General features: G+C 43.6%; 2 protein-coding genes across 4 annotated transcripts; one reads left to right on the top strand and one right to left on the bottom strand.

Annotated features, from left to right (window-relative positions):
• Positions 1-4,836: 4,836 nt before the first annotated feature.
• Positions 4,837-5,691, top strand: LOC138827048 (octapeptide-repeat protein T2-like). Its single transcript, XM_070022571.1, has one exon. It carries the CDS (start codon positions 4,837-4,839, stop codon positions 5,689-5,691), a length of 855 nt encoding a protein of 284 aa, XP_069878672.1.
• A 72,285-nt stretch (positions 5,692-77,976) lies between these two features.
• Pcdh10 (protocadherin 10) lies at positions 77,977-128,866 on the bottom strand. Of its 3 annotated transcripts, none has more exons than XM_070022093.1 (5): positions 126,157-128,866; positions 124,723-124,781; positions 124,137-124,243; positions 116,415-116,720; positions 77,977-79,938 (listed from the first exon to the last, which is right to left on the bottom strand). In XM_070022093.1, the coding sequence occupies exons 1-5, from the start codon at positions 128,827-128,829 to the stop codon at positions 79,865-79,867; spliced, it is 3,219 nt and encodes a 1,072-aa protein (XP_069878194.1). In that variant the 5' UTR covers positions 128,830-128,866; the 3' UTR covers positions 77,977-79,864. The 3 variants fall into 3 exon arrangements, with proteins under 3 accessions (XP_069878194.1, XP_069878196.1, XP_069878195.1); XM_070022095.1 differs by lacking the exon at positions 77,977-79,938 and adding an exon at positions 90,314-94,633; XM_070022094.1 differs by lacking the exon at positions 77,977-79,938 and adding an exon at positions 109,122-110,421.
• Between the last annotated feature and the right edge of the window lie 15,313 nt (positions 128,867-144,179).

Below are 144,179 nucleotides of genomic sequence, written 5' to 3'. Positions count from 1 at the left end.
TGGTCCAATCCAATCACTCTGAACAGTCAAAAAAAAAAAAAAGAAGCATTTAGCATGTCAAGTTAATTCTATTATTTTATGTTACACTTCACTTATTCTGTTATATAGCCATGTACTTTATTACTCATTGTTGCTAACAGGTTCATTCGATTGGAATCCAATCGAAGTTTCTGTCAACCATTAAACTATGAAACTAATGAATGTAACATACAACAGATTTAATTACATGCATTGATTTTTAAAGTGCTAGTTACTTGGTTGCTTCTTCAAAATGAGCCAGTTAACTATTTATAATTTCTGATGAGTTAATCTTGCACAAGGGCATCTATTACATGTTGCAGAGGATATTTTTATGTCACTTTGTATTTATTTGCAAGGCCTAAAATATTGTTCCACCTTCAAACATTAAAGCTTGCTTCCTCCTGTCAACCTGCAGAGTTCTTTATAGGTAAATAATAAAATATTTGTTGGATAAATGACCAAACTGCTTAAACAATTGTGCAATATTTCTATGACAATAAATGTTATCCATTGGTCCCGGGTTTCTGTTTCTCTCTCGGTCTCTCATGGGCGTTCAGATGTGCACTTGGGGATATGAAGCCAGCGATGGTTACGTCTCATCTCCTGTGTTATTCTGTTATTCCTGCCAGGCCCATGAATGTTTCAGGATTCCAGGATAAGTGGCTGTATGAATCCGCTTCTGGAGAAGCAGTGTGGTTTTTCTCCATGGATGCAATGACTCTTACAAATGAAAGAGTTTACTTAGTGAATTGACTTCTGAAAGCTCATTGTCAACTTGCAGTCCATCCACACAGTCTTCATACTAATTCCAAATTCACCTTGAAACAGCATTAGATTTCTTTCTTTCCTTACCTGATTGCATCTGTACTGGGTATACCTACAGAACTGTAGTCACCTGTGTAACTGTGTACACACACATACACACACACACACACACACACACACACACACACACACACACACACACACACACACACACACACACACACAAAGAGGCAGATCCTGGCCTATACCATAGCCAATACCTGGTGCAAATTGCCATCATCTCTAGGGTTTTGTAATTTTTTTTTAATTTAATTTTTTTTTTTTTTGCTTATGTGGTGCTGAGGAATTGAACCCAGGGCCTCCGGCATGCAAGGCAAGTGCTCTACCACTGAGCCACCTTCCCAGCCCCACGGGTTTTGTAATTTTTATGGAAGTCTTCTGCTAGCAGTCATTCTGAATAATGAGAAATGCGAAGGGAACCTAAAACCAAGGACAATAACACAGAGTCTCTGAGAGAAAGCACTGCTAATTCATCTTTTTCCAGTTGTCCAGCCCACGCGGGCCCCAGGGTCATAACCAGGGTCCTAAACTGTCACAGATAGATTGTCATGATTCCTTCCACGTAGCATTAATGTGTCAGCCTGAGCTGGACCAGCGAACAATTCTTCTTAAAAAATGTTTCAATAACCTAACCAGGCTCTACCACCTGCTTCACGCCTTCAACCCAGGTTTTTGCTGGTTATTAGAGGTGATTGTTAGAGGTAGGCATGGGTCATTGAGCTGATGTCACCTTGCAGGAAGGGAAGACGGAAAGGACAGAAAGTACGGAGGCCTGAAGGCAGGGGTAGCATGGAAGGGTATGTCAAGAATCCAGAAAGCAAAAGGACGAGGGGAGGGAGGTAAGAAGGGTCTAGAACTACCTAGGAATCCCATTGATTATAGTAACTACAGGACAAAGAAACAATTTGAAATCCCATTCTAAAATTGACATTGAAAAATTACCTAATTCTGCTTTCAATTAGCAGGGCAAGTTGATTGACAGGAAGTGAGAAGAAGAATTGTTAGCACTGTGCTATTTGGACAGGACTTGTGGAAGAGCAGGGCTGGTGGCCGGTGGTGCAGGTAAGATGCTAATAATTCTGATAAAATACATCTTAACAGTGAAACACTAAGCTGAAATGAATTGTGTGGTTAGGAATGCGGATGGAATAAAACAATTCACATATTGATGATATTTGCATTTTTTCATCACTGACTTTGTAGATTTGTGAAGTAAATTTTACTGGGGTCACAAATTAGTTCACCCCAGAGACAATAACAGAATTAAATCTCTTAAAAGAAAGAACGATGCTGGCACCGACAGCTTGAAGTCACCAGTGCCTCCTTTTATGTGTGAATTTTTTTCACATGACTCTCATATGAAAACAACAATAAAAGATAAGACAAAGCTTGAACTTCACTGGGAATTTTCAGCATATTAAAATGTAAATATTTCCCTTATGTCAAAAATCTTTCTTTGGATGCTCACAATGTGGGGTTTTTTTTAGTGTTATTACCAGCAGACAAAAATTTATGAAAATTCTCAGTTGATCTGGTCAAATCTCATTGTCTCTTATCCCTAATTAAACTGGCCCATATGCATTTGGTCTTCATACTGTCATATTATTAAAGTTACAGAAGGGGTGAGCTATTTTATCAGTAAGATGCTGCCTCAGCTCACTCATTAATAGCTCTGCATATTTATCATGACTTAAAATGATGCTTGTTTTTCTGGAGATAAATCCCATCAAACACTGAAATTATAGCAGCAAGTAAGAGAGACACTGGTTAATTCATGATTATGAGAGGTACTTTTTCAACTAAAGGAGCTCTCTAAAACTAACATACATTCAAATAACTTGTATCAGGAGACTGACCGAGCAGGGGCTCCTAAAATCCATTTATTTGATTTATATTTTATCATGAAAATGGAAAGGTAGCCCTTGCTAAGCTTAATTGCATAGCATAGATCAGGGTATTATATTCTTGATACATTTATGATTTTTAGAGCCAACCAATTTTACATATGAGTTGTCTACATGAAATATGTTTTAAGTAGCGTCTCATTGTCTGTTTTAGGTCACAAATTTGAAGTGTCTTTCTATTAGATCATTTCTAAGTCATTCCTCCATGTATCTGTGTTTGCCTTGATGAAAGTCACATTCGATGTTGGGTCATAAAAGAAAAACTAACCTCATGAGTGTCTTTCAGAGATGATCATCCATCATTTAAAGGTGAGGATGACCTTACCAAAATAATTCATGCAAAAGTCAAAATTTCAAGCCTTCCATGGTCTGCTTCAGGAAGAAATGACGTAGTGCCTGGCAGTTGAATTAAGACCCTTTTGGGTCATTTTCAGTTCAAACTGGGAATGATTTATGCCAAAGATAACAGTTGCTCAAAAATTAGTGATAATATATAGCTGAAGAAATAAACATAATGTAGGAAAGACTTCTTTCCTTACACAAAGTATATTTTTTCTCAACTTTTGGAGATGAAGGTCTAATTTATTTCCAAAAGAATTCAAACTTAGTTCCTTTCAACCATTAAGCAATAATAATATTAATAATGATGATCTATTGCTTCTCAGAGAAAAAAAATCTCTTGTTACATGTAGTTCCAAAAAAATTCTGCATTAAAAGGGTGCAGATGCTATCAGTGAATTTTAGAAGAAATATTAATTATTCTCACACATAAAATTCATGAGTTTAGGAAATCTGGCATGCATTCAAATGCCACATGAACACCATTTTTTAAAACACCAAACTGCCTCCTCATTCCATTGTCTGCAGAAATTCCAGGTTCCTTTATATCTTAGAGGAAAGCTTCGTCAGTCACTCTGCGGAGAATAAACCTTTCAGTGTCCTTGGCAGGCGACCTTTTCTCCCGTCGGTGAGTACGTTCTACTCTAGTCCCCTTGGTGGGTGCAGAGCAGATGCCTCTGCACGCGGTTCCTAGTGGAATCTTCTGGTTCCTGCAAGGCATATACATGGAAGGACCAGGTGACTAATGCACCTTTTCCATTGAGACCCACAACACAGTATAAACCCAGCATTTACCTTTGTCAGGGGAAGGAAGTGACAATGGTACCTAAGAAATTCCATTCCTGCCCATCCAAATCTGTCTACTATGCAGCCAACTAGTCTTCTCCATCGTGGCCTTTCTGGGACTGTCCTATAATAAAACATCCCACCACATCTATCCATTTTCGGCAAAAAAAAAAAATTAAAAAAACCCCACAAAACTTAAAACACACCTTTCTCTTTGGCACTAAAAGATTTTTAATACTGTTAGTATCTTCACATCATTATTTATATTTATAATTATAAATATGCTTGCCAATGTAAACAATAAGATTCCATTCTTTCTGTCTTTGACATTTGCTCCTTTAATTATCTTGATATTTGTCATTTTCTGGAACTAATGAGAAATCATAGATATAATTGTTGAAACATTTTCCCTTCTATCTTCACAGTGCAGAACATTAATTTGGTTAAAAAAAGTTTATAGTGTCACTATTTACTTGCTATACTTTATTTACTATTACAAAGAATAGAATACTGTGAAATAGTAATTGATCACTCTATTTCTTTAGAGATAAAATACCAGTCAATGTGAATATTGTAAAACAGACTTTCATTTAATATCTGAGCACAATTTAATAAAATGAAGTATCCCCAAGTATTAACATTTGCTGATATTAATTAGTTATCTATATTTATGCACATGATAATAATTCTCAGTCTAACTCTGCAATAATAACAAACTAAAGTAAATATGTGCACATTCATATTGCTGGATACTTTTTATCATGTTATCTTTCATTTGGTGTTTTTCTATGCTCAAAGCATCAGTTTAATATCTAACTTGCCGTCTTATGTATGCATTTGCATAAATATCTAGTTAACATTTATTCTATCTGCCCCTAGACAAAAAGCAAAGGTGGCTCATAATGTCAGAAATACAAGATTTGTAAATGCTACACAATAAACCTGACAGTTCTCAGACAAGATGTATTGGGCAGCAGCCATAGCCCTCTGGAGAGAACCAGCCCCAAGTGGGGCAGGGATACGTGTCAGTGCAGGGCTGCCGGAACGTGAGCAGCTGGAGGAGTGGGGGCATCAGCTAGAGGCCATTTCAAGAATGGACTTCCTGGTGAGGGAGCACAGGGACAGCAGAGGGAGCACGGGGAGCACAGCAGAGGGAGCACAGCGGAGGGAGTACAGCAGAGGGAGCACAGCAGAGGGAGCACAGCAGAGGGAGCACGGGGACAGCAGAGGGAGCACAGCAGAGGGAGCACAGCAGAGGGAGCACAGCAGAGGGAGCACAGCAGAGGGAGCACGGGGACAGCAGAGGGAGCACAGCAGAGGGAGCACAGCAGAGGGAGCACAGCAGAGGGAGCACAGCAGAGGGAGCACGGGGGACAGTGGAGGGAGCACAGCAGAGGGAGCACGGAGACAGCAGAGGGAGCACAGCGGAGGGAGCACAGCAGAGGGAGCACGGGGGACAGCAGAGGGAGCACGGGGGACAGCAGAGGGAGCACGGGGAGGACAGCAGAGGGAGCACGGGGACAGCAGAGGGAGCACAGCAGAGGGAGCACAGCAGAGGGAGCACAGCAGAGGGAGCACAGCAGAGGGAGCACGGGGACAGCAGAGGGAGCACGGGGGACAGCAGAGGGAGCACAGCAGAGGGAGCACGGGGGACAGCAGAGGGAGCACGGGGACAGCAGAAGGGGCGGGGGAGGGGGAGGGGACAGCAGCCCCCAGCCCCGGGAGGGCAGAAGAGGCCAGAAGCGCTATCCAGAGAACAGCGACAGGAAACACACTAACACCAGCTCACCATCCAGAGCCTGTTGAAAACACATGAGTTTTCAATCATGAATTACGTTCAAAAGGATGAAAATGAGGAACAGGAGCGTACTTGGAGCTAGCTGCGGCAGTCCACCTCGAATTCGGGAAAGGACGGCAGTGCCCCTGGCCTGCCGCGGAATGAAGGCAGAAAGCCGGCGTGGAGAGGGCGCAACCAGACAACCCCAAGAGAACGAAAGAAAAGCAGTAAATTCCGTGTCAGAAACAACGATTCGAGTAAAAGCTTGACTTCTACTTAGAAACAAGAAGGCCGAAAGAAAAGCTGAGAAAAACAATGTTTTAAAACGAGAAAGAGAAATTATACCAACCCGCAATTCAGAGTCCGATGGAAAAGAATCGTGTACTAATAAAGCCAAAGAAAACCTTTCCAAACACAATGGCCAAAGTGTTTCTTGAGACATGGCCTGTGTGACAGAGAACGTCACGCACAATACCTTGCGGAAAGGCTGAGTGCTGATAAAGAACGACATCACAGCAACATTTCTGTTCCATGCTTTATATAAAGTTGTACTACATTCCCTGTACATTGACCGCAACATTAATGCAAAGTGAAATGGCTCATCTGAAATGGAAAGCAAATTTCAGAAATACCTTAGTCACATGATGGTAATGACAAAGGAGGAAAGAAAAAACAAGGAGAATGAAAGGTAAAAGTATAGATTGATTCAATAAAAAAAACCCACTAAATTCTGAAGCACTGTATTCAAAAGAAAAACCACAAGAATAGTTAAAAAACAGCAAATCAACATCCACCAATGACTGCCCTAGAACTAATAAGCTTGAAATATAAAGGCACAAATGAGCAATGGACAAGTACCAGAAATATAAACATATATATTTATATGTGTGTGTATATATATATATATATATATATATATATATATATATATACATATAAGGAAATTTTGAGGAGTGCCAAGGGTATGAATAAGGGAAAGAGCCAAAAGGTGAAGTTAACACACTCACAGGTTTTATTCAGACTGAAGACATGGAAGGTCAAGAGGACAACAATAAAAAATTTCCACTGGGGGCTGGGAAGGTGGCTCAGTGGTAGAGCGCTTGCCTTGCATGCATGAGGCCCTGGGTTCAATTCCTCAGCACCACATAAGCAAAAAGAAAGAATTCGGATGTGGCGCTGTGGCTAAAGTGGTAGAGCACTAGCCTTGAGCTGAAGAGGCTCAGCTGAGGGACAGCGCCCAGGCCCAGAGTTCAGGCCCCACAACAGGACCCCCCCAAAAAAAGTAAAAAAAAAAAAGATTGTTATTTAAAAATTTCCACTGGACAGCAATTATCAACGTGATCTCCTAATATTGAAGTTTCAAAATGTGCGAAAAGAAGTGACAACTTTAAAAGGAAGGGTGAACCCCTTCCCCATAGTAGACAGGATCTTCAAAGCCTTTTCTGAAGCCATTGATAGAACACCAAGTTAGACATAAATGACATAAGGAAAATCCCCAAGTACTTCGACTTAATTAGTAGTTCTGGCTCACTACTTTCATCCTAGGAATAAAATCTATTCTTTAAAGCCTGCATCATCAAAATGGGAGACCATATGAGAGGCCATATTTCTAACTTCAGTACATCTTAACCGAGTGAAATTGTGTTTAGTAATTTATCTGAAAATAATTGGCTTAAATGATAACCCAGTAAGAGTTTAACTAGGAGAAACCTATGTACTTTGAAATTGAAACCCTCACTTCTAAAAATACAAATGGGCCAAAGAAGAAATCCAGAGCGGAAATGAAGTGATTCAGTTCCACGGAGTGAAGTAGATACTAACTGGTTAGATGATGGTGCAGGAGGACTTGAGGAAGCTCGTGGCTGCCTGTGTGGGGAAGGGGTAGGGGCACAGCAGGTCTCAGTGAAACAGCTCCAGGAGACCAGAGGTAAACACTTGAAGCTGGAGCTACAGGCGGCCACTTTCCAAGTAAGAATCCGGGGTCTGCGTGTATTTTCTCCACCTAGAAAAAACAAAAAAGAATTAAAAGACAGAAATGTGTGTTACGCAGACAGAGCAAGTTCATTTGAAAGCAAAAGAAAAGAGGCCGAGCAGACCCTCCTCCAAAGAGGAGGCCCCCAGCTTGCAGCCCACCGCTCTGGGCAGGGCAGGTGCGCAGTTCACCCGCTGGCTGCCCCTAGGGTGCCTGTTTGGTTTAATTGGTGAAGTTTCCTCCTGCACAGCCATGTTCCAGGCCAGAACCAGTGGTTTCCAGAATGGGACAATTAGGTGCACTGCTCACAATTCATCCTTTGTCCTTCTGTTCTTAACTACACAAAAATGTGCTGATTTTTGTACTCTACTCTGGGGTCTGAGAGCAGAAAAAGACCTTTTTTCTGGCATATTTACCCAGCCAGACCCCATGTCTCTGAGGAGAAGGTGTCTTGTTCTTTCTGAAGGTAGTGTCCCCTGGTTTGGGAAAATCTGGGCAATGAGTTCAACATGTTCAGCAGCACTGCCTTTCACTCATACACGTCCTCATACACTGAGGCCAACGCAGAAAGATGACTTAGATTTCTCTAAGCTGCAGTTCATCTCTGTATTTTTTTCCTTTTAATGGGAAGAATATTTAGAATAGAGACAGCAGTAAGCACTCTTTCTATAAATATTCCAATGTGTGTGTGCGTGTGCGTGTGTTGTACGAGGCCCCTTCTTTGCTAGGTACTAACACACTGTGTACCATGATGAACTTACAGAGATAGGGCTGGAAAAGGTAAAAGCAGCCATCTGTATGTGGGAGGGAAAAACGTCAAGTGCAACTTGAAAAGCTTTGAGCAAGGAATCTGAAATTAGAAGGCCATCCGAGAAGGGGTGGTAACTGAAGTCCGAAGGGAAAATAGGAATAACTCTGTGATCTCTAAAATAAAAGATAACCGAGACAGGATTCAAAATATGCCTTCTACAGACGGACTAGGCTCTCTGTTATTTCTTTTTATAATCTTCTGAGAAGTTCCAAGTCTGTTTTGAAAGTTGTAGAGAATCTTACCTGTGCCAAACCCGGACTCACGCTTGATACAGTTGCTAAACTCATGGTGTGTAGACAGGTAGACAGCCAATTCAAGACAGTAAATTCAAGAAGATACCTTATGCTCAGGGTCAAAGGTCAGCCAGTCCCTGGTAAGTCACTTGCCCCCACAAACCCAAACCTGAGAGCTGTACCCCCAAGAAACAGACAATGAAATCTGAAAACACGAGCCAATTCCCAACCTAGAGACTGCAAAGGAAACATATTTATAATATTTCACATAATGTAACTCATACATGTAGGTTAGTATCACATGATGCTTTGAAAAGTGCAAAGTCTTACATCTTATTTTAGGTAAAGCACATAGGAACCTTGGCTCTGGGTGTCTAAGAATTTTTGAAAGATTCCTCTTCTTTGGGGTGTTTGATCCCTGGAACATTCTTTACTCCCAAGAAAAATCACAATGTCAGTCTGGCACTCAACCATTCTTACATCGAGAGCAGACAGCGTGGTCCCTGGGTGCTGGCACTGACCATGTGGGCACTGTCTCTCTGCCTGACAAAGTCATGTTTTGCCTATTCATAATTTTTATGCCTTGCTGTGTAACATTCTTGAAAATTTTGTAGTACGACGATGAATGTAATTTTAGGTAATTTTTATCCCATCAAGATCAGTTTTTCTACAGAAGTTAAAACAAATCTGTTTGTTCACAGAAAAGGAGGCTGCTAATGAGGTGATTCATGAGGAAGATCTAGAAAATCGGTTCTTATTTTTAGATGTATTATGTTTATTAAACCCCACCGAGCCCTGCCTTTGTTCAGGGTTAGACATTGTCTTCCAGATCATCACAGAACTTGTTTGGCGGATGGGAGGAGACGTGAAAGGAGATGAGGAGGAGGAGGGGGAGGAGGGGGAGCTCATCCAACATCATGGGTAAACCCGAGGTCTTCCTGAGGAAGCCTCATGCTCACAGGCACTCACAGGGCTCCCGACCCCCGTGGAACTGCGGCAGGCCGTGCACCTGCGCTGCAGCGCCAGCCATCAGAGATGAATTCCGCGTCTCAAATGGCGGCAGCCAAACCAAGAACATGGGCAAACACAGCAGTGGAGGCCCAGACAAACCAAGCAGACTTGTGTTCTGAAATATGAGCTCTGGGAATATAACCTAAAATGCTGGCTCCCCGGGGAACGAGTTTCCCAGCTGTTGGCAATTCCTCAAGCCCACTCGCTGTCCAGGATGTTGTAGACATGATCCTTCCCCGGCCAGGAGTGACCCGCCCAGCCTCTCCTCCCGTCTGCTGTGCTTTCCTTCTGTGAAGGGATGGACCGCTCAGGTCTGAGAAAGTGGCTTTCCTCCTCATGTTCACAAACCACACATTGAAGGGAAACAAAGTGTGAATTTTATGACAACAGGCTGGCAAACACTTAAGACACCGCCCAGTAGGCTTCCATACAAGTAATCCATTCCAAATGTACACACGTGTGTGTTACACACATGGATGCATAACTTACTGTTACATCTACAACCCTGTACGCTCCCTAGCGTGTGCATCTCCTACACTGCACAGCCAGGTGAGAAGAGTAAAAATATTTCTACCACAAAATTCAGTTCGTCCATGTAGCAATGATTTTCTCACCAATGTTTCAAGTGAAAGATGATCATCTTCCCTCTAAGAATATCGGCTTAGAACCAAGGGACATCTGCTTTAAGGATAAAGGTAGGCTGTATCACTTGGATCTACCTGACTGATCATGTCGTGTACACCAAACATCTGCCTTCCGTTACCATGACATCATTTGCCAGTATGTTGAACCACATGGTACTTTCCATATTTCTGTCAGATAATATATGCAGACAGAGAGGTAATGAAAACTTGAGACGCATGTGGCTATTTCAATATGCATCACTTTATTCTGAGCTACTTCAAATAAGAATTTAAAGTAAAATTCTACCAAAGGTGCAATACTTGAGATTAGTGTGTGTTATGATAAGGTGATATCCAATTGGATGTTCATGTAAATTTATTTAAAGGGCTCTGATATTTATTCTGCTTTATTTACTGGCTACTTATAAGTTGCCTCACATTAGCAGTCAACTTAGTTTATCCTCTCAAATACATAAAATCTTTACGAATAAAGTCTTATTTCTGGATATCTTTCAGTTGGCTTTAGCCTTGCCATTTCCTTATCCTATAAATTACTCTACTTAAATAGATGCTCATGCTATTAAAATAAATATGCTTTATTCTTTATTTTAAATGACTGGCCAAGTACAGCTTCATGCTAACTGCTGAAGGCCTTTCTTGAGCAATCAACACATCTAGTTTGTTTTTGTTCAGAAAATGGTTGATTAAAAATATAATTCAAAAGGGGAATAATAAACTTCTATTAATACTGATGTAACCTCTTCAGAAGTATTGCACAGCGATGACATTGGACATCACGGAGGGCAAGAAGAAGCCTGGCTGAGTTGTAGACCAGAAGCCAGCAGCCCGCCACATTCCCCCACCCCTTCTCTCCTTCCTCCTCTAAGCCAAGGAAATCTTCACCCCAATTTTCATTGATTCCACAGTTTATTTCAGTTTTAACCAACACGTTGTCATGTCAACCTTTCCCCACATCTCATCCTCGCAACCTTAATCATGTGTGAAGCTCTTCACAATTACAAACATACCCAGACTTTCTCATGTGCTTCCTGGATCTCCACGTAGTGTCCAGTGATGACCACGGCTGTGTTTGTCCACCCTGGGTCCCTCCATTTCTGTGCCCCCTTACCCTCCCAAAGACAGTTAATTTGCATACAAGACAAAAGTTAGAGAAACCCAACATGGCACCAGAGAAGCAGGGGAAAACCAAAGCAAAATAACAAACCCCTCATTTCCATGCCTCGGATTTCATTTTGCTCAGCATCGTTTTGTCCAACCCCGTTGAGTCTCTGTAGCTGTGTGCACACAGTCCCACGGTGGAGGGGCTGGGGGCGGAGCACAGGGTCCTTGCGGGAGAGGCCCAGGCCTCCGTCAACCTCCACTCCACAAATTCCACTTGCACCAAAGGAAGCGTGCATTACAGGCAGCCTGTCTCATGGCTTGAATCTTGTTCCAAATCAGCCTCTAACACAACCATATTGATTCTTAATTCTGCATTTGCAACGACCCACCATGTGTGTATTCTAGTTAATGAAAATGGAGCATAACGTTAATATCAGTCATCCAATAAAGAAACAATTAAAAGTTATTCCACAAGAGCACTAGTGAGATATGTATGTGTGTGTGGGTGTGTATGTGTGAAAAATTGTAATTTAAATAGCAATTGCTTACTTGAAAGCTTCTGGCACCGAATAATAATGGATTCTTGATTGTGGCAAAGAAATAAGGCCGATTAGTGTCATTTCCTTTCTTCTTGTACATTATGCCATATACTGTATTGGACCTATTGATTTGAATAAATAATTATTGTGTCATATTGCACCATAGCCTACATTTGATGTATTAATTTGAATAAAAGGCTGTTGTATGAATTGGATAGGTTATCAAAGCATTTTCTGTCACTTGGATGAGGTTCTATTTGTGCACTCATTGATGTGTAAAAGCTGTGTCTTCTTTTTGAAGTCAGGCAGGTGCAGTAAAATTCATCCAGGTGTTCATAGGAATTGTGCCGTGAGGATGACATCGGTAGGTAGCTTCCATGCTAAGCTGAGGAGGTGACTCTGATATAAAGACGCTGTGGCAGCTACTGTCATCACCTGCCTCGTGCCTCGCACCGATAGGTCGTGTGCAGATGGCAGGAGCAGCAATGATACAGAATGAATGCAGAATGTGCACAATGCCCGCGGCAGCAGAGCTCACACGTCAGGCAGATGACACATGTCAGGCAGACACGTCAGGCAGACACACAGGTAGACACCACACGTCAGGCAGACACGTCAGCAGACACACATCAACAGACACACGTCAGGCAGACACATGTCAGGCAGACACACGTCAGGCAGACACCACACATCAGGCAGATACACGTCAGGCAGACACACAGGCAGACACCACATGTCAGGCAGACACCACACGTCAAGCAGACACACGTCAGCAGACACCACACGTCAGACAGAAACACGTCAGCAGACACACGTCAACAGACACACGTCAGGCAGACACATGTCAGGCAGACACACGTCAGGCAGATTTGTCCATCTTCTTCTTCCTCTCTTTCTTTCCCTTAGTATTTGGAAACTTGTGAGTTTGTGTGTAAGAGTTATTTGGTAATTGTGTAAACATGAAGAGTGCAGAATCTTCTTCATATTAACAGAAACAGAACATCCAAATACATATTTCAGAAAATGGAACAGAACCCATAGTTTCTGGCATGTGTTCTTTGGTATTGATGAGTTTGACTTTCTCTATAATGTGAACCTCGATTTTTCTTATTTATCCTGTGCTCTTAAAATTTTTAGCATGGGTAAAATTACTGCCTATCAATCTAATATTGAAATGAAATAACGTATATCAAAGAAAACCTGGCCACTGCAAAGGGCTGCCTACCACTGTCCCTAAAATATTTGTTTAATTACCTCAAAACAAAACAGCTAATGACATTTCATTATAAATAATTTTGATGCAAATTTATTTCACATAACTTATTCCAAGCACCGTGAAATAAAAAATACAATACAGGGGCTGGGAAGGTGGCTCTGCGGTAGAGCGCATGCCTGAGGCCCTGGGTTCAATTCCTCAGCATGAAATAAGCAAAAACAAAAAAGCAGGAAGTGGCCCTGTGGCTCAAGTGGTAGAGTGCTAGCCTTGAGCTGAAGAGCTGAGTTCAGGCCCATGACCAGACCCCCCCAAAAATTACAATACAGTTGCTTGGTAAATATCTATCAAAACAATAGAAAATTATATTAAATGTCAGACTCATGGAGTCAAAGAAGAAATCAGCATGAGCAGCTGGGGACACAGCATTTGGCCCCTGTACTATTTTCCCCCTGTCTCCTCACCACTCCTGTGACTGTTTCGAGTGAATCTGGAAAATCTGCCTCTCTTTTCCCATCTCAGGACCCCTAATCATATCTTCAGGCTTCTCTTTGTCACCTAAGGTGTGATTCAACTCACAGGTTCATGGGGGTTCTCTCTCAGTATGTTGGGGAAGTGGAGAACATTATTAAACTGACTGAGCCACACATATTATTTCCTTGCAAAATTCCAGTTTAAGGACCTTGAAGGCTCTGGATTATTTGTAGGTTGATGAAGCAAATCTGAATGCTTTTGTGGGAACACTGCCCTGTTTGGATGGGACAAACAGATACGCTGTTTGGTCTCCCAATCAAGGGAAAAAGCAAACAATGTGCATGCTGCTGGTCTTTGAGCAACTTCCTTAACCACTACAAATTTAAAAAAAAAATGGGTGCCAGTACCTGGCTCTTACATTTGATTATTTTGGTAGTCTGCTACTATACTAAAATATATAATCCCTCTGTAAAGCAATTTGAGGTTCTATTTGGGGATATTCAAAATAACTGTGCATTTAATTCTGTGTACAAATTCTGTATAAGTCTGCTGCAAATGTGCTCACAAAATAATAATGAGAATTAAATTCTGTGATTCTCATAATTCAACTAAGAAGCATGTAAGAAAAAATAGTTGGAAGTGATAAACAATTTGAAATGTTCCTGTTCATCAAATAATATAGAATGTAATAATATATGAAATCTGAAAATATATTATGTATAGTATATAAGATACATATATATGAAGCATGTATTATATATGAACTATATAACATGCATTACATAGTATATATGAATACATCTTCAGTACCCTTCTTTTATGTGTAGAAAACTACCGAAAGCGGGTACTTGCAGTGAATAACAGTCTTTTACTTCTCCCTTCCTCCTAAGTATTTAAGTTAAACAGAAAATCAGCTAAACATGCTTGGATTTACAAACTCATCCACTGACTTCCCCGATGCTGATAGAGAAGCAAACTCAAGTCCTAGGTTGCGGGGAGCCGGGGCGAACGCCATTACAAGGCGCCGCCCACTTCCTTGCAGTTTTGAGGTAAACAACTCCATATTAGGCAGTGCTTGGCCGGACGGTGGGTCCTGGGCTTTGCGCGAGCCACGTAGAGTCCCCAGCCAATCCCGTGGCACTTGGTGACAGTGAAAGGCAGACGACCAATGATAAGACGACACGTGTTCCTATTCCCTATATAAGCGGCCATGTTTTTTGTGCGCGCTCTCTCGCGCTCAAGCTCTCCTACAAGCAAGAAGGCTCTCCAATAAAGCGTGATCTGAGAAGGCTCCGGTGTGGTGGTCGTTCTTCCTCGCTGGCCAAGAAGGTGTTCGCCGCACTAGGTACTCAAACAAACCAATTGCTTAGCTTTTCCTATCTGTAAAAGAAACAAAGCAGAACTATATGCTTCCATACCCAGTGCCTGGATTTTGAATACTATCCCAAAATGATATTTTTTTTCAAATAAGCTTAGTCAGATGCTTCAAGGATTAGAACAGACTAGTTTTCCATTTTGTTTTACTTTATTCGTTGACATTTACCAACATAAAACAACTATTGAGCTAACTGTTGTATGAAAATGATGTGGAGCCCTGAAATCCGCTGTTCTTTCAGACTTAATCCCTTTTCTCTTGTGCTCTGTAATATAATAGGCCATAGTTCATAGGTACACAGGACCGGCTTGCCTGGTGGAGATGAAATCAATAACATAATCCTATTAAATTCTGCAAAACAGTTTACTTTATGATATAAAGTAGAATTGTGATTGATTTAAAAGGAAATGGTAGCTCTATATTCAACCCAGATTCAAACAACTTTTAAAACAGTAACTTTCCCTTGGTGCGACCACACATTTTCTGTCATTTTTCTTCATTGTATAAATAAAGTTTGCCTGTGTGGGCTAATTAAAAGTCATTGAATTCTGGCTTGAAATCGACTTGCTCGTCCTAATTTCTAAAAAGAGCTGAATGTGTACTTCTTACGTTATAGCCATTTCTAAAACATTTCTGGTTAAACACAATGGCTACTCTCTCTTTAAGTCACATTTCTATTCCTGAAGTCCAGAATTAAAATAAATATTTAGAAATAGTCGATATTCAGCCAATCTATATCTTCATATTACTACCACCATCCTGATAAGTTTCTTCACTGATCACTTCCTGATGTTTGATTCCTTGCTCAGTGCCATAGTAAGTGCTAGTTTTCTGTTTACTCCACCCAAGAATGCATTCTCTAGTGATGGAAAGTTCCTTACATTCACAACTTTGCCTTCAACACATGGAACTAAGTCTTTAAATTTTTCAAACATCAATAAACTCCATGGAAACAGCACAATTTTCTTCTGAGAAAAATGGCATGTGATAAAAATACTTATGCCTATAACAAAGAAGAAAACAATTGCTCCTGTGATCTTGGTTCCATGTTTGGGAAGGGAAAGGTTTTTCCAAGTTCATTTCACCCTAAACTTGTTTCCCTCTATGCTTAATATGGAAGACACAGAGATCATTGGATATAATCTCCTGTAAGGCAGCTGCAGGGAGAAGTAAGGAGGTAATGACCAGTATTGTGGAAAATGTGCTTAGTTTCCTTCCAGATAGTAGAGGGACATTTAAGAGTGCATTAACAAAAAAGTACTGAAAATTATGTGACAGGTAAGGTTTTAGAAAGACACTTAAATAGACTCAGGGCCAGGAAAACAATCTAAGTGTGCAGGAGGAGACATCTACCAAGTGAGGTGCAGTCTTTTACCCATGAATAGAGGGCTATCAGGCTAAAAAAAGAGCTCAAACACATCTTTAATAAACAGACACACTCATAAAACAAACAGTAACAGAAGGTCATGGAAAATATATACTAAAATGAAGACATGTCACAAACTGGGTTATGTAGTACAAAAATTTGTAAAATTCCTTTTACAGAAAAAAGAAACAGAAACCAGATAGTCATAGAAGAAGAATATTATTTTAAATTTCTGAGAGATAAAATAAAATGAACAAAGCAAAATAATTGAGAATGTATCAAGAGAGACTATTTAGGAAATTTAATATGTAGGATTTAGCGTTTAAAAAAACTATTGTTATTTCTTATATTCTAAGCAAGACCAACCTCAATATGAAAAAATTAGTTTCTCAATGGAAAACTTTTTTTTGTTGTTGTTGTTGAAAGTCTTGCTATTTGATTTCATTTTGTGTATGAGAAATGAGCATATTGAACGCCTACAAACGGTAGAGTTTGGTGTTGACCTAAGACACCTGGGTACTGCCAATACCACATGTGAAGCCAATCATGGAGGACCCCCCTTCCCCCTACCCCCTTCCCCCTCCCTCCTCCCCCCCGCCCCCCTCCCCCTGCCACATTGCCATCCTCCTTCCTCCCCATCTGTCACCATGGAGACTGAAACAGAGTCTCACAAAGCAGTGGAGAGCCTGGACTTTCAAGAATTTTGATGATATACTGTTATCAATAAATACTGCACCATGTTTCTTTAACTTACAAAGCTTACGAATTTATTTGTCTATTTATTTAACACTTGCTCTTATATTTAATTATTTCAAATAAGTTCAAGTGTCTCTTCGAATTGTAAAATTTAGCATTAATAGCATGAGATAATTTAATTTTTAAAGTTAAGAAAAACCAGTAGTGAACTCCTTTAGCTCTAACATAATAAGAATTTAATGTTACATTTTAATTGGTTTTAAAGATTATTCTAAATCATTTAAAGTACCCTGCTAAAGTTAAACTACCTCAAGAATTCAATATCAGGGTATCTGTTAATATATTCCAACACATTCCAAAGGTTATTCAATAATGGTTGTTGAAATACTTTATTAAATTTAAGAAATACTCTTATTAAAACTTTTTTAATTTAATAAAATCCAAGAGCAAATATTTCATCAAATGTGAAGACACTAAAATTTAAATTAAATTTACACTAAATTTATACTATATTTAATTAAAACCAGGAAGTAAGGATGAAGTCCTTATTCACCATTAGTTATACTTGTTTACTTTAAAATGATGTTCTGTACAAAAATTGCAAGAGCATGTGAAAGTATTTTATAATACCAGTTTACGTTCCACAAGTTTAACATTTTCCTCAATTTGCTCCATTTATTCTCTCTGCATATGCATGTTTAATATCGTTAATGGCTGACAAGCAGGAATGAATAGGAGTCACCACAACTTCAATTTTAGCCTCGGTCTCCTGACTGCAAAGAGATTTCTTTTTGTCTTTCTCCATTACTGGGGATTGAATCCAGAATCTGGCATTTACTAATCAGAGCTATACCACTTAAAAACACCTCCATCTCTGATACCTTATTCTCAGCCATAGTATAATTCTCAAATTGTAAGAAAGTCATTGCAATACGATTTTATAATGTATAGTCCATTGATTTAACTTGGGGTGGGCCCAATCATTTTTATCTAATGGAATCTTCCTGCCTTCTGTGGCCTGTTGGTGTTATCACACATCAAGTCTCAGGTCAAACTTTGGTGTGTACTGCAATTTGAGGTCACTAATGCTTTTTAATGTGGAAGATAGTGCAGTGAGAAAATTAATTGAATCGAAACACAGACATTACAAATGAAAATGATTTTTTGCCTATAATTTGACTGTGTAGTTCAAAGAAGTTAGAAAAGTGATTATTAACTAGAATAAGATCATTGGGTATAAAAATGAGCTCACGATGTTCTTTCAAACTGAAACTTCACTAATTAGCATGTAACTGGAAAACGGAAAAAGAATTCATTGAAAACTTCAATAAAAAAAGGACACGAAAAAATTTATACATTAAGCAATATTTATATTAAATTTATAAAAAGATTTGCATAGATGTAAAAAGTCATGCTTTACAATCCCTACAGAATTTAGCATAGAATTAGATAGAACAAGCTGTTGCTGTTGTTTGACAGATCTGGGATTTGAATTCAGGGCTTTGCACTTGCTCTGCACACAACTTGGCGCATGTCCATTTCTCCTGCTGTCTGTGTTATGTCCCAGTCTGCCTGGACCATGATTCTCCTAACCCTTCTCACCCAGCCCTGGTCACACAGAGATTCCACCATGTCCAGCCTTGTGTTGGTTAAGATGAGATCATGCTAACTTTTCTGCATAGCCTCCAACCTCCATCATCATGATTTCTACTCCCAAGAAGCTTATATTACAGGCATGAGCCACCACAATTGGCTTAAAAATAGCTTTAATGTTAAGTGGCACACTATACATCTAAATGCATTAAGGCCTATACATCTTAAAATATTAAATGAGGAAGAGTGGTTTTGACAAATTTACTTTAACAAGATCATAACTTTGTTTTTTTTTTTTTTTGGAGGGGGGGTCCGGTCTTGGGGCCTGAACTCTGGGCCTGGGTGCTTTCCCTCAGCTCTTCAGCTCAAGGCTAGTGCTTTACCACTTGAGCCACAGCACCACTTCCGGCTTTTTTTCTTTCTTTTTTTTTGCTTATGTGGTGCTGAGGAACCGAACCCAGGGCATCATGCATGCAAGGCAAGCGCTCTACCACTGAGCCACCTTCCCAGCCCCAAGGTCATAATTTTATGTCGTTTAGATAGCTGGCTACCTCCAGAAGAGTGTGCCCATTATGTTATATCGCCTATTCAAAGTATGTTTTATGGTTTAAATAATAAAAATAGGTTTAAAATAAACTCTAGAATTCTATTTATAGAAAATAAGAACATGCTCAAAAATGAAAATTTGTGCTTTTAGAAATAATCTTCCTATAAAATTTGTGACAAAATAGACCTCCCATTGCTACATGAATGGTGTACATGAAAATCTCAATACATATGGCTAGGGGCTAATATGAGACAAAAGTGCTCTTCAGAGCTAACTTGAGCTATGATTCCATACACAGAGAAATAGCCTCAAAGCTACACATACAAAAAAAATCAAATTCAAAAGGTCTAAGAAATGAAAAAGCAGGAGTCTGGACCCCCCCCCCCCCCCGGGCAAGCATTAGGCTAACTCCCAGAGCACTGTATTTCTTTCTCAGACTTTCACTTCTGAATCTCATTTTCCAATTTTCATTTGTATTCATTCTTTAAACAGAATCCTTATTTGCTCAAATCTCAATGCAAAACCTATCAGCAGACTCTCTTCCACTCACGGGCAATTAACTCTATCTTCGTTATTTTTTTCAAAATACCCCCACCCCTAAGAGGAACCAAAGCAACAGAACAAAACTTCCACCAGACTCTGGAAAGGACAGACGGCCAGGGAGTGGAGACTCTGCGGACAGTGTCAGTTCTTCCCATTTCCACCCTTTCAGGATCTGCAGTTACACCGTGGTCCATGTGCAAGGTTGGCCAAGAACTTGACTACTAATGAATTTAACCATCTCTACATAGGTAAATGAACTCACTAAAGAAGAGTCTTACCTGTGGCTGACTGTCAAATCACTCAGAAAGATGCAGTGTGAGTGCTCAGTTCCTGTGTGTTTTGGGGCCCACATGTACTGGAGTATGGTCAGAATTGTGAATGGAGGATGGAAAGGTTCTTTGTGGGATTTCCCATTCAAAAATAAGAATTAAAGGTCAAAGTAAATGTTCCTTGCAACATTTTACTCACGCTTTTATACCAATGAGCTACACACAACTTTGTAGTTGTACTCTGCCATGCAAAATTTAAAATTAAGGCCACAATAAAGTTGCTATCAACTATATTGCCTGTGTTCTATAACAGAATTACAGGATTTCTTGCCAAGTCCCTCTAAATTAGCTGGAGTTATATTCTTTATTCTGGGCCGCATATGGAAGGAGCAACTCATACCAATATGTCTACTTTATATTACACATTAAAGTGGAAACAATGAGAAATTCCTGAAAAAAAAAGTTCTGGTGAAGTAATTTGAGATATAAAAAGCGATTTGACTTTTGCCTCCTGTTCTGCTTTTTCTTCCTGGTAAAGCAAGTTGAGCAAAGTCAGCGTTGCAGACACAGGGCTGACCAAGCCACTCGGAGGGTTTGGCTTCAATGATAAATCCAAATTTTTTCTCTCTGTGTGTAGCACAGATATTAATACAAGGGCAGATTTTATTATAAAGTTCTATCTCTGAAGTCACTCGGGAAAGATGTGATTTCCTTCCTCACATAAGACTCACACTATGTACTCTGAAATAAAATGCGATATTTAAAAGCACTTCAATTTTGTCTCAACTCTTTGAGCATATACTTGAAATAATTACTTTTCAGTGATGTTATTTAGTCTTATTGTTCCTTAGCAACAATAGTATGTGCAGATAGCTCTCTCAGAATTCAGCCACACATATATAGAATATTTCAAATAATCTCCACAATATACTTGTAATAATGGCAAAAATAGTATTTCTTTCAATTCCTATTAACCAATGATGCTAATCAAATTTCAAGAGTCATACACTGAAACCTCTATGTGTGAGTATAATGTTTAACAAAACACCACTCTGAAAAGAGATTCTATATAATACAAATATATAATATAGTAATGACCCTACATAAACTTTCAAATTATCTTGAATAAAATGGGCAAAATTAAAAATAAAATCGCATTTAAACTAACATTCCAACTTCTATAGGTCTATCCTATCAATAGATGGGATTTAAATGTTTAATGACATAAGTTACTTTCACAAAAACTTCATTGTCACAGACACACACATATACATATCATACAGATTTATTATGTTGAAGTAATTTTTCTTCTGTAGTAATAAAAAACAATAAAGTCGATTACTGAATTTCTTAATGTTTTAATTTAATTTTTTAATTGGAATCTGTGCATCTTGACCATTGCTACACCTCCACACAAAACAATCCTAACGCAATACAGACGCTGCCATTAAATATTTACTTTAAAAGAATTTCATAACATTTATATAAACATTCTCACAAAAGCGCTTTCGGCACCTAAACTCTTACGTGTTTTCGTTTGAAGCAATAGTCGGTGATGAAGAATGACTTCAGCACAGGCACATTCTCCTTGCAGACAGGGTGTGCACTCTGGGGGAGCCGGCCTCAGGCTCCACTGCACACTTCCGGGGCCAGGTCATTCCTGTTAGCTCTGCAGGCGTTTCTCAGTGTCCACATGTGTCTGGTCATTGGCAGAGTCACTGGCCCTATTAATTAATAGCCTGATTAATATGAGGACTTTATCCCATCGGTTGAATGCACCCTGGAAAGAACAGGGGTTCAAAGGATCCATGGCATCACCTTTGTCTCATTAAATCTTTCAAGAGCTTTTTTAAATTTTATTTTTATATTTTTTATTGTAAACATATTGTACAGAGAGGTAACAGTTACATGAGCAAGGTCATGAGTACATATCCTGTCAAGCATTGTTACCTCCTCCATTGTTTCCCCCCCTTCCCTCCCACCTCCACAACTACCACCCTCCACCCCCACCCTCCCTACTCCCCCACTGAAGTTGTAAAGTTCCTTTTAAAGATAGTGTGTACATCTCATTGCTACAATGGGTCAACCTGTATCCCTATTTAAGCATTTTGTTTTTTCCCTTCCCCTCCCCAAATTAGAGATGTGTATATACAAGATGCAGGGCACTGACATCCAATACAGTGAAAACAGGGGTTATTTCATGGGGGAGGAACATACAAAAAAAACAAAAAAAATCACATGGTACATTAGAGTTTTTACAGATATAAAGGAGAAACGATGAGCCTTGGAATTCAGAGAACAACAGTTAAAAAATGAACTCCTACCTTCCGCCCGTTTAACCAAGCAAGTTGCTATGTTGGGCTCTGATGAACCCCACACTGCGTTCTCACTTTGGAAGAGCTCACCTTCTGGGATCACGTGCTGCAGTGGAAGGATCTAGAAGGACACCCCTGTTGGCTCGCTCTCGAGTGGCATTGTTTCTTCTTATTGTCTCCTTTACAAAGGCAAAATTCACAAAAGGCAGTAAAGTGCAGTGGGGAAACAGATGTACAAACTGATGTACAAGCTTCCGGTTCTCGCTTGCTCCAATTGTTGTTTTTGTTTTTGTTTCTTCTGTTTTCTAATGATCCAATAGCTAGTCAGGAAATCTGCGGAAACTGTTCCATCTCTAACTTTCATTACCTGTGGAGCATGCATGAACATGTTTCAGGAATTAAATGAGATAAGATACTATAAAATTTTACACAGTCCTGGCTGGCACTACAAATGATATATTATTAAATACCAAATTTATCTTAAGGTAGGAATAAAAGTTTTAGAATTCTATGACCCTTGTCAGCTAATGTTCTATAAAATTTCTATATAAGTAGAACTTCCCTTGCAAGCAAAAATAAAATATCTCTTGCAAGCAACAAGAAGATATTTGACAATGTTCATGAAAAATATTCACTATTTACAGTGGGCAATCAACACAACAAGTTAGGCCTATCTGATTGAGTAATTTCATTATATTTCTTTTACTTCTTCAGTTATGCAAGAGATATTTTATACCAAAAGAAACTCATTTGGGCATGATTAGAATCTATGACATTTAATCAAAAATGTTTCTTTTAGATTTCAAATGAACTAAATATAGAAGATATTAAAAATTTATGATCTTATAAAAAGCATGTAAACTTTTTAATGTTTATTTTCCTGTATATACACACATTTTATATATATACACACACCAGTTACTTTATCTTCTTATATATGATGCCATGTATCTTTAAATGTGTATGATTATATACACATGTATACACATTTATAGGTAGTCAAGAACATGAAAGTTTTAAAAGATTAAGTGCTGTTAGCATTAAAATAATTTTGTGCAAATTAAATCATTCCTACCAAAACAGCAGGTACAAAGTCAATTATAATTTTTTCACAAATGTAGCAATAAAAAGAATAAGTTTCTGAATATAATGCATTTGTCATAGAAAAAAGATTGAAAATCATACTAATATAAGCAAACCAGCATGAAGGAAAAGCATATTATGTTAAAATCATTTCCATAATCTGATGCATTTTGAATGCAAAGAAGAAGTTCTGGGTACACTGAAAGTTTCAAATTTTTCCACCAATATTTGAACAAAAACATCTTTGCAGTCATTGAGATTGAATGTCTAGATATAAAGAAACATTATGCATGACTGACCTACTAATTTTATTGGTTTAAAATGCCTGTGTCCATTTCTTTTTACTTAGAAATTATTACAAGCATACATTGACACCAGCAGATGCAACTGCCTTTTAATCTGTTTTTTAAAGAAGATTTAATTACAGACTTCATTGACAGTTAGCCTCTTCTAATATCAAGTTCATATAACTGAACAAGGCTAATTGAAGGTACAGACAGTGTCAGCATGCTGGAAAATAGAAAGAGGTTGAGACCCCATGGAAAATTAAGTCAATTGAATTCAAAGTGACTCTACGTAATTAATCAGATCCCAGAATATTTTCTTACTAACAAGTATGGAAGGAAAACACTTCTTTCAAACTCCTCATTTTAAAAACCCTCAAAATGTTTGGGTAACATAGGAGATTTGGCTTTTAGAACTTTTATTTGTTTATTCTTATAATCAATAAATCACTTTGATTTATGTTGGCATTCAATAATACCCTATGTGTGAAATAAGATAGGTCTGAAAGAAAGCTGTGGGACTGTATGCGCTGTGAAATAGAATTTTCTCCGTTTTACATAAATATGTGTCGCTTGTTTCATATATTTCTCAACCAAATATTTCCAAAACCTTTGTTTGGTGCATCACTGCTTTTGTAGTGTCTGGCATGGTGGTGCAGGTCTGTAATCACTGCTACCTGTGAGGCTGAGATCAGGAGGATTCAATCTGAGGCCAGCCCGTTCTGTCTGAAAAACAACCAGAATGAAGGAAAGCACAAAGGGCAGAGAACCTGTGCACAGGTTGGAGGCCCTGAGTCAAGCTCAGGTCACTGCATTACATTAAAAGGAAAAAAAAGGAGAAGATGTGAGTTGCTTCCCGTCTGAACCTCTTGTTTGTAGAAGCTTTCTGGAGCACATCTGTAAAATATTAATGGGCGACACTCCAGGAGAGCCGTGTTCACTGAGCGGCTCTGACTCCAGCCTTTTCATTTTGATGAGAACTCCTAGACGGATTCCTCCGTTGAGCACAGACGGATGCCTTGGAAGCGGGTAGAGATGGCTCTCGGCATTTTTGCTCCAGCACAGCAATGCAGGATTGAACCATCCCACGTGGCAACCTGCTCCATAGATCAGATGATCAGCACTGTGTGGCAGCACCCAGTGTCTCCAATCGCCGCGTTGTGAATTTCTCTGCACCCTTGGACAGACATGGCTCTGACTTGTTCCTTCCACTCTCTGTCTTTCAAGTGGGAATCATGGTTAGTTTGTTTTTTACCTCTGTTTTCCACCAACAGTTTGTGAGTGAAATAACTTTGTTCCTATGGTGTGCTGACCTAAATATATTAGCCCAATGCACACAGGAATGAACAGAAAGTCGGTTTCGTTTCAGATTCAGACCAGCAGGTGTCACCTCACCCAGGAAGGTCTTTACTTATATATAATGTGTTTTTCAAGGCCTTCTTAACATATATGCCTATTTTAACTGCGATCCAATGTACCTTTGAAAATGCTAGTTCGTAGTTTCACACACAAAAAATGCATGCATCTCAGGTCTTCATTTGTGGCAGCTATAAATTAAGGCTGCCAATATATTAATTTACTTCTAATGACTGTGATCATCGTATTTCTGCATGACTAATTTTAAAAGGAGATAACGGGTGTTCTCTCCTTAGGAGGGATCAGCCCATGCATGGAGGACACGGTGGGCTGCTGGAGTACACCGGATCATGACACCTTTTTCCATGCAGACAGCATCCCAGTTCAGTGCAGGAGAAGGAAATGTTTCCACCATCCACCACAGCAATGATGACCACCGGTAGAGAAGGGCTGCCTCCCTCTGCAGCCTTCCCTGCGGGCTTCGGAAATCCACTTAAGAAATGCCGTGTGTGTGGCGATGATGTGTCTGGCCCAGGGATGCAGAAAATACCCTTGTTGTCATTCCATCCCTGACCTCCGGGCACTCCAAACCTTCCAGCCAAGGAAAGCCGGGGCACCGCTCCTCACTAGCACTGAGAACTACATAGAGAAGGGTGGGAGATCTGCCAGCGCTCAGGTCCAGGAGAGGCCTCTGCTGGGAGGAGAGGCCTTGGGAGGGCAGAATCCACTGGGCCGGGAGCCACCCTGCAGGTTTGGGGCACAGCCTTCCCCCGGTGGTTTGAGGAAGGCATGCAGGAAACGGATGTTGGAGGATGAGATTCTGTGTGCAAATGGACAGAGGCTACAGCAGGCTTGGGTAGGGCTTTGAGGCCAGCTGATCGTTTTCTTCAGTTCTGTTGTGTTTTATTGCATGAGGACCCTCCTGGAGGGCAGGCGGGGCGATATTCGGGGTGTCCTGTATACTTCAGTGGGAAGGACAATACCCAGGGCTGGGAAAGGATCTGCTGATCCTGGCTGGAGAGGGGGAGAAGGCAACAGCTGGAGGCGTAGCTGGCTGTGAGCAAGTGTGGTCAGAGCAGAAGAGCAATGCTGAAGACCACGAATTAGACTTAAGATCATGACAGTGCAACTAGGAAAAGGATAACTAATGTGTAGTTGTTAGGGAAAACACAAAACCAGAGATAAATGCGCATGATTTTGTCAGTACAAAATGAAGCATCGGAATTGTCATTTAACTCATTGGAATCCTGTAAAGGAAGATAGCATAGGTGATTAGTTGAGACATGTACATTGTGACACAGTTGTTAGCCAGGTAAGGCGTTTACAGCCAAAAGCCCACACAGTGAGTTAGTTTCTGAAAGTAATGGGTGTGAATCAGAGCAGCTAAGAGGAGACTTTACAGATCCCCTGACAAAGGTCCCAGGGACTCATGGAGCAGAAGCCAGAGAAATGAAGAATTAGCAAGAAGAGGAATGGATCAACTTCAGAGGGAGAAGGAAGAGGGGCGTGCGGCACGTTAGAATTGGAGAAGAAATGCCTCTGTGTCAGCAATTGTCACCAGGGTGAGTTCAACCACCAGAGTTATATATTCTATAACTAGTACTTGCTGGGGAAATGTAAGCAAAGTTTACTCCTTTAAAATAATAACTATACAACTCAACCACAACCAGACATACTATTTACAGGCTAACAATAGATACTCATACATTTGAACCATAAGGAAGTGTACAAACTATTGAGTGTAAAAGTATTTTAGTTCATATACACCAATAGTTATAAGGAAAGAAAAAGAGCAGGAAAGCAAACTCAGCAGACCAACAGGTTTCACTGGGGCTGAAGATCTGGGCAGGACAGCCAGGCCCCCTTCAGCCAGGCTGGAGGGAAAATGGTGCCCGCCCCTCACCACCAGGGTCTCTTTGAATATTAGGCAGAAAAGTGAAGTCACGGGGGATGGAGGGGTGAGATGGGGAGCAGTCTCATCTTGAGTCAGGGGTCAGGGGTCAGGGGTCAGGGGTCAGCAGCATCTGTGTTCACCGAGGGCTTCAGCACAGAGGAGGCCCTGGTCTCAGGTTCTCTTCCAAGACCTGGTGCGTTTGCTCAGGGAAGAGGGGAGGTGATTCCCAGGGGCAGGGAGGACGGTTCTAAGCATGGCTCAGCTTACGTTGTTTTCTACCCATTGTATTATGTCTGTGAGGTTTGGGTAACATTTTGCTGTTTATTTATTTTTACAAAAGTAGCTTTTAAGATGTTTAAATAAGTTCTGTTTTAAATATTCAAAATAAACTCAGAATATTTTATACTTGTTTACTCTTTGAATTATTTTCATCTAACTGTCTGCTAAATCCTTATTAAATTAGTCTATGATCACAGGCAACCCGCTATTGAATTATACAAAGGGTAAAGTGTATAAAACAGAGCAGGCATAATCTCATTTGAAGAAGAGACTGCCTTTATTTGTTGATGACTAGACATTTTCAATTATCAGTTTTATCAATTGTCTTGTCTGCAAGCTGGGAAAATAATATTATTAAGAAAACCAATAACAATTATCTGTATACATGAACTGTGCAGTGAAGGCTGCTTCATAGGCTACAGAGCAGTCTACATACCCAACACTACCCAGAGACATCCTCTTCCATGAACTTAAATGATTATTTTTCTTGTGTTCCGAGTGTATAAAGGAAATCGTATCTTTTCTGCTTAAGTTATAATTATCTTGACTTGAGAAAATGTAGAAATCAGGATAAGTCTTAAATAACAAGAATATAGTTGCAAAAGGAGATCTGAAAGTTGTAAGAGGCAGGCATTATATATTTAAAAACTTTGCATATTTGTATTTTCTGCCTTGGACATGAACTTCACAGAAAAGCTCCTGCGTGAAGTTTGGGCTGCAACTGTGACTGCACTTGGAAGGAGGGAGGTGAACTGGCGCTGCCATTGTTGGGGTGCGATGCTGTCCAGGAGCCGTTCACGGCGGCCCTCCCTCCCTGGGGCGAGCCCACGTCCTGCAGCCCCGAGGTGATGGCACCTGTGACAGACACGCCGGTGCTCTGTCAGGACGACCAGTGATGAGGACTGACAGCGGGGATAGTTCTGTGGCCATGTCTGATCGTGGGGGCTTATGCCCGGGAGCTGCTTTGGGGAAGGGAGCTGGAAAAGTTGGGGGAAACGGGCATGAAAACACCAGGGTGTCTGCAACAGGGCTTAATGAGCAAATCAGGTAGCCACGCGTCCACAGGAATGTGGGGCTGCTTTCTGGATGTTTCATACGGGAACGAGCCTCCCCTGCAGATTGGAACAGAGCCTACTGGCGTCTCCACGCCATTCTGTCGGGAGCTGGTTCTGTCCTGAGGTCAATGGCAGTCCTGCACCCAGACTGCGTCACGGCCGGTGGCTTGTAACCAGCTCCACTGGAGACTTAGGATCAAGAACAGATGGGAAAGGCCTGTAAAACAAGATCTGGTCAGAAAAGCCAGTGGACTAACAGAAGACAGGGCTTCCACGGAGATTAACACCATTGAAAGGGGTTTGGTGAACAACAGGGGTAAACTAGGTAAGTAGTATGATATATGCTTACAGTGTTATATAATACAGTTTAAAGGGGCAGGGGTGGACACAGCGACCACAATGAGCGGCAGTCTCTGGAGAGCATCATCACAGTGGGGTGGAAATGTCAGTAGATTCTAGGTGTATTTTGTGCCCACTATGAAAGACAAATAAAGGTGACATAAAGGATGAGGGCAAATGATTCGGAAATGGCAGCTGTGTCTGGACTTAGGCTTTGGTAAGATGTGGTGAGCAGACACCAGGTCCAGTGTGTACATGACAGTCAGATGATAGTGTGTACGTGACAATGGGAGGACAGCGTATACATGACAGTCAGCTGACTGACAGTGTGTACATGACAGTCAGACGGCTGTGAGGAGACGCAGACAGAGCAACGAGACAGCTGTCATTGGGAGCAATCACAAGAGTGTACCAGGAAACAGAAACGGAAGAGAGTCAAGGCCTGCGCCTGGGCACAAACAACCGTCTCATTGTGTCGGAAATTACTATGTTCAAATTGCTTCCAATTCATTATGGTGAGGGTCATCAGAAGACACCACAAAGACAAATTCATCTGACCTGAGCTCCTAGCACTGACAGTGCATTGGATATATGTAACACTGTAGAAAGACAGGACAGCATCGTGAGGGTCTGAGCAGTTATTTTCTGTCATAACATTGATAAGTCCCATGTCCCTCAAACACATAAAACACATTACCAAGGAAAACATCAGTGATGTGCGCACCTGCGACCACTATCACTTTCCAATATTACATTGTTGATTTCTTTTACAAAAAAGATGCTAAGGTTGTTATTACTATATTAACTTTACTATAGTGAATACAAATCCATATTTGGTGAATTCCACTCCTGCTTTTCTTTTCTTCTTTCCTTGCTTTCTTCCTTCCTTCTCTTCCTTTTCCCTCTCTCCATTCCTTTCTTCCCTGCTTTCCTTTATGTCTTTTTCTTCCTTCCTTCTTCACTTCCTTCCTCTCCCACTCTCATCACATTTCATCAGGCACAGATCTTAAATTTTTAATATTTTTTATTATACGTAAAAAGTTATACACAGCACATGAACATCAAAAAAGGGTAGAAAACAGATTCTTCCAGATAAGTAGACAAATGAAGGAGAAGCAGGAAGAAATGCAAAGGCAAAGCAAGTTTCAACACATGTAATAAAACTGAAGTAACCCACTGTATAATGTCTGCCCATAGTGGAATAAAACTGGTATTTCTATAGAAAATGCTTTAGGATTTTGGTAGAGATTATCTGAAATAGGTAAGTTGTTTATGTGCTACGGACAATTCAAAGATAGTAATTTCTCCAGTTTCAGAATGCATAATGTCTATTTGTACAACTTTTAAAACACAAAACTGCCGCTTCTTTTTTCTTCAGGGTTTTCCACACTTCAGAAGGCATCATCAATAAAATCATTTTAATTTCTTCTTTGACCTTATAGTGTGAATGAAGTCATAACTGATTGTGATACTTTGTATTCTTTCATATTATTATCAGTTCTATCCCATGACCTGCTTTGAGGCTGGTTCCTGCAGATTAGATCATGTAATGTCCTGATGATTTGCTGTTTTCTGTTTTCATGTGTTTCTTGGCCGTTTGCAATTCCTTGTTTCAGAAGCGTCTGCTCTGCTTCCGCTCCGTTCACTTGCCTGTTTGGTGATTGGAAGTTTCCACTGTTTGAACGTGTGTGTATTCTGTGTGTTGAATCCTCCACCGGGTGAGCGATTGGCCCATGGGGCTTCGCACACTCCTCCGCCGTCTCTTCTCCACAGTCACCATTTCTCTTGTGGCCCTGCAGCTTTTTGATCCGGTGCAATCCCAGCGGGCAGAGTGCAGGGCTTCTCCTGCTTCACTGTTCTGTTCTAGTCGTTTCCATGACTGGTCTAGCACTCGGGCACCGGGTGGTGTGGGGCGGGTGCTACATGATGCGCCCAGCCCCGGCTGGCAGGTGGCTGCCTCCCTCCCCACCTGTGCTGCTGGGCCGCGTTAGGAATTGGGTGTTGGCTGGTAGCTGTCTGGAGTTATTGCTGGGTCTTTGCTGCCATTCCATTCACCTCTGTGTGGTTTTCTGCCCTGGCCGTGCGGGGATGTTGTTGTTGTTGCTGTTTGTTTTGTTTTATTCCTCGCCCTGGAATCAGGTGTGGTGATGCTTGTTGTTCAGGACGGTCTCCCGTCTCCCCGCTGCGGGTGTCTGCCCCTGGCTGCCCTCACATCTCAGCCAGTGGTGAAGGACTCAGCGCACACCTGCCAGCACCCTCATCCGCTCCAGCCTCCTGCCTTCAAGGACTGTGTGGTGCTGGGTTCTCCTCTTCTGTTTTCAGCCCCCAGAGCCCTGGGGATTTCTTTCCTCCCGGCCGCCTTCCTCAAGCCCGTGGAGGAGACCGGTTCCCAGGCTGGTACTGGACTCCACCCAAGCTCGGCCCGCCCTCAGCCCTGACAGGCTGCCTGGGCTGGGTGTCTCCAATCTGGGCCAATTCTTCCCCATCTCCTGGATCCCATTTTTAAAAAGTAGATGTTGTATAATTCTGCGAAGACTAGCTAATTAAGCGTTGTTTATAGCTCACTGCTAAGAATTCTTCAACCTGTCTGGTAGTAATTATCACTTGCGATGAGACGGTGCAGGTCTGTTTACTTCTCACCATGTGAAAATTAACTTGGATTTTAGTGTTCTGTGAACTCGGAAGTGGTTTCGCTTTCCTTTGCTGCGTTTCACGAATCCTCGCGGCCCTGGACTGTGTAACCTGAAAGGAGGTTTGGCGTGATTGGCTTTTTCTCTTTCTTCAGTCTCTGGCAGGATGCGACCGTGACGTCCTTTTTTGGATTGTTCGGATTTGATTTACCCCGAGTGTAATATGATGAAAGGTCGCACACTAGATTATTCCGTGAAAACGACTTCTGCGATAATGAATGTTCTCCCAGTGCTATGGGGGTGGGGACACGCTGTGGATCGCTTCCACCAGCAGGACCAGCGAGGAAACACTGCGGCAGCCTGCCCGGGAGGAGGCACTTCCCCTCTCCTGGGAGCACGGAGTGGGTGCGGTGGGGTAGCACCGAGTCGGCGCTCACGGTGCTCACCAACACCACTTGACACGAGGTTTCAAGGGAGAAAACCCAGCCTGAATCCAGGTCCTTCTCCGTTCATTATCAGCGGCAGTGGGTCAGGGCACTAGGCACAGATTCTCTTCGTTTTATTTAGAACTTCAGTTTTGCCAAAGTCTCGCTTCATATTGCAGACTGCAAACAAGTCAATGCGGCATTTGCCCGGCACGTACAAGGTCCCAGTTCAATACCACACCAGAAAGTAAATGATGGAAGTTCCAGCCTATATTCGTTCTGGAAATCGATTCTCTCATTGTTTCGTGAACGTGTGGGAACACACTGGCTTCCTGCACCAGTGCACACTTGTGAACTGTGCCCACGGACAACTGAACACTGATTCAGGTCCAGCCCACGGACTGCCATTTTCTCTGTGGGCTTCCCACCTGGAGGATGTGTCTTAACAAAGTTTCCACCGTCCGAGGCCTCCCTCACCCAAATCAGACGCCGGGGGCAGCCGTGTGTTGCTCTCCCCGCACACCCAGGCAACGCCCCTGCTCTCTCAGCTCCTCTGAATCCTCCCTTCTGCTCATGCACACTTCCATTCCATAAACAGCAGCCATCTCAAATTATCTTCCAGTTCTCTTCTTTCCTGGCTTTCCATAAAAGCTTGCTTGATTTCTTATACCCCTGATTAACTTATCTCTAGATTTTATTAATATTTTCAAGCCTGTCCCTGCTGTGACTCTGTAGGATAGACTATCTTAACAAAAAAATCATCTTTAGAACTCAGTGTCTATATATCAAGAGAGATTATTCTAGGGTGATTAAGCTGGTTGGTGATTGAAATGAATCTATCTGCGGTTGTTTAACAAAGGTTTAATGCCAGCTAAAGAATACCCAGGGGAGAATGGACAGGGATGATCCTGGTTCAAGACCAGCCCACACACAAAGTTTGTGAGACACCATCTAATATCAAGAAGCTGGGTGTGGTAGAGCATAGCATGCCTGTAATCCCAGCTACACCAGCAGTCATAGGTAGAAGGGTCACAGCAGCAGCCAGACCTGGTACTCTCATGGAGCTCTAAGCTTTCTGAGTCAGGGGCAGAATCTCAAAGGAAGCTAAGAATGCAAATCCGGGTGCTGGAGCCATGTTTCCATGGGCCTTTGTCAATGGGCGATGCCGCTTGCTTCACACGGAAGAAATTTAAAACAATCCCATCTGACCATTAAAGACAGACGAGACTGTGGGGATTTCCCACAGGCTGGACGGTGCCTCGGGAGCTGGGGAGCAGAGGCAGCTGGATCCTGCCCGAGGTTCCCAGCCTGCAGGCCCAGGGCCCCGGTGAAGTCAGAGCCCAGTGCCCGGCCCGCCGCACTGGGTCACCCGGCCCTCCCGTGGCGGCTGGGCAGCTGTGGGCTGGCTGCGGCCCGGCCACCAGCACATGCGGCTCCGGGACCGGCTGCTACTGTTTTGAAGTTAGAGATCCAAAAAAATAACTAAACAAATTCTACAGCATAGAATATTAGGAAAGAGGGTGAGACTCAGTCTAAGTCCAAGCTGTATGCATTGCACCGAAGAAATCAGAGGCGTACAAACAGAAAACCTCGCTCATTAACTATAACTTCACTTGGTCTGATTTGGCATTCTTTCACCAGCCGTGGATTTTAATCTGTTTGCCTGTGTGTCCTACAGTAGGCCTAGCTGAGCGTTAAGAGAGGAGTGATGTCTTAATTAGGCGAACATGGGATTGCCTCTTCTGATGATTTCTTAGAAATCCGAGTTTGAAAGTGATCCATTGTGAACCTCGTGACAGGTAGGAAAACAAAGTCATAGGTGATTTATATGAACGACGCCGGCAAATCGTTCACTGTGAAATTCATCCAGTGGAAGGGTATCGGCAGCAGTCCTATGCAAAGACAAATGAGTTGCATCTGTTCTGCGGGAGCAACCCTGTCAACGAGCGTCAGGTCAGCAGCGCTGGGCGCAGACGCCTGTCCTCGTAGCTGCTCTGGGGCTGGGGCAGAAGCATCAGGGGTTCAAAGCCAGCCGAGGAGAGCAGTAGCCTCAGCAATTCCTGCCACGCCCGGGGGAGAGGGTGCGTGGGAATGAAAACAGCCCAGGGAGTTTATCTGCATGTAGGAAAATAAACTGTTCTACTGACTTTGTTTGGAGAGGTGAGGAGGAGGGAGAGGAGAGGGAAGGAGGAGGGAAGAGAGGGAAGGCTTTTCAGGATGTTGTACTCATGTCTGGAGGTGCCACAACAACGTACAGTCAACAACAACAACAATAATAATAGAGAAATAGTAATATAAATGAACCATATGGAACCATTTCTAAAGTGGCTCTCCTGGGGTCCCTCGGGGCTGGGAGTGTGGCTCTGTGCCCGAGCACTTTTTCCTGCTGAGACGTTTCCTGAAGCATGGGTCTAGCCCCTAGAGTTCACTCTGTGTGATTCGCAGTCAGGGAATTGTCAGCGGCTGTGGCATTCACATAGCAAGCTCCATGAGCTGTCCTCGGGTCTGAGAGGCCCCTCTGCCCCCCCAGCCGTGGCCTGGGACCCGTGGACAGATTCCACACCAGGACCACCGAGGGCTCCTGCAGGGCCAAACCTCGATTCCCTTCCACGCGACTTTGGACGAGCACTGCTGGGACCTTGTGAGCAGCCGCCCATCCTCCCTGGTGCAGCCCAGCTCCCCGGGGCCCCTGATGTGGCCTGGACAGCCGGCCACCCCCCTGCACCAGCCCTTCCTCTCCTCTAGGACCAAGCACAGTTCTTTATTCCATAGGATGCCGGGATGAGTAGAAAATCGTCTTCATCACATTACAGCAGATTGATTTCTCCTTTAGGGAACAACTGAGAAATTCCTTGAACATCATCCTGGAAACTCATGATTAGCTCTCCGCATTATCTGCAATTTTTTATTCAGTGAATATATGTATGAGTGTGCACACCAGGCGGCTAAATGATGTGGAGCCTCAGGAATGACAGCGGAGCATTCCCCGGTTCCCCGCGGCCCCATGCTGTGGCTGCAGCCGCCCAGGCGGAGGCCAAGGGGCTGGTGAACCGAGTGGGGGCCGGTGTGGGTCTGAGGTGGACGGAGCCATCACACACTCGGACCTGTGGGTGTCAGGGTCTGTGCCAAAGCGTCCAGGAGTCCCTCCGCGCTGGGGGGAGCGATTTACAATACATTAGAAGCATTTGCAGACAAGCACTATTTCAGAAGTTGGTTGGTTTCTTAGTTTCAGCAAAGTTCAGTGGATTTAACACCTTACTGTTCCCAGCATTTGACGTCTTTGCAAGATGACAGAAGTGGTTGTTACATAAACAAATGGATGAAGCACACACCCCAATATGTCTTTGTGTGCGTGTCTGTGTGTCTGTGTGTCTGTGTGCCAGGACTGAGGCTTGAACCCAGGGCTTAGGTGCTATCTCTGAGCTCTTCCACTCAGGGCTGCTACTCTACCACTTGGACCACAGCTCAACTTCAGGCTGTTTTGCTGGTTCATGGGAGACAAGAATCTCATGGACTTCCCTTCCCCAGGCTGACTTTGAACCTTGATCCTTAGATCTCCAGAGTAGCAAAGATCTCAGGAGTGAGCCACGGGAGTCCAGCAAGAACTGTGCCGTAAGAAAACAGACTCACAAAATAAACAGATAATTTACAAGGATGGTTATTTACTCGTTAAAACCATTCCAAATAAAAAGTTTCCCCAAACTGCCTCTTTGAGTTTACATCACTAAAACAGCACACCCTGTAGAACAGAATGACTTTTGCCGCCCCTTCCGTTGCACGTGGACACTTCCGCCCACTCGGGCGTGAGGCGGGCAGAGCACTGCGCCCTGGCTCTCAGCACGCTTGTGTGCTCTTCCACCAACACAGGTAAAACACCTCTTCCTCCTCAGCCTTCCTTCTGACACTAGCCCCGGCCAAGCCGAGGTCCTCAGCCCTCAGATTAACCCACTGATCACATCAGCCGTGAGCCGCACTGGGTTTAATGAAGCATGTAATAATGCAGAGTTATTACTCTGCAGATGATAATTCTGCTTTGGTGTGAAAGTTCCTACCATTCCTGCGCCAACTCTCAGGCAGGCTCTGTGTCATGCATGAGATGTCGATTTTTGAAAGTAAGTGGTTCTTCGTAGTTTCCCCAAATCCACAGCAGAGGAAGCTACTGGCAACACACGGCACGGGTATCTCCACGAGCCCAGAGCGCTGCCCGCCATCAAATCCTGAGGTTTCAAAAGTTCAGGAAAGAAAATTATTAAAACTAAGTTTGAGTCTACAAATAAGGGAAGAAAATAAAGTTAATAAATTATATAAATGTTATAATGGATCAGCTCATTAAAAACCCATTACTTCTATTGCAATATCAGTAAAAGCTTAATAGGTTGTGATTATGGGCCAATTTTCCAGCTGAGTCTTGTTGTTCTTGCAAAGTGTAAACAGGAAGGAAAAGCAGTTTGACATAAAAATTTGTGGCTCCACCAGATTTCTTCCCACTTACAAAAAATAAGCAAATTCTGAGCATGGTTTTCTGCATGAATGCTGAAGCTTCTACACCATGATATACATGAAAATTTCATGTCTAGTCAGGGTAGGTATAAGAATGTGCCTTGATACACACTCTTGAGTATGATCTTCATGGGAAAGATTGTAATGAAAACCCCTTCTCACAGCGATTGTTCTTTATCTGCTGTTCCTTTACCAAGCGCAAAGAGCGTTGATAAAAGTGCTTTCTTAATATTCATTCTCTATAAAGCATTGCTCAGAATAAGACAAACAACAGAATTTTTTAGTTTCTCAGAAGTTCATACACGCTCAGTGTTTATCATGTTCTAGACAATCACAGCAGAGCCAGATTTATGGAGTCTGACTCATTGTGTCCAGAAAGCTCTCTGTCTCTCTCATTTTGATTGTTTTCTAACCACAAATAGCAACTCAACAGGACCATTTAAAAAAATATATCACTCACCGCCCACCATCCTTGTATTAAGAAGGGTGGAAATTCAGAGATAACAAACCGACAGTGTTCTCGGCTTAGGATGAGCTCTCCTCACTGTTACAGAAACTTCAGTAAAAGTCACAGGTGGTTTGGAATGTATCTTAAGTGAAGTAAATATGACATTTATGCAGAGCTGCGTGGCATAAACACCTTTGTGTTATCTGCTCTATGAGGCCTTTCCTGCTTGTCCATTCTGGGGGTTTAGGATATATAACTTTGTGATCTTGCATGAAATGTCAGTGTGCATAAAGCTCTCTCCTCACATCACTCTGAGCACAGCAGGGACAATGCAGAGGCGCGGCGACGCCTCGTATCTCGTTCTCCCTCCTTTCAAAGGTCTTTGTGAACACATTGGCAGATTTCTTGAGGCTCACGGTAACTTTAGAGTGCTATTTGATAAGGAATGTAGCATCAGCTGTAGATAAGATGTAGCACAGGAAGTAAGAGATTCGTATTAAAACCCTTAACTCCGTGGTAATCCGTCACAGGGAGGGCTCCATGAAACTGGATTCTCAACATCTGGAACTGTTTTGCAGTCGTACTGTGCTGTGGTATTGCAAAGACCCCCGCAGAGATGGCTACCCAACTGCAGCCATCTGGTGTAGCAGGGCAGAGCTCATGTTTCCTACGAAAGTAGATGCAAAATAGTCTGCATGGTTAAGAATATGACATCAGTCATATACTGCACAGGGGCTAAAAATAAAGTCAACAGAGGGTCAGAATGAATGAGACCTTCTTTCCATTCCAACCGTGCACTTTGCAATTGATATTCAAAATTATTAAAGTAAATACACTGGGTTATATTGGTTAATTTTCATGAAACAACTTACTAGTCAATAATACAGGGAAACATACTTACTTCAAAGTTAAAACTCTGGGAAAGATCACTGCCAGTTTGAGAAATCACAGCTAAACCCCATCATCAAGCATGACTTCCAAGTTCCATGTCAAAATGGAGTCTTTATTAAAACTGAGAGCTGAAGTTTCACGGAAAGTTCAACTGTGTAATTTCTAGACCTACCTGGGAAGGTTAAAAAAATTAAATAGAAAGCAATAGCCAATTAGTATATCTGAAAATGAAAATCAGATTCTTGTTGCTTTAATAAGGCTGGATACATTCCTACAGGATTTTTATATTAATAATAAACTCAATCATGATGACATAATTTAAAATTAATGGGAAATTTCATGTTCAAATTCAAAAAGTATTTGATATTGTAATGAAAGACATAAATAGTGCTGTGTATACAAATCAACTCTGTAGACCATATATAAGAACATGATTGTATTGCTCAGCTTCACCTTGTACCTACAATTACAATGAGGAGGCTGAGGCAGAAGGTTCTGAGTTCTATGCCTGCCCTGGGCTATGTAATGAGACCTTATCACAAGGAAGAAAAGGAAAAGAAAAAAAATCCTACATAGAATATTTAGATTAGCTTAATTCATATAAGTAAACTGGATTATCTTGTTTCATATAAGTAAAAAATGCAGTTTTGAACAAAAATTATTGTGTGCATATGTACATATATAGTATACATACAATATTCAGCAGTATACATATAATAGTCAAAGTATTTTCAAAGCTAAACAAAAGGAAATATGACATATTCAACGAGGTAGACATCAGTCCAGCTACCTCTATCAAATTTAACAAAAGTCTAACTGCAAATCATAAAATTATTTAAAATGTGTATCTAGAAGACAATTTAAAACCGAAACCAGCACCAGGGGCTGCAGGTGGCAGCCGACGCTGGCCCCTCCTCCCCTCCTCCCCCTGCCCCCGGCCCACATCCTAGCTCTTTCCTGCATAGAGTCAACTTCATGTGAGGTAATTCATGGAGGGGCTTAGTTAATGTCTGGACAAAAACACCCAGGAAATACATAATGATCAAGTAACGATCCAAGGAAACGACACGCACCCTCAAGATTATTAATTTGAATTTTTTGAGGGTAGACTGGGTGTAAATTAAACATTCAATTGAAGCACATTTTTTAAAAGTGTGTATTAGAAAGCAAAGAATAAAATTGATTTAAAAAATGTAAGGGAAGCTAAAAGACCAACAAATTCATCAGTTCAATCAATAATGTTCAAGTCTTTTTTCCCTATGGAAAGATCGACAAAATTGACAACTGTGAAACTCAAAAATCTAGGGGCAGAATTCAAGAAGGCTAAATTAGAGGTAAAAATATGAAATTATGAAATTTCTTTAGTGTTCTTAAATACAAACAGTAATACAATAGAGAATATTATGGGAAACTAAAGAACATATTCCCAAGAGAAATGATAGCTATCATATTTTAGGATTTATTCTAACAAATAATCAGCAAAATTACATGCAAGATTAAGAGACTTTTCCAGGTGTTGGTAGTTCATACCTGCAATTCTAGCTACTCAGGCAATGATTCAACGTCAGCCTGAGCAGGAGAGTTTATGAGATTTATCTCCAGTTAGCTGGCAAAATACCAGAGATGGATGTGTGGCTCAAGCGTTAGGGGACCAACCTTGAGCAAAACAGTAGAAGGAGACTTTACAGCCTTGAGTTCAAGCTTAGTTACATACACACACACACACACACACACACACACAGTAAGACTTGAAACTTTACAAAGATAAAAACAAAATCTGGCACAATGGATTCCATAGGTGAATATAAAATCTTTAAAATATAATTTTTGATAAAATTATACATACTTAAATCAAACCCAAAAGTATTTTAATAAAAGTCAGTGAAATGAATTGATATATCACCAAAAAAGAAGAAACATATTCCATGAATGTACCTGCAAATATAAGCTTCAGTAGTTAACTGCCACACAGGACACAGAAATCATTTTACATAGTGATATGAAGACTACAAAACAGCACCTCTTGCTAGGTATAATTTAATTTTAAGGGATATTTTAGATCAGAGAAAATGATCTTCTCTTAAGTAAATGAGTGTTCTAACAAATTTGGAGAAATTTGGATGCATAATTCATGCAAAAGTGAATTCCAAATGTTTTACATCTTCTAAATAAAATGAAAACAATACCATCTATAATTTAAAAATTATTATATGGGATATTTTTATTATCTCTGTATAGAAGCAAAACATTATATGAAGACCTATCGTTGAAAAAAAAAACCAAAATTGAAAAATTCAGAGCTGGAGAAAGCATATAGAACAAAGATTACAACAGGGCTAGGTTGCATATATAACAATCTCTATGGGAGATTATAACAAAGCCACAGCAAGCATAAATAAATACAGCTGAAAGTACGCCGGGTTAGGGCACTTCTGAAAATAGAAAGGATTTGGAAAGAAAGAGTAAAAGGAGAAGGTTTATCTATTTGCTCTGGGCTTCAGTGTTATTTGAACTACATATTGTGAACGCGTTCTTCTTGTAAAACAGAGGAGCATTAACACTGAGCAGTAGACATGCATAAGGAGGCGAAGCCCATTCAATGTCTAGCAAACCAAGCAGGCAGCCTTGGCATTTCACCCTCCAAGAAATAGCTAAAAGCCAGAAACAGCCACAATGGTCCAGTTCCAGTCAGGATGCAACGGCTGGCAGAAGATGCTGGGCTGGGTTTCCGACACGAGCCCCCAACACCCCACGAACAAAAGTTTGGGGCAGTGGGGCCCCTCGGGAGCTCAGCCACACGAGGAGAAGCCGTTCTGCTTGGATTGCCTTCTATTCCCAGGCCAGGGCAGCTCCAAGCCTAGAAGAGTCTCAAAATGGATTAAATACTTCAAAGTCAGACCTAAATCCACACAATTCCTAGAAGACATAGGTGAAAATCTCCATGACATTATTCTTAGCAGTGATTGCCTGGATGTATGGGAGAGGGAAGGAAAGATAAAGACCACGGGAGAATGAACTTGCGAGGGTCCATCACACACCAACCGGCACAGAAAAGGAGTCATGAGCAAAATGGAAAGGCTTCCCGCAACATGAGACAAACATTTGCCAACCATAAACCCAAAATTAATAACACAAAATTCATAACCCATACCGCTCAACTCTGAAAAAAAGCCACAGTGCTCAGAATGGCAAATCACTGGGAAATACAAACGCAAATCACAGAGAGGTAGCCCTCAGGCCCACACAGAGAAAACACGGCTAATGTCCATGAGGAGGGGCGGGAAGGAACGGTGGTGGGGTGAGGAGAGCGGACACTCACACAGCAATTAAGGAAAGCAGGGTAGAAATGTATCCAAAATAACTAAGACCACCATGACTCGGTGAAGCAGCACTCCCATTACTGGGTGTATCGACCACTGCCTCAAGTGTATCTGCACGCTCTTCTTTCTACAGCACAGTTCACGGTAGCCACAATGAGCAAACAACCTAAGCATCTGTATGTAGGGAATCACACACACACACACACACACACACACACACACACACACACACACACACACACACACATATTCTTTCCTACAAAGTGGAATATTACTCAGCTTTTAAGAAGAAGGGTATTTTCCATTTGGGTCTCTATGGAGGAACCTGAATAATATGCCACTTAAACCAAGCCTGACACAGAACACATGCTGAGTGATCTCACTCACATGTTCAATCTAGTCATAGAACTTACAGACATAACGCATTGCAGGGTGGTTATGGGGGTCATGGCAGAAGCATATCTTCCATCTGAAGATATGTGACCCGTGGGTTCAAACTTGTGATTGTAAATGTAAAAATCTGCAGAGACTTGACAAGCTGATAATAATCTATCATGGTCGAAATTTGCTCGGGGGCCAGATTTTCAGCATCTGGACCACACAAAGGGAACTTGTGTGATGTGGTGTGTGTATTAGATGGATCTAACAGTCATTCCCTGATCTGTCTGCCTATCACAAGATCACACTGTACATCAAATACATGCATTTGATCAATCATTCCACAATAAAGCTGGAAAAATCTATCACATCATCTGCTGTCCAGTGAGTTATCTTGTCAAGATAAAACCACATAACAGAACTGCATTCAAGCAGTTTTAGTGCCAAGTTTCTTTGAGGTTATGGCTGGACATCCTTATAGTAAATGACCATCAAAAGAGCCCTACCAATATTTTAGGAACAAAAGTGACACATAGTCAGGCATGGTAGGGCACACCTGTAATCCTAACAACACAGGACACGAGTACCTAGAGGAACTCAGTTCAAAGCCAGCCTGAATAGAAAGTCTAGAAAGCTTCACCTGTAATTAATCAGGACTGTAGGCATGGCTCAAGTGATAGTACATCAGCCATAAGCAAATACTACTACTACTACTAAATAGTAATAATAACAACAATAACAGCAATAATCATAAAGCTCGATCACCGTGTAGTGAAGAGGAGTCGAGATTGGAATGAGAGAATATAAAATACTCCTTCACAATGTGTACTCTAACATCATACTATCCCCAAAGTATTTACTGTAGAGATAATGCAGCTGATAGCTAGCTAGACAGATGGACAGACAGACAGACAGATAGAGAGATAGTGAGATAGAAAGACTGATTGATTTAAGTTTTCTACTTAAATTTGGAAAAATAAAAATAACACTGTGGGTCCATGACCTCTTTTTAGTAGTTAGTGGGAACTTTTTGCACAAAGTATCAGGTGTGCAGATCGGGAAGTGCTAATTAGCAGGGTTCTAGTCTGCTCTAATCTTACACCTCTGGTGCATACATCTCATGAGGCAGGAGCCTTCTAAATTTATCCAAATGAACACCAGAGCAGGTTATAAAATGCAAAATAGAAAAGCCAAAAGAAATTGAGTAACTTAGGTCAATTGTCACTGCTGAAATGTGTGTCAAGATTACATGCTACTTCGGTTTTATTTCACTAGCCTCCTTCATTTATCCAACACTTTGGAGGGTAGGGAATCTGGATTGAGTGATTGACACATGTTGATTTCTCCTCTTCAAAATATGATGTTCACAAAGTAAACCTGTGTTGTTGCCAGGAGCAAAAGTCCTGCAGAATGCAAAACATGGAGGCATATTTGAAAGAATAGATCATTGGCCTTAAAAAAAGACTGGCCTTGGTTTTTCTCTGTGTTTCTAGAGGGTCGGATGCTGAGTGGACCTGACTGGACATGCCCCGTGACTGGCAGAATCTTGGCCTTCCGGTTTCGCACTGGTTGAGAGTTTTAAGTAACAGAGAAAGATCCGAACACAGGGGTCGGAAGTTCATGAAGTTTGAGACTCAAGGTAAGATCTTAAAAACGACGTGGACTTCGGCTCCGTGTGTTCAACGTTTGCACGTTTTCCGTCACAATCGATGTTTAACTTAATTCCTGTGTGCAGACACCACTCACTCACTCTGCTGCCCAGCCCACCGAAGTACACGGAAGAATCTAGAACCTGCCAGCTCACAAGGAGCTGGCTTTGCTGGATATGACTGCTACAGAGAGGTTGCAAGGTAAGTAGGGCTAGTAACAAGAATAAGTGTTGTGCAGAGCTCACCTACACGACTTGTGTTCCAGGCCACACACTCACAGATTGTAAAGCACTTTACTTCCTGACGCCAGGGTGTCAGAAACACAAACAAGTCAAAGTGCGATGCGCCAGTGTGAAGGGGAATGCCGTGTGCCGAGCAAGCACTGGTCAATGTGGACTCCACGTGTGCCAAAACCTCAATAAGCCAGGTATACAAGGCATGGATCCAAATGAAATGAAAGCCGAAGAAAGCCCGCCGCTACCTGCTACTCACAGTGAAACCCTCACGCTTTCCAGGGAAAGGCAACAGTGTGCACTCTCACCGTTCTTACTGAGCCTAGAGTTAGAAGTCCTAGACGAAGCAAGTAGGCAAGAAAACAAATAAAGTTATTCAAATTGTGCCACTTAGTGAAGGGAACGCCTTTCCCCCCAGGAGGGCTTCTGTTGCGGTCATCGGTCCTGAGGGACCACGCTGTTCATTTCTAGGCTTTCTGTGCGGCTCCTGCATCTCTGGCTGCCGCAGGCTTCTGTGTAGATTATTAGGAAGTGTGGTTCTTCTACTTTGCTCCTCTTTTTTTTTTTCAAGACCTTTTTCTGCTCCGGCCTCTGTGAAGCTGTACACGCAGGTTAAGATGGGGTTTTCTGTAGCCCCCAGAAAGAAATGTTACCAGGGTTTGAATGAGGATTGCATTAAACCTGTAGATTGTTTGTGGGTAGTACTGACATTTTAACAATATTAACAATACTAATTTGAAAGAATTCTCTGCAGTATAGCTCCAGGACCTTCATGATTCAGTATTTGACATTAAAACATGTACTCAAAGTCCATCCACCTGCTACCAGTATTTACTAATGATGGATAAAAGTTTGATGGGCAGCTTGGGTTCGGGATTCTTGGACACTGTTCAATCCTGCCATGCGTGGGAGCAGTGGATGGAGCCCAGGCTGCAGTCTGACCTCTGTCTCCACGAGTAGAAAACATCTCACAAAACGCTGGCTTATCTCTCTTCTCCATCTTCTACCAAGTGTGTGTCTGTGTGTGAGTACTAGCTCTTGGCCCAGATCAATTCTCTTCCAAAAGATGAGGGTCATTCTTCTGCCCTGGCCTAGATTATTAGTATGTGGAAGAAACAGATTCTTCCACCAGAAAACCCATTTAGTGAAAGAGAAAACAAACTCCCCAGAAATGACCACCTTCATAGCTACGATGAAAGAGTCAAGATTCAGTTCCAAATGTGGCCAGGTATCAGGGCCTTACCAGCCTCCTTCCTATGCTAAACATTCCATCTGGTCCTCTTTTGATGGTTTACCGGTAACCTTCGCATAGCTGCCCAGAAAAACCCACTGATAAACACTGGTAACCTGTCATTTCTCACAAGGCTACACACACACACACACACACACACACACACACACACACACACACACACACACACATTATCTATCTATCTATCTATCTATCTATCTATCTATCTATCTATCTATCTATCTATCTATCTATCTATCTATCTGTCTGTCTATTGTTCCCCAAACAGTAATCTCCCCCAAATGATTCAAAACCTCTGAAAAAAACATTTAGATATAAGTTTGTTTTATAAGTTGTGTGACTCACTGGTTTGATGGATGATTCAGTTTTTATAAATATTCTAGATGATTTATTTTGTTTAGAAAATAAAAGGAGAGCTAACCACCTCCTCTCCACGCGGTAAGGAAAAGGCTCCGACGCAGGTAGAAGGCTCTTGCCACAGATGAGGAAACACGGGAAGAACCGATGCACTTTCTGACATAGTTTGTGCACATTCTCACTGTCTCTTTCTCACACACATAAATGTGTATCATTTAGACACAAACATCTACATGTGCCCCCACACACAGACCTACAAATACACGTGGGTGGAGTCAAAAGAATACACGAGAAATCACAGCTTCAATAGGCCTACAATTTTCCAAACTTTTCACGTTGAGCTTACTTTATAGTGCAAGTTACCAGTCATTACAGAGACCCACACTATCCTTTGTGCAGCCACATATAAGCTGGTGCAGAGAAGGTGGCTTAAATCTGAGCTGCAGCCCTGCCTCTCCTGCTTCAGTATTTACCACACTTACTCTTAGGAGTCTCTTCTGAACTGAATCCACACATAAATAGTATGCATAAGAAACTGTCTCTCAGAGTTTTGTGAGAATCCTGTTAGCACAGGTAAAATGATCACGACAGATATTTCTATATCTGCCTCATTTTTTGTCTCTTTTAGCTATTCTTACTTTCCCTAAATTTGGCGTGTTGAATGCCTGTTATTTGACTGTAATACGTGTGAGTCATGCCATACTCTCTCGACTCGTATTCCAGGAGAATGTCTGCTTTGTTCTGTTCTATGAGTTTCCTCCTCACAACCCCCTCATCTCCCTGGGGTCTCTTTTCTTCTCTTCTACTTCGATGGTAGATATCGATTTTGATAAGAATTCCATCTTTCCTCCCCCATCCTTCCACCCTTCATTCTCTGCCTCAGAGTGTCATCTTTTGTCTAACTTGGTTCCGATTTCATCTTGTTTGTTTCTATAAGTGCTTTGTGTTTCTTTAGTTTCTTGTGTTTCTGCAGTAGTGCCTCACCGTGTCTGGAATGCTTGGCTTCAATGAGAAGGCCTTCCTGTCCAGGTGTTGGCTGAAAGGCAGCACAAAGAGTTTTCCTGGGGCTCTTTCCTTCCCAGGAAAATAAACATAAAGAAGAGTCATGGTATTCTATGTCTAGATGTGGGACTCCGGTGGGGTCCAGACTCCCAGACCATTTGCTCTGCCTGGGTCTTACATAGAATCTCAGATCGTTGGGTTGACTTAGAATTTACTCCTGACACCTCCCGAAATTCAAATTCAAATTTGAAACATCTGGAATCCCAAAATGTTTTGTGTGTTTCCTATAATTTATTTATGAAGACCTTACCAAATGTTCTTCCTTCCAACTTGTAATGAGGAAAAAAAACTGTCTACTTTAAGAGGCAGTGTTGTTGTTCTCAGGAGATACCAGCTAGATGCATTGGTTGGCTTACGCTGTGATCTCTGGCAAGCTCACTCATTTTCATTTATGGATATTTTGGGGACAAATTGAATAAACAGAGGCCCCATCCTAGGTACCAAAGAGTTAAATAAGATCATGGAATTGGAGCCGCATTTCCTCAGCACTTATTCAATTTTTAGTAAGCAATATTCACGTAAGGTATTTTCCCTACCTGGAAATAAAATATTTAAACATGTTGAGAATTAAGTGAAATTGTCAATTAAATGAATTGTAAATATGGTTTCTATAAATTGATTGAATATCTAACTTCCTAGGAGAATTTTAAAAATACTTTTTTCCTGATTTGTTCACTCTTTTACTTTGTATACTCCCAAAATTGTTTTCAAATGTAGATCTCTCTTGCTCACTTTATTTTTATTCTTTCATTGTGAAAATACCATACAGAGGGGTTACAATTACATGAGCAAGGTAATGAGTGCATTTCTTGTCCAGCATTGTTGCCTCCTCCTTTGTTTTCCCCCTACCATCCCTTCCCTCCCACCCCACCACTACACTTCCCACCTTCTTCCCCCCCCCCCAAATTTGTAAAGTTCGTTTTTTGACATAACGTTTTGTATTGTTGCAATGGGTCCACCTGTATCTCTATTTAAATGATTTGGTTTTTTCCTTCCCTTCACAAATTATACCAACATCAAATACAGTGACAGCAGGGGTTATACCATGGGGGAGGGACATACAAAGCAACACAGAAATCATCTTATAGATATGTTAGAAACAATAGCAATAAAGAAGAACCATTTGAGTCCTTCTCTTGCTCCCTTTGGGGTGGTAGCCACTCTTCAGAAAAGTGAGACACCAACACATATAGAAAGGGTTTCTGGTCCAGATTGTGATGAAGAATTAGGGATTCACTGGAGTGTGGCAAGAGTTCCCTTTGCTTTGAATATCATTCAGTAAGATCAAAATGACTACTTTAATGGAGGGAAAAAAATCCTCAAAACAACACAGAAGAGTCTGATCTATCTATCTATCTATTTTTTATGAGGTCAATGGAAATCCTAAGATGCTCTTTCAGCCACTAACAAAAATAAAATTTTCTTTAGGAAAGAAAGAATGTGCTGGGGCTTTCAGATGTCTTGGAGAAAGCTGCATGTTTAACTGCCTGGCCTGTCAGTGGAAGGGGGCAGAGCGTCTCCTCAGAGACCAACACTGCATTTGGAGCATGCAGAACATGAAGTTGGTGTTTTATTCATTGAAAATCATGAAACTGTCATAAAATGACCTTAAAAGTGTTTCTTTTTCCCCAGAAAGAATGTTTTCTTTACTCACTGAAGAACACGTAATGCAAGGAACAGCCTCAGACACATCCTTCCAAACCCCTCGGCATCTCACCGTTCCCTCGACGACTTAGTGCTTCTAAAGAATCTTGGAAAGTTCATACGAATCTATCCAGGTATACACATGACAAGGCTACCCTGCAACAGAGAAGCCACAGTTTTTCAGGAATAAGTTGTTTGTTTCCATCTCAATGAGAAAAGCTCTATGGCTCTGAAATCACAGTCTATATAATAGGGAGTTTATTTCTGGGACACGTTGCTTTGCAACTTGGTTTGAGAACACAATACAACTTTGCTGGAAGAACTCAGTTTCTTCCTGGCACTAGCTACAAAGAATTGATAGAGCTCCAGTATCACCCTTCTTCTATGATACCTCCTGTTGGTGAGAAAGCCACTTAGAGAATCACAATCAAACCTTAAAGCAAAGACTTGTCTTTCAATGCCAATGCATTTCTAAATGATCACAAATTTTGTGAGAGATAAGATGTAATGACCTTTTGCCTTTCTAATGTATTCTATTGATGTTACTTAAAATTATGATTTACCTCTGATTGAACCCATTTATACTACCCTCACCATATGTAGTGCTATGAATTTCACAAAAGGTAACACTATAGCATATGTGTCATATGACATATCAGAACATTCATTGTCACAACAAAAATGGTTTTCTGTCCTGGTAGATGCATCTGAGAAAGAAAAATGAATATGAAATTCCACTTCATGTCTTTTTTTTAAAGTACTGAATAGTAAAAATTTCCTGACTTCCAATCCTTCAGGAGACAAAGAGTTTGATGGCTGTAAAACCCTGACTTCATGGCCAGCTCCAGGGTTGCCGGCAGGACAGAGGTGTTTCATAAGCATGTGGTGGCATCTTGCATGTCCTGGTGAGTTAATTCTTCCATCTTGGAAATGCAAACGTGCTTGCATGTGAAATCATGGTGCTATATTTGAATTCTCAGCAATGAGATGAGAAAGAAGAAACTTACTAAAATTAATTATATCCCCTCTATTAATCTTATCATCCTTCATTTTACATAATAATTATTGAGCAGCAGCAAGCAGTTTACTTTTTTAAATTATTATTAGGGGCAGGACCTAACACCAACGATACTCAATTATCCAGCTCTTCTGTGTCAGACCATGCCTTTGGAATGGAGATGGCATTGTAATACTAGGGTATGAAATACAGAACTGGTATGAGACTTGAAAGAATACAGAATGAATACAACTAAACTTGTGTCTGTATTTCAGAGCAGGTGACTTGGCCAAATTGAAAAGATGGCAGTTAAAAAACTCAGTCCCATAGAAATCCTCCTGACTTACATTTACTCATCCTGACAGCCTTTGACTTCATTTAGTCGAAATAACCTTCCTGGGCTGCAAGTATTCTGGTAACTACTTCAAGAGCCCAGGTGTCAGGGCATCTCTAGACTTCTGAGAGATGTCTCCACTTAGAGAGAATATGCAGAGGTGCCTTTTCCGGAGGCTGCCAACTTCCCTCCAATTCTCCTGCTGTTTCCACACTTAAATATTTTCTTCACAGGCACTAATTTCTATGCCAGGGTGGTGTTGGATTGACAGGTAAATTACCCCTTGAAAACATTAAGAATATTCACCGGATAAGCTATTATATTAGAATACATCACACAGCTCAGATTTTTATTCTTGACCTTAGTCATGAAAAATATTCCTTTTCTATCTGCAGTGGCAATGAGCATAAATTATAACATCATTTAAAGAGATTTCCCCCACCCTTGGAATAGAAAACACAAGAAAGCAGAACTGTGAAAAAGAAAATAACTAAGCAGAGGCTCTTCCCGGTTGAAGACAGCAAGCACAGCTTCAAATTAACAGCACAATCTTTGTCCGTGACCCAGGCGGTTCGAGGAGCGGCAATTGTTACCTTTGATCTTCTAATGAGTTCTATTTGTGGATCTGGCTGTGGTGTCTGCCAAATATAATTCTGGGTTTGTAATAGGATTATTTTTCTTTTGCAGAACATTACATTGTGCTTGCAGAGACCGATGTAGCCAAGCCTCCTCCCGGAAAGTGTCCGGGGGACAGTTGGCAAATAGCACGCCCGTGTGGGTATAAAGACATGCACACACTATTTGGTCCTTTCATTGCTGGAAGTGCCCCCAGGGCCTGAAACAAGTACCCAACGTGTGAACTCTATCCTAAGCCCCTAGGAAATGGGTGTCACGTTATACAGATGCTCTCCTTTGCTGACATCTTTAAAAGACTCACAAGACACTATGTTGGAAATGAACTTTACAACTTCAGGTGGGCAGAGTGGGAGAGGTGGGGAGGGAAGGGATGGTAGGAGAAAAACAGAGGAGGCGGCAGCAATGCTCTACAAGAAATGTACTCATTGCCTTACTCATGCACCTGTCACTCCTCTGAGCAGCATCTGTACAATAAAAGTTGGGAAGAGATTTGTCTGAAAATTTGATAGGCCTTCCGGAAAATTCATATTCCATAAATGATAGAAGCAAAGTCATTCTGACTTTTCTCCAAAGTTATCTTTGCTCTTAATTAAATTTGAATTCCATTTATATTTTTATAACTATGTCTATGTGAATTTCAATGATGCACTTTATAATAATTTATCACAGTTCTGTATATTTTTCACTCCTGCATGGGAATATTTTTATCTATGCCAACTTACAACAAAACAATAGCATATGTAACAACATTGTTCCCATTTCACTATAGAGAAATCTGATGTCTAGCCAAAATGAGTGTGAAACTTCAACACTTTGTAACACAAATAAGTATCTGTTTATATAAATAAGCAGATGTCTAGTATTATGCCAAGCAATGCTAAACCCTATATCATGCACGCCATTTATAACCAAAGAGAATTACACCTGTGTTCTAAAATCCTTCATTTAAAGTGAGTGCACAAGAAAAATTTAAAAATAAAGTGCATGCACATTTCTGTTAGTTTAAGGTATTTCCTTGGCCATTTTAAATCCATATGTCATTTAAAAAATTTATTTTCCTAAAGGCAATTCAATGCACAAAGGGAAAAAAGAAGATTCATATTAATCCTTGAACCACACCATGCTTATCTACCAACTCCCTCAGGATACCTCCAACTGCATGAATAAAGAAGCACATGAGAGTATTCCTAGCCTTCACTCCTCATGCCATTTTTTCAAGTTTATTTTTTTAATTATCCTTAAGTGCTTGCAAAGAGGCTTCAATTCACTGTGTCAGTTTATAAGTACCATGCATCTTGATCACTGTCAGACTGTGCGTCCGTCTCCCATCTCTTCTGTCCCTCCCATCCCCTCAAGTGACCTGGCTCCACTTAGCACCATTTTGTATGACCCAGAGGCCTGTCCAGTGCAGAAGATACAACTGTCGACCACTTTTAACAAAAAAGATACCATCTGCCAGTCATCTCTGTGCACTCCGAGCTCAGTTCACACCTTGGGTAAATACAGAAAATAATTTAATTTTTGGTGTAGCAAATCCTCCTAAAGACTACTCATAAGAATGATCAACTATTGTTTTTCCACAGCTGTGCTTTTGCACTAGTGTGACGTTAGGTTAAACTCTACAAATGTTCCTTTCCATCTTTCTTAGAAAGTTCAAGTTTGAAGAAAAATATCCCTGAGACTGTAAAAGTATGTGAATTTTAAAAATACCATATAAATCCTGTTTTTTGTAACAATTGCCTTTCAGGACAACACTATCCTTTCCATACTGGACTCCCACAAACAAAATTGTATCCACAAACATTTAATCTAAATCCTGTAAGGAAGGAAGGAACGGATAGTTGATTAATCAGACAAATGCATGGAAGAATGAAACAGACATATCAGGAAATAACTAAATAGCCTAGCACCTTTGGGAAGGCATCCAGTCTGCAACAAATAAGCACACTTACAAGAACAAATATATAAAGGAAAATGTAAAACAAAAGCAGCCTCTAAGCTCTGCCTGAAGGTGGAGCAAGGGAACTAGCCACTCTGCCTGCCTACCTGAGATGTTTGAAATCCAAAATGGGACGTGCATCTGCACATGGACTGATAACCGAGCTGCAGTGTGCTCTATGCCGAATGCTGCGGAGAATTAAAATGAACAAACTAGCAATATTTATGAAATATGGGAAAATAATTTAAGTGTTTAAAAGCAGGCAAAATTCAAAGTGAGAGCAGCATTTTCCATTGGAATGTGAGCACGATTGATAAGGGCCGGGATTCGGGGCGGCTGTAACACCTGTGCACTCCTATAGAGCACTGGCCCAACCTCCGGGCTGCACACACCATTACATCAGACCCTGACTCCAGGCCCTGACTCACACAGACCTCTCTTCTTAGGCCCGTCTCTGGCTCGGTGTGAAGATCCCAACAAAACTGGTAAATACGGTGAATTCCCACGGACTTATGAGGTCCTATAAGGTCCCAGTGTGGCTGGCCAGTCTCCGTGATTCTGTCATCCTCCCGTTGAAACGCCGATGCCATGATTTTCACTCTTTCTAATTCTGCAGACACGGGGAAAAAATGCACGTGAGAAGCAAACGGAAGATGTACTTCAGTTACTCCTATCTCTGTGGCTTTAGCATATGCATACCAAATTCAAGTCCAGCATCTCTGCTGATTTTTACCAGCTCATCTTTTCCCAAAATTGAAAAAAAAGGATGAATTTCTAGTGGAGTCCAGCTAAGGAGTGTCGCTCTGAAAGGATTAGAGCTGCCCCAGGGCTCAGGGGGTTACTGAGAAGGAGAGAGAGCAACTTCCTGATGTAGCCCTCACCCACAAAAACACCCTGCCTGCTTCTCAGAAGGCCGAACGTGCAGACTGCTTGCCGGGCAATACGTGTAAATCTACTATGAAAGGGTCAGGGCTGGGGCAGTACGAGCGATCAGCTCCAGGGAGGCTGAGTTCCTGCCGGCCGCGGCAGAGTTGAGCCCGGAAGGCAGACTGAGAAAGCACAGTCCCCGCACCGCCCTCTCAAGCACGAGGATTTCCACCGCTGAACTCTAAGCTGCTCCATGAATACTCTATGGTTAACTGTAGAATGACTCGTCTTGGTGTAGACCCAATTGGTCCTCAGGGAAATTCAAAGCTTGATCAGGCCTTTTAAGTGTTTAAACTTCAAAAGTCCTAAATTACTGATTGAAGAAGGTCATACGCAGAAATTTCAAAGAAAAAAATCTGTTTTAAATAGAATTTATAAAGCCTATCAGCCTTGATATAATTATAGAGCACGTGGCTATATTGTCTATTTATAACCTGCTAGGAAAAAAAATCACACTTCAGAAGGAGGTCGTTTTCTCACATGACGTGAATCTGACAGCCTGTCGGTTATCCTGTTACAGATAACAAAAAATATGGATGGAAATTTTAAAAAAAAATCCTTCACCAAACAGTGCTGAGCTCAGAAATTAATGCTTTAAAAAATCCTAACTAGCTAGACTATCTAGGCTTCAAAATACAGTGGTATGTTTTGTTGAACTAGAGCTCTTCGGGGAATTATTTTCCAATACCAGAACCAAGCGTCCCCCAGTTTAACGCTTCTCTCCAAGACTGAGCAGAAGCACCCCGCAGAGACCCAACTCCCCTGCCCGCAGGCCACTCACTCCACCAATCCCTCGCCCCTTCCACAGAGTGGAAATCACGCTCTTGAAGCAGACCTTCCCTGGGCACTGGCGTGGAAAGCTTGATCTGTTCACAGCAATACAAAAACCGGAATTCCTCCACTCATCTCACAGGGCTCTGGAGTTTGAGTCTAAAGCGTGGTGACCTCCGATAGCGTTGACTATCCCGCTTTCCCTTCCGCAAGCCTCTCAACTTACATCCGCCTAGCATCACCCGTGGAGAAATCATGAGCAGGAATCAATCTGCTACAGAATCAAGGCATCAAATACTCACGTGTAGCATACAAATCCAACGATGGCGTATATATCAACACCCGAAGGAATGAAGGAGATCATGACCAAGCAGCAAGGGAATTGTCAGGTCATGGCTAATGTAGTAGTGAGGAATCAAGTGCATAGACAAGTATAACATGAGCAGTGAGGACTAGATGCTACGCTAAACATGTGGATAAGAACGTGTTAAGGATACTGGAAGCAGAAAGAGAAAAGAAAAATCTTAATTTGCAGTATTTTTTAAGTTAAAAAAAGAAGAACAAAGTAATAAAGAAATTTTTGAAATAATGCTCTTCATCTTACTGGATTTCATTAAACAGGTATACATACATATATATATATACATATATATGCAAATATATATATATATATATACAGAATTGAAATGATAAAGACAAAATAGCCAAAAGATAAAAATAATAAGCTGTGAATTTTCTGGTTTAGGATGAACAAAACACATTGGATTGTATATTTACCAATTCCACAAGATATATACTCTCCTTCCAGTGGCATGAAGGATCAGCTCTTCCCCTAGAAGGAAAATTCTAGCTCTCCTCTCCTGGGGTGTCCTCTGGTGGCCACAGGACACAGGATGAGGGGACACTGCTCTCCTCTCTAATAGAGCAGTAGCAATGCTAGAAGAATGAATTCACTTACATGCAAGGTGAACTTCAGTGAGGAACCAATGAAAGTTAGTGACTGACATTGTGAAAAGTTCTTGGACATTAAATCATCTATGCCTTCCAAAAACTTCAGTGTTGGAATTTGTCCATAGTTTCCTTAGGCTTTATAAATTATTTAAAGTTTAGTACTCCAAATAAGTTTATATTTAAAACATGCATTTTTAATGGAAATGTAAGTTCTTGTGTGTGTGTGTGTGTGTGTGTGTGTGTGTGTGTGTGTGTCGGTCTTGGGACTTGAACTCAGGGTCTGGACACTGTCCATGAGATTTTTTTCACTCAAGGTTAGTGCTCTGCCACTCCATCTCTAGCTTTTTTGGTGGTGAGGTGGAGATAAGAGTCTCACAGACTTCCCTATCCAGAATGGCTTACAACCATGGTCCTCATATCTCAACCTCTGGAGCAATTAGGATTTCATGTGTAATCCCCCACTGCCTGGCTAGAGATATAACTTAGATGATTGTCCTCCAAAAAGTAAGTAATGTAACATAAAAACCTAAATGATTAATGACTACCTCGATTCATACGATGGTGAATTTGAAACTTAATTTTAGATTGTTTTATTTTTTATTCTTTTTACTATAAGTTGACTCATATTTGAAGCCTTTCATATGCTTCAAAAAATAAAATTCACTGCGTGAAGTAGTTTTAAAAATATTCCATAGTTTCTTTTTAAATCTAGCATGTTTGAAACTGCTTCAAACTAGGCCAATAAACTAGTCCAGAAATAATGAAAAAAAGGGTTATTTTAGATGAAAGATAATGCCTTAAAATTTGCCCACTTCTGACCATTCAAAGGTTTTGATCCCTTGTCTACTTGTGTTTGATAAAGCTGGTAAAAAAACACTAATTAGTCTTTTTGCTATAACTAGCTTAATTTTTTTGTCTAGATCTTAGGGAATATGTTTGTTCTGAAGAGTGAGTTAGAATAAATCACTGAAGAGTGATTCAGAATAAATTTCACTGAGAAGAAGACGATTTTTTTAAAGGACTGAATTCAATGTCTGATAAACTGGCAAGTTCATATAATTTTGCATATCCACTTGAGAATTTCAGCCATGTTAGTATTACTTGATTGGATTATTAACATTGTGTGAACTAGTCCTGGTCATGTATTGGTTGTTTTGGGTTAAATTGTTTAAATAATTTCTGTTGAGATTTATCAGTAGTTCTTTTGTCTAAAAAGTCTAAAAATTATGTATTGGAATTGTAGGCAAGTTTAAAGCTGAATGAATTTTGAACATTTTGTGAATATTATCCAAAAATTGTATTTGAAGAGACTTAAGCTACCTTTAAGGCTGCATAATACATATGAGATATAAACCTTTCCTCATTAAGAGGAAACAAAAACTGAGGTTACTCTAGTATCATGAAAACATCTTTTGACACAATAATTTAGTCATTAACGCAAAGTACGTGGGTCTGCACTAAAGAGAATGAGAATAAGGTGGGCACCAACATGTTCCTCCTAGTCGTGCTGTGCACTGTGGTGGTGGAGTTTGGAAGCCACCTGGCAAGGCCCCGACAGCGTCCCCAAGGCAGCGAGGTGTCAATGAGGAAGGTTAGTCTGGTTTCGCTTCCTCATTACGAGTATTTCCTGGCTGGAAATCTTTTCCAAGCTGAGCTGGAGTGACTGCCCGGCCATCACTTGATCCTGTGTGGAAGCTCTCCGCCCACAGGAACCGTCCCTTTCCTGCCAGTACTGGTCTCTCTTGCTGCAGAACCTCAGCCTTGAGAGAGAAGATAAAACAATGTGTCCAGCCAGGGAGGTAAGAAGTCCGTGCAGAGCTAGTCACAAAAAACTACAGTGGCCCCTTATTTTTGTTATTCATTAGGACAGAACATGATGCGAAAGTTATCGTACCCTGCATATTGAATTAAACTGTAAATTATGAACAAAGTAAACTATGTGTATTTGTGGTTAAGAATGATCTCTGTCTTATAAAGAGTTGATCGCTTTTATACGTGCATGTCAGACTTTAACCCAAGCTATAGTCGATATTTAGAAAATGTATATACATGGATTCAGTATATTAGCTATGTGTCCTTCATTTCCCCAAGTCCAGTCTGGTAGGAGGCAGGGACACAGGGCGTGGCTTGGTGCACGTTGTTTCTAAACATCAAAAGACATTCATTTATGAAGATGCCTTGCGATGCCAGGGGCAAGAACTCTGCTGGGAAACTTCTTCCAGAGAAAGGGATGTCTCACAACGAGGCTCTTGAGTACTTTACTAATTAGATTTCCTTGAACACAATCAAGTAGTATTGTTTATATGAAGTTATGCCCAGTTTATGAAACATTTCTGACTTGTAAATTACTTGAATACACATACCCGGGCACAAACACCCTAATCAGAGCTTTAGAATTACTTATCACATAGAAGTCTGTAATCATCAAATATTTAGTAGTTAACATTAAACACTAGTGTATAATATAGGATACTCTGCACACACTATACTAAAATTAAACATGAAATCTAATCCTTCCTTATCCATCAATAAAAATGTCAATGCAATCCCATCTGCATTATCCAAGAGCTCCTTTTTCCAGGTCCCATTTCCCAAGACCCTGAGTCATCTCTAGTTCAACTCAGTCATTGACATGCGCTTAGGAAAGCACCTTCCACCAAAGGATTTAATTTGTTTGAAACTGAATATCCAGTTTAAAGTCAAGGTGGAGTTCTGGATGTAGTAGGCCTCGTTTCAAGAAATGAATATAGCAGCCAAGCCGTTGTCAGGAAGAAGTCCCTCACTGCTCTCACGACGGAGAGGCTTTGTGGTGCTCTTGGTGGCTAGTCCAATCCAACAATTACAGCCAGTTCCGTCCTTCTCATGGCTCTCCATTAGCTTCCTTCCAATGTGCACATCACGTGCTTGTCCAGAGCAGGGCGCTGACCATGCCTGGCTCTGTGATCTCCACCTTCATCCCCGGTCATGTGCTGTAGTTTCCATTTGTGTTCCTGGCTACTAATAATAGACCCTGAATTTTGAACTTTAGTATGAAACCATTATCTATTGCATCAAGTTAAATTCAGTGCATCTAATGACAGAAAAAAAAAACGCCAAAAAACAAAAAAATTCCTCTTTGTTATTTCACATATAAATGCTGGCTTCGGGGAGGTTTTGTACCGTTAGCTTGGGCGCTGGGATGACTGTTGGTTGGCTTCACCCCTGTGTGTGTGGCTGGGTCCGGCTTTCCCGTCTGTCTAGCCTGTCCTGGCCACCAACGCCTCCTCCTCACATACACCAGCTCCCAACCTCTGCCTCTAGAGCAGCCTCCCAGAACATTCTCCAGCAGCTCTATAAATGGCAGGTATGAGCATGCAGGTCACTCGGTCAGCCTGTGCAATGATCGATTTTCCTCCCATTTTACTCACTTTAGATTCAGATGACGTTCATGATTGAGGACCTGCTTGGCACGCTGCACAGGTGCGAGCTGCTTTTCCGCCACTCGGGAGCCTGACACTCCCACGGCTCACCACCCCTTGGAAGATGGCTGCCTTGCCTGGAACTAGTTTCCCTCCACTGTCTCCATCTCTTTTCTGATGGAAGCTAAAACTTCCTTGGCAAAGTCTTTTCCAACACAGAGTCCATTAGTGTTTTTGGAAAGTTGCTTACATGGATTTGTTTCAATATCCCATGAGAGATTGTGGCTGAATTTGCAATTTTTCCCTCTTCAGTCCCTGTGCTCTTCAGCTCAACTAGCTTTCTACCACTTTGAGCCACAGCACCACTTCCAGTTTTCTGGCAGTTAATTGGAGATAAGCATCTCACAGACTTTCCCTCCCAAGCTTTGAACCATGACCCTCAGATCTCAGTCTCCTCTGTAGCTAGGATCATAGGTGTGAGCTGCAATTTTTTTTTAATTTACATATATCCCTCCAGTAAAAAGGAGTCCTAGAAGACTCCATCTGGAGTAAAGAAAAGAATTCCTAAGAGGGAAGGGTAGGAAAGGAAACCAACAAAACATGATGAAGGAAGACAAGGAAGGGAGGAAGAGGTAGCCAGGGAGGAGCAACTGTAAGAGGAAAAGAAGTGTACAGATTAGATCTCCATCTGGGCTTCATTTGTGACAGGTCCTCTGTCCCCCATAGCAATCTTATCCTATGTAGTGCAATAAATGTTATCGCCCACCAAACTTAGATTGCCAGTGCTATCTTAGATTGCCAGTGACAATTGCAGACAGGTTTAACTTTTTCTTTCTTTCTGTTCTTCATTCTTAAAATCATTATATGTTAAACTACACATAAATCTTTGGAAGGAGAAAAAAAAATACTTCTTTCTGATGAAATTCCAATTATAACAGAAAAAGATAAAATGTTATAGTAGATAGATTGTTTGCAATGCTACCGCCTTTTATCATCTTTAAATTGCTGGTATATGTTCTATGGACAGATATTTAATTGCGTACAAAGACAATATGTATATAAAATAATCTTGTTCATTTTTCAATAATTTTACCAATGTGATGACATTCATAACTTTCTGCAGGATTCTTTATAAAAATACTTTTAATTTGAAAATCTCAGAGAAAGTGATGATAGTCTTATAAACACACATGGGTCAAATTTTCTTGCTACTATGATATTTACATGGCTAAGCTCAGTACCTAAGAATCACAATATATGCAAGCTATAGTTAGAAAACATTAACATAGGCTATGAATTACAGGAAGATAAATCTTCGGGAAATATTATTATTCTAACTTGTTTTCACACTGCCTTTCCTAGGTCAGTGGTTTAAGGTGAATAATTTATTCACATAATAAATATTGAATCTGTATGAAGGTGAAAAATATTTGAGACCAGTACTTAGTAATTCTTTGTGACTAAAGTGTGAACTCAGTCTGAAAGGCAAAACAGTACACACATCTCTCATAAAAAGCATATTAGCAAAACTGTCACATAATCATTATGGACTTCATGAGAATATTAATACAGCGTGGGGAAAACTGAGATAGAATTGTGAACTTCTTCCGGCACAAGTCAGGGAGGATCGAGGGATTCCTGCAGAGAAACGCCACACAAGTTCCTCTCCTCACAGCCACTTTCCATCCCTGCTCCACCGCCCTCCCTGCTCTCCCCTCCTCCTCCCCCTCTCCTTCTACAGTGCCTTCCTGCTCTCACTCCATGGAGGTGCCTCCCCCCAACCTTTCTTCCAACTGCCCTCCCACCCCCGTCATCCATGGCTTCTGCGGGTCACTTCTTTTTATTATAATTTATTTAATTTATTTATTTTTGCCAGTCCTGGGGCTTGAACTCAGGGCCTGGGCGCTGTCCTTGATCCTCTTTGGCTCAAGGCCAGCCCTCTACCACTTGAGCCTCAGTGCCACTTCCAGCTTCTTCTGTTGATGTGGTTCTGAGGACTGGAACCCAGGGCTTCCTGCAGGCTAGGCGAGCACTCTACCCACCAGGCGGTGGGGATGACGCAGACCCTGAAAGACCAAGGAAGAAGCCCCCGTGGAAGCCCACACTTGGAGAGATTTCTAAACATGGGGCGGTGAGGCCTGGAATTTGGGGACTTGCGACACTGAAGAACATCCAAGTAGCTAAGAAGCGCAGGAGATTTTTGTGGGTGTCTGTGAGTGTCAATGCTCAAAGGCTCATATTAAGGCCATTCCTGGGTAGAGTGTGCTAAAATTAACAAGAATCATCAATACATCCATTGAAGGCTTTTCATCAAAGCCGAATCTGCTCCCTCTTTCTACTTCTGCCTGACAGCAAACCATTATACTGCACGAAATGTAGTTCCTGGCGTAGCTGGGGAGCTGCAAACAATAAAACAGAGATGTCTGCCCTTTAGTCCGTGAGCATGGATAAGAAGGCTGGTCTATGGCACAGTGCCTCGAGACGCTGTTTCTGGTTTGGCTTTAGCTCAGAAGGGAGGCGCTCTGGGCCTCTAGGCCTGGCCCTTGGCCATTGCACAAGTTCCTTGGCTCTCTGAGGCTCACAAAGCTCCCATGCCTGCTTCCTGCGTTTTGTATCTACAACCTCACACTTTCTGCACCTCATTTACCTAGTATTGTTCCTGTTTAAAGTAATTTCAGATTTTTATCAGTTTCTAGATGTCTGCTTTTATTTTCTCATGAAGTTTTTCTGAAGGGTTATGTTAGTTGTGGCTGGGCATTGTTCTTTTTGATGGTAGGGGGGGTTGTCTGTCGTGGGTCTTGAACTCATGGTTCCGGATCCTCCCTGAGCTTTTCCACTCAAGACTAACACTTTACGCCTTCGAGCCACAGCTCCACTTCCTATTTCCTGGCAGTTGATTGCAGATGAGAGTCTCACAGACTTTCCTGCCCAGGCTGGCTTTGAACTGCAATCCTCAGATCTCAGCCTCCTGAGAAACTAGGATGACAGGTGTGAGCCACTAGCGCCCAGTATCTGATGTTTATTTTGGAAAGAGATAATTCCTCAGGGTCTCAGAAGGAGGCGCGCGTGGATTCCACTCCAGGCTGTGACTGAGCAGAAGCTTGGCCTGACCCTTCCAGGACCACAAAAATGAGGAGCTATCGGCACCAGGGTCATCTCCTTCCTCCTGTCCAGCGTGTGAGGCTCCCTTCTGGGAGGACCACTGCTGGAGGGTGCTCTCTGCCTCTTTCCCCCCTCGCCCGCTGCCTTTTCTGGTCACTCACAGAATGGGACTTCTTTGCTTGCTTACAGTGACGCCCTTCCACCCAGCACTGTAGAGGTAGAGGCAGAAGATTTGGAGTTCCAGAAGTGCTGGGCTATTCAAAAGAATTTTTTTTGTCTCAAAAGAAAAAAGAAAACAAGTACTAACTCTCTACAGCCTTCTGAACCAAACCAGACCATTTAGAAGTATTTTCTCATCTATTCCTCCTAGGAGATGAATTCATGGTGTAACCTGGTTGTTAGTTGTAATTGCAACCTAATCCAAGGATAATGTGTCTCCTTAGTCACCAAGGAAAGATCCACATCCCCACATCCTCCAAGGATTCTGGGAAATTGGGTGGCTCTGATTCCTGTGCATTTGATGCTATTTTTCCATCCAAAACCATGATAAAGTTTAATTTATGAAGTAGGCATGGTAAGAGATTTAGCAATAATAAATAATTAACCCCTCGTGCCCCTCCCCCCACACAACCTTGTACTCTTGTTAGGATGCTACACCTCCATCCACTGCTGATAGGATGAGAGGAAGGGAAGGGAATGGCGGGCTGTGTGCCAGGAGGTCAGACTACATCTGGACTCCGCTCATCCCAGGAAGACTCGGTGAGGACCTTCCATGCCTTCTCTCCTCACCATGCCAGGAAGGGGCCCCGCCCTCTGCCCCTTTTGTCCAGAAAGAGGCACTACCAGTTAGTCACTTAGTAACCATCTCAGTTACCCACGTGCTGTGGCAGCATCTCAGTGCCTGTGTTCAAATAGCTCTCAGAATAGCATGTAGTTTAAAACTTGTGAATGTCTTATTTCTGGAAATGTTCATTGAACATTTCAGACTTTGAATAATTGAACCTTCATTGGGTGAAACCAGAGACAGAGAAGATTATGATAATAACCAGCTCCACCCCATGCCCAGCTACGTGGTGTGTACTTAAGTCTGTCATCTTAGTGCCACCTGCTCTACCAGCTTCAGTTAGAAGTTCCAGGCTGTTTTACAAAAATCATTGCATTATCTTTAAGTAGTTGTACAAAGGAGTTGCCATTCAACAAAGAGTTTATGTCTTGATCAATGCCTCCCCTTTCAATGTTCTCACCCACTCCACCCACCTCGCCCCATCCCTCACTTTTCTTCATTTCTAAGTTATGTACTCAATTCTTTAGTCTTTTAACTTACATACACAATGCATCTCGATTTGTGTCACTCTTCAATATCTCACCCACCTTCCCTACCCCCCCCCGCAGTTATCAATTCTGTGACATATACAATGAGTTCTTGCCTACATTCTTCCCTACTTTCCCTTCATTCTTCTACCCCCCTCCACCTGGGCCAAATCCATCCCTCTTGCAAGCTCCCCTTTCCTGGTACTGATTTTGTTGGGTTTCACTTAGTCTTTCTAAGGAATTACACTATTTGAGCTCTCCATAGAGTCTATTAGACCTCAATTAACTCATCTGTAAACATTTGCACACCACCCAATGTGATTACGTATAGATTTATAGGCACTTTCTATTGACCACAAATGAGGGAAACCATGCAACCTATGTTTCTCTGGGTCTGGATTACTTCACTTAATAAATACAAGCAGGCATGCTTGTATTTTATTAAACTACTCTGAAAAGCACTGTGATGGTTCCTCAAAAACTAAACATTGAACTACCTTGTGACCCAGCAATTCCGCTCTTGGGCATTTTCCCAATAAAGCACAAACCAAGCTACACTAAAGTTACCAGTACAACCATGTTCATTGCAGCCTCATTTACCATAGCCAATATATGGAACCAGCACAGATGTCCTCCATGGCCAATGGCAAGAAAATGTCATACACACAAACACACACACACACACACACACACACACACACACACACACAATGGAATTCTATGCTTTTGTCAGAAAGAATATAACTGTACCATTAGTAAAAATAGGAAGATTTGGAAAAATTCTATCAAATGGAGTTCTGGCTATTATGGAATTTGCTTGATCTGCTTCATTCAATCCAAGGCTCTCTGTAACTGCACCTGTGTTTGATATTGAGATCTGAACCCATATCATAAACATGTTCTGTATTGAGAAGCATCTAGCTTTGGTCTCAGAGATGCATCATTTAAGAAAATATCTTTGGTTTCATTATCTAAAATTTCAATTTTAAAACACTTCAGGTTTCTACTATTTTTTATAAAATACCTATGTTCCAAGAGGGGGAAAAACAAAAGAAAATAAGTATTTTAAAGGTAGAGAAAGTCTTGTGGACAACTTAAGGATAAAAATTGCTCTGAAGAAAATAAGAGAGTAGCTAGTCATACTAAGGTCACTCAAAGAAGGAAGTGCACCAAATAATTTACTGACTTTTGTTTATATTGATTAACAATTCACTCCAAAAATCTCCCCCAGATTGATGAAATTTATCCCAGTGCATTAAAGCCTGTCAAGCTGCATGCATTAGTCAGCTGTCTGTCACTATTACCAATGATACACAGGCTTCTAAACCATTTTATAGCAAAGCATAGCATAGCATAGCCTAAAAATATTACATTGTTAAATCTATGTATACCCACCACTGTTCTAATCTAGGTTAGTTTCATTCAAGGCCACATATAGCTAGGACTTTGTGAATCATCCTTTTTGTGACCTTGTTGAATTACTCTTCTCATTTTGAAGAGCACCTAATATAGTATTATGTAGAAGAAAAAAATTAAAAGAAGGAAGATGATAGGAAGTAGAACTTTTGAAAGCTCACATATCCCACGTTTCTGTTCAAATTTAAATAGTGATTCTGATAGGTAGACTGTTCTCACATTTTTTAAAAATTATTTCACTAAGGATTTTGTTTGAAGGCTTTGTTCTTTATAGCTTTCAACCCAGAAATCGAAAGGTCAGCTCCATTCTTATTCTTGACCCTTCCCACAACTAATGGAATTACAGAAGTTCAGAATTAACATATCAATAAGGGTCATTTTTATCAAGTTTGGAGGAAATCAAAGGAACTTTTCTATCAGGAAACACATGTTCACATGTTCTGAGAATTTTTTTCCTTGATTTCCTTGATGTTATATTGATCTTTTTCTTTTCTATTCCTTTCTGGTTGTTGAATTTCCTGATCTGGTCCTTGTATTTTCTTCTTTACTCTTCTCTTTACCTCTCTCTATTTGTGTCCCCTCTGTGACCTTCCATGAGACATTTCAACATTTTCTGACTCCCCTACTGAGTTTCACATGCTATATTTTATGATAATGACACTTTCAATACCATGTATTTCCTGATAACCTTCATTTCTCCCAATAGTGTTTTGTGTTTGAGCAGCCCCTTCTTTCCCAGCTTCTGGGAGCCTGGGGTGACAGTCTACAGTTAAGAAAGGTTACTTACCAGCCATGTGCAAACCCATGCTCCAGGATGAACACGTCCATGATGGTCTTGGGTAGACACTGAAGGCTCAAGACTGCTTTTCCTGTCACCTCATCAGTCATCTGATCACACCAAACAGAGCTTCCAGATGATGCCTGCTCTATATAGCTCCTGAAAAGCAATATCCACAGCCAGCCAGGTTAGCAGAAGCAAACTAAACATGGTAGCATTGCATTATTGGTGGAGAGGAGGCCACAGTACCACAGTCCTCAAGTTTCTAGCTGCCTCAGGCTAGCTGATATTATAGGACCATCAAGCAAGGGGGGGAGGGGTGATGACCCTGACCAGATCTCAATGGGTGCACAGCCTAAACCAGACCCCGGAGGACAGGCGTCAGCTCCCGACTCCCTCACCAGTGCACTTAGCACTGGACTGGGAAGGGAGGGCCAAGGACACTCACCCAACAGGAGGATGGAGAATGTCATCCCTGGACCAACAAGCCAGGGAGGGTGCAAAATGGGCCAGGAAAAGACAGAGGGAAGCTAACAGACCCACAGTGCATCTGAGATGTGTGCCGGACAATGGCTTCTGGGGGCAGTCAGGATGCAGTGAAGTGCTCGTCCACTCAAAGCAGATGGCACTTGTTATCATATGATTTTTACCCTCAGGAAGTTATGCTTCCTAATGGCTTGGCACAGTATTATGGTTGAGTATGAATAAAATATCAAAAACTAAGTTCTATGTCCAGGTGATACAGAATTGCCTTGACCTCCTCGTAAATATCATCAAATCCAGCAAGGAAACACATTTTCTTTATTTCCAAACTAGGCAATAATGATGAGGTCAAGAGACAGATCATATGCATTTTAAAATACAGATAGAGAAAACTACAAAGAAGAAAGAGCACCGAGGTCAAGGTAATGAGCCTTTGCATATCATGTCCTGATGGAAATCCGTAAATGTTAAAATGTTTTAGGCAATTTCCTCCACACACATCTCCAGTCATTGAAACAGTAATATTTTCTAAATGTGGCACCGGTGAGGAAATAGCAAGCGTAAGGCTCATGATGAGAGGCAGATACTGTGAATAAATGACTGAGTGTTAGAAAGGTGTGGTGAAATAAAACAGGAATTAAGTTTGAGCTGGACTGAATTTTTGGTTTTGGTATGAAGAGCTAGAAACAGTTTCTTATTATGTAGCCAAGATGGCTTTCATCTCTTGATCTTGCTGTTTCAGCTTACCTGGTGATGGAATTAGAGCTCTATGCCACCACAAATGTCTTCTGAAATGAACTTTTCTTAAAAAAAAAAGCATCACATCTTTATTTAGATATATTTTCGTCTTAACATCCTTTAGAATTAAATGAGATTAGAAGTGAAAGTTACAAGCAAAGTGCAATTTATAGTTTTTATACATTGGTTGTTCAGATACCAAGCCTGGAAAACCTCAAAATGAGTATTGCTCTTTTATTTTTAAAAAAATCAGTCAAGCTTTTATACAGAAGCTACAGGGTGAGCTAATTTATTAGAAATTAAAGGCATGGAAACAAACACAGGAAAGACAATAACTGCATTCTGAGTTCTGCTCTGACCTTTATCTTTCAAAACAGTAACTCTCCAAAATTGCCAAAAGGTTAACTAATCTCTCCAAAGGTCACCTGTCTTTAAGCTAGTTTCAGTATATAAACGCTTTTCTGCTATCCTGGAGCAATCTATCAATAACTCATTAAAATAAGCACTGTTTCTTTCTTTAAAGTTTTTACTTTCTTGTAAGGCTATTTCCTCTTGGTCAATATAACATTTAGCATATGTCATAATTTACAGAGCTGTGATTATATGAAACTATGTAGTGTTGCTCTGCTAATTAAAATGGTTTTTCAGTACCTGCTGTATGCCAAGTCGCGTGGTAGCTGCTAGAAATGGAAGTTTGTACTTTTACATTAATAGGAGCCTCACAGTGCTGCATTCATTATTTGCTTGCACAAAATGAAGCAAGCGAAATGGCTGACCAACCTTTGGAAAGAGTATTAGCTCATGTCAACACTCCTAAATGATTCACATATTTTAAGACCTTTTCCACAGCCTTCAGTATTTCTCTCCTAACACCCTTAGCATTAATTTTTTTAATGTAAAATTCTGTCATCTAAAAGCACTAGTGCAAAAGCTTGTACTACTGGCTATTCAGCAGGCTGAGATTCTTAGATTCTTTGAAGCTGACTGGGCATGAAAGTCTGTGAGACTCTTATCTCCAAATAACCACAAAGAGCTGGAAAGTAGAACTGGGGCTCAAGACTTGAGTAAGTAAGGTAAGGGACATACCCAGTCCCTGAGTTCAAGCCCCAGGACTGTCATATACACACAAAACATCTGTCATCAGGATTTTTAATTGGCTTGAACACCACTGAAAGTTTAATGGTTTGATTGATAGATTTAAAACAGAGCTACCATTTGCAGAGGAGAGAGGATTTTGAAACCACTGACACTGAACTTGTCTTCTCTTTTGCAGTTTGATCCAGAAGTTTGTTGCTGTTACTTTAATTGAAATAGAAAATTTTATATATAATATTTGTTCCTTATTTAAAATTGAGACTCAAGAAAGGGCACTAACATGAGTCAACTACTACTCACCCCTTAATGAAGGCCCGGGGTGTCATTCAACTGACAGGGAAAAGTGTGAACTTCATGAAAGATCCTACTTCCAAAGGAATAATGTTTTGTCCTCTGAACGCAGGGAAAATTGCCATCAATGACAGAAGTACTCAAACAGCTTATCAATCTATTTTGCTTAACAAAGTCCTTGTTTTTGTCCTTTATAAACGCATGTTTTCAAAACTGAGTGTGGCATACATTCTCTAGACTTTTGGCCAACATAAAGAAGTATAAAACAGGCGATGTATCAGCATTATTATATCACAGCCAAGGAACATTTTGTGAGTTTTGTTTCAGTTGTGCTTATTGCTGTATTTCTATGTTTTTATATGTATGTTGTGGATTTGCAATGTAAATTCCATTTCTTACTAAGGGCTTCATTGAAAAGTCTTGAACAGCACTGAATTAGAACACAGAGTGAAACAGTAGTTTTAAAGCATCAACAAAAATAATGTCTGATTTCCAGAAATAAACATTAATCTCAGATTTCATTTTCCTACTGAAAATTCCAACCTTCATTGATTTGGAGATATGCATATTCATGTGCATTTGAAAGAGGACAAAAATGTGGAACTGCAATTAAAGAAAAATAAAAACAAATGAGAATTATTTAAAGATACTTACCTAAGTGGACGTTAAGAATAGAATATGAACTTCATTCATTATATCATTCAACTTAAATATACCCATGAGAAAAATTAAAATAAAATAGTTATTAAATGATTTATTATTGTACCTACGTGAGCTATCCAAAAAATTGTCTTAAATGAAAGTTTATAAATAATCCATATGCTTCAAAACACTATGTGCACTGAGATTTCCAATTCATTGAAAAGTTGGAGATGGCACTTTGTAATCTTTGTGTTTCATTGATGCCTTTTTACAATGCAAAATTAATCCTGTAATGCTTGTATATTTCCTTGATTTTGTATCTGCGTTCTTCCTAAGGTTAGGTGGTAGAGTGCTTACTAACTCTGACACTAACTCTGGTTACTAACTCTGGGGTCATCCTCAGCTTCCGTGGGTACTTACCCTGGAGCAAAGCCTGGACCTCCGTGGCCAGCCTGCAGGCCAGACCACCCCGCTGGCCAGCAGCGGGCCCCAGGACAACAGGAAAGGGCCTTCTACAGGTAAAGCAACCCAAAGCGGACACTGACTGTTCTGAAGAAGCCCCAGCTCCTTTTCCTCAGTCTGAGGAAGGGCTGGTCTCCAGTGGTATGATCTGAACATGAGTGTGAACACTGAGCCTTGGAGCCCAGCAACTCCAGTGCTGACTAATAGCAGCATCGTCCCGCCCTGACTGGAGACTGAGAACAGTCCAATGACAGATCAAAAGTGAATAAAATCTCCAACCAATGACTAGCCAAAATCAGGCAAATCCTCACGGAGACACCCAGGAAGTATGAAGCCATGGCTACACCACCTCTCTCAGTACTAGACCACCAAAAACTCATTAATAAAGAATATGAACTACCGTACACAGAAGGTTAAAAATGCGAAAGATCGATGAAAGTAAATGGCACAGGAAGAAACGCCAGAATTTACTACAAGAAATTGTACAAAAGAATGAAATGGAGCACAGGATGCCAAATGAGAAAGAGGAATTCAAAAACCATATAGAAATTCTTGAAAAAAAGATGAAGTGATGAAAATAAGGAGATTAATACATAAAAATAGACAACCATCTCCTTAGATGTTGGAGCGAATGGAAAACAATATATCATGGACTGCAAAGAAGCATACGTACAAGAACATGTAGATGAACATAGAGGAAAGAAATATAAAGAACTTTGAATGTGTGTATTTCACGTGAAAGACCAAACATATGAAGCATGTGAACAGAAGAAACAAAGGATATGAAAACAAAACCCACATCTGCCTAATAAAAATTAAAAAAATAAAAATCACATAATACCATATTGATTCCCACAGCAAGTCATTCTAGAAGCCAGGGGAATAATATGTTTGGGGAAAAAAACTCATCAAACATAGAATCAGCAAACACCAGTCCTTTAGCAACTGTTGAAACCATCCTCTGAAGATGAAGATAGACATTTTTATAAAGTAACCATTTTCATAATTTACTCCAACAATATTTTACCAAAATGAATGATACATACCTTCTTTCTCACTTAAATTAAATTAATTCCTTTTAAACTATAGATTTGGGCAAGGGATAGAGCTTAATGGTAAAGGCTAAGCCTGGCCTGTATGGGTTTAATCCGCAATGCCATCAAAAAACAAAAGAAAAACAAATCTATGTTGAGTTTTGGTTGAATGTATCATTGATAATAAGGGAAAAGAAAAATAGCATTAGATACGTAGGTAAGAATATTCAGATACAAATTAAAACAAAACTCAGAAGTGAATTAAGTGCTGACAAAATTAAGGGAGAATTGTCTAATTTTTGGTAGTATGGTATGCTCCACACAACGTAAATAAAATACCCACAAGGCAGAATCTGGACCAATTAAAGGAAAAACAAGAGCAGGGACAAGCAAATCTAACTTATGTTTTGAAAAATTTGTATACTTCCCCAAATTGTGGTACTGGTGTCAAAATGGGGAGAATATGGATATATATGTAGATACAAGTCAAACTTCAACTTATGATTCATGGGTATTGTTAGTAAAATGTAAAAAAAGCATGAATAAATAAAATTATCATAAGATTTCATGGAGCATAAGCCAGTGCTTATTGGGAAACGTCATGAATCGCCATGTCAAACTTTTTATTTGTGCTTCCCTGACAACCCAAGTCACATTCTTCTGGATGTGATGTAAAACTCCATATCTCCGGAAGAAAAAAATATTTACACAAAGTAAGTCCTAAATAAGAAAGAAATCTTTTATTTATGAATAAATATATTTAGTTCAAATTATTCAAATTTTGAATGTTATATGTATGGCATAAGCAGTATGTGGGGCACAATTAAAGTCATCGGAGCTGGTAATGATGCACGGGTCCCGAGAGTGGTACCCTGTGAGGGAGGTAGGAATAGCAAAGCAACACAAAGAAAGGCCAGACTCAATTATTGAAGAAATTGGTTGTAATTGTTGAGATATATTCTGTTATGCAGAAATTAACCAGGGTTCGGTGTTACAGATTTGCTATATCCACGAAGTAAAATTACTCACGAAATGATGGTATTATGTGACACACTTTCAGGTATATGTACTTTATACATATTTATCTCCTCATATAGCTGCTTTCTATGACTGGTGCAGAGGTCCTGCTGTGCTTATGAAATGAGAAGGAGGTGAACTATTTCTACATCAAATAGTTTTATCCTGTCATACTCAAGAAGCAACAAATAAGAAAGAGACAGCACAGACTTCTAAATTAGCAACACCATTGTAGCTAAACAGACAGAGAGATGCTTAGGGAGAAGATAGCAGAGATCAGTTGAAAACAACATGGTCTTGGAGGGGAAAAGAGTAACTCTGGTGACTCAAGATCTGAATGGCACAAGACTGCTCACAAGAAATGAGACCCTCTTCACCATCGTTATAGCTGTCGCCGTGCACAAGTCACACAGCCCATGGTGAGTGACTAATTCTGCATTTGACAACAGCAAAAGAACAGATGGATGTGTTTAGTTCCATAATAAATTATAAACTAGGAAAAACACACAATACTCGAGGTTGGGGGAAAAGTTCCCAGTGAAGGGGCTGTAAGTGGCCATTAAATGTAGAGTAGAACAGCGACACTGGAACGTTGATTGGTCCTGAGTGGTCTCCATGCTACCAAGGGCGTTGACACACCATTGTCAGCATGAATTAATTGATTACTGAGCAAACAAGCCGCCCCACATCCTCTGGGTTGGGACTCAAGAAGACCTGACTTTTTTGTTGGGTAAATCATTTTGTTCATTATTTTTAAAAGACAGAGCCACAAGAACCCAGTTTAGAAACACACGTAAGAAGGAACTGGTGAGGCGGTGTTGTCAGTGAGTGGACTCGCAGGGGAGGGCTGGTCAGCAAGGGATTTCGAGCAGACTCGTGGCCTTCTCTTCTCTGCTCAGCTGCCTGTGCTTCTTGCAGGCCCAAGCTCAGCCGGGAATGTGGTGGAGGCTCCAGTCCTGAGGCCCGTGCCTTGTCCTTGCAATCCGTCATGTACATGCAGCTCTGTTGCATACTGCATTTGCTTTTCATTAAAGGGCTACCTGCTCTTTCACTGTTTTATTGTGGTTTTTAAAAAAATAATCCAGTACTGTCATTTCCCTAACAAAATTGTTTTTAGAATACAAAGTATAACTATAAAAGAAAATACTGACAAATTAGGCTACACAGCAAGAAATTAACTCCTGTTCACAATAAACGCTTCTTAAAAAGGAAAGAAAAGCCAACACAAGGGGCGAAGAAATTTTAACCAACCTATTTGAAAAATGTCACAAGCAAAGGAGTTCTTAACTTCTTCCGTCAGCAATCTACAGCAGTGTCTGCTCTGCCGGGAACGGTGGAGAGCTCTCTGCTGTGACTGCAACCTCACCGTGCCGAGAGGATCCTCCCAGCCAGTGAGTATTTGGGGAGTAAATAAAATAACGAAGCATTTACGTCTCTTATTCTTGACTTTTTCTTTTGACGCTATCTTTTAATTTAGTCATGAATTACTAACTACCAGCCAATCTTGCTCCAAATGAAAACTAATGATGGCTTACACTTGAAAGCAAATACTCCACTGTGAAATACCTTCCAGAAACCCTTAAATTGAAGTGTTTCATGTAAAATGAAAATTCACTACCACGCACCATGAGTACGGAGGTATGCGCTGGAACCGTGCGTACTGGTTACCATGGCCGGAGCTGCCGGTGAGAAGAAGTGATGCTGTGTTTGTTCATTCCCTCACTCGCCCAGGCCCATGCGTGCCGACTCTGCCTCCGCATGGTGCCTGGCAAGTACTGGCTACTGGCATGGAAGGACAACGCATCGGCCGCTCAGCCTACAGCTGGAATCTATTCATACTCCACGAAACACAACCCGCATTTTCGATTCCGAAGAGTAGTGAGTGTAGAATGTTCACAGGAAACAAGAAGTGAGATGTTCTAGAAAGGGTAGGGAAGGGTTAAGAACCATCTGGTCCTATGGCCCATGAAGTTTGAGATGTGGAGTGATAATGGCTAGTCTAGGCAGGAGGGACAGCATACCACCCATTGGGCATACTGTAGAAACAAATGGTAGTCGTATTATTTAAAGCTCAGTCACAATGGTTGCGGAAGGGAGGAATTGAAGATAATCAGCAGAGAGGAAAGGTTAAAGGAGTTACTGAATATTCCAGAGAACCCCATGACCAAACCATTGGCAGTGCCAATGAAGATCAGCGTCCAAATTTTAGGCTTTGGAATCTGAGGACAGATAATATCCCTCAGGTGGAGACGCTAGGGATTGGTTCAGAACAAGTTTGGGATGCCCAGAGAAATGTCTAGTGAGATGCAGACATGAGGAGGAAGACTGACTTCAATCTGCAAAGCTGACTCAGAGATGACAGGACATAATAATGAAACAAAAGACTAATCTGGAGGGTGATTCTAATTTAAAAATGACTAGACAGAGGGAAAAATCCTATGAAGGAGACCAAGAAGCTACAGAGATGCAAACATGGAAGTCAAGGTTTGCCCCTGCCAAAACTGAGAAAAGTCCAGGCACTGGTGGCTCCCACCTGTAACCCTAACTACTCAGGAGGCTGAGATCTGAGGCTCAGGGTTTGAAGCCAGCCTGGATAGGAAAGCCCATGATACTCTTATTTCCAATAAACCACTCAGAAAAAGCCAGAAGTGGGGCTGTGGCTCAGTGTTAGCGCACTGCCTTGAGCACAAAATGGTTCGGGGACAGTGCCCAGGTCCTGAATTCAAACCTAGGACCAGCAAAAAACAACAACAAGCAAAAAAAAAAAAAAAGCAACAGAGGAAAGAGCACAGCAAAGAAGCAAGTCAGCTTAGAGTCCAATGAAGCCGCCGCTGTAACTAAAGAACTATAACGTTTTAAACACATTTACATAAATACATGTATATATGTGATTTTAAAAAATAGAAAGGGGAATGAAGCGGAACTTGTCCTGCAGTCATTCCAGAAATTTCCAGCACTTCTAAAGTCTTTAGAACCATTCCTTTGGAAAGAAAGATCTTTGAGGAAAGTTTTAAAAGAAAGTTAAAGTGGCTTCGGCTCTCCCAGGCACAGGAGAATGAAGGGAAGACTCCGTCTTCAACCTACAAAGACCCCCTCGGCACAGCTTCCCACGCGGTGAAGGGCTCTTGTGAGAGAGACTTCTGGAAGAAATACTTAGAAGCTGACAAGCTGGGGCAGAGAGTTCATGGGAAACACTGTCCTTGAGAATGGATTTGTGGCGGGGAGACAGCCCTGTCTGGCATGGCGTGGGGTGGCAAGCCTGAGAAATTACACCGAGCCCAACGCTGGCACCAGAGGACCGGCCCGGGGACTGAGGAAAACCGGGCCTGATAAGGAAGAATGTCTTCAGATGCTACCCACTGTGCTTGTAGACTAATTAAATACGACACCTTGTAAGCTGAAACCGTTTTTAACTCTAGTTAATAAGTGCAAGTGCCCTGTCACTCTGTCACTTGAAGGCTGGCTTGAGGTCTGCTCTGTGGTGGCATCCTTACCCTATAAGGCGGACGGCGCCAGAAGTGAAGTCTCACTCTCCACCTTTGACAGACTCACAAGCCAGGGGTGGGGGCCGGCGTTTTCCACGCGAGAATCAAGATTCCATATTTACTAGGTACTGTCACTTCTCTACTCTGAGAATATGGATGCTGACGCCATACCGCATGTAAAGAAGTGAGTACAAACACGCAGCATCCTTGTGTAGCAAATGAAATAATGTTTCCAAATCAGCAGCGTGCATTTTTTTAATTGATCCCATTAATATGAAAGTGGCAGGATTCTGGATGTTTCTCCGCAAAAACGATCTAGACTTTAAGTGGTATAATAGAGTGTTTTAGGAAGAGATGACCTTTTGTAACTGACGGGTGTGACTTATCGCCACCTCCTTCCATAAAAAAAAATGACCTCAGAGACTGTGACCGACACTTACAGAGAACGGCGGGCGTTCCTGTCCACATGTGCAACAGACCTCGGAGCCTCTGGGAAGGAAAAACGTATCATCACGGATGGTCTTTCTGAGTATAAATTTAGCCATTATTGATCTCATTATCCAGTCGAAGTAACTGAACCTTCAAGTGAGGGCAAGTGGAAGAAAAATGGTCCGATTATTTCACTTTGAATTTTAAACGACACACTGTCAAGTTTAAACTTAGCCAGCTAAAAATAACATAATGGAAAAAGGTGTTGTCAGCGAACTCCATAAAAATAGAAATGTTTTCATTACTTCAAAAATAATGAAACTATATTTTGGTAAAGAAGAAATCAACACTCCATTTCCCAACACTACTTTGAAAACAAATTAGAGAAAGATAATGTAAGAAGATCAGATGGAACACGCAGGAAACAAAAATTAGACTTCCCAAATAATTCAGTAGGAGGTGTAATGGAACCTAGAAATTAACCTCAGGGTCTCAAATTTTATTATTAGCTGCACACAAATTTTGGAAAGACCTTTTTCATTATAGTTTTCATTGAAAATATGGAAGTATGTGAGCTTATAGAATAGATGGTCATGTGTAGAGTGTTTATACAGTGTATATTTGTGTGTGTGACGTGTTTCAATGAAGTGGGACAAAAAATGAAAATAATTTGTTTTTCTAGGTTTTGTAACAATGTTTGAAAACTGAATGGTGTAATGAATCACACAATTTACTTAACTGTGGCGTGTTCTAAACGTCATTTGAAACATCTGTTAGGAATATAAGGGACATTATTGCTAATCTTCTCATTGGAATTTGCACTTTGTATTTAAAAGCATGATTGCAAGGGGAAATTCTGAACTGTTTGGTGTGAGGATCAGCAGGACTTACAATTTAGCATGTTGCTTTGGAAACAGCAGGGCCAGTCATTTCCATAGGTCTCTCATGACAGAACCCATGCCCCATCTCCGTTAGCCCGGATGCACCTGCAACATTTTCACTGCAGAGGTGATTTGTCCAAATGTAAATGGCAAATTTAAAAATCGCCAGACAAGTTTTATAAAATAAATCGACTTTTTAGAAACAGTTATCTACAAAACACGAAATATGAGAATTATACATAAAATTTACTTGATTATTTGGATGATTGTGAGACATACATGACATTTTAAAGATGACTTTGAGATGCCGTATTTTAGATTGTGCAAAGTAAGTCTCAGAATCAGGGTGTTGTTGAGGCTGAAGGAGATAGGCGGTGTGCATCTATGATCCCAGTCACTTAGGAGACTAGCATGTGGCAGGTCCGCTAGGCATCTTAGTGAATCCCTTTCTCCAATTATCAACTAAAAAGGACCAGGAGAGTGGTTCAATAACACAGTGCTTGCCAGGCATATGTGAGGCCCTGAGTTTGATCTTCAATCTAGCAACCGCCTCTAGAAAAAGTAGGCCTTATGGTGTCAACCAATAGTGAAGGGCCTAGGGGGACCAATGCTGACCAAACAATGACCCACCATGATGTGACTGTGACACACGGACACATTCCTATGGACACAGTTTGAGCTATTTGTGAAGAGGAAATCACAGAGCACTTTGAAAGGCTTGTACCAAGTTTTATTATTCATTCATCCGTTTAAAAATGAAGCTGGCTAACAGTCTGGACCCATGCAGTGCTCAGGATAAACGTGGCCCCTCGGAGGGGGACAGAGGCTGCCGTCCATCTTTGTCTCTGGGAGCCCTCCCCATGCTGGCTGCTGCGGTGACCCGCCCTGTGCTCGGGTGTGTGCGGGCATGGCCGCAGCCACCTGTGCTCTGAAGCCCCTCTGCGGAAGCTCCCCGTGCCGGCCATTTCTCAACCTTTGGAACTCTTTTTTGCAAACTCCTGTGTCTCCGCGGTCCTCTCCACAGGGTCCGTCGGTCCTTGGTCACACTCACATCATGTCATTAAAGAAAAGTACGCCTCGCCTCGGAAGACTCAACGGAAAGGGCGGAAGCTGTGCAGGGAGTCCTCTGCTTCCTAGTCACGTCGCCTCTGCGGATACAGCATGACCGGGGAAAGAATTATATTGCTTCTCAGATTAATGCAGAGCAACCACCTGCATTGAGCAGCTTCATTCACAAATCCTTTCAGCCCACATTAATCTCCCGCGTCCGGAGGAGAGCCGTGGCGCTAAACCCCTGGGGTGGGGTGAGGAAACACGAATCCGTTATCGTTCCTGGTATCGAGAACGAGGCTGACAAATCACACTCTGAGGACAGACACATCTTTGCACAGCTGCTCAGATGAGCAGGAAACAAAGGCTCCCCTGCCCACACCCCAGGGCACCTGACTCCAGGCTGAACTTGGATGACTACACAGAGCTTAACACGAACCTGTGCGGACGATAGTAACTGTTTCCCTTCATCAGAATACTGTTTCATAGGTAAATATTGTCACACAAGGAGGTTGGGGGGGCTTCCATGCTACACTTCTGCTAAGAGCAGCAGGCCTACGGCTGGTTCCTCACGCAGTCACGAAGATCCTTGAACTCGTGAACAGCGAGGCTCACTCAGCCTCCGCTATCTCTGCCTTAATCTCTTTCTCTCTAAATAAGTTCTTTCCGAAAACCCCAGCCAGGTGTCTTCCCCTGCTCCGGCCTCACGAGCAACCTGTAACAAGCTTTCCCATCATCTTCCTCATGCCGGTGTGTTGTCCGTTCTCAGATATCTCCCCAAATAAACATGCCAAGGCAGAAGTCATTCTCTGGTCATCTTCAGTTGGGGCGAGTGTTCCAGAAGGTGTGAAAGAGGATCGAGAGGCTGTGGGTACGCAGCTAAGGAAGCCACTGGAGAAAGGGTGGGAAGAAATGCAGTTCAGAGCTCCTCAACTGAAACAGGGCGAGGTAAACTTGGGGAAAGTGAAGGCTAGGTGGCTAGGTCAGCGGATGAGCTGGAGTGTCTATTCGGCGCTGTAGACCATGGTGTTCCAGTGTTTTCTAGCAGTGGGCATCTTTCAGAATGCTCTCCGATGTCGCATGCATTCGGCAGGCCGGGGCAGCGGTGGGTCAGGAGCATACACGCCCCGCGTGGAGCACTGTCCCGCACTCCTCCACCTCCCCACAACAGGACTTTCACAGTCACTGGCTTGGAACACTTCCTAAAATCCTGAACTGTAGGGCGTGGTTTTTAATTGACCAACTCCTTAGACACCTAAACGTGCTGAAACTTTGTCACTAATTACAGAATACAGGGCACATTTGAAAACCAACATGGCTCTACGTCTTCCTTCACATCTTCAAGTTGGAGAAAGTAAGGCCTTCATCAAGACTTTGGACAGGGCGGTCTCCACACTTCGCTTTGCTGCAGTGAGTTAATAATGCTCTCCACGACCTGCTCTTGTGTTCATTTCTAGAACGGTTCCACCAAAGGTCACCTCCCTGTACACTGTGTCGCCGTGCTGTGACGCTTACTTGAATGGGTGGCCATGCCTTGACATCCACAATCTCTAACTAATAAAAAAAAAAAAAACCATTTGGATTACCTGTAGATGAGCTCTGTTTAAATGTATTTGAAGCATAGTCGAGATTTATGTATCTGATTCAGCTTCTGCTTACCACTCAAGTTAGAGGATGCCATTTCAGATCTTTCCAATAAAACATCACTGAATGGAATGCTTCATTTTATCTTTTTTCTCCATTCATACCAAGAAGAACAGGAGGAAGATATGGCTCAGAGGTCACTTCATGGTCAACCCTCAGATCACTTATAATTAATAAATGAGAAAGCTTAGGCTTTTCCCATGATCTCATCATGGTTAAATGCAGTAACAACTTACCATCCTCTCTGAGTGTGTGTTAAGAGCAGGAATGTGTCACAGTTGGACAATCAAAGGACAGTTACTGCCAAATTGAGTTCAGAAGAGTTTTATCTGGATTGAAGACCAATCCTAGGTGGTTTCTTGGTCCGCGGTGGTTTGGAGTCACCCATTGTGCTCTCACTACCGTGAACAAAGAGAAAGGCCTTGTCTTGAAGAACAACCAGAAGTGTCCAGTCATTGGAGGATAATGGCAGGATTATTAATAGGTGGTTAGGAGTGTTTGATTTATTATTTTATTCGGTTCATTTTTGTTGCACTTTTCTTACCATCAATAACTTGAATGGAACACAAAATGCCAGGTGAGCTCATGGGAAGGTGTGACTCGGATTGTAAAAGAATTTCCTTTTATAAGGGACCTTGTTCGGTTTGACTCCATCCCAAACAAAATTCAACTTATAACCAAAATCGAGCTCTGGGAATTAACCCCTGTCTCCAAATCAATGAAAAGCTTACAGAGAATAGCCAATGTTCGAAAATCTTCAGGTGTGACACCCTTTAAATAAATACTTTCTACATATTCCCATTAGTATCCACCAATGGAGAGTGGCTCTAAGTGGAGAGATACAGACAGACCAAAAGACAGACAGATAGCTCTGTGTGTGTGTGTGTGTGTGTGTGTGTGTGTGTGTGTGTGTGTGTGTGTGTGTGTGTGTGCATATTTACATGTTTGAAACCTTTGGATTTTTTTCAAAGTTTATGTTTTTCAAGTTTATTCAGAGCACAAGAGCTTTTTAGTAAATAGTTACACTTCTTAAAAGATGACAGTGCCAAACCTAGTTTACAACCATGTATTTCAGCGACTGTTTGAATTGTCATCATTTATTTCCATACACACTTTACAAGTCAATAAACGGTGAGCTTTGCAAATGCTGAGCACAGCAAGATGGTCCAACCCTAAGTCAAACACGCACTATTATGTTCATCAGCTACCTGATTCTGCTAGAATTAGCATTTTTCCAAAATGTACATTTTGTTAAAAAGCCTTCACCCTCTCCCCTGATGTAAATGTTACCTAGTTAATATCTACGCATTAACAAAACACCAGGGCTTTTTTTGCCTTCCAGGGTTACACCTATTTCTGCAGTGAGCTCAGGCGGGGTGAGTTTACTCCTTTGTTTGGAACACGCACTCGCAAAGGGCATCTGCTTCACACGGAGCCGTGGGTTAACTCTGCGCCATTCCCGCATGAACCGTTGCATGTGCCAAGTGGTCAGGACGATCCTACTGTATGAACAGTCACTCGTGCTCACAATAAAGCTAAGTGTTTTAGAATCTGTTACACACGTAGTCATGATTTCAAGTTTCGCACACAGAAAAATACCCAGTGTTTCTTTTGTCCTGGAGGTGACTTTAAAGGATGTGGACGTCTCCCTGCATCTACACAGCCTGGCTGAACTTTCCTGCCCGGTGTCTTTCCTTGCAGATGTGAAGACTGCCTACAGCCTTCCTGAAAGGACCTTCAGACCTCTGTGTGACCGGCCGGCCAGCCTGCTCCCTTCTTAGAGTGTGCCTTCTCCTCCCTCAGCCCAAGATGGCGGCGCTGCTCTCCTTCCACTTACAGGGAATTCACGCTTTGGTCCTGAGGGAGCAGAAGACACACACCACCAAGTGCTCCAAAGGAGTGGTAGGTAGGAGCTGCCTGCAACCAACCTCAGCCAGAAGCCCGGTCGGTGCGCAGCTGTTCATTTCTGCCTCTCATTTTACCTTGCTGTGCTCACACTTTTCTATTCTCCGCATTACTTTTGGCCTTTCTTGTTCTCCGTTTAAACTGAGGGAATTCAGAGCCATTTCCAAGTGTAATTAGAGCAATCTGCATATAAAAGGCGCTGTGTCCTACCCGGGGTTGAACGGGAAAGCAAATACTTTCAAAGAAGAAAATGAGAAGTGATTCCCACAGCTGAAATTCACTAAAGTTAATTCGTGGTACACCTGATGAGAACAGTTTTATTATTATTTTTTTAACCAATAGATTTATCCAGAAACTGGTGAGATATTTTTGAGAAAGAGAGAGAGAGGAATAAAGGGCTGACAACTGAGGAGGGAAGGAAGCAAAGAAAGGGTCAACGTACATTTCACACAGTGTAGGGAAAACAGCTACATCACACAGAATAAGATTCAAGTCTTGCTATTACTGTGAGACAGAGGGGCTCCCTTATGTAGCCTACTGCGATTTATCATTGCTAAACAATGCTCCCCACCAGGCCACAGCCTGAGCCATACAGTTTGTGGGGTGTAGGAATTTAGTCCAGCTTAGCTGGGGCTCCCGGCTAAGGTTGCTTTATCACGTTGTTGGTTGGGGCGTGGTCGTCTGTGAATCTTGGCTTTGGGGCGCACTTCACTGCTCACTCCTGTGGTGGGGGGGTGGTCTCTGTGCCTTTCCACACGGCCTCTCCGCACAGCTGCTTCCACAGTATCTCTGCAAGCAACCCAAGGGGTGGGGAGGGATGAGCACGTTAGAAGCTCCTTACACTAGAAACAACATTCATTTTAACCACCTCAGGTCACTCCCCCCGGCTTCTGCCACACTGAGTTTGTAGATGACTTCTTCAGTGACAAGTTTGCTACTGCCTGCCAGCAACTGCAAGATGGTGCCACTGGGATTGTGGGTGCCAGGAGGTGTCTTTATAGGCCGTTATAGAAGATGTCTACCGTATGCGCATACGTGCATGCGTGCATATGTGTGTGTGTGTGCATGTGTGTGTGTGCGTGCGTGTGTGTGTGCGTGCGTGTGTGTGTGTGTGTGTGTGTGTGTGTTCTGTAGGTCTCTTGTTTGTGTGTCATCGTCATTTCTTGGTTTTTTGTTGGTTGTGGAGATTGAACTCAGGGCCTGGGCGCTGTCCCAGTGGAATCATTACGTAAAAACTTTTTTGGTCCTTATTCATCTCATGAAAGCCTTATTTAGCTTTTAGCCTACAGCTCTCCAAATTATACTCTAGTTAGTTTGAGAAAAAGTTACCTCAATCTGTAAATTAAGTTTTTTTTTTTAAGATTGAGTTTTTCTTTCATGAAAAATTAGCATCGGAAGAGCCCGCAAACAAAATGTGTGTAAAATCTGCAGCTCACGGAGTCCTTAGCACACTGGGTCCGAAGCATATGGTTGTCCTAGTTCAGACAGTGGAAGTGTCAGGACGCGCCAATTCTTAATTACCACCTCATTAACACCCAGGTGTCAATTTCTGGTGGCAAAGGCAATACGCAAATGGCCTAGTTTCTGTCATGCACAGTATAATTAAACTGACCTCCAGTGCAGAAGCTTGCTAGTTGCCTGATACTATTTAGATACTAATTTTAGGCACTACTTCAAATAGAATAAGGTGGTGAAAGTGCTGCAAAATCTCGTTTTTATAAGCAATTATCATCGTAAAGATAGTTGTGTAGCGAATCACTGAATAGTCTATAAAAAATAACAATGTATGTTACACACTGGATTGCAATGTTATTGAGCTAAACTGTCATTAGATCTCAAGATAAAGATGAGTTTCAGAACAAAAGCAAAAAATAAATTAATGCAATAGTTCCACTTGGACACACTTGAATTATGTGTTTTGCAATGTTATTTACTGGTATGTAATGAAAGAAGTAAGTGTTACTTTTAGATTTTCATGCTTCATTCTCAAACATAGCATTTTCATAAATTTGAAATTTTTGCTTTTAAATTTTCATGCTTAACTCTCAGACATATTACTTCTCAGGAAAACCCGAGCAATATTTTTAAATGTATTAATGAGAATCACACATGCAAAATCTCAACCACATAATGTCAGGTGTCATGTGATGTTCTCCATTACACCCACAGGAGTTTGCAAATTTTGTCCAAAGTTCTTTTTCAGTTCTCTGAGCAAAGGAGAGTTGTGTTCATGTACTAATATTTCCTCCCCACTCCCTCCCCATGTCTATAAAATATAGAGAGAACTAAAGGGAAAGCTTATACATATTTTTTGAGCCAAAGAAGTAAGGAAACCATTAGGGCACTGTTTGGGAAATATCAGACTAAACAGGTTATGATTGACTTATTCGTACTGAAAGAGAAAGCATGAAGGAAAGCAATTTGCTTTACAGAACATTGCAAAGTCTCAGAAGTTGACAGGGCACACCGGCTCTGAGGGAGGAATGGAAAAATTATCAAAATGTTTAAAGAGTATGAGGGAGGAGCAGCTGTACCCGAGTGTCCTCCTCTGCTGCTCAGTGAGCCGCCATTTCCTCTCACTTGTCGCCGATTTACTGAAGAGAGCGTCTAGGGGGGACTGCAGCAGCCTCAGTGAGTGTGCGAATCTTCATCACTGAGAAACGTCTGCAGCCAGGGCCACTCAGCCTTCTGTTCCCAAGTAATTTTCCAATAACATGTGCCCAGACTTATGCCAAGAGGCAGAAGATCTGAACAGTATCTCTGCCGAAAAGCTACCTTGCTCAAGAAGAAAAAGATGTCTAGATAGAGAATCAAGAGGCGCTGTATGGACAAACATTCTCCTCCACCTCTTCTCCACGAGTTTGCTTCAGAGCACTCATTTACACAGACAGTCAAGGATAGCATTTTTTATCTTTCTTTTTGTCAGCTCTGTGCACCACACTCAGGCTCTCCCTCATGCCAAGTAAGCAGATTCCCACGGAGCTACACCTTCCAGGCAGACATTTCAACAACGCTCTATTCCATGTCCAGGAGAGCCACTAATCCAGAAAAAAACAAAATGTAAAATGAATGATGATCCAAATATGTAGATGAGTAAGGGAAAAAACATATATATGTATATGTGTAAGCGAAATAAACATATATATGTATATATATATATATATATATATATATATATATATATATATGAAAATACCTTCAGTATCTTTAGTAAGAAGTGTTCATGGAAATTACCCAGAATCAAAAATGACAAAAGTAATCCTGAAATTATAAGCTCAATCAATAGAAGTCTAGCAAACAATCACTTTCAAAGATAAAAAGTTTAGCTTTGGGTAAAAAAGTAAAAGATTAAAAAACTCAATAAATCATGAAATCTCTTAGAAAGTAGATGTCAAAAGTACTGAAAACAGGGAAGAAAATCTCAAACATTTCAACAGGGCACTGATCCCCTGATGTAAGTGATCCAGAGATGAAGAAAAAAGATAGGGAATCATTTGATTAAAATAATTCGAGAAAGGTTTTCAACATCTGAACGTCTGGGGCTTCAACATGGAAGAAGTTGGGGTGCGGGCCGCACGGGGGAGATATCCACCCAAGGGCACCAGCTCTGTGGGGGTTTTCAGAGCGAGGTGACAGAGCATCCCCAGCGAAGCTGCCGGTGGCCGTGCCGTGCTTTGGAGGCCATTGTGACAGATGTTTGGAAGTGAGGCCTGGTCCCCATCAGGACCCCCGAGCAGTGGTCCAGGGCAGTCAGAGCACCCCCTCTGCTGCTGCTCTTCCCTTCGGCCTTGCCCCTGCCTCAGTCTCCCCAGGTGATGGCCGAGTCCCCAGCTGTGAACCACCTGTTGGTAGATGTGATGAAGCATTTGATACCCAGTATTGGGAAAGCCACCGCGTCGGTCCCGGGGAGCGCCTGCAGCCAGTGCATCAGGGATTGTCGGCCCAGCCGTGCTGCTGGCTGGTGAGCTCCAGACCAAGACTGGCCACCCAGCACTGGGAGGAGACACGCCCTCTCATCCTGCAGGAGCGAGGGAGAGCGGAGGGGAGGTCCCTACTACAGATGGGCACTGGCCTCTCCGAAGGTCGGTGCCAGCCGTGGTCAGATGAGCCGAAAGTCATGACCTAGTGAAGTATTTAGGAGGAGCCCACACCTTCTGATGAAATCTGAGCGAAAGGAAATTCAGAAATGGCGGGGAAGGGTCAGGGCCAGGTGGATGTTGGAAGGTAGCAGGCCAGGGCTTCGAGGAAGAGCCCGGCAGGCTGAGCGCGCAGTCCTCTGCTGTGTGGCTCGAGATCGCCCATCTCACCACCGAACCCAGTGCCACGGGGCACAGGGAGACGGGTCACGTGACCCCCAGTTTAAGCCCAGGACTGTTTATTTTCATTTACTTTTGGTGCTTCCGGCTGGGTCCTCTACCAGTGGAGCCAGGTCTGCACACAGATGCCTTCTCCAGGTGCTCCTAAAGCCAGCCTGCCCCGTGAGCCTCCCGCATTTCACTTTAATGGCCTTGGGAATGGCCCGCATGGCCACCGGACGCCACCTTTTCCTTTTCGGCAAGCTGGAGTGAAAGCGCCCCTAGCCCAGGCCCAGGCCGAGGCTGGGCAGGGGCTGATGCACTTGTGTCTGGCCTGGGCTGGCCTTCCACTTCCATCCCCCACGGCCCACCTGCCAAGCCAGCTTGCCAGGCTTGCCGGGGGCTGGTCCACCTGTCTGTACACCACGTGGCCCCATCCTTGTGATCCCAGGCTCGCCTCCTCTAAACTGCGCTCGGCCTTGCCAGGCCCAGGTCCTCAGGCCTCCCGTGGGAGCTGCAGACGATGCACGGCCCAGGCCCAGGCCCACCGGCCCTGTGGTCTGGTTCCCAGACTTGAGGACGAACCCCACAGTGTGAGAACTTCCCAGCCGTGCCAGCCGGCCTCCCCGAAAGATGGACAGTGCACAGTGCCCGCCACCTCCTGCCACCTCCCGCCAGCCAGTGCCGCCACCCGGAGCTCGCAGTGTGTGTGTTATTTGGTTTGTTTTGCTGTGGGTCACACCGAGGTCCTTATGTATGACGGCATGCGGCGTGCCGTGAGCTCATGACCACACGTTCAGGCAGCTCATGACCTAAGTCCTTTCTTGCTTCCACGCATCCTCTCTTGGACTAATTAGCCTGCCAGGCAGCAAGCAGCCGGGTACAGACCAGGCCACAGTCTGTGCTCTACCACGTGAGCCATAGCTCCACGTCTGGACTTTCTTCTTCTGGTAGTTAAGTGGATTTAAGAATTTCTAAACTAAAGTAATCAAAGAAAGAGCAAAGATCTTGACAGGAAGTAGAGAGCAGTTGGGAAATGAATGTGTGAACAGGAGAGACTGCAGTGGTAGAAGATGGCTGGCTGGCATCTTCCTCGGCACATGGACCAGGCCTGCATCTAGGAGACATCCACGTGGCCCCCCTGCCCACGCCTCCCTGGTAAGGATGCTTCTACACTGTCAGAGGACACGTTTGGAAAAGAACTTGCAACCTTTTATCTTTCTTCTAGGAAGAGTTAAATCGTTAAAGAAATATAGTTTAGCCATTGATAAACTATAATTTCTGTTCATATGTACAGTTTTAAATGTGTATACTTGTTTGGCTACTTTGAGCTCTCCTTTCTTTCCTAGTGTTATTAGAGAAATCTGTAGGTAATGTTTTAGTAGAAAATTCTGTACATTACTAATGAGAAACATTAAAAGATCAAGAAGAGAAAAAAAAAGAATTTCATAAACTTTCCAGCCTGGGCTGGCTTCAAATTGTGAGACTCAGATCTTAGCCTCCTGAGTAGCTAGTTGTTGCTGACTTCTACTTTTGCCTGTTTGCTGTCAACATGACATGCTATGAGAATACATAAAATACATTAAAATATTTCACTTTAATGTAAACCTATAGAAGGACATTCACACCTGTTCTGGGATTCACAGGGTAAGTTTAATGATACTTCATATTAAAAATGAGACTCATCCTTATAGATGAACTGGTGGTAAAGAAAGAAGACTGAAATCTTAAAATATACTGTGAAGTTTTAGATGATGTGCCTCACTTGAACAGTTTAAACTGTAGTTTATTGCTAGGATTTCAAGATAAAATAAGACACAGACCAGGAAGTTAGCAGGGTCAGCCTGGTTAAGAATTGAGAGTGAAGAAAAAAGTAAGAGTGAAATTTGTAGTTAGATGTTTCCATGAGTTGGCCAACATCTTGAGTGGTAAAATGAGGACCTGAATATTTTCAAGGCCTGTTTGGCAATTAAGTAATGGTATTAGGAGAAGCTCACTTAAGAAAGAAAAAAGAGATTGCTGGAAGAAAATCAGATTGTTAGTAGTCAGAACCAGCAGTGAAGTCTGGGATGGTGTGTGTGTGCGTATGTGTGTGTGTGTGTGTGTGTGTGTGTGTGTGTGTGTGTGTGTGTGTGTGTGTGTGTGTGTGTGTGTGACAGCACTGGCGGGGGTTTGAACTTAGGCCTAACGCTCACTATACTGTACCACTTGAACCATGCCACCAGCTGTTGTTGCTGATCATTTTGAAGATGAAAACCACAGTCCCACTGGTCCGTCTTGTGAGTAGCTAGGTTGACAGATGGGACCCACTGAGCACATTTTCTGTTTTATTCTTTTTAATGCCTTGCATAAAAGTATTTGCTAAAACATAATTTTAATTCAAATGAAGAGGAAAGAAAAGTAGGTTTTTAGAATTGTTAATGTTTTTATTTATTTTTATTAGTATTTCTTCATCTTTCATGTGTGTGTCACAATAAATCAGAGCGGAATGAACTTAATCTGTATCTTTTTGATATTGGTCAAACCTAATTTTGCTCAGATTAAGAATAAAAGGAAAAAACTTTAAAAATATTTAAAATCTACATATTGGATGTTTCTAGATATTGCCAAGGAGACATAATGAATGAAAAGGGAAAACCGGAGATCAAATTTAAACAATAATAAACATCAAATATTATACAAAGAAAAAGGAAAAAATGCAGGACAAATACTACCACTCGGTACCAGTACAAAAAAATCTAAAATTATGTGGCGTTATTTACATATTTTGCAGTTCAGGCCCTGTGTGATAGCGCGGTACAAGTGAAATGAGAGTGACATCAGAAAGCCTTTCTACAAACTAGACTCCTCTTCCGCATGGACTTCTCCTGATTTTCATTTTGTATTGCTTTTGGTATCACGATCCACTCAGATAAAGAAATAGAAAGTCTTTGAATTTTTTTCTCTCCATCACCAGCTGATGATCATGGATGCGGGAGGAATTTCCATCTCTCCTCCTCAGAAAGTCCCCTCACATCCCCTCTTCCCTGTTTTAATGTCCAGTCTCTGGGTAAACTGTGGGAAGGGGTCTCCTGCATGCAATGCAGCTGTACAGTGGTCTATCCTGAACTCAATCCCTGCCCCCCTCTCAATTTTTTAACTCAGTGTTTCACTATCTAAATTTAATAATGTATCTAGTTACTGACAACATTTATTTTTATCTTCTAATTCTTTTATCTACTGCTGGGGTAGACACTACAGAAGTGTTAAAATGGAAATACTGTAGTAAATTAAAACGTGAGATATCATCCGTAGGTTAAGGTGATCTAAGGTCGCTTGTCACGGGATGAGCTGATAGACTGACCTGACCTCCCATCTCCGCTGGGGTACCCCACCCCCACGCCGACCCCCAGGGATAACCGCATCCCGACCCCCGCACGGCATCATGCGGGGTGATGCCAGGGTCTCCTGTGGCCGCTGCGCTGGCTCCTAAAATGACAAGTTCGTGATCTCAGAGTAAGCCTGTCAGATAGGAACCGAGCGCTGTGCGTAAGCCCTTCTTCAGTGAGGAGATGGAACCATGTATTTATTCTACCACTCAGCTATGCCACCACAGGAACAGCACTTGCAAGGTTACACTTCGTCATGCAAGAAATCACGGAGACTGAGGGGCATCAATGAATTATCCGCGTTTCCCTTAGAAACATTTGAAATTATACCTAAGAAAATATGTATCTCCTCTTCAATTCTTCACTGGACATATTTCAGCATTACTTTTCATTCTGTTAGAGTTACACTAAATGTACACAACTACCATCTATTTCCCTTCCCTTTCTCCATTAATGTATCTCAGTCTCTCACACACAAACACTCACAGGTGTGCACTCCTCACAGACTGAGCTCTTAGCCTAAGTTGTGCTGCGTCTCTGGGGTCTAGGTAGGCCTGCTATAAGGAAGGGGAGATTTCTCACATGCTTAAGAGAAACCAACACTGATTTCCTTGTACTGAAAACCCAGTCTGGTTTGGTGCTGAGCAAAATGGCGGTGCTTTCCATCCAGAGCTTTGATATTCTAGGAGGACATGAACCGGTGCTACTCTAAAAGCTAAGCCCATCTCTTCACATGTCCCTTGTGGGCTAGTCTCTCTCTCTCTCTCTCTCTCTCTCTCTCTCTCTCTCTCTCTCTCTCTCTCTCTCTCTCTCTCTCTCTTTCTCTCTCTCTTTCTCTCTCTAGCTCTCTCTCTCTAGTTCTCTCTCTCCCCCTCTCTCTCTCTCTCTCTCACACACACACACACACACACACACACACACACACACACACACACACACATCAATTTTGAGAGAAGCATATTCCCAGAGAGCCTTGAAATAGTCCACTCACTCCTTCACCAAGGGGAAAACAACTAAGAGCAAGAAAGCTCACACTCTCTCTCACTCCTCTGGAATAGGTGCCGTTTTAGACGTCTACTGTTCCCAAGGACAATGCCTGTGTTCTGTCTTTCTTCCACGGTCCAGAGAAGTGTTAAGCACAATGACCAGGGCTGGGCGGGGCTGCGACCCAGATCTGGTAAGCACAGTGTGCTGGACCCACACCGGGATCTGCTAAGACACTGCCCAATGATTTTCTGTTGTTCTCCAAGGAAAATACGTACGCAAAACTAGAGATAGCACAGAGTACCTTTCTCCACAGACACAATGCTGTCCCCACAAGCATCTGCATGGAAGAATGAGCTCTATTTAAATACAAACACCACCTTGGTTACAGACTATGACAAAGTACTGTATTTTTAACTGAAAATCTTAAAGCCTAATTTAAATTTAAATGTTAAAATAGAAGTTTCAGTTAAGAGAAAAAGGGAAATTGTAGGCATGTTTTAAGAAGTTCCAGGGAATAGGTTTTGCCAAGCCAAGGAGCTGACATCCGGCTGTGGAACCAGTTTTATTAAGCAGACTCTGAATACAGCCTAAATTAACTTCCAATATGAACAGAAGTGAAAAATAATTGTATGCAAAATATGATTCTTTCAAATGTGCTCTATTTCCAACAAGTATGTATTTGTGTCACAATATTTTAAAAGGACGTTGGGATCTAGAGAGGCAGTTCGATCACTCCTGTGCGATCGTGTGTGTTGACTTTTTCGATAACAGGAATGAAAGGGGCTTTAGAATTGCAAGAGGGAATTGCAGGAGATTCTGGAGCTCAGCGAGTGTGAATTTTGTGTTCTAGACTCCATTTCCCAGGTAAACAGAGAGACAGAGGAGAGAGAGATGATGAGAGCATAAGAAAGCAGACCCACTTCATCTCGATGCTAACAAGGACGCTGCTCAGATAAAATGCTACGGCAGTCTGAAATTGTGAGCGAAGGGTAAATAGTTTTTGTAGAGTCAACAGACTGGCTAGTCAAGTACAGAGGTGAAGTGATGGACAATCACGACACATAGCATCCACAGATTAGTACCGCACCATGCATTTCACCTACATCTGTTCACTTAATTCTCAGAAAAATCTTACAATTATAATACGTATCTATATTTCATATTTCACAAAGGCAAAGGTTAGGAAGCGTACGTGGAGCAACATATTCCAGAATGTCTCCCCTGATTTTCCACAGCATGAAAGAACCCTGACTATGAAATCGGGCTCACACAGGGATGGAGCTCTGCGGTGCCTAGGATGCACAGGAAGAAATGTATTTCCCACTCTGACCTCTTTCACACGGGCATCTGAACGTTTTACAAAGAACTACTGACTTTCACCTGGAGTGTTATGATGCTTTTCTACCTGCCTTGCTCTAGTGCATTCACTTCCTTTATATTTTGTGTTTTTAGTCTGTATACACTACATGGTCTTGCGGTCCATCCATGGATGGAATTTTGACCACTACTTTTTAATCATTTCCTAATTTTTTTATTTCCTGGAACTTCTTGGTCTCCAAAAAAATAAACTAGAATTTTCTTGGAAGTGGGCATTGCCGTATCTTTTCACATTCTCGAGGGGTGGCCAAGACTTGACTCTGTAATCAATCACATTCAAATTTAGCTCTACAATTCATAATCTTGTTAGAATGAAATCATCCATGCCATGATGTCCATAAAGGGAGAGACAGGAGGACATCTAGAGCGCCGGGATGGGCCACGGAGCCCACCGTGTGGAGAACTGACAATCCTCAGAAACCAATTCTCCTGATCCCTGAAATGCTGAATGTGCCAAGCAATGGGAACACCTGGTCCTTGGGTCCCGTCTCAGGACAGGGGCCCTGTCTTTGCTAGGTCTTGCTCTCTGAACCCAAGAAGCCAGTTGCAGAGATCACACAGGAGACATGAAGCGTCTTCCTGCAATTCCTCAGCTTCTTCCACACTCAACCTCTGCCGAGCAAATCTAGATGGTCGTCAAATTAAAATAAATATCTATGCTGCCAATTCATATTTCATCATTTAAAATGATACTCAGATGTATTTTTCCTGTTTCGATCACCTTTCAACGTGCAAGGGCACACTTCTGAAATTTCCAATGCAGTGTTTTTCTTCCGCAGCCTGCCACCTTGCTGTTAATGTTTATGAGTTCTGGATCCACAGTACTGAGTGAAAGTTTAAAATATACAGTATCATGAAGGGGAAAAATATCCACTTAAAAGATTTGTTGTAAAAAATCACGAGAATCATATGAAATGGAATGACTTTAAAAAAATAAAAGCCTATGTGGAGTGAATTTCTCTCAAGTCCTGAACACGTTGCTTTCAGTTTCACTTGGTTCCGAACAGATGTCCTTGTGGCCTGATACACTGAGGCTGAAGTCACTAACTAGCTTAATTTTCTTTATTCTTCGGACCATATCTGCACTGATCTTTATTCAATGCTCCCATAGGTGTCAGTGGAAGATCATGCATGAAAAATGGTGTATCCTAGTTTATTTATTTCCATATGTACACTAATATAAAATATTACATTTACACTTGTTTTGCTAATGTATTATTACCACATTCACAGTAACAAACACTATAGTTAAAATCGCAACTCTTCTTTTATACTAATACCCTGTTTTCACTCACAGATGACTGCCTCAAGAACTGTGTTGAGAGCTGAAATTCCCTGCTCACTCTCCAGTCCAGATGCACGAATCTGGATTCTATCATTCAGACATTTTTGAGTTGAGTCTCAAGTAAAAATTTAGTATTTCCTGCATCCTGAATGCAGTATTTCCACACAACTCAAAAATATCTGCAGAGTAAAATTTCAAACTAAGCATGTGACAAGTCTTCAAGAAATTAATTTTTTTTCTAATTTTACAAATGCTTAAAAAATAACAGTGATTAGAAAGACATGCATGCACACGAAAAGTATTAGCATTTAAGTCTTATTATTGCCTGCAATACTCTGGCGGTACCCATCTTCCGGAATTCCGACAGAATGCTATCATCTAAAACCTAAGCCACGTTTTCTTATGAAAAAAATTCTCTATTGAACAGGCTCATAAATTGCTTTCTAAGTATTTGACTGATGTAGCAGAGGGATATCGTTGAAGTACTAACAATATATAAAATCATTTCACTACTCCATGTGTAAAAAATATGAAATTTGTATTTTCTGTTTTTCCTTGTTAAAAAGGAACGTGAAAAGGATATTAAGTGCGAAGCCTTTACCACTACAAAATTAGACTGGAAAAAGATAAAGAACCCAAGAAACTGTAATATGAAAAAATATAAGATTTTTCAGAAAAATTATCAAGTATACCAATGTGTGAAGCTTTTCTTTGAGCTCCTTGGGTATTACTAGCACACGTAGAAATAGGAGGGGAGAAAAGCCATGGACAAGGACAGAAGAGGGGCCAGCAGCCGTCCCTACCAAACGCACCTTCGTCCCCTCAACACTGGCCACGTGCAGCTGAGTCAACTGAATTCCAGCGCAAGTCTTGGGAGGTACAACGGTCCTGACAGAGGCCTGCATGGAGGCCCAGGTTCACAACTGCAAAGATTTCTCTCTCTTACTAGAGAAGCATGTGGTCTTCTGTGGCTGTCCACCTGATGGTGACTTAGAACAGGATTTGGAAGGGAAGCAGATAACTTAAAATTTTAATCCTCGCAATGTTTGATAAAGGCATTGCATTTAATATCTTCTGAAAATGAAACATGTATTTCCTTCCATTCTTCTAAGAAGAGATGGCATGCTTATGCTAACTGACACCCACCTATATTAAAAACAACGGAGATGCAGCATTTAAGCTCAAATGATTTCACGAAACTATACTCACGGTAAAATTTAAAATCATACGTGTGGATGAAGTTAATTCTACAAGTTGTCATTTGACATACCATTGCAAGCTTAAGACACTATTTCCACAGGAAAATTTTTTGACTTTTACTGCTCTAAAACTAATGATGTTAAATAAGGAGTAATTGTCATTATTATTCTTTTCTGAAGTACTTAATGGATAAAATGCTGTCTATGAATATTACCTTTCTTCTACGTGCATAGAAATTATGGTAGATCAGATATTAGAATGGTCAGGTGAAGTAGAGAGCCTACACTACCATTCCTTGTAAGACAAGTAAATTTTGTTTGGAAAGTTTCGTGCTTGGCTGGTCATGTGTTTCATATTGTAGACCCTCTTACTACAGAATGAAATTTTAGTCAAATATACATGGCATCTTTACTAAAACTGCTCATTTACCCTGGATGCAATGCTTAATTTATGATCTAATAACTTGGTATTTTGAATATAAATAATTTTACCCCTCAAGTTGGGTAAAATGTTTGCTTTTGTAGAATGATGATACAATTTACAAACTAAAATGTAAATGACAATAAGAAGTTGCTATGCTATATAAAAATAGATAACATGAATATAATGTATAAAATCATGGTTTAGGGAGACTACATACAATGGTATAAAGGGTTAAATAATCCAAGACATCTTTTTTTTTAAAAGCAAGCAAATTAGTATGTACTATATTTGAAGTGAGAATAACCTTATTATTGATGCATTAATAAAATCATGGATGATCATTTTACTGCATGGTTGTAAAATGATGCACAAAAGATTTGAATTTGAGATCTTAACAAGGAAATAATTTTCCTGTTTAAAAGTAATTAGAATCAACTTTTCCAATTCAATTATATATAAACATTCTCTTACAAAATACTCTACCATTCAAAATATTAATGTCCTAAAAGCTAAAAGTCTGATAACATATTACTGCTACACCAAGTCAAGGGAAATTCCTTACACCTGGGAAATGCACTACACCTGGAGCTTCTGCCCCGAACAGCCCTCAAGTGTTATAGCATTCGATACGTTATTTTGATGTAAACACGGATTGAGAATCTGACGTGCTTCATCTAATTTGATAACATCCAAATGCATGTCAACTGTGGTATCACTCTAAACACGCACCTCAAGCCCCTAGGAACATACGTGTGCATTTCATGTTAAATCTAAGAAAATTACCTCCTAAATTTCACACAAAATTAGATGGAGAACATGTTTAATTATTAGTGTCTGTGCAGGTTAAACTATCACTAACTATAAGAAGAGATAAAGATTAATATTAGAATTTGAACACAGATATGTAATTTGGGCTGGACACACCTATCAACATATGTTGATGGCGGTCTTGGACAGGAGCTGACATAGTTTCGTGATTTGTTTGATTATGTCACAATGTATGGTATTTCCCTCTTGTGTTTCAATAAGCAAAGAAAAATAGAGGAAAATATGTAAAAAAAAAAAAAAAGGAAATGCATCTTACTGAATTGAATCATTAATCTTGTTGACGAAAACATAAAAGGCAAGTTTAACTTCTCAAGACTGACTCAAGAAGAATTTTCTCATTAATGACAGGCTGACTACATTTAAGCCATAAAACTGTCGCACAGATAATACCAAAACAATCATGTGCCATGTTTCTACCTCCAAATTTATTTGTCTTAAATTTAAAGATTCTTCATATTTTATGCTCATTCTTTACCACTTCAATATTTATATTTATGCATCTCTATATATTCATATAGAGTTATATGTACTCATGTGTAGGTAAGAGTCACAAAACTATGGAAAACTATGGAAAATAAAATTCTGTGTGAATTATATGACTGAGGACTAAAAATAGTAATCTTCAATTACATATTTTACACCACAAAAATGTACAGACACTAGTTTTTTTCCCCTACAACAACAAATACAGGCGAATTCATAGATTCATTATAAAAAGCTTTAAGTGATGCTAAATTCAAAGCCATAGAAATAGAATGGGAATCATGTAGACTGCTAGATAGTTCCATAGTACACATTCAGTGCTCCCTCTGATAACAATGAAAGCTAGATCTTTGGCATTGAAAATTCAATATGAGTTCTTGACAGAATTTTGTAGCTTAGAGCTCCATTTTCTTTCAAACAAGGAAAAACAGGGCTGAGTAAGATATGAAACTGGGAGGAAACTCTTAATGAAATTTTGTTCTCAGTAAGTTTATCTTTGGGACCCTGAATTACCTTTATTGTATGATGTGGACAGTATGAATCCATTTAAAAACCAACTGATTTGTACCACATTTTAGGAAAATTATATAATATAATATATATATTTGATATTTATTTAGAAGCTTTGAAATAGTACAGTAAACATTTTGCAACACGGTGTATAAACTACAGACTGTCTTTGATATTTTGCGGGTCTTTAGAATACAACATTTTTAATATATATATATATATATATTTATATATATAACCCACAGGTGAAAAGAACGCAACCACTATCTCTCTTGTAAAGTTGGAATAGTCTGGGGAACACTCGATCACACAAAAAAATAATATAAAACAGTCAAGTTTAAAACAGTGATATTGCATTTCTAATGCACACGTTTCCTTTATGACTGGCTTCTCATGGTGAATATAAACATCGAAAGGGCTCAGTGACATCTGGAGAGACAAAGATATCGCGGTGTAAACAGGCACACACTGATCGGAGGCAAAGTCGCTTGCCTCGAAAGTTTCTACAGTTCTGCACATTTCAACTCATTTCTCAGGCCTGCTGAGACCCAGTGGGTGCTACAACTGGCCGCGCCGCCGCCGCTGCAGATCTAACCTCAGCTACACACAGCTAAGTGGAGGGCCAAGACAATGAAGTTGAAAAGTTGATGCTTTTGTTGGTTGACTTTGTGCAAATCATGCTGCTTCGGGTAAGTTCTGTAGAATTGACTAGCATATCCTTTTCCGTGCTGTGAAAAAGAAAGAAAACAAATACTCTAAGAAAAAGTGGTTGATGTTGGGGAGTTTAGAATTGCACATTACCGAACGAGAATCAATACAAGGGGAAGCCGGTGCCCTCTCGGACTCCGCCAGTCAAGTGGTCAGATCTTGGGGCTGCCAACTCATTCTCCAGCAGCCGTGGTCAATCTATTGTTTGTTTGTTTTCCAAAATTTAGATTTCAATATTGGTACACATCAGTTGTTTGTGGGAAATGTATATTTTGTAGAGCAATGTGTGCAGTTTTAAATTCTTTCAGCTTGCCTCTATCACTGCCTATGGACTGAATTTAGAAGAAAATAAGTGGTCCTTTAAATTCTACACCAAGTCTTTAGAATAATCTAGGATTCACTTAATACGTACTTAATAAAATTTAAATTACACATACATTAACCTGACATATATTATACCAAACTATACCAGAAAATATTTATGTGGTTCAAATGTAGTTCAGCTCTCATTGTCTACATTTATCTCAATTTTATTATTATAAGTTGAATGGGAAATAATTCAGTAAAGTTGTCTAATGAAACCGCAGAAGTTCAGGTTTATACAATAAATTAAAACACATAACTGTGGTGACCAAATAACTTAATGTCCCAACTGGGTACTTTGGTGGGTGAAAAGAACTGTTTATTATTCATCGTTTTTGGAAAAATCTCTGTTTTTTTCTCCTGGGCAACAGAGAAATAAGATAATTCCACAAATACTATTATTGTTTTCAATAAGCTGGGGATGGCCTGCTTTAGGTACAAGCCTCTTCTCATTTATGAGTTACAACGTCTTTCTACTTCAAGCACAAAGGTGTTTAGGATTAACCTGTCCTCTGCCTACAAATTAAGTCACTGTAGAAGAAAAATCATGTATCAGGCAACTATCCCTTCGATAAATGCAGGAACTGCCCAACTTGCCATATGGTTAAATTAGTAAAATATTTTATCTTATTGGGTTAAGAAAGTACTTGTGGGAAAGGCTATTAATCTAGACATGATATGTTGATGTAACATTTAAAAATAACTGTATTTTTAAATGACTTTCGGTCACAAGAGCACAGGGGGTTAGCACACGCTGTGTAAATCTCTTACATCTCGGCCAGGCTTAAAGGCCAGGCTTTCGTTGCTGCCTAGGGCTTCTCAGGCATTGCTTTTCTCTGAAAGCCCACCTGTTTCAGACTCGTCTGAATACGATAATCACCCTTTCCTAAATGAATCTCCTCTTACCTGTCGGCTAATTCAAACTTACAACTTTGCCTAGGAGAAGCACAGAATGGCGGCTGAGGGCTGGGACGCTGGGCTAAAGCAAATCTCAGCTCCCATGGGTGAGGCACTGCTTACCAAAACTGCAGTCACCAAAGCTTGCTCACCACGTACCCATTTCCCATGAGACGTGTCGGAGTGACGTCTGGACATAATAGGGACGCAGGGGTAAATCTCTGAGGTGTGGGGTCCCGTGGACGTGTGTGCACAGGTGTTTTGCGTTGTGTTGACACGATTATATTTTAGAGGCGTGGTCAAGGATGGATGCCCCGAATCCCCGGGACCTGGGAGGCCTCCTGCCCCCGCGTCTGCTGACAGGCGGGCGGTGTGGGCCGGTGCCTCTCACCCCGAAGCTCGCCAGTATACCCATGTCTACCCAGAACGACACACGCAAACGGGAAAACCTAAGTTTTGCCTTTTCTTCCCATCTCACAATCTCCTTCTCCATGTGCTCCAGCTCTGGGAGAGAGTGGGTCACCAGGGACTGGACAGAGGTTCTCTTTTCAATCTAATCAAACACAGTGAGAAAGAGATTGCGTTTATTCCTTTTCTAATTCTACTTCTTCCCTGCAAATGCCAGCTTTCAGAAAACATGTAGATGAAAACATATATTCTAAGGGAGAGATTAAAAAAAACCCACGTTCTTATAATTTAGCTGACAATTGTTTAATGACTTGTTCAATAGTATGCATTTTTCTTTATGTTGAAGAATCCTTCGGTTTTTATCATTTGCTAAGTGTGATCCTAAACTGTGGAGAACACTGAAGCATTTAAACCAATTAAAATTTATATTCAACTATTTAATGATTAAGAAGGAAGACTAAGTTTGCATGCTACAAACTAATTGCAAAAACATCAGGACTGATGCATTGTTTGTCCCAGGCAATTGTCTGATGAAAAAATAATTATATAATACATTAAAATGACAATTAACACTTAATGCATTCACACAAAACATAAAATCTTCTTGGCACCCTGAGACAGAATAAACCATGGAAGACAAAGTCATCATTCATGCTTGTGAAGTAATCTAATCTGTCTTGTTACTGGAAGGAAGAACAGAGACTTCACTACAGTGAAGAACTTCCAGAGGCTGAGATCAGCAACCCACTGGCTCCAGCATTCATCATTCAGTGAGGCTCACAGTCGGGACATTTCTTTAAATATGTAAAGCGCTTCAGACATGTAAGAATCCAAACTCCCTGTCCCAGTACAAGTCAGAGCACCTTCCTTCTGTTCTTTGTCCAAAAGCATTTGATAAACTTAAAGAAAGTTGAACAGTATCCCTTTGATATCTGTCCCCCTGAATTAAATCATCCTTTCAACTGTCCCCGGCTTCCTCTTTGAGGAATCCCTCTACAGGTTTTGTTTTCTCTTTAACCCCATATCCAGAAACGTCTAGTGGCATTAACCTATCAGTGAAGCTACTTTATGAGAAAGTGATTCACCTAACATTTGAGCACCTTTGCATTTAACTTTAATATATATTATTATTTATCATTTGCATGATTAATTATGGCTTTGCCTCATCAAAAAAAATTACAAGTGGATTTGTAGGAAAAAGGCTTAATGATTTGCTGAAGCTTATTATGAACTACAAAAAAAAAGAAAGAAAAATGAAGTCATCTTGCCATGTGCTCTGGGTTGGCTTTGTCACACAAGGCTGGTGCTCTACTACTTGAGCCAGACCTCCACATTCAGCTTTTTGCTGGTTAATTGGAGATAAGAAACTTAGGCTCTTTCTGCTTGGGGTTGGCTTCAAACCATCTATCAGCCTCTTGAGTAGCTAGGATTATAGGTATGAGATGTGGCTCCGACCCCTCTAGTAAGGTTTAAATATAGCACCAACTTGAATTCTTATTTAAGTTTGTTATTTCATACTTTCCTCGTGCAAATGTGACGTTTTTTTCTTTCCTCAAGTAGTACACCTTCTTCTTATGCATGGAACACTGTGTGTACCTGGGGGCAAAGTGGTATGTAATGCACTATATAACAGATGAGCCCTAAACTCCTGAAAGCATGAACTTAGGTGTTGCAGAAGAGGCAAGTGCTGTTTTTGGTTAAATCCATAGGCACTCAAAATGCTTGTGTCGTTTGCAATTATTATTGATGCAACTGAAATATAATTCTGTGACAGTTTTTAGAAGAAAACAAGATTGGATAGAATAGTCTTGTAAGAGAGAACTTCCCAGTCATTCAGGAGTAAAATGGACCATTCAGAAGAGAAAAAGAGAATCACGTCCAGAATATTTATTGTAGATGTTTTTGTTCTAGCCACTGTGGCTCAAGTTGGCCATTGCTCCAAAGGTTCTAGTGATTTTTTTTTTCTTCATGACAGAGACTTTATGCCAATTTAGAGATGTGGATTAATGGTGAGGCTGAGTGTTTCCATGACTCCTCTGCCTCGTGGTGTGTGCCTGGAGAATGTATCCGATAATCTACAAAGCCCTCTCCACCCTGTCGCATCAGCCGATTAGGAGAGACTTCAAAATTTGGTACTTCTTGGTGTTTATTTCTAAAGCAAATTTTGTTGCTCTGAAAAGAATTTCAAAGCTTCAAAAACTGGGCCTTCTGCGTGACTATGGATGTTCTGCTCAAGTCCCGTCAATGGCTGGTGCATCCTCGGTCTGCCTGGGCAGGTGAGGCCCTGGAAGCGGGAAATCTCTCCTCGTGCATGTGCTCAGGTGCAGGTGCGTGCGTGCGTGCGTGCGTGCGTGCGTGTGCGTGTGCATGTGCGTGTGTGTAGGCATGTATGTATGTGTGTGTATGTGTGTGAGTGCAAAATAAAGTTACCTTCTAATAGTGACAGAACATGGGCTGGGGTCAGCGCACAGGCCTCCAGGCAGGCCGCTGCCCCCTGTCCAGTTCCTCTGAGCCCATCAGTAGGGTAGGTGGTTCAGTAAGGCAATGTCGTTTATTAAGTATGTGTGTAAAAATCTGATCCTACTGGAGAGTGCTTCCAACTATGACAAACGTTATTGGTAGCATCCTTGAGATAATTCCTGTTGAACAGTGTTATTCAAACTGATTTGACTGAAGTCTCTACAATACACAGTCGTCTAGAGACAAGAATTGTTTTCAAAATAACAAAACTATGAAACTTATACACCAAAACAGTTCTTAAAAAATTAAGACATTACATGTGTATAGAATTTTATATAAAATGCCAAAATAATACTTTGGAAACTTGCTTTTCCAGGAGAGAAAGTAGAGAGGCAAAGGAGAGAGGGGTGGGCATGACCCAATTCCAGGCTGTTTCTCTTTTTTCTGTTTGACAAATCCATTAACCTATTATCCTCTTGAAATCAGGATCAGAGACAGAATTATTTTGGATGCACTTTGATCACCTATTAGAAAAGGAATCTTATTGAAAATTTTCTTGGAATACTTCACTAAAATTCTAATTCATTCAAAAATACATGAAGATATCATAATTTATATTTACAATTAGTAACCTTGAGCATTCTTTTGGCAACAATTTACTTACTTATACCTTACTTTACTAATATCAAAGAATAATTTCATGTAAGCAGGTCAAAACCAGCATTCTGTCTCTGTGTAATGCCAACCAGATACCATTATGTTCTTTTAAAAAGATAAATGGTTCTTCTTGAAAATTGAGGAGCTGATGATATTTACTGCATTTTGACACTTATATCTCAAGTAGATTCTTCAACATAGCATGTTGAAACATTACTGTGGTGACTTCTCTTTGAGGTTAAAATTAGTGTAAAATTTCAAAGAAGAAATATGAAAAATGCCTGAGTGGAGATGCCATCCTAGCAAATTAAGAGATTCTGCAACCCCAGAGCCTGTGTGAGCCAGATGTGACCCCATTCCCGACATTTACTCTGGCCCTAAAAACGTGTGTAATTTTGTGTACTGAAGACAAGCATGGATTCAAGCCATGGAAGAAGAGGAAGAAGGTGGAGGAGGTGGAGGAGGAGGAGGAGGAGAAGATGGAGGAAGAAGAGGAGGAAGAAGAAGAGGAAGGAGAAGGAGAAGGAGAAGATGACGACCCCAAACTTTGTCTTTGAAGTATGTACCTGTGTATCTAATTTATTAACACCAGCTTGCTGATTAATAGGCAAGGGGTACGGATTCAAATTCATTTAACCATTACCTTAGAAAACTAGTAACACAGAGAAGTAGGAAATATTCTAGGTCAGTAAATAAAATATTTGTAATACAGTCCGTCCCAAAATATTTTTTTAGAACAATAAGAGCAGTGCGGCGTTCTTAATGCATGCTCCTGACGCGTGCACCATTCGGAGGTGTACTGCTATTTATTTTGCAGACTCTGGGACCTTTCTCCCCCGGAGATAATACTTCTGTGTCAAAAATCAAACAAAACCAAAAACCTCCTCATGGGCTGAAAAGCGCGGGGCCAGGCTCAAGGCGGCTGACGGTGTGGACAGTCATTGCTGACCTGGGTGGAGGTGAGGACGGCCCAGCGATGTGGGCTCTGCTCCTGGGACCCCGAGGTCCAACAGACGCCCAGGGGCGTGGGCCTCAGACTCATGGTGCACATCCACCACCCTGCGGCGGGGCTGCCAGGCCATGGTTTTTGTCTGTTAAATCTGTCACTCCTGTTCGCAGGACACCTGCTCACGGTGCAGACCAGACCATCTAGCTCTGTGATCTTACGCCCTCCCCTCCTCTTTCCCAAACCAGTCCTGACGACACACCCACAGCACTGGTGAAGACGCAAACTTCCGTATGAAGAAAAGTCAATTTCCATGCATTCACCAGTGATTATCGCACAAGACCATGACCTTATTATTTAAATGACATGAATGCATCATAAACCATGCATTACAGTTAACTTTAAGCTCTGTTTTCGAGTAAGTTCTTTTTACGTGTGTGAGAAAAATAGGGTGCATCCCGTATTCTTTGGGTGGCATAATAAACATAATTTAAAATGCCTGTTTTGTAGCTCAAGCCTATGTAGGCATTTCCGTTTTAGTTGTGTTTTAAGTCAGACTACCCAAGCCAGGCACCGGTGGCTCACGGTTGTAATTCTAGCTATTCAGGAGGCTGAGATCCAAGGATCGCAGTTCAAAGCCAGCCCCACAGGGAAGTCTATGAGACTTAATCATCCAATTCATCAGAGTGCGAATTAATGTTCACATGGATGTTTACCAACGCTATGCTACAGTCAACTGAAAAGCAAAATGTCCGCTGGAATTCCTAGCTGCGGTAGGTGAGGCCTGGGCGTAAGACATTTTGGAAGAGAAGTCATCATTGGGAGGAGAGAAGAGAAGGTTTGGGTTTGTTACAACCGGAAGAAAAACATGAAAATGATGGAAATCTAAAAGACGATGCAATCTAACAGAAGATTCCTTAGGACTGAAGTTTTAAATGTTCCTGCTTTTGTAATTATGGATTTCAGAGACTCCTGTGATTAACACACTCATCTAGCCACAGCAGCCGGCCGGCCATGTGCTCTTGGCTCCTTCAGAGGCTCTGTTGAATGACTTGCTGAGAACCATCCACGGGCAGTGTGGCTCACCTTGTTCCAGACAGACGTCTGGACAAAAGGCCTTTAAATGTCTACTTTAGACCGGCAAAAATCTGTTTAAATGGAAAAAAGAGAGCATACTGCCACACACATGCGTGCGCGCACACACACACACACACACACGCATACACACACACACACACACACACACACACACACACACACACACACATACACACACATGCCAGACTCCACTGAACATGTTACCTGGTCATTTCTGCCGAGATGCTCTTTCCAGGGTTACTAATACACTACCAGATGTTTTTACTTCAGTTTTGGGATCCAACTCCTGGCCTCACACAGGTCAGGCCCGAGCTCTACCACAGCGCTGTACCCCAGCCTTGCCACCAAATTCACGCCCCAAATCAGCTCCCTGTCAAGTGTCTGTCCCTGTCAAGGTGATGCTCCCGGTACTTCTCGGGACACAGCGAGGAGCTTTCGAATCCTCCCGCTTTGTTTCCAACGTTCCCTCGTGGTCCTCCCTTCGTTTCTACTGCCCACCAGCAATCCTCCATGTAGTCACCACGCAGGAAGCTTACAATCCTACCACTGCCAGTGAAACAAAACTGCTGCCCGGTCTGGACGGCACCCGAGCCCCGTGACCTTCATGAGCTCAGGATGCTGGCCGCGACAGAGCTGCCGGCGCCGCTCGGGATGCAGAGGGCTCCGGGATCATGGCTTTTCCTCAGCCCTGTGCGGTCCTGGCAGTGAACCGCGCACGGCTTTCTCTTTGTTTTTACAATTCCTGAGGTGTCAGAATGCTTGCATCCTGTGGGATTTATGTCAGAAACTTGAGTTCACAGAGCCGCTCCTCGATGGGTACCTGCTCTGGAGGAGTGGACCGTGACTGCGGCCGTGCGGCGCAGACCCCCGCTCTGCCTCCGGCTCGTTGTCCACTCCAGCTCACTGCCACACATGCACCGCTTGCTCTGACCTCCCACTTCGTTCCTCCAATCCCCCACCTGCAGAAGACTCATGGACTCCCTCAGGCTAATACTTCAATTCGGACCCTACGTGGCTGCAAGGAGACTTTCCAGCCAAATGCATCCTATTCTGACAAACACGGGTAAATGCATCCTATTCTGACTAATACCACCAAATGCATCCTATTCTGACTAATACTACCAAATGCATCCTATTCTGACTAATACTACCAAATGCATCCTATTCTGACTAATACCACCAAATGCATCTTATTCTGACAAAATCACCAAATGCATCCTATTCTGACTAATACTACCAAATGCATCCTATTCTGACTAATACTACCAAATGCATCCTATTCTGACAAAATCACCAAATGCATCCTATTCTGACAACCAGCACCAAATGCATCCTATTCTGACTAATACCACCAAATGCATCCTATTCTGATGAAATCACCAAATGCATCCTATTCTGACAAACAGCACCAAATGCATGCTATTCTGATGAAATCACCAAATGCATCCTATTCTGACAAACATGGCCAAATGCATCCTATTCTGACAAACAGCACCAAATGCATGCTATTCTGACAAATATCACAAAATGCATCTTATTCTGACAAATATCACCAAATGCATCCTATTCTAATAAATCTCCTCTTCCTTTGTTAATAAATGAAAAAAATCTAAACAAATACAGAATCACTGAAAACCAGTAGCTTTTGTGGAGAGGAAGCAATTGTAACTCTGGCTGACAATGTCAGTGCCACCCACAGCATCTTTCATATAAAAACTGTGAAGTCTGTTTTATTGTTCCATTCCTTTCAGAGTCGTAGACAGCATGCTAAGCACAGGAAGTTTGATCAATTTATAAGAAAATGAGAAAGTTTTGTTCTCCTATAAGAAGTGGTTGTAGAAAATGAGAACATTGTGACTCTTGAAAACAAATTGGGGACTGGAATTTTTTTGTCAGGTATCATGTGATTCAGACAAAATGATGATGTTTTCAAAGCAGAAGTTACAAGTCAGAAAATACACAGAATTATAAAATTTAAGAATATACTATAAGCAGAGAGTAATGTGTGCGGCTGCAGGAGGCTTCGTAGTGGCTCTAAGACTCTTTGGTAGGTGTGATTCTGAAAGACAAAGGCTCAGGAACAGACATCAGGCTGAAAGAAGATGGTATCTTAGATCAGATTTCGTTTAGTAAGAAAGAGAAGAACAGGAAAATGTCTGGGCTGTTAGGTGTACCCACACTGATCTAATTGCAGACACCAGTACCAATTTTCCCCAGTTTTCACAGCTTGGACACACGAGAGTCCTTGTCTCCCTGTTGAGAGGTGTTTGGGATGGGAACGCCTTGTGTAAGGCTGGAGGTCACTCCTCAAGGGCAAATGCGCCTGTCCACAGTAGAAGCATCTAACTGCACGGACATCCGTGTGATGATGTCTGAGTGCTCTGTCACAGCTCTTCTCCTGCCCCATCGCCCAATGCGATGTGTTTCCTTCTAAAATCTGTTAGGAGTATTCTGTGTCAGATCATTTTTGCTGTTTGCTGTACAAATACGTTCGCTCTCTGTAGGTAGATTCACGCATTAGGGGAAATGGGGCTGTGACATTTCCAGTTACAGTTGTGCTCAGTGGCTAACACTGTCACAAAACTAAAGAAGCTCAACCTGTCCTCCCCTCCCACATCTGAGTCTGACATCTGGCCTATTGACTTAATGTGTAAAGAGGAGAAAACTAAGATAGTGTGTTTTTTAAATGTGCTCTGTGAAAGACCGTATTCACTGTGGATGTAAAATAGTGATGTACTGTGGGAAGCACAGTAGGACTCTGGTTTGTCTCTGGGAGTAGAAGAGAAAGGGCATAATTACATCAATTTAAGCCCAGAATTTTAATTGTGTCTATACTTAGACTGATGTTATTATTGTGGTTTTAACTGAATATAGTGTGCCTCTAACACCTCATCAGTACTTCCCTGGACCAGGTACTTTACCTAAATATGTCAAACAATGTGATCTCCACAATGAGCGTTTGCAAATCTATGTTACAGACAGGAAATTGGTAAGGCTGATCACACAGTAATATCTTTCAGAAGACTGTAGGCTGTTCCAAAGCAGAAAGATCTCTTCCCCTGACCACATTTTTCCTGGGGCAGGGAACTAAAACATCAGTCAGACGTTCAAACACTCAAACTGCAAACTACAAACTACAAACATCTGGTACACCCTTTGCAGCTAGGAGTCCAAAAGAAGCAAATGTGTTCTTTGAGGAAAAAATAAATTAGAAAAAACTGTTCTAAAGATAAGAGTTGCAAAGCTACAGTAATAAAGTCAGAATGGAAAATGCTTGGGAAAACCAATATTCTGAAAATATCAAAATGGAGAATTTTTCAGGTCTTTACTAAGAATATCACAATTCAACCTGGTGAGTGGGTTGCAAACTTCACGTACTATAATATGCACATACTGGCTTATACACACGTGTGTGTGTGTGTGTGTGTGTGTGTGTGTGTGTGTGTGTGTGTGTGTGTACTAAAAAAATTCTACCTGAAAGGAGGGCTGGAGGCTTGCAGAGAGTTGGAAGAGAAGCAAAGTGTCACTGTCAACAGTACCTGTGCATGTTCAGGTGGGAGGGGGCGACACAGGAATGACACAGTGCAGGCAGGTGGAAGGCTCCTAAACTTCTCTCTTACAGAGCAGGGCCACGCCGGCCACGGGTGATCACCAGCCATCAAAGAGACCTTGTTTCTTCTACATTCTCAACCAGACTTCTCACAATATTTCTAAGGTTCCCGTGAGTTCTCTTGGGAGTATCTCAGTTTACCTACTGACAGCTGATTTTAAGTTACTTTAATGATCTTACTGACACATCAGTGGCAGTGAATTCAGGAGCATTGGTCATTTTCTTATACTCCAGGCCTTGAGAACATCTGTGTAATGTGATTCCAGGTCAAAGCAAAATGGAACTCAAATTAAAACCTAGAGTAGCTTGGTGTCCAATGGAGAGCCTGGTTGAAGGCCATCACACCGTTCTAGGTACACAGTGGTGGGAAGACCTGAGGCACTAAGAATGGCTGTCTTTAATTTCTCTTTAGTTTTAAACTGTGCTACGAGAGACCTATATGATAAGTACTAGCACTGAAAATAATATAATCTATTGATAGCCTTCAGACATTAGAACAGAAAGTAAGGTAAACATGAAAATTTTTCAAGCATTAGAAAATGGACTGAGATCTACAATGAAATTCAGAACAGTATCGCGTGCCCTCCATAACTTCAATTTAAAAGGAAGCTGCTCCTTCTCCAATGTAGGCAGAGCACACATGCTACAAGCATTGGGAAAACATAATTTCTACGGAGAATTACAATGCAGTGAAGGATTTAGCCAGGATCGTGTTAATAAACTGAAACATTAATTGTGAGAGCCTATCATGTTCCCTAAAAAATAAGACATATTGGAATTACTATTTTAATCCCAGTAATCTGAATGACTAAGTATTTTGTTGTTATAACTTACAAATAACCAGCCACATCGTTCTGTAAGATTTAGCAATATAAATCACCAAAATCTTTAGTATAATTTAAGCTCTAGGGGATCCAACTTTACTTCATTTTGTCAACAGGAAGCATTTCTGCAATTGTCTACTTCAAAGCAGTCCTTTTGCCCATGTGAAATTAGTACAATCATGTAATCATGAACAGACGTATAATTATAGAACACTGTGCACGTATCTAACTTCAGAATGTTTTACGCAGCCTGTGTTCCTCAGTCTTACCTGAGATGCTTCTTTGATGAGCACAGAGAACTTTCAACCTTTTGGGGAATTTGGTCATTTTGCTGTAACATTTCCTTTATCATATGTACAAGCTGCATGTCCAGCATGCATCGAACACTGTTCGTATGAAATTTGGCACTCACATTTTGCTAGTTCTGGATTCAATTATTTTCCTTCTCAGTTTATTTTTTCTAAAGTCCTGATTAAGCTTCCTCATTACTAAGATAAAGCTACCTTTTAATAGATTCTCCAGTGTATCAATCCAAATGTAAAAATCACCATGTGGAATAAAGGGTCTGCTTACTGTGGGTGATGAAGTGCAGAAGAAAACGCGAACTGCGACACTAAGTGTAAGGGTGGCAACGGTCAGGTGACTGGGAACAGAAATGATGGTCTCATCATTTAACTACAAGCCGTTCCATTCTGACAATGGGGGGGGTTCCTTAAACTCGGCAGAAGATAACATGCTACAAAAAGTGCCAAATCCTAAATCAGACTAACAGGAAGAGCCATGACAAAGCCCGACATTTTAAACCTCTACTTGTGTGTCTGCGCTTTGTGAACTACGGGTCATCTTCACATGCTCGCCTGTGCCTTTAATATACACAATTCTCAATATCGGCTGCATATTTATGTAGCGTCCCCGACATTTGAACGCTCAACTTCTGCCCTCTGCACAAATTCCCACGGCTCTTCCTATGACTGTGATTTCTTAATTTTTTGTTCTGGACACTGTATAAGCCATTGAAATTCAATGTGTAAGCTGTGAAAGAAAGACTTTAGGAGACTGATGTTCTTCCTCTTACAAATACTAAAGGAAGAAAGGGAAGCAGTGGCCCACGGAGACACAGAAAGGGATGGCACGGGCAAAGCCACGTGGTTCTCCAGGCTGAAGGGCCGGGGACCCTCCTGTGCTAAGTCAGCTTCAGCAAAGCAGTGCAGGGAATTCAAGTGACCCGGGCCTGTATGGGGGGGAGGGGAATGGGGGGAAGACAACCCCCCAACCCCTCCCCTTTCCTCCCTCCCCCCCCCCCCGTGCCCCAACTCCCAGGGCCACAGCCAGGGGCAGAGCTTAGAGATTCCAGGCACAATGTCTCCAGGAGCCAAAACCAGTGCGAGACGGGTCCCACCCTGTCTAAGGGACTATGATCTCCACAGGCAGCTCCTCTGGCTGGGGTGGCACTTGTTTGTGCTTGAAGTGTATTACATCACCTCTCCTCTTTTCTGCTCACTTCACAGCTCCTCAATCATTTTTAACACGTTTTAGATGTGCTGATTTCCAAACTGTTCATTTCTTTATTTAAAGTCTCCTTGTTAGCATCAAGGTCACAGTCCTCCCCCCATGCTCTACTTGGGACTCAGACAATCAAGAACGGCGCATCGACAAGGCCACGGCTCCACTCTCAGAATTCAAGGTAACAGAAACATATTTTGTTATCTTTTTGGTTCTCAAACAATTAAGTCAACCAAAGATAATGTGTCTATCATTAAGAAAGACAAGTTTTAAGCATTTTACATGGTCTATTCTAAATACAACACACACACATACAAATACCAAGAATCACAGCCAAAACAGCACACCTACTAACTGTGTTTGTAACTCATGCCTCTCTGCATGTCCCATTCTACAACGGCTTTCCTAATATTACTAAAGAGATATTTGGGTGTTAAAATGTCAAGGAACTCAAAACACTCAAAACACTCATTGATTGCAGCCATACAAAATGTTAAAAGCAGACAAAATAATCTCTAGTTAAGACCAGAATCCCACTAACTCCAGGGACTAGAAACAGCAGGTGGAATGACAGACTTCATGCAATACTTCTAAGGTTTCGCAGTACCTAGAAATGTCTTCATCACTGATAACCTATGTGTTCTAATTTCGAGAAAATTTCTCCAGCTATTTTTGTAGTTATCTATGGACATATTGTATCTTAAGAAAATTTGGAAAAACAAAAAGCAAGCATTTGTAGCTTCCTTTGGAGCTGTGCAACCATGAATCAAGCAAATTGCAAGCACCGATAGTGAGAAAGTCACAGGAGTTCTGACAATAAGTAAACAATGATTGTGAAATCATTTTCAAAGAGAGAGATTATTCTTGTGTGTTAAAATAATCCTTAGCTTTAACAAATGCAAGATGAAATATTAATAAATGTAACCGTGGGATTTCTGAGTGTTTGAAACATAGAAGAGCAAGGGAAGTTGCATCAGTGTTTGGAGAAAATCCAGCCAGGAATTGATGTGAAGCATGAAGTGTGCAGTGTGCTAGTGTCTTTGTGTGTGTGTGTGTGTGTGTGTGTGTGTGTGTGTGTGTGTGTGTGTGTGAGTGTGTGTAGGCTTGATCAGCACACTACAGTAAAATATTTTAAATCACAACTTAAAATAGGACTCTGGAGATGCTACATAGTAATTTTTGTAACCATTGCTTTTATTTAAAAAGATTGAGATAAATCACAAACCAGTACAAAGCTACCAAAACATATCTTGGATTACCCCTCTCTAACATAATCATCTGATGTACAATTCTACAGAAAATAAACCTCGAAATTGCCCTATTGGATTAGCCCACTGCATTTTCTACACAGTCTCTAAGCATAAACAGCAACAGACAAACGACTTACTAGCTGTGAAATTTTGGAGACCCCTCCTACCTACTACCCTTTAAATTAAACCTATGTGTGACAGCCAGACTTTGGCATACTGAAGCATGTGATGTAGGTGAAAACTTCCTGGACCAAAACCCTGTCTGCTGTGCACTTTGTGGTACATCCTGTCAGGAAGCTAACAGAAGGCCGGCCTTCAAGAAGGGGCCCAGCCATTTCCTCACCCTAAGTATTACAAAACTAAACCAGCAACTGATCGTACTTATCTATGACTTTCTGGATTACTTCTATGTGTAGGTGTTTTAAAAAGACACTTATTTACAAATTATGACCCACCCTCCCCCCCCAAGAAAACATTTAAAATATGCTTTTGTAGATTAAAGGAATATTTAGTTTTCACTGATAAACTAATGCTTTTTTTCTTGCAATAAAACTATTACCCTCCTTGAAACACATAACATAGAACAGAAATCTAGCTCCTGTGCAGGAATCCTGACTAATCTGTCGCCCTTAAGAAGTTGAACTCTGACCTTCAGTAACAAACAGAGGGACTGAAATGGACTTCCTGACCTCTCCACAAGCTTCCTGTGGCCAAGCTCACAAAGTCCGATGACAAAGTAGCCATAAGGAAAATAAATGTACTTAATCTCATATGTTCCTCCTCTGAAAATTATGGATGTTGCTATTAGCAAACAATACATTAAAATATCATGTTTCGGTATGGGACACGTGTGAGTATATGCATATGACTGACTCATGAAAGTAGAAGAAAGAGAACAACTTTTCAGACTCAAAGCTATCAATTAGTAGGCTATCACTCCATTATACATTATACAATACCAGTACATATTATGGTCCTGTATATGAACATGATCAACGTTCAGGTAAAATAGTATACCTTTAGCCGTGTAGTTAATATACTTTATATAGCTAAGAAATGCATCTCTAAAAAGAGAATATGGCTAAGTCAGTTGCTATCTAACATATGTAATATATTCAGACTGAATATGCAGTACTTAATGTATGTACAATTACTTCTTGCCTGTGTAACTTGGGCTGTACAGTTTGAGTAGACCATGTATAGTAGTAATTGTGTGCTGTGACCCAGTGATGTTGCACATCCTCTCCTGATCTAAACGCATTGCAGGACTGGGAAAGGCTTCTTGGGCCTCGGTATAAAACTTGGATATGTTTTTCCTCTACATAACCATTGTAATTGTACAAAGTACAGACTTCAGAACTCCCTCACTCATACGACTTAACCTTAAAACAATAAATATCACAGTCCAAAATGGTTTCCAACCTACTTTATATAAATGATGCTATAGAATTCCTCTAGAAAGTATTTTAGCAGACTCACCATCCCCACCAAAACAAAAAAATGAAAAACTAGCACATTGAGTATTCCATAACATTTAATTAGATTTATAGGCAATTCAGTTTGTATATTCCATACTCATTTACAGTATTTTTATGAGTTATCACATTTGTATTTTGACTCATAATTCTTCAGTGTGATGAGGCAGGAAAAATTCCCAAGTAGATATTCCTTTCCATTGAATAATTCTACTTATATTTTAATTGAGAATCTTCTGTTGAGGGCTCGTGTGATGGAAAATTGCTTGCATGTGCTTACTTCCAATGTACAAAACAAGAAAGAGGATGGAAATGCTCTGAAATATAAAATGAAGTATGTAAAATTAACATGCAAGATGCTAACTCAATAAAATGAAGCATCTAGGTTCTTAATGTGCTAAATTTGAACTCAACCAAGTGAAAAATACGTGTGAAATATCTTCCCTTCCATCGTCAACAACCCAACAGAGTAGAGGACAGCAAGACACTAAATAAAAAAATTTTATGTGTCATTTTCTCTTTATACTGTGGGTGTGTTTGTGTGTGCTAGTTCTTGGCCTTGATCCCAGGGCCTGAGCACTGTCCTTGAGCTTTTGTGCTCTATCACATGAGCCACAGCTCTACTTCTGTGTTTTTTGGTAGTTAGTTGGAGATAAAGAGTTTCACAGGATTGAATTGTGATCAGATCTCAGCTTCCCAAGCAGCTAGGGTTACAGGTGTGAGTCACTGCATAACTCTGTATACTTTTAAGTGACAATATTTTATTTGTGTCTATTCACTTGAGCTCACCATGATCATTAAGAGCCACATAAACAGATAACACCTATGTGGGAATAAATAAACCCGAACCCGAAAGTGACTCAACCTAGAGAACCTATGTACCTATTACCTCCATAAAACCACGTGCATGCACGGTGAGGGCCATGCGTGAGTCTGCTGACACACAGCACAGAAACGAGCCTCAGAAACAGGGTGCAGAAGGGAGACACGAAAGTGCTAAGACGTCATCGTCATCTTTACAATGGTTTGGATAAGCCATATCCAAATGACCAAAATGTGGTCTTGTGTCTTAACCCTCTGTCTCTTGCACAGGCCCACAAAGGTAAGTCTGTTGGCTCCACAAACTATGGAAATACTTTTCAACACAGGAGACAGACTTTCTTGGATGTAATTAATTTCAAACCATTTAGGAGGCCAGATCCGACATGATACGAGCTAAAAGTACTGAGGCCTAAGTAAGTACAAAACAAATGCCAACAGAAATGGGTGGCTGTGTGGACAGGAAATGGACAGCTGTTTCCTATCTGCATCCTGTTAGATTTTTATAACTTGTACTTAAATCAGATTAGTTGAGATAGATCATTACCCCAGCCAGTAAAGAAGAAACAAAATAAAATTGCATTATCTTCTGTAACTAGAGTGACAAGGCGTTGCAGGCTAACATCAACATCAGGTAATGGAGGAACGATGGACACTGTGCATAGATCGCCATTTCTCAGAGCTGTGTTAGAAGACCACGTGCCAAGCACGAAACTGCAGCTGTGGGTGCACACAGCATAGGAGCTCCAGCTCCTGCTATCCTCTGTTTTCTTCTCATGGGGCTGAGGTGAGTAAACTATTTTGATTGTAAGAGATTTAATCATAATCCCCGAATACAGGAAGTTAATGGAAAAGTGGAATAACTAGTGTGATTCTAAGACAAGAGATTTGCGGCCAGAGACACACTAAGAAAATAGGAAACTTAGGCTCACGAATCTAGCGGTAAACAAGGAAAGACACCTCCCCGAGAGGACCCCCGGCCGGCAGAGGTGCACAGGAGCAATGCGTATCAATAACACCATTAATTATTATGTTGAAAACTGCTCGTCCCACTAGAAGAATCTCACAGAAGCAGACTGAGATAGTGAAGAGACTGGGAGCAATGTTACCAAACAAAGCATGTTCTACAATTCCAACAACCGAAGACTCGGTCCACATCGCATAGACATGCCTGCAAGATTTCTCCCAAAACGAAGTTCACGGAGGGACACAGGCAAACTCCCCGCCATGGATTACATAATGGTTTAAGTGTTTGACGTCTCTTTTCCTGTTACAATAGGTTATAATACTTGTAAGATTTCAAAAGAACACAAAAACTGGTGAAACAAAATAAGACTGCAAGAGGGAAATTTTGGTGTACTGTGTTGCTTGACATGAAGTTACCAGCACTGTCTCATAAATAGTTCACTCTGGTCTGAGGATTCTAGAAAATTCCACAGATTTAGAAATAGTTAACTCATTACGATGGTGCTATTTTCACTGTACTATTGGATGACACTTTGAGTAAAAGCTTTTTCACAAGTATATTTCAGACAAAATAGCATGTGCTCTCCTGATCATGTCCAGAATCAAGGGATTGGTTATGTTTTCTGGGGAAAAAATAGCAAATTTCCAAGTAATGAATTTTATGACTTTATTAATGAGGGATTTAAATGTATTGAAATCAGACAGTCATTCATTCACTGACAGTATGGAGAAGCTGTTCAAGCGGGAAAGCCAAGATCATATCGAACAATAACTTCAAAAGCCTTCACTCTTGTTAGGTATCTGGGGTTTTCTAAATACATAAATAATATTATCAATTACATCTTCTTTTATTTATATTTCTGATTTGCTGAGAATTACCAGGTTTTTTTAACAGATGATACAGTTTCTCTTTTTAGAGATGTCCATAATCCTAAAATTCAAACATACAATGTCCATAATTCTAAAAGATATCCCTGGAATCTTGATGATAGGAATGCAATGCTATTTTTAAGCTCCAGAGAATATTTTGTCTCAGACTTAAAATAATAACTTAAAGAAGTATAAAAGCAATGGTCAATTTTAATTATATTTAAAAATGGTGTTAAGATGATTGTTATTCTAATAAAAATTCAAAGTAAACACAGGCAACATTTAACTTTTGCCAGTGACCTTAAGTGCGGTGTTTGAGATACAGGCTGTAGCCCACACATCATCATCTACCTCTTTAATTTTTCAATGTATTCTTGATGAAACAGATGAAAATGGTAACACTGTACCAAAGTGTTCATGAGTAACTCAGAAAGTGCCGATTAATGGGCCAGAACCGACATCTAACTGTAAAATGATTCACGTCTTTAAAACACACTACGTCCACTCTTCAGGGACTGAAGACTGCATGCAGGTGTATTTCTAAAAAGGGTCCAACTTTCTGTCAGTGCTAGTGTCTGAACCTGAGGTCTTCCACTTGCTAGAGCAGTCCTCTACTGCGTGAGTCAGGCCGCCAGGCAAGCTCCTGTGCTGGTCCAGGCCCAGGTGATAGCTCCGGTGGTTCCCTCCTATCCTCCCCAGCCAGCCCAGGTGGCAGGTGCGTGCCCACACACCCCGCTCCTCGGAAATTGGATCTCACTCCACTTTGGGCAGAGCCAGACTCTAGCCGTGATCTTCCCGATTTCCTGTCCACAAAACAGCTGGGATTACAGGCAGGGGCCATCAGACTAGCTTCTTTGGTAACATGAAGTCTCATTAACATTTAACAAGGCTGGTTTCAAACAGCAATCCTCCATATCCTGGCCTCCAGAGTTGCTGGGATGATAGCACAGAGTACACTCTAATATGGGCATATGTCAAGATCCTTATAAAAGAGTTTCTTATTATATTTAACTGCAAGTTAGGGATAGAAGTTGGAAGTTATACAAGTAGAGATGATGGTCTAATTAATATTTTAACTGTATCACCATTTCTGCATCATTGCTGTATAAATTACAGTGATAGCTTCATTAGGCTGTTTTAGAGTTTTGCAAAATTAGCTGAATATACAGCTACTTTTCCTAACATCAAAATGTACATTATGTTCATGATAAAACTAAATGCACGTTTAGCAAAAGTAGAAGAGCAACCTCAATAATTATTTAAACATTCTGATTAAAAGCAAGTAATTGGTGTCAATTTTTAGCTTCTTTAATTACATAAGGGATGTGCTTTTCAATTTAGAAGATGAGAATATTTCCATTCCTGATGATAAATGACACAATATTAAAAAAAAAAAAACATCACTTGTATGAACGAGAGGGAAAAAATGGTCCAAGAGGCTGGCTTCTGGTTTGTACTATTAAATAACAAAATTCATTACTCCTATGAAATCAGGTCAAAGAAGTAATCCTAACAATAATTGCATGGATATGAAGTGACATGAAACACAATTAAACATGTACGAAGAGCTACCGTTAACTTAAGTACAAACTAGTCTGTTGCTGCTTATTTGTCATGCATGTTTTAACACCAATCTAAAGCAGTAGTGTGAACTAGTGACAATGAATAATAATAATAATAATAATAATAATAATAATAATAAAGATGCCATTATTAAAAGGTAGATTTCTCACCATGTCCTGACAGCATACAAATGAGTCTGCACCGGTCTGATATGACAGGGAGGAGTTCTTGGGTTGCTAGCACCATGCATCTGTGCTGCCAGGTTCCATAATCCTGAAATCAGGATTCTACATAACGAGTCTGGGTTCTCAACACATAGAAGAATTTTCACTAAGAGGGAGGCAGGATGATCACCTGGTCTTATCAACAACTACTGTTACCGTGACTCTCGACAAAAAGGAAAGCTCATCCATGGGTAAAAAGATTTTTAGAATTACAGTTCTACATTGAAGTATAATCATCAAAACAGCAGCTCACTGAGGGCGTAAGAGACCAACTGATTCTCCATTGTATTTGAAGTCCATTTCCCTGACTAAATGTGCAGAAAGCAAGTGCTTCTGTTATTTGAAAACGTTAAGTTTCAATCCCTCTCAACACCTTCTTACTTTCTGCCTTCAGATTATTGCTGATGCATTCCTTCAACACAATCAAAATCTTAAAAGTGAGATAGCACTTCATTAAGCTACTAAAATTTTGGGAAAGGTATTTTTTATAACAAATGACAGAAGTTCAGACACCAATTTAAGAGAGAAAGACGCTGTTCCTAGCCTCACTGACAAAGCTTTGGTTTGAGGCCGCTGGGCTGCCCAGTGGGTGTGAATATCTGAAGACTTCAAGGCCCAGCTTACCTCCCAGTCATGGGTTTGTGCTCCCATTGCCAACCCTAACTTCAACCCGCTGCGCCAAGATCAGTAATATACAGGAAGGCAAAATTACTTGGTTCAAGTGCAAAGGTGCTGTACTATGCCATGAAAATAGTGTGCGTAAATTATTTGACAAAGCTCAACAGGTTCTTTGATAAAATACCCTGTGGCCGCTGTGGCCTGCCCGGTTTAGCATCTGTGGACGCACCTGTCTACTCCCACCACCGGGCTGGGGGCCGAGGCTCAGCCGGGAACCCATAAGCCTTCACCCCCTCCTTCTCATCACCGCGCCTCACCGCCAGTTACGCCCTACCCTGTTCTCTCCTTAAAGACTGTCTAGACAAAACTTTCCTTGCTGTTCTATTAGTCACAAAAGAAATGATACATCTGCAACCTGTCTTCCGGCTGGTGGCCCGGCATTTGTTTTTCACATGAAGGAGTACATCATGAAGGAGGAAAGAGGCATCTCTGAGCCAGTAGCCAGGAGCCTTGACGTCTTCAAGGGTTATTTATGTGGTTAGACCAGGGCGTGGAGTTATCTGACATACCCATCTGCTAACTGAGCAGATTCTTGGGTGGGAGAGAACGGATGGGAGGATTTCTTTACCGAGAACTTCAAAGGGAGTCTACCCTGACCCTGGAAGTACTCCAACCCTCCACAGCAGTGGTCTACAATGCTCCTCCTCCAGAGCGGGGTCCCACAACTGCCAGAGCCAGAGCACATCGACTCGAGTAATCGAAGAAGACAGCTGCTCGGCCTCCACTGGCGTTCCTCCACTCTGCTGCGCCTCGTACCCACCCCTCGGGCGGGGAGCTCCTTGCTGCTGTCTGGACCAGCCCAGAGCGTCTGACACCTCTGGAGCACCACGGCCTTTAGGCCAGAATGCTAGATAGTGTCTGTCAGGCAAATGAGATCTCTGGGGATGCAGGGTCTCTTGTCTGAAATCAGCCCTTGGAAACGCATGGCGATGCTAAGCAGGGGTGCCACACCCTCGGGACATGTGTGGCACGTGTGGAGAGGTGTTGGTCTTTTACACTGTCCACCAGGAGGCCCTAATCATGCAGGAAAGGGCTTTCCTACTGGCCCGCCCAATCTCGAGCGCTGCCTGCACCCAAAGGTACCTTATCCCATCCCGTGTCTACAACCCACCTAGTATCTCCCCCCCCCCGCCCCCCGCCCCCAGCACGGCGACCACGCTGACAGCCAGGACTGCGGGGCTCACACTTACTCAGATAAGGTGGTTTGTAAGGCGCTCGTGTATTGGACAGCAGTCCGTCCAGCTCCTTCCTCTCCAGGGTGCTGTGCAGGGCTTTCTCCTTGCCGAAGGTGGAGAAAGACCGCTCGGCCCCAGGCTGGGCTTCCGGAGCTTCGAACACCTCGGTGTCGGGCACAGAGTCCATGCCCGGGACGTGCAGGTTGCTGCGGTAGTCCGCGGCCTGGCGTCCGTCCGAGGGGACGAAGGACGGCATCCAGCACCGGTCGGAGTGGCCCAGGGCCTTGCACTCCTCCGTGCAGTTGGAGAAGAGGTCCATGCCTGCACGGAGAGCACAAGGACACACGCTGTGACACGCTGCGGTCTGGGCCGGAGGGCCTGCCGCCCTCAGGAGGTGCTCCTGCCTCGAGCCCCCGGGAGCCGAGCCCACTGCTCTACTTCATCCTCTTCACCAGCTAAACACCCGCAGAGCTGCCGGGCCGACCCGGGTTCTAAACCACCCAGGTACAGAGGGAAAAGGCTGGCTCCGACTACATATGCACATATGTGTGTGTGAGGGAGGTGGGTGTTTATTTATTTACTCGTTTATTTACTTATTTGCAGTACATGGGCCTGAAACTGATGTCCAGGATATCTGCAGGATGAACTGATATTCTCTAAAAGTCTTTTGTGAGGTTCATAGCAAAAAAAAAAAAAAAAAAGCAAAAATCCCGTGTAAAGGCCTCATGACCCACACTTCCCAACGTCATCTGGTGCTTCTGTTCTTAGACATCAAAGTGGAAGAACTATGCCAAGTGCTCGCGATGGCATGTCTGATATTTCTAGACTCTCACAGAAGCTAGAGCTGAAGGGGGACCTGCGATCCATCAGCAAGATGGCTAACACGTTGACTGGGAGGCGTTAAGAAGAACGGCACACTGGCTGGTCAGCTGTGCGTGTGGTTTCTCAGCCCCCAGCAAGCTGGCTTTCTAACAGTAGTTCTTACTGGCTCTCTGGAGGTGCCTATTATTACAAGTCATTTATTGTTTAGCACCTTAGACAATGCCAGAACAAATGGCCTAATTAGAAACATCAAGGTAACCAAAAGCAATCTGAAGCAGGAGCAGATAATATTGACAAACAGCTTATTTCTCATTCTGCACTGTAAACAGTTAGCCCTCCCGGCCAGCACGGCCTGCTCTCCGACTCCACAGTACCAAGACTTCAAATGACAGCCTCACTTTTCATTGTGTGGCTGGACAAACAGACATGTCCTGTGTCATCTGATAATGATTACAAAAGCTCTTCCCATTTCTTAAGCAAAGAATTCAAATTTTTTAGTACTGCACAACACTGTTTATTTTTATTATTATTTTATTTTTTTTGCTGGTCCTGGGGCTTGAAGTCAGGGCTGGGGCGCTGTCCCTGAGCTTCTTTGTGCTCAAGGCTAGCACTCTACCGCTGGAGCCACAGCAGCATTTCTGTTTATTTTCTGAGTACTTTATTAGGGATGAGCATCTCAGACTTTCCTGGGCTGGCTTCAAACTCCGATCCTCAGATCTCATCCTTCCTACAGGCATGAGCTACTGCTGCCCAGGTATCTGATATTCATTTTGATATGTAGCACTACACAGAACACAAAAATGGCATCTCACTGTACTTCAAAATGTAGTAACTTATTTATTCAACAGGCTTTAAACTAATATTGAATTAAAATCACTGACCTATACAGATAAGCCATGAAATGCAAAATCAAGAAAAACTGTATATATCTAGCAAACCTACTTGATTGTTACTTCTATAAATACCATGAACAGTAAGAGCTCTCAAAGGAAACTATCTTCTAAACTCCCAACAATATTTCATGATGCATTGATTTATACATATTTGTATGTGTTAATGTATTCACAAAATAATTTTCAAACTTATGTGATTTCTATGTTTATGATAAGAGATTTTGATTTATAAACAACCAATTACATAAATTATTTCTCAAAAAGTGGCACCAAGCCCCTTGTCTGTCTAGCTCATTATGTAATAACTTTTCTTTAATTTTAAGTTAAACTATGTACAATGCTGAGTCTGACTTTGATTATAATATTCCATTGATAATTGTCATGCCCAAGCCTAGAAATAAATTGCTAAGCAGTGAACTGTTGAAGAGCAGAAACGTGAGCTGAAGCTGGGATTAAGGAATCTAAGAGCAGCATGGCATGTATCAATGTTTTGAAAGACACCAAGAATGAAGCTCAGGCCTTAATCCTATCTCTGCAAAAAGGAGAAAGGGGAAAGGAAAGGGGGGGGGAGGGAGAGAGAGAGGGAGAGAGAGAGAAGTAAAAGGCAATGACAATGTCTCCGACACAGGTAGAGACCTGTGTATTTTACTTTGATAGAATAAACTATACATGAGCTATAAACTTTTGCTGTTGTACTGGTGCTGAAGCTTGAACTCAGGCCTGGGCACTGTCCCTTAGCCTTTTCACTCTATATTGGTGCTCTATCACTTGAGCCACACCTCCACTTCTCACTTTTTTGCTGGCTTATTGAAGATAGGAGTCTGATGGACTTTTCTGCCAAGGTTAGCTTCCAACTATGATCATCAGTCTCAGCCTCCTGGGTGAGCTACTAGCACCCAGCTAAGGGCTTTGCTATTATTTCTTTATAGAAGAAGCTATTCAGTACTTGAAGAGTGGGCAAAATTATTATTAGCAATTTCTTTACTTACAAAATAAACATAAGATAAGACACTTGAAGACCTGGTGTTACTTAAGACAATCCTTTTGAGTCTTGAGAAGGCAGTGCACAATTTGCAATTAATACAAGTTTTCTTCCCAGGACAGATGAATATCACATACCAAATAAAACCACACAAAGCCTTTAGCACACGCTTCCTCTGCCCACGTTCTCTTCTAATTCTGAATACTACAGTCTCCAACAGAAAGCTGTATTAAACTACTAATAAGGTTCTGCTTTACCAGGTATCAGAAGGTTCCTTACATTTTATGCTCCTGTATGTGGAGTTTCCATTCAGTTGTATTTTTTTTCTTTCAAGTATGTGCTTTTTTAAAATTCTGTCTCTCTCAATTAATTGCTAGAAATGAGTGAAAATTTCCTTAGGTCATGCAGAAAAGCTTGCATGACCTGAGATTCTGTACAAAGAGTGCATGTCACACATGTAAAACAAGTATTTGTGCATATGAGGATTTTTGCTGAAAGACAATGTCTTGTGATGGAAGGGAAATGACATCCACGAAATGCATTTGATTAGTTCATGGATTAATTCTTCACAATAGAATTCCCTTAGTGAAAACACACGCAGCTTCTTATAACTAGAATGAAAGTGAGGCCTGTGGAATCATGCCTGCTATTTGAGAAGTTTTATCGATCCAACTAGTAGATCTGCTTGCATGAGGAAAAATCAGACGTAGATATGAAAATGAAAAACATATCAATCAATAAGCTTCAAATAAGTAACAAGAAATGAGCTGGGTGATTTTTTTTCCATTGGTCATTCAGACAGACACTCTGAGGGCCAGATCATAGTGTTTGCCCACCCTGACTCTGGGGAGCTATCCCATGATGCCGTTCTTCCTTTTTTAAATATGTTTATGATCTTTAAGTAGTTGTAGGAAGGAGTTGCCATTCAACAAGATGGTTTATGAATAAAGAGCACAATTCTTTTGTCTTTACTCCCCTTCAATACACTATCCCTGTAATTACCAAATAGAGGCATGTTTAACTTCAGTTGTGTAAAAGGACCACAGTATACAGCATGTTGCTTTACCTTGAAATGTAAACACTCGTAACACTGACATTGCTCTTAAAAATTCATTTGTGGTTCCCACACAATGCTGAACATTGAGTTAACTAGATTTGTCCCCCAATTCCCTTAGTACTGAAACTGTGCATTTTTTTCAAGAGTCAAAAAATGTAGGCCAAACCTTCTTTGGAAGTTTTGGTACAATCTAAGAAACATCCCCACATGTATCTGAAATCTCCTGCTTCAGTTACTTGTCTCTTTTTACAGTTCTCAGAAATAATCTATATTGCTGACAGCTGATGTGATGGGCGGTCTGGCTACAACGGTTCAGTCAGACAAATTTTAAAACACATATTTTATGACTTGTCCCTTATAGTGAGAAGTGGGGAGTTCTACTGAAAACAAATTGTGATCTGAACAATACTAGAACTGTACTCAACGTGTGTTGGCTCCTGATGTCCTGATGATATTGATAATACAAATCATGTGCATATTTCTTTCTCGTGTTACAAGCCTCCAGGAAAATACCAAGTGCCAGTTTTATAGGAAACGGCACTCCAGTTATTGAGACACTTTCTTGCCTTGCTTGTAAATTCTGAACATGGAAAACTAAACAATACTGATTATATCTAGGAAACGTCTCCTAGGGCCAGATTTTAATCAAAAACTTAAAATCCATCCAAATCTTATCATTACCTATCATCTATAAAACTTTATGGTTTTCTCCATTTTTCTCTTACGTATCTGCTCTGATTCTAAGTCTCCTCACATGATCAAACCGTAGCTGGGAGACTCAACAGAAACCAGAGGAAGGGTTTTGTGAACAACGGGTCCACGTTAATTTTATTAGAAAGCTAACTTTCCAGCCGCAATGCTGAGCAGGAGCAAGGATGTCTGCGTGTGTCGTCCCAGGGTGACCCTGAGTGCCGAGTAATGCGGCTGATCACACTCAAGGCACGGGGTTCTAAACTCTCAGCCGAGTTTGAACCACGCAGGAGACACATCTCCTCAGAATTCAGCAGCCAGCACCCCTGGGAGATGAGCTCCCTGCCCCGGAGGAGCTGGCTGTTCTGGCTGTTTCCAGCGGGACCGAGGCCAGTCAGCCCCCTGCTACGATGACCCCTTTTCAACACGTTTTAAAGGATCACGATCTTAAGAAAAAATAGATTCAAAACGAACTCTAATGTGGGCCTCCTACACCTGGGCAAGGGCTCCCTGGAGCAGGGGGACGGCCCAGGCCCGAATCGGACCAGGCTCACGGGGACACGGAAAGGCTCCTGGACATCCCGGGCAGCTGCCTCCATGTCCAGAGCCGGCTTGAACAAGACTGGGGTCCGCAAGGGGCATGGCTAGGTAGAAAGGGGAGGGGGAGAGGAGCAGCGCAAAACCAGGACTCTTCCTAAAGGAACCAGTGCAGGGAGCACCGAGCAGATGATCACACAGCAAAGCTGACATGGGAGAGCGGGACTGTGGAGCCAATGTTGGGAACCTGAGACAGGCACAAGGCCAAGCCACGCTGTGTAAGGTGGGAAGAGTTAACATACCAGAAGAGGTCCTTCCGAACCGGCTCTCTAATACCAGTTTCACTGATAATTTAACTCTCCTGCCTGCGGTGGAAAGTGGGATTTGCTTATTTGGTCTTCTGCGCTAACCTTGAGATGCCTACGAATGAATGAATAATGCATTATTGTATGCACCCTCTTGCCTAATTTTGAAACTTCAGAGAGTCATTAGTACCTGATGTTACTGAGCAGCACAACAGATTTATTGAAGCAAGTTCATCGACCTCGAAATATCATAGCTACTTGTTATGAAGTTTATAACACACATCTCAAAGTACTACGAAAAGTTCCCAAATAAATGCATTTTAATTCTCTGCATTTAGGACTTGAACTTAAATAAGGCAACACTGGCAATGGTCCTGACCATGGAATTAAGGGTATTAGACCTGAGGACAGTTTGCCACACAAAAACGCCACCACCCCTCCGGGTGAGAGCTACACCGTACCCCACACCAGTGACCGTGGGCAGGGCACCACATGTCTCCCTGTAGTGACTGAAATAAAGAAAGGCTCTGGTCCTTCTGCAGTGCCTTCCTGTGTCCAAGAACTGAAGACAGAGGGAAAGAAAAAAGGAGAAACATTTGAATAGAAAAATAAACTGCCGTGCCTTTTCCACAGCTTAGCAGAGCACATTAACGTGCACTGGCATCTCAACTACCTTGAGAGCAACGTCGTCAAAATGGCCGCGTGGAGCCTGGGAAGTGAGATAGCCGTGGGAGGCGGAGGGGTGAGAACACCTCCTCCTCTCCTCCTCTCCTCCACGCTCCTCCACGCATCCGCCCCCTCTCCTCGGGCAGTTTATTATGGCTCATTATGTCTCGGGGACTAAACTAATTGAAATGTTTATTGAGACTATAGTGCTACAGGAAAAAAAAAATTCAAAGGCAGCAGGCAAGAACTAAATGCGCCTAAAGAAACATGTCTGAGATAAGCTCCCTTTATATCAAACATTCCGACTGAAAACTTTTTAAAAGACTGACAGTTACATTGGAGACTGAAAAAGAATCGACGCCATCCATTCTCAACGTACAGTTTTTAAAAGAGAACAATAAATCATCTACCGCAAATAGGGCAAAAAAAAATGAAAGGGGCTTTGTGCCGCGGTGTAACGCGCTGGCTCGGCGCGGTTTGTTGTCGGGCTCTGAATAGACGCTCTCTGTTCAGTGGGCGCGGAGACGCACTAGGCCAGGGACCTCCGGGCACTCTTGGCAGCTCTCAAGTCTCATTAGGTCTGCATATTAATGACTTGGGGCGGTATAAAGGGAGCCTTCAGCTTGGCTCCCTGTCTCCTGCCCGGCTGGCTTCCCGAGGCTCAGGGAGCCATGGTGCAGCACCCCCGCCCCTCCCGGGGGGGGGCGGGAGGAGAGGGCGAGAGGAAGGTGGATTCCACCTGCCAGGCCACCACCGCGGGGTGGGCACTGCCCTTCCCCACGACCGACCCCTCAGACCCCCCCCCCCCCCCGGCACCGTGAGGAGGGCTGTGTGGCCTGCGAGTCGGAGCCCATCTCCTGTGACAATCAACTCCACTCTCGGGTGAGCAGAGCACAGCCCGGACGGAGTGAGCCCACACACAGGTGCTGCCTTGGCACTTCCGCGTGCGCCCCACGCCCACAAACTCAGAAGCTAGGAGCCAAAGCCCAACCCCTCACAGACGACACGCAACCAAGCCCAGGGGGACCCAGGCGCGTGGAATCGCTCTTACTTCAGGAAAGTGTTCGATTTCTTCTAAGTTGCCTTTTATAAAAGAACTTATACGAGCGAAGACCGAGCTTAGAGAAGAAAAATTAAATGAAAACTAAACAGAAATTGTGTGGCACACTGCAGCTCCCATCACACAGACATACGAGATCAACAGCTACTGACGCATCAACAGCCCCAAGGGAAATATGGAGAGATCTAGCGCTGTTCAAAAACGCCTATTACATGAAAGGTTTATGAGGCCAGCAGTCCTGACGGCCTAGGGCCGAAGCCCTGTCCGTAACGTCAACCACCAGGCCCTCTCACGTCACGCTCAATGCACAAAGCGCACTGCTCTGGAAAGCATCTCATCGGAGTTCTGGTCTCCGGCCATCTATTTATCTCCCTGTGACCTTGCGCAGGTCACTCAACCTCATTGGCCCCCTGTGCCTCATTGATAAATAAGCCTAACAGGAACTCCCTAAGGTAGGTGAAGGCAGGAGACCCGACCAGGTGAGCAGGCCAAGACTACCTGTGGACAAGGTCACTTCCCCCATCATCATCCCAAAAGCAAGATGCCCCTCGCAGCTCTGTGAAGGACGGGTCCCCCTTTCCCCTCTTCTCTGACAGTCTAGGTGGATGCCAGCTCTAGAACCTCCAGCCTTTAGGATGCAGAGAGCAGCCTGGAACCGGACCTTTCCCAGCCATCCCCGTTCAGAACTGGAAAGCCCGCGTGGGCGCGACGTGGCCACCACTCACCGGCTGACTGGCCGCGGTTGGTGGCGTCGTGGTCACTGTCCCCCTGCTCGCTGTCCCCGTGGCCACTGTCCTTAGAGCTCACAATGTCTGCTTCCTGGAAGGCAGAACTGCAGGGAGGAGAAGACCACTGTTAGAAGAAACCGTGGAGACATTCTTCTGCCACCACATGGCCGCAGAGAAGCGCTGCAGAGGACGGCCTGCCAGGAGAGCGGTCCTGCGAAGGCCATCACTGACAGCCACTTTCAACCCAGCTCCTCAGACTGAGGATGATGCACTGACTCCATCTTGCACACAAAGCAGACACAGAGCTGAGGTGGGAACCGTTACAAGAACGATCCGAAGCGACCGAGGGACTGCAGCCGGCAGACACGCTGCCATCTGCACAGGGAAAAAACATTCTGTTTCCAACTGACTGTCCTGGAGCTTCGTGGCCTCCGCATTTATGCCTGGCCTTATTTTAAAATACTCTGTGGTGCATTTTCTCTTCCCTAACTCAAGATTTTTCATGCACCTTATCTTTTAGCATGGAGAAGCATACCTGCACACTGTCCACTCACTGAGCCAGGAGGGAAGGGAGGGTGCATACCTGTTAACCCGGCGTGGTCTGTCGACTAGATAGCTGAGTTCCGTCCGCTGGTGTTTCGTCTAGGAGAAAGAATAAATAAGTCAAGATGCTCACGGTGTGCCTGTGGAGAGAGGAACTAGATCAGTCCCAGCGGTGTGGGGTATTGTGGGCACTTCCCCAGGACCTCAGCCTAGGGCCCTGCTGGGGGTGTGGGGGGGCGGGCGGGATGGTGGAGACACGTATAGCCCATATTGTTTTTTCCAGGCAGTTGCGAAGACGGTCAAAACAAATGTCTTTGTGCACGTTTTAAAGGGAGAATGTAAAAGCCCTCGTAGCTGAGATTCATAGACTCCTGTCTGAAACAGAGTCAGCCCAGCATTCTCTCCTCTCAGTGACACAAGGCGTGTTCAAGTGCATTCTGGTTAACCCAAGAAAAGCAGCACGCTCAATAAGCAAAAGGGTTGGCTGTTTCAAGGAAGTATTTTGATGTTTATTTTCCCAGGGTGCTTCTGATACAAATGAGCTGTACAAATATTGGGGAAATCAGCGAGTAACATGTGAGACTTGGACCCAGCCTAACGCTGCCAGGCCTGCCTCAAACCCACCTTCCCCTCTCCCCAGCCCCAACTTTCCTGGTTCAAACTTGGCTTGACCCACACAAACCCTTCCTCTCCATCCCCAGCCCACCTCCCAGCTCTGCTTCTCCTCCTTCTTAAGAGGAAGGAAAACATGGGCTTGATAAGCAAGCCCAGGTCCCTGGGGGAGAAGGCCCAGAGGGCAGCAGGCTATGGGGAGCTGGTGGCAGGGCCTGTGCCTGGTGACCAGGCTCTGGGCTCCGCTGGGGTGGGGAGGGGGAGGGCTGCTGCCAGGAGGGCTTCATTCAAATGCAGGCCTTGTGGGCTGGGGGCCTCCAGGGCCTGGAGAACGGCTGTGCTGGGCACAGCCAGCCGCGCTTGCAATCACGGGTTAGAGAAAAGGGGGTCGGAGGCTCAGCCCGGCTCCCGAGGCCTGCCTCCCCGCCGGCCCTCTGGGCCGCCTCCAGCCCCCTAGGGCTCCGGGACGCCCGGCCTTGGGAGCTGGGTAACCACGGCAACGGAGGAGAAGCAACTTCACCCGGACCTGGGATGGAGGCCAGGGGAGAAGACCTCAGGTCCGTCGGCCCGCCCCCTCCGTCTCCCTCCTCCCTCCCCTCCGCCGCCCTCCGTCCCTCCTTCCCTCCCTCCAGCCTCCCCCGAGGAGGCGGGGACTTGGCCGGGGAGGAGGATGGGCGCCGGCGGCCCCGGGGTGGCAAAGCGGCGGGGAGAGGGAGGGAGGGGAGCACCCGGGCGGGAGGAGGTGACCGCCCCCGCCCCGTGCGCGCGCACACGCACACACACACGCGCGCGCACACACGCACACGCGTACCCAGGCCCCGCGCTAGGGCCGGGCGCCGCGGGCCGGGCGCGGCCGCCTTACCTCGGTGGACAGCAGGCCGCCGTTGGCCAGTAGGTCGGGCTGCGGGTCGGCGTAGCCGGCCACCAGGGCGCCGCAGGGCCCGCGCTCGGCGTCGGCGGCGCGCGCGGGGCTGCAGGGCTTGAGGAACAGGAGGTCGGTCTTGGCGGACTCGGGGGTCAGGCAGACCTGGTAGCAGTAGTTCTGCGCGTGCGGGTGGGCGCCGAAGGCCCCGGGCTCGTCGGCGGGCGCGGGCGGCGCGTGGCCCGGCGCGGAGGCGGCGGCGCTGGGCACCAGCATGATGTCCGCCTTGCTCAGCTTCTTGGTGCGCGCCCGGGCCTGGCGGCCGCAGCAGGCGCAGCAGGCGGCGCCGCCGTCGGCGGCCAGGCAGGAGCGCACGCTGAGCTTCTTGTCCTTGCGGCAGCGCACGGCCAGCACGATCATGGCCAGCAGGAAGACGAAGGACACGGAGCCCAGCGCGATGATGAGGATGAGCGTGAGGTCCAGCGCGCCGTCCGCGCCCCCCGCGGCCCCCGCGCCGCCGCCGCCGCCCGCGCGCCCCGGCCGCGGCGCCTCCCCGCCGCCCGCGCCGCCCGCCACGTCGGGCGCCACGTCCACCAGCCGCACCTCGAGCGCGGCGGTGGACGACAGCGGCGGCTGCCCGTGGTCGCGCACCTCCACCACCAGCTCGAAGGGCCGCTGCGGGTCGCGCTGGGCCGGCACGCGGCGCGCCGTGCGCAGCTCCCCCGTGCGCCAGTCCAGGCGGAACAGGTTGAGCTCGTTGCCCCGCAGCAGGCTGTAGGTGAGGCGCGCGTTGTCGCCGTCGTCCGCGTCCACCGCGGCCACGCGCGTCACCAGGTAGCCCGGCTCGGCGGCGCGCGGCAGCGCCTCGCGCGCCGGCGTCCCGTTGCGGCCCGGCAGCGGCGCCACGATGGCGGGCGCGTTGTCGTTCTGGTCCACCACCAGGATGCGCACCGTGGCGTTGCCCGCCAGCGCCTGCGGGCTGCCCGCGTCGCGCGCCTCCACCTGGAAGCTGAAGGCCTTGAGCTGCTCGTAGTCGAAGGAGCGCAGCGCGTACAGGTAGCCGTTCTCGGCGTTCACCGACACGTAGGTGGCCACGCTCATGCCCTGGATCTGGCTCTCCAGGATGGCGTAGGCCAGGCGCGCGTTGGCGCCCTCGTCGCGGTCCGTGGCGCTCACGGCGTAGATGTAGGCGCCGGGCACGTTGTTCTCCGTCACGTGCACGTCGTAGAGCGGCTGGCTGAAGCGCGGCGCGTTGTCGTTCACGTCGGCCACGCGCACGCGGATGGAGCGGCTGGTGGCCAGCGCGGGCGCGCCGCCGTCGCGCGCCACCACGGTGAGCGTGTAGGCGTCGCCCGCCTCGCGGTCGAGCGGCGCGGCCGTCACCAGCGTGTAGTAGTTCTGGAAGGACGGCTTGAGCAGGAAGGGCGCGTCGCCCAGCAGCTCGCAGCGCACGCGCCCGTTCTCGTCCGCGTCGCGGTCGGCCACGCTGAACAGGGCCACCACGGTGCCCGGCGCCGCGCCCTCGCTCACCGCCTCCTTCACCGTGCTGAAGCTGATCTCGGGCGCGTTGTCGTTGGCGTCCAGCACGCGCACCAGCACCTTGCAGTGCGCGGGCACGGCGTTGGGGCCCAGGTCCTTGGCCTGCACGTACACCTGCTGCAGCGGGCTCTCCTCGTAGTCCAGCTCCCCGCTCACCTCCAGCCGCCCGGTGCGCGGCGACAGCCCGAAGAGCTCGCGCGCGCGGGCCGACGCGTGGCTGCTGAAGGCGTACACCACCTCGCCGTTGGCGCCCTCGTCGGGGTCGCTGGCGTTCAGCTGCAGCACCAGCGTGCCGGGCGGCGAGTTCTCGGGCAGCGACACGGTGTACACGGGCTGGTCGAAGGCGGGCACGTTATCGTTGGAGTCGAGCACGCGGATGGTGAGCAGGGCCGTGCCGGTGCGCTGCGGCTGCGGCGGCGGCGACTGGAGGCCGGGGCCGTCCCCGCCTTCGCCCGTGCCCGCGCCGTCCCCGCCGGCCCCGCCGCCGCCGCCGCCCCCGTCCCCGCCGCCGCCGCCCCCGTCCACCGCGGTCAGCACGTAGCGATGCACCGCCTGCTGCTCGCGGTCCAGCGGCTTCTCCAGCACCAGCTCGGCGAAGCGGCCGCCGTCGCCCTGCGTCTGCACGTCCAGCGAGAAGAAGCTGTTGGGCGTGATCTGGTAGTCGCTCAGCGCGTTGGTGCCCACGTCCGGGTCGAAGGCGCTCTCCAGCGGGAAGCGCGTGCCCGGCGTGGCGCTCTCCGAGATCTCCAGCGTGAGGTCGGGCTCGGGGAAGGCGGGCGGGTTGTCGTTGATGTCCAGCACCTCGATCTCCACGCGGAACAGCTCGAGCGGGTTCTCCAGGAAGACCTCCAGGTGCAGCACGCACGCCGGGCTCTGGCGGCAGATCTGCTCGCGGTCGATTTTCTCGTTCACGAACAGCACGCCCGTCTCCAGGTTCACGTCCAGGTACGGGCTCCGCGAGTTGGGCACCGTTTGGAAGCGGCGGGCCGAAAGTTTGGTGACGTCCAGGCCCAGGTCCTCGGCGATGTTGCCCACGAACGCGCCATGCTCCTGCTCCTCCTGCACGGTGTAGTGGAGCTGGGCCGCCGCCGCGTCCGCCATCCACGCCAGGGCGAGCAGGACGCGCAGGAGCATCTCCGAGGCCGGGCCGAGCAGCGCCGCCGCCGGGGGAGGGCAGGGACGGCGGCGAGCGCCCCGCCGCGCGCGGGAGCTAGGGCTGCTGCGGGCGGGCGCCGCGGCGCGCCGGGCCCCGGAGCGGGCGATCCCCGCCGCCGCCGCCGCCGCCGCCGCTGCCGCTGCCGCCGCCGCCGCGAGCCCGCGCCGCCCGCCGCAGCGCCTCGCCGAGCCTCCCGCCCTCCCCGGGCGCTCAGCGGAACCGCGGCGCCCGCATCGTCCTGGGCCCCGCGCTCGGTCCCGGCTCCCCGCGGACGCGCTCTCGGGGGCTGTGCGCGCTCCCCGACTGGCCGAGCCGCGGCCGGGGGGAGGTCGGGGCCGAGGAGGAGGAGGAAGAAGAAGAAGAAGAGGAGGACGACGACGACGAGGCGGCGGCGGAGACGGAGACGAGGCTGCCACCGCCGACCATGCCGCCCAAGGCCAACGGCGGGCACCGGCGGGAGGCTGGGAAACCGGGAGCGAACCGGGCCGGAACCCCGGGCCGGCTCTGCCGCATCAAACTTTCATCCTCCTCCGCGCTCCGGGCGCCGGCGCGCGCGCGCCCCGCGCCCCCCGGGGCATCCCGGGCTCCGCTCTTGCTCCCGGCGTTGCAGGGCCGGCTGCCCCGCGGCGTCCCCGGCCTCGCGGCGAGCGTGGAGAGCGTCCGGTGTCCCGAGGCCGCCCCGGCGCCCGCGCCCGCCCCTCGCCGCCCGCTGCCCGCCCGCAGCCGGATCGCGGCCGGCGGTGTCTGAGCTCCGAGCGCTCCGCTCCGCTGTTTTTGCGCAGCGGCCCCGTCCTGCCAACCAATGCGCGCCGAGCGCCGCCCCCCGCGCCGCCGCCGGTTGGCCGTTCCGGCCGCCGCTCGCGCGCGTCACCCGCGGCCGGGCGGGGCGGGGCGGGGTGGGGCGGGGCCGGCGCGCGGGCCGCCCGCCCCCCGGGTGACGGGGAGGGCGGAGAGCCCGAGGATCGCGGTCCGTCCCCAGGCGCAGGCCGGGGACTCCGCCGCGGAAAGTTCCCGCTCCCCAGCCGCAGGGAGCCGCTGGGGAGCGGAGGTTTCCCCGCTGGCGTCAGCACCGGCGGCGCACACACCGGGCGCGCCCTCCCCACGGACCCGGGGTTTCCCACCCTGGGACTGGGTTCCTCCCAGGTACTGGCCCTGCCTGGCGGCGTCGCCCAGGACCGGCGATCGGCCCGCCCGCGGCCCCGCTCACCCCGCCGAGGACCGCGCCGCGGGATCAGCGGGGACAGCGGGGGGCCCTCGGCGGCGCCAGGCGGTGCCGCGGAGGCCGGGTCTGCGGGGGGGGGGGGCGGCGCCTGGAATCGGGGCGCAGCCGGGGGCAGCGGGTCCCGCGGGCCGCTGTGTGCGCCCCACACGCGCCGTCCCTCCGCACGCACGCACCCGCAGGCGCGCGCCCGAAAAACGAACTCTTGGGGGGCAGACGTGGACAGGAGGGGGTGCAGCCTCAGAAACCGGGACGTTTGCGGGCGAACCCCACCGCCCGCCGGCCACGAGCTCACCCGGCCACGCCGTGCTCGGGAGCTGCGGCGGCTTTGATCCGAGCTCCTCCGCGCGACCCGGCACCCGAGCCTGGTCCGTGGACGGGAACCCGCCCCGGAGCCGCCGATCGCCGGCCCGGGCGGACGCCGTGCACGCGCGAGCCGGTGTCCGGGCGCAGGCGCCCGTGCGCGCGTGACACGCCGGGGCTCGCCCGCCGGGCCTGGGCGAGAGAGGGGCAGCTGCGGGCAGCGGTGCCGGCCCGGGCCTCATCCCCAGGAGGCTGTGTGCGCGCCCCTGCGCTCCTGTGTGCATGCGCAAGTGTGTGCGTGTATGTGTGCATGTGCGCGTATGCGGGTGCACGCACGCGCGTGTGCATGCATGTGTGCCTGCATGTGTGCGCGTGCGCGCTCCCGTGGGGTGCGGGCGCGCGTGGATGCAGATCGCCCTCTCGCGGGGCTGGGCGCGCGGGACGCGGCTCTGCTGAGCCCCGGCCGAGCCCAACCTGGCCAGCGTTCCGGGGGGCATGCGCGCCCCCGCGTGCCCCGCAGCCCCGCTCGGGACTCCGCCCCGCTCCGGCCCTGTGCTGGGCGCAGGGCGCGGGGCTCGGGGCGGACCTGTGGATCCGGGGGTGGCGGGGCCGCGGCCCCGCTGACTCAGCGCTGGGGTCCACACCGGCGCCTCGCGCGCGGGCTGGGAGCTCGGGTGTGAGTGCACGCGCGCTCGCGGCGCACACACGCAGGCGTGCAGCGGTGCGTGCGTTGTGCGCGGTCGCGGGCGGGCACGGGTGCGTGTCACCACCCCGGGGGCGGTCGGTGCGCGCGTGCACACGTGCCCGCATCCAGAGCGGACCCGGGGCGCCGGCTGCCGCGGGGAGCCTCCCGCTCCCGCGCAGGGCGGGGACCGCAGGCCCGGGCGCCCCGCCGCGGCCCCGCGCTGCGGCTCTCCCTTTATGCCGAGGTGGCGGGGACGCCAGGTCTCCGCCATCGCGGGGTGCGCGTGCCCCCGCGCGGCCGCGCCGGCGCACTGCAACCGGCGGCCTGGGCCGCCTGCGGCGGGGGCTCCGGAGCGGGGAGGGTATGTGCGGTTTCTGGGCAGAGGCCTCAAGCCGGCAAGGCGCCCTCGGGGACAGCCAGAGTGGTTGATGACAGCCTGCGGTAGGCCCTGCGCGGACAGGCAGCGCCGCCCCCCCCATTGCTCTGCCCGAGGCCTCCACGCAGGACTCCCACGGGACCACCGGGTGACCCTGTAGGCGCACGCGGGGCCCGTGCCCCTGATACACAGCGCAGCACACGTGTGCAGGTGTGCACGCACACACATGTACACATGCGCACGCAAGAGATACCGAGTATGCTGCACTCAATGCACATGGAGCACACACGTGCACACAGACATATCACGAGCACATACACACATATACATGCACACCACACATGCACATACACAAGGTACACATGTATCCATATACACAGGCACATGACATGTTCATGCAAACACACATGCTCACAACACACTACACAATGCACACACAGCACACGTGTGCACACACGTATACACACATGCACACATGGTATGAGCACATACATATACATGCCACACATATACACGTACACGTTCACAGAGCATACACACATACAACGTACACTGTACACATGCACATGCAGCACACATGTGCATGAAGATGTGCATACAACACACTGCATACATGCACTAGGACCACATACACATACGTACACACATGTGCACATATGCATGTAACATGTGCACACACATGCACGTGCATACATGCATCCAACACTGCACTCATGCATGTAGACATGCACATATATACACACATATGCACATGCAGACGCACCTTTCTCCTACTCTTGGACCTGAGTGTAGTCCTTATTGTTGTGCTCTGGATGTGAGCTCGTGAGCGCCGGCTTCTTGTGCTGTCTGCCTTCTCTGGAACTTCCTGGCCTGGGGACTGGGGACAGAGACCTGCCAGGGAGCGGCCCTCCCCACCCCGCACCCCAGCACACCCTGCTGCAGGCATAGGCCTGGTTTTAAGCCATTGGGAGGTAAGTTATAAACGTTGGCTTTGATTAACGTCATTTTCCATGGTGGGGTGGGTATGAGTTTCCCAGGGCTCAGCAAGGCTGGACTAGGGGGTGCCCAGGACCCCAAGTTGTGTTACAAACCTTGTTGGGGTGCCTCTCTCTCTCTCTGTGTCTCTCTGTTTCTCTCTCTGTCTTTGTCTGTCTCTGTCTGTCTCTGTCTGTCTGTCTGTCTGTCTGTCTATCTGTCTGTCTGTCTGTCTGTCTCTCTCTCTCTCTCTCTCTCTCTCTCTCTCTCTCTCTCTCTCTCTCTCCCCCCCCCCCCTGTGTGTTTTTGGAAAGGGCCAAAAAGAAAGTTGGCGGCCAGTCTTTGGAGGGCTGCATGTTTGCAATGGCTTAAGGTGACCAGAAAGCAATTTGTTTCTAAATCCTCAGCCCACTGCAGTGTGCCCAGACAGAAAAGTGACTGATGAGTTTAAGGATTGGAGGGAAACTTAATTTCTCCCCAGGGACTGCTGCGAGGGGGCTGAGGGCTGAGCCGCCTGGGCTTGGCTAGTTCTGGCTCAGAGGATGACCCCGGGCCCATCCTTCAGGGATAGCAGGAGGGAGGTTGGCCGGGCCCTAGGGGAGCCTCAGATCCATGTCATGGGGTCGGAGAGTGGTGCATGGATTTCCTGACTGGTGTTGTGGTATAATTGTCCCGGTAACTCTAGTCACATCACGCTCCAACCCCTCAAAGAACAGCCTGGGTCCCGGCTTTACGACTGGGACACCAAACACCCAGAGAACAGCCCGTCCTGGTCCAGGAATGGGCCTCCGAGCACCCGTCTTGAGACAGCGAGTGGAAACTTGCTTCTCCTTTGGTTCAGGCCTCCGGGAGCTTGCCTGGTTTTGTGGTGCCCTGTCTCTTCAGAGACCCGGCAGGGCCAGGGTTTTGTTAAACTCTAAACAGTGAATTAAAAGCCCTCGCTGGGCCGCCGCAACCCCTCTAATAGAAAATGACAAATTGCACTTAAGCAGTACGTGAACAAGAAAACGATTTATGGATTTTTACAATGGCCTGGGCAAATGAAAGCGGCATGAATTATACATCGTAATGCTCGCGATATCATTTTCTAATAATACCGTTTCGCTTCAGATACGGGCCCTCCTCTTTTCTATAAGTGACTTTGATCAATAAGAGGCCCAGGAATGTTTTAAAACGAGGCAAAGGCCCCGGCGGGGCTGGGCACGGCACTTCCTCACCCAGTGCTTCACGGACTGAGTCTTTTCTCCCTTGCAAGTTCCATGCTGCCACATGCCATTGTAGCAATGCAAATAAAGGGGTTAAAATTGCCCACCCCCCTTTTGTGCCCTTTGTAGCAGAAGATCAAGACCGTCCTTTCGGAGGCAGCAAAGTCTGACTCCTCCCCGGGGCTCTTCACCTGGTCTTAGTTGTGTTGGCCTGTCTTTTTCAGGACATGGCTGTACTCCACAGTGTGTTAGAGCTGCACTTGGGTAAACGGAAAGGCTGTGCACCTTCGGTCTTTGGGAGGGCTTAGGAGACGAGAACAGATTCATGGCTCTCTATGTAAGATATTCAGGCGATGCTTACGGTTTGAGTTAGAAAAAAAAAAAAAAGACAGTTCCCTGTGTCAAGACAAGTGAGCGCCTCCGTCGTGTTCGTTGAAGGATCTGCGCTTGTGGAGGTGCACACCTTTCTGAGTGCCGTGCGCAGAGTTGCGCGTTCAACCTCAGGAAGCCTCCCTCCCCAGACAGCGGCCTCCGCTTCATACGAGGAAATCGACAGCAGTCGACCACACAGCCACCGTGCTGCCTTGGCTCTGTTACCAACCGGGCTGAGCGCAGGATTGCTGAAGGCAGTGGTGTGGTGAGGTCTGTAAATGAGAACCACAAGACACCGCCTTGGAAAGGCCGCTGCTCTGCCTCCAGGGCCTTGTGGGATTTAGCGATGGGACCTGCGTTGCAGAAGATGTAGATGCCCTGGCCCGTGGAGAACAAGTGCGCAAAGACTTGCAAGTCCTGATAAAGTTCACAGGAGTAATAGAGAAGTTGTCCAGGAAGAGCTTGCTCTCCTTCCCTGTTTCTCTTTCTCTCTTCTTCTCTTCCCCCTCTCCTCTTCTCTCCCTCTCATTCCCTTCTACCCTATTTTCCTCTCTTTCTCCCTCTCCCTTCTCCTTGATCCTTCAGTGGTTTGACTTCTTGGTAGTGATACAAAGTCGGTATGGCACTTGTGTTTGTAAGCAAGTATGAATGGTGCTCTTGGGGAATGCCCTTTGGTTTTATAGACAGAATGAGATTACCCAAGCTGTGATCCAGGTTCCAAGCCAGGCAGCTGTAGTCTACAGAGTCAAAACATTATTGGGAATAGGCACGGATGAACAAAATACCGAAGGTGGCTTTAGAATGGCATTAGAGGGGAGGGCTGCAGGAGGAAAGAAAAAGAAAGGAGACAAGACAGTTGAATTTTAAACTTGGAGACAGGTCAATAAAGGAATATGTTTATGCAATCATATTTACCTACTGTAAGTAAACTTTCCTAATACTTTGGAGTTAGTGAGTGACAGGAAAATTCACATTGCCTTTAGGACTATAATGAGTAATTTACAATATACTTAGAAGAACTCTGAGGTTATACATTTATACATTCTGTTCCCATTTCCAGTCAACTGTAGCAGAAGATAAAACAAAAACTTATAAAGGCCAGAAACTTGAGGAAGAAGCAGAATTGGAATAAGCAGTTTCGTTTCTCTAGATATTTGTGGTTGGCCAAACTTCTTTGAAAACATGGCAAAGATTTTGCAGCCTGTTAGCTAGCAATGATTTATCCACTTTGTGAGTAATTGTGAAACGCGCACTAAAATGCTAGGCGGGGCCCATAGTAGAGTCTCCTTAAATGTTGACTATCTGCAAGTCAGAATGTTTCCAGTGTGCCAAGCAAGGTTAAAGAAAAGCGTTCAATAGAAACCTGTTGAGAAACCATTGACTTGCTGTTCCCGCTGATCATAGTTCCTTTGTCCAGCACTAAGTATTTACTAAAAGGTATAAAAATAATATCACATTGTCCTTATGGTACGGAAAACTAGAATATGATTCTGAAGGCTAGATGCAAATAGTAAATGAAACAGACAAAACTAATTAAATCTGAGCTACAAACCAGATAAATAAATATTGCACTTTTTGCACAATTACGTTGTTTGAATAGTTTATTTTTCTACCTAATTTAAAAGCTTTATTAGTTATACTTAACAAGATAAAGCTAATTGATAAATCATTTTTGACAGGAAGATAGTTCTTTGATTAGTAGTGCTATTTTTTGTGTGTCTTTTCTTCCTAGTACCGAGGTTTGCAGTCAGCCTCATGCAGGCCCAGCGCAGCTCAGCTGATGCTGCAACTCTTGAGCCATGCCTCCAACCCAGTTTTGCTGTTGTTTAGAAGGCACGCCGTGGTGCGCTCTTCTGTCAGGAGTGGTATCTTCTAGGCCTCAGCCTCCCAAGTAGCTGGGATTACAAGAATGAGCCACTAACGCTTGGCAAAAATATGATTTCTTTCTATATATGTGAGAACATTTCAGGAGTAAAGTACAAAAAAATGCTTTAGTTTTCTTTCCTTCTCTTCCAATTCCTTAATATAACTTCTTATGGGTTATTCTTTAATTCAAGCTGACTAGAGCTAAAATTCTCAATTTTAAAAATAAATCTGGCAAAACCTTAATTACTGAAGACAGAAGGACTTGGTGAGCCTCTCTGGTGCTGAGCTTTGGATGTGTGTGGGGCAGCCCTGACCTGCATTCTCCTCAGCGTATATCCCAAGTGGAGGGACAGGCTCTGGGGTGGACGGACAGACACCAGCAGCCTGAGTGCCCTGAAAGACAGTGGAAAACAAGGGGAGTCACGGGGGGACTGCCACGGCTCCATCACCACGTTGATAAGGAATACGTATTTATTCAGAGGCTTGGATAACTTACAATGATAGCAGAATGTTCTAGAACACACGGACGGTGATTACCAAGCACTCGTAAACAGTTTTCCATACGGTGGTGAAATGATGCGCATTGGTAGGAGAAATGAGCTGGGGAGAGATGTGAACCCGACTCGAAGTCACGAAGTCCCCATGGCAGAGAACAGAAAAGCACAGCGTACCCTTCCCATGGGGGGCTAGGACCCTCGCCGCACCTGTTCCTTCAGCTCGCTGTCGTAAACCCGCTGGGGGCCCCTTTGGTATCTCTTCCTCCCTCCTGGTGTAGCCACTTGGAAGGTGGCGGCCGGTGAAGGAGATTTTCATTGCATTCATGACTGATGGTCTATTAGTCTAATAGCCCACGCTCCGTCTGAGAGTTCTGACAGATCTGAACATCAGGGTGTGTCCAGGCGTACGTTTGAGAAAGTTGGTTGCTGCTGTCAATTCAGTAGTCAGTGCCATGGGCAATTCATCAGGACACGTTTCACTCCTTAGTCTCATGAGACTAATAGACCAACTGGCTAACTACCTACCCAGCGACCTACTTTAGCCAGATCACCGTGGCCGGCGGAGAACAGACGGGAGATGGCTGCATTGTCTACACATGTTCAATCGTGTGAGAGTTTTTGACGGAGTCTTGGTTTCCAGAAAATGGAGTGCTGGCTGCGTAGGACTTAGTGAATGTGTACGGGGAGCCTGACTTCTTTCTTTAAATCGTAGTCAGTGGTAAACGATATTCTGTGTTGTTCAATTCAGTTCTACAAGCTATGGCGTTCGTAATCCATACTTGTCTTTTCAATTTGGTTATTTCAAAGAAACTTCAACCTAATGTGGAAAATAAGGCAGAGATGATTACACGTGTCTTACAGCCATCAGTCTCCCTTCCAACTAGTTAGAATCGAAAAAAAAAAAAATCTCTCCTCACTTTTGCTCCGAGGAGACAGAGAATTTTACAGAGAATAAAGTAGGCATCACATCCAGTGTTCTGACTTGTTTGCTCTCATGGCGACCTCAGGATGGGAAGAATGAGCACCCAGGGTTACATGTTAACTGCTAAGCACCAGCAGAGCTGGGAGAGGGCGCTCTGATGAACGAGAGTCTGGCCTTCCAAGCTGTCCACAGGGCCGTGAGAATTAAGATTGGTTCAAACAGTGTCTGCAACGGCAAACCCATGATCGCCGTGCCCCAGCGCTGCCTCTGCCTCCTCCCAGTGGAGCGGTCTCTGGTCCTGACACCACATTTCACCTTCTTTCCTCTTGGGACAGTGGATGGAGCAGCTCAGCATCTCCGCTTCGTACCTTAAAGACTCCTGGTGCTTGTGGTTTATAGGGGATGATGCATCGAAATGCTTTCCTCTGCTCCTCAGCCAGTCATTATACGCGAGCAGGGCTGAGCGCAGCCTCCTGTGACTTCTTGTGTGCCGACAGTGTCTGGTTAGCTGGCAAGGATAGACGAGTTCAGGAGGAAATGTAGACAAAACATGTGCCTGTGTGCATGTGCTCTCTCTCTCTCTCTCTCTCTCTCTCTCTCTCTCTTTCTCTCTCTCTCTCTCTCTCTCTCTCTCTCTCTCTCTCTCTCTCTCTCTCTCTCTCTCTCTCTCTCTCTCTCTCTCTCTCTCTCCCCTTACCCCCCTCTCTCACACACACATACACACACAAGCTTAGAAGAAGAGTCAATATACTTAAACTATGCTTTTGATATAAGAAAACATAAACAAAATCTGAGACACAGAATAAGTCACCAAAGTTAGATGATTGTAGAGCCTTGCTTGATTTCCTTGGAGAACTTGTTCACCCATTGTGAGTGAATTCCAGATAGGTTTGAGCCATAAGATAATTTGATGTGCATGCTATTGAGTGCTTGGTCACGCCAGGTGTGTTTCTTAGAGCAGTCTGACCTTGTGCCTTTCAGAGATAACTGTGAAAGCAAAGCGGAGCAAGAAAATCCAGAACCCCCAAACCACAGCTGTAGAAGGACCGCAGCCCACAGCAGCGAGGGACACCCGGCCGGTGGCCCCGGCAGGAGTGAATGACCATGACCAGCACCGGAGGGACTCTGGGCTCCTCCAGCTCAGGTCCCGCTGCTGCTGGTGGGATTCTGGATAGGAAATGTGAAGATGGAGACTTGTAAGTCCGCTTTGATGCCAGTGGGGACAGGGAGGAGTGAAGGTGGTTATTCCTTCCATATATTTTCACCAGGAGAAGTTATTCAAATCCTAGCGGTTATGTTGAGATGCTAGAAAAATCTAGCAAGAGTTTTACACACTTATGAGAAGCTCCATAATGAGCCGATTCTCATTGTAGATTGGAGATAAGTGAATGATTTCTTTGTTCTGGTATCTGTTATTACTAACATGTTGCTTGACCTTGACAAGTTGTCTAAGGTTGTAAATGAACATACTTATTTAAAAAAAATCTTAACAGAGCTTCACACTTGGATTTCCTTAAAATGTTTACTTTTTGTTTTAGTATATTAGTTTTCTCCTGTTTGGTATATTTATTGTAGAATTTATATATGATATTATTTAATATCATATGTGATAATACTTATACATTTATATCTAATATGTGATCATGTTTATCTCAGGTGAGAGGTGAGTGGATATGGAACTTACAATACTTGGCTTTATTTAACATTAAGTCTGTGGATCTTTATCGTGGTTGTCCAGGGCTTGAACCTGTCTCACTATTTTCAGTGGCACAACAGAGTTGCGCTGTGCCGAGAGGAGAAACTCATTATTGCTTTGGAAGAACAGCTCTCCATGGAAGAGGGAAAATTTCTATCCTTTCCCCTTGAAATTAGCTAGCATTGTTATGGCCTACATAATATTTTTATGTTTAAATAAGTGTCTGCTTAGCAGAGAAGTGTGTTCGTTATTAGGCTGCAGATTGAAATGAAGATTCACTTTATTTTTCACACTTAAATTGGATAATATACAGAGCTAATCTACATACGTATACATTTGCATACATATATTTTTATAAATACGTATTCTCTGAGTATGTATATTTTTCATATGTGTGTTATACAATTTCTAATGGAAAAAACAGAATGTAATCAGACATGTAATTTTGGTGATTGTGAATAAAATCAATCCAGTAAGGACATCCATTCAGTGGTGTGTTCCCGAACTGCTGCTGTTATCCTGTGTCTGCTGAATTCTTTCTGTGTGCACTCCCTCCTTTCCTCTGAGAAGAAGGTGTGATATTTCACTGGGTTGTAGGTGGCAGTATACACAGCTAAATCCTGTGTGCTTGCAGCAGGTAGCCCAAAGAAATCTTCTCCACTCACGGCTTTGTTTGATTTGATCGTTATTTGATCTTTTGGTGCTGGGCATTGAATTCGGTGCCTCACCCATGCGCCACCACCCAGCTCCGTCTCTTGCTGGTGAGAATTTGGAGCAACAGCTTCCTGTGTGAGCTGTCTTCCATTCCAGCCCTTTTCAAACCTATTCCAGTGGTGTTAGTATCAGGAAAGCCAAAACGGTCTCCAGCTGAGAGCTGGAAGTATTTTAATCTTACTCTGAAAAACGATGAAGAAGCCTTTAAAATTTTACCAAGTTAAGAGCATTGCTGCATATAGCTAGATGAGGAAAGAGCATACTAGTCACTGACCAGTTGAATTACCATTAAAATGTGAGCTTGTTCCAAAGGGAACTTGTCCAAGGCAGAGACGGGTAGTGACGAACGAGCGTGTCAGAGACCCTGTGGGATTGCTGGTGTGGGGTGGTGTGCGAAAGCCTGAGGAGGTGTGGGGCACACTGCCCATGTCCACTTTCCATGGGGACCCGCCCCAGAGGGACACCTGCAGTGTCAGCCGCACGACCAGATCGCCCTCCACACCTGCCTTGCCGGGACCTCAGCTCACCAAAGGTCTCTTGAAGGTCACTGGAGACAACCTGGGCTCTGGGACTGTGGTCCAGAGGAGGGAGGTGACAACCACACACCAAGCGCTCACTCTGGGCGTGACGTCTGCTTCCCCATGGGGCCTGGGCAGGGAAGCATTGCCCTGGCACCTGCCCGGTGTGAGCAGGAGCACATTGGGGACACGGTGGCATGATCTCCGCCGGGTCGGTGGTGAAGAGTGCCTTTGCCAAATAAGTAATACTCGTTTGCTTTTATTAGTGTTTTTTTTTTAAACGTTAGTTTTGTCTATTCTTGTTGTAATCTGTCTGAAACACTGCCTATTAATTATTAGCTCCTATGCAACCCGTAACTTCGAAATAGAGAGTCCTTTAGTTGTATTTTTAATTTAACTTCAGTTGTACTAGACCCTAAAGGCATACAGAGCCTTGCATGTTTGTGAGGTACCATGTTACATGTTTACATAGCATAATGTTTAAATTGGGATAAATATATCATCCCCCAAATAATGTTCATTTCTCTGTGCTGGAAACATTCAAATTCCTTTCTTCTAGCTCTTTGAATTATGCAGTACTATTGTTGGTATTCTTGTGAATATTCCCATACATGCTGGCCAATTGTTTGGGGCCATTTGGTTATTAAAACTAGAGTATACATAAACATGACCGATTCTAATATGAAAAGAAAAACAGACTTAAAGCCAGGTGGAAATGATTTCTTCAAACTCATTTTTCACTTTTCTTTCCAGAGGCTATTAAAGACAGACTCTCGAGATGTGTATACCTGATAAGCATTTTCAAATGAACTTTATTGTTTCATTTGATAAGATACAGCTCTCTAGCAATTGGAAATCTTGAATGGCCTCAATAGCACAAGCTTCAGGGGCCTACAGGAGAATAGATACCGTGTTGTGTTCATTTCAGGCGAACAGATACTGTGTTTTGTTCATTTCAAAAATAAACTCAAACCAAAAAATCAGTTAAGATGGATCCGGTCCCCGCCTCTGTTGGGTGGAGCCGTGGTGAGCTCCTGGTTGTGGGAGATGAGTTACACCCCATAGCCCCTGAGTCCGTGGGGGCCGAAGGTGAGCCTCTGGGGCCTGAAGTAGGCGTTCTTCAAGCAACCACATTTCCCCAGGAAAGGTCACCCCCAAAATTGTATTAAAATAAGCTCGATGAGATTTCTATCTTTTTCAGGACTTGTCAGTCCATCTGACTTCCCTAATTCTGTAGATCCAAGTAAATAGTCCTGGAAGGAAGGATGCGATCCCCAGGGAGAGGCAGACGGAGAGGTCATTGGAGGAAGTGGTGGCCGGGACTTCCCCGGTTCCCAGTTCACCTCACAAACCTCACTGTCCACTGAGGGCCAGGAAGCGGGGATTCGCTAAGGTCAGCCTACACGGGGCAGGGCTCACACGGCACCGCAGTACTCTCTAAACTTTGGTTCTGCTGAAGTTTCAGGCCGTGGCCAGCATGCCTCCACCCAAGCATATGTATTTACTTACCATCTGCATGCATTCTTTAGTTTACTTATTATAAGAAAACAACATGCCATGATGTATTGGGAGATCATGCGGGTCTCTTGCAGATCCTCTCTGGATAGAATTACTCTCCCAGGTACCAGGCCTTCCTCTGAATCCCTTCCCCACCCCCACCCCAAAGGTTATGACTGCAGGCCATGGCTTCCACAGGAGAGTTGGTTAGGGTGCGGATGTAGATAGAGTTGTGGGGTAGGACGGCAAGGTTTGATCTGGAGCAGTTCGGTCTGGGGCTGCTGGGGAGCGTCCGCAGGCTTGGGTCATGTCTCCTGGAGGCTTGCTAGGCACTGCAGGGAAATTTCACCACATTTATACAGGGTTAACAAAGCACACTAATGGTAATAATACGCTCAGGAATTTGTCAGGATTAGTTATTTTAAACCTGTTTTGCAAAGAAAATAATTTGATAGGCACTGCCTCATTTTAAATTGTTGCTAGGTATACCACATCACTACAGATTCTATTCAATTTAATTTTTAAATCCATTTATTAAGTTTAGAGCTTTATCAAATCTGCTTTGCCTTTAGCTTGTATTTTAAATATATTATTATTTATAGGTTGTCAATGAATGAATGAATGCATTTATATTATGATGCTTTGGAATGTTTGAAAAATCACATAGAGACCAATTTACCTCTGTATATCATGAGTTCTACATATATGTAGAAGGCATGTGAAATTATGTAAGCATTATGCTGCTGACTTAATTTCATCATGTAAATTTAGACTGAGCGTCTTAGTTTCTGTTGAAAGATTGTTAAATTTAATATAGTATCGTAATGGGAGAAATGAAGTAATTAAGAAACCCAGGGTTACCTATTTAATTAGCCTATTTGTATCCTCAGAAGAATTCTTACTCATGAAAGTGTGAGGGAGTCAGCCCTGTGCTAATTGACCCAGAGAATTTCCCTTTCTCATTTGCATGTCTCCCTTCATTCACCATTCAGTTCTGTTCACCCTAGAATGCCTCACCTACACGTTCACTGCAGGCCTCTCTGTCTCTAAGCATATTTTGTGGAAGCCTGTGAAACTCATCACATCCACGGTCAACGTTAGCCCCATTTTGTTATAAAAGAGCAAAAACAAACGTCACAAAGCCACTGCGTGTATTTTTGCAATAAAGGTGTTTCAGACATGAAGATACATCACCGCGGTCTTTGGGATTTAATCTGCTGACAGTGGAAATAAGGCTGAGCTGTGGTGTCTTAGTCCACTCAGGGTGGCTGGGTTACCGAGTGGATTCTTCCCTTCTCGGTCACCTATGCCCTTTACAAAACAACCTTCCCCTCATTGAAAGCACGTTCCAACTTAGAACCCAGTGAACGCAAGGCATTATGCCTTCAATAACCTAGAAAAAGAACCTGACCTTCTCCTCTCCACACTCCGAGATTACACGTTTGGGGAGAAACAACACAGAAGGAAGCGGCCCAAGGAGAAGGATTTTGAAACTCCATGTGAGTTGCCAGCCCTGTTCTGGAATCAAAGAGAGGACTGAAAACCGCAGGCACAGTTAGAGCACAGAGAAGATGCCCCAGAGAAACCAGCTCCAGGGCTGAGGAGGGCTCTGGAGCCACGTAAAGGAGACAGGATTTTAGTCATTAGTGAGACTCCTCAGAGACGGCTTTGGATTTGCAGCGTGGAGTCACCTTCTGTTCCACGGTTACAGTTAAGTCCGTCCGCTCATCTGGTTTGCTGTGCCTCACTGGCTTTCCTGGGTAAGTTTCGCCTTTGCAGATGCAGGGTGCGGACCAAGGCCAGGAGGTTCCAGCCCTCACATGCAGTGCCCATGGCCGGCAGCTCTTCTCAGAGACCACACCACAGGGGACACCATGTGGAACTGGGTCTCCCAACAGAGCACGCATAACACAACCGGCGTATCTCCACTTCACTTCAACCTCAGCCATGGGAAACTGGCTTCTGTTACTCAGAAAAAAAAAATCACAACCGTGACGAGTTTTCAGGAGTTTTAAGGAGATTTCTGGGGATGCAGATGAGTTGATTCAAAACCGGAGTTCACTGCAGTGTTGGACTGTACTGCCTAGCATGTGTCATGCAATTAATTCACATAATATTAATTCAGAATTCCTGAAAGTTTTATGTTGAACATATTTTAGTATCAAATAGCCTTATATTAAATATGGCAAGTAAACAAATAGTAGAAATACTCAGTATAATACATCTATATACTTAGAGGCTTATTAGAGAGATCTTTAGAGAGAGAGATTTGAAATTTTAAAGATAGTTGAAAATGTTCAGAAGTTATTTCTCAAGGCTGGGAAGGTGGCTCAGTGGTAGAGTGCTTGCCTTGCATGCATGAAGTCCTGGGTTCGATTCCTCAGTACCACATAAGCAGAACAAGCCGGAAGTGGTGCTGTGGCTCGAGTGGTAGAGCACTAGCCTTGAGCTGAAGAGCTGAGTGACAGCACCCGGGCCCAGAG

The sequence above is a fragment of the Dipodomys merriami genome, unplaced genomic scaffold, assembly GCF_024711535.1.
Source record: "Dipodomys merriami isolate MVZ:Mamm:240054 unplaced genomic scaffold, mDipMer1.0.p SCAF_15, whole genome shotgun sequence".
Lineage (NCBI taxonomy): Eukaryota > Metazoa > Chordata > Mammalia > Rodentia > Heteromyidae > Dipodomys > Dipodomys merriami.
This window is presented reverse-complemented; position numbering and strand designations above follow the sequence as displayed.

Coding starts and splice junctions, on each gene's coding strand:
- LOC138827048 (XM_070022571.1), top strand. CDS start 4,837: ATGTATTGGGCAGCAGCCATAGCCCTCTGGAGAGAACCAGCCCCAAGT.
- Pcdh10 (XM_070022093.1), bottom strand. CDS start 128,829: ATGCTCCTGCGCGTCCTGCTCGCCCTGGCGTGGATGGCGGACGCGGCG. Junction 124,782..126,156: donor GCGGCCTGCTGTCCACCGAG/GTAAGGCGGCCG, acceptor TCTTTCTCCTAG/ACGAAACACCAGCGGACGGA. Junction 79,939..116,414: donor TTACAAACCACCTTATCTGA/GTAAGTGTGAGC, acceptor GGTTGCTTGCAG/AGATACTGTGGAAGCAGCTG.